This window comes from Saccostrea echinata, unplaced genomic scaffold (genome assembly GCF_033153115.1).
Source record: "Saccostrea echinata isolate AGI-Se365-2 ecotype Australia unplaced genomic scaffold, CSIRO_AGI_Sech_v1 ptg000015l, whole genome shotgun sequence".
Classification (NCBI taxonomy): Eukaryota; Metazoa; Mollusca; class Bivalvia; order Ostreida; family Ostreidae; genus Saccostrea; species Saccostrea echinata.
Genome location: NW_026889764.1, coordinates 13,297,103 through 13,441,281, shown reverse-complemented (window position 1 = coordinate 13,441,281; position 144,179 = coordinate 13,297,103). Strand labels below are relative to the sequence as shown.

Below are 144,179 nucleotides of genomic sequence, written 5' to 3'. Positions count from 1 at the left end.
AAGACTATAGACATTGATGGCAAACTAACATCAGTGAATGTGTTCTGGCACAGAGAATGTAAAACAGTACCAAAGTTGATATTTTCATGTTTAAGGACATCATGAAGATAGGCGACAAAGAAATCAACAAAATTATTTCATAGCGGGGCAGATTCTGGCCAGAAAGACATTTAAAAAAAGGAAGTGATATCCTCGAGTTTATGGTAGGTGACAAATAGAATCTGAAGATATTTCATTAAAAAAATTGACATTTAAATGTGTTTATTTTGATGATTTGCATGCAATGCAATGTTTGTTTAGTGTATTTTTGGATTTAAATGGGGTAGAAAATTTTCTTTTCAGAGTCTGAAATGGGGATGGAATATTATTCTTGCTATGCTTTTCTCTTTTAGCCGTTCTGTTATCTTACTCCTACGAGTAAGAGCCTTGGTTAACAACTACGCTCCTTAGTCAAAAGTATCTTGCAGTGAACCTCTACCATGCTGGAGTACATGATACCTGAATGTACAACACTGACAGTTTAGTATATTTTTTTTATTTGTATGTACAGCACTGTCTCTAAAACACCACTGTTTTAGAACGTTAAGTGTGGCCGAGATGTTGTGAATCTTGGCTTGTGCAGTTTCCTGTTCAGTCTGTGAGTGAGAGGGAATCGGATCTTGCTGTTCTGTAAACAAAAACAAACAAATAAAAAATAAATATACAGGTATGGAAAACTGGAAAGCAATTTCTTTATAGATATCACAACTCCTGCTCTAAAAAAAATTCCTCAATATTCACGAAGTCAAGACAACAAAGTCTCTGAATTTACACTAGATAAGGATTAAGGAAACTGAATTATAGGTGTTTCTTTTCTTTCTTTACGCCTCAGCTAAATACAAAGTGTTATTTCAATTTTTTTTTAAATAATTTTTTTTTCTTTGGTATATATAGCAAAAAAGTTTTCAAGTTAATAATACAGGTAGGCCATGCATTATTTTATCTATAGAAAAATTAAATGAAGCTGTACTGTTGCCTGTAGCCATGACCAGTACATGTACTACTAAGACCACTCCCTCCCCTCAGGTAACCGTACGGTAAAAAAAAAAAAAATTGTCAACTCAGGGATTTTCCACTCCATTTTGGGAATGGGGCCCATGGAATTGGGAATTTCACAACATTTTATCACTTATTGGGAAATTTTATTGCATGGAGTTTTTCAAGAAATAAACACTTATGATGAATAAAATTGATCATTTACTCATTCAGAACTGTAGATCAGAGAATAGATCAATTATAATAAAGTTTTAGCCAAGTTTCTTAAAATTTTGTTCATTTCATTTAGATTTTAAACCTGTCCATGGTTTTTTTTTTACCAGAACTTTGATCATGTTAACTTTGTGGGTTCATTTTTGGGGAAAAGGGAGGGATTTTGCAATTGGGAATGGGGCCCATATTCAGCCCTACACGGGCAGTGGAAAATCCCTGCAGCTACCTGTAACTTCATTGTCTTTTCACTCAGTACTATATCTTCAGAATCATGCATGATTATCATCATCCTATTATGATTTTCAGATAAGCCTAACCAAGATTGATATTAACAATTGGTCAACAAACCCAGTTTATTACGTACATGGAACTGTTTGATGTTTGGTCGGCGTGTCTTTGATGCCGCCACCTCCTCCACTCTGATGATCTGGATCGTTGATGCTCTTGCTCTGTGACGGGCTCCCATATCCCGGTCTACAAAATAAAACAAGAGGCCCATGGGCCACAACGCTCACCTGAGTAACTTTGGCCTTGCTGTTCTTCACCTGATTTCCTACGTTGTTATACCTTTTGTGGCCCCGCCCTACCCCTGGGGGTCATGATTTGTACAATTTAGAATCTACACTACCCCAGGATGATACCACATAAGTTTCAGCTTTTCTGGCCCAGTGGTTTTTGAGAAGAAGATTTTTAAAGATTTCTACTATATATTTCAATGTAAAAATTGGATTCCCTGTTGTGGCCTGCCCTACCACCGAGGATCATGATTTGAACAATTTAGAATTTACACTACCCCAGGATGCTTCCACATAAGTTTCAGCTTTTCTGGCCAAGTGGTTCTTGAGAAGAAGATTTTTAAAGATTTTTCCTATATATTTCAATGTAAAACTTAGATTCCCTATTGTGGCCCCTCCCAACCCCTGGGGGTCATGATTTGAACAATTTAGAATCTACACTACCCCAGGATGCTTCCATATAAGTTTCAGCTTTTCTGGCCCAGTGGTTCTTGAGAAGAAGATTTTTAAAGATTTTTACTATTTAGTTCACTGTAAAACTTGGATTCCCTATTGTGGCCCCGCCCTACCCCTGGGGGTCATGATTTGAACAATTTAGAATCTACACTACCCCAGAATGCTTCCACATAAGTTTCAGCTTTTCTGGCTCAGTGGTTTTTGAGAAGAAGATTTTTAAAGATATTTTCTACATATTTCAATGTAAAACTTGGATTCCCTATTGTGACCCCGCCCTACCCCCGGGGGTCATGATTTGAACAATTTAGAATCTACACTACCCCAGGATGCTTCCACTTAAGTTTCAGCTTTTTTGGCCAAGTGGTTCTTGAGAAGAAGATTTTTAAAGATTTTTCCTATATATTTCAATGTAAAACTTAGATTCCCTATTGTGGCCCCGCCCAACCCCTGGGGGTCATGATTTGAACAATTTAGAATCTACACTACCCCAGGATGCTTCCATATAAGTTTCAGCTTTTCTGGCCCAGTGGTTTTTGAGAAGAAGATTTTTAAAGATTTTTCCTATATATTTCAAAGTAAAACTTGGATTCCCTATTCCGGCCCCGCCCTACCCCTGGGGGTCATGATTTGAACAATTTAGAATCTACACTACCCCAGAATGCTTCCACATAAGTTTCAGCTTTTCTGGCTCAGTGGTTTTTGAGAAGAAGATTTTTAAAGATATTTTCTACATATTTCAATGTAAAACTTGGATTCCCTATTGTGCCCCCGCCCTACCCCCCGGGGTCATGATTTGAACAATTTAGAATCTACACTACCCCAGAATGCTTCCACATAAGTTTCAGCTTTTCTGGCTCAGTGGTTTTTGAGAAGAAGATTTTTAAAGATATTTTCTACATATTTCAATGTAAAACTTGGATTCCCTATTGTGCCCCCGCCCTACCCCCCGGGGGTCATGATTTGAACAATTTAGAATCTACACTACCCCAGGATGCTTCCACATAAGTTTCAGCTTTTCTGGCCCAGTGGTTCTTGAGAAGAAGATTTTTTAATGACCCCACCCAATTTTTGTCTTTTCTTGATTATCTCCCCTTTGAAGGGGACTTGGCCCTTCATTTTTACAATTTAAACTCCCCTTCACCCAAGGATGTTTTGTACCAAGTTTGGTTAAAATTGGCCCAGTGGTTCTTGAGAAGAAGTTGAAAATGTGAAAAGTTTACAGACGGACGGACAGACAGACAGACGGACGGACGGACGACGGACAACGGGTGATCAGAAAAGCTCACTTGAGCTTTCAGCTCAGGTGAGCTAATAATTATCAATGTATTACATATTAAATAATTTACAGAACATGCAAAAAAAAAATTCCCAGTGGTTGCTTAACAAGAGTATTCCTAAATAAAGAAAAATAACCTGTCATTCAAATGTTATGCTTCACTTTGGATGAATAAATCAAATCAAACAAACACTTTTAAGTACATTTAATGTTATTGATGCTATTTAATTTGATGTGTTACATCTGATGAATGAATTGATCATTCGATTCAAAAGTGAAAGTACACTTTGTTATAAACAATATGTAGGTTTAAGACTCAAAATTTTCATGCCCTTTGGGCTTGTAAGTATGCATTTCCACATGCCCCTTCCAACTCTACTAGGTCCCAGACATTGGACTCCCAGAATTTGTCAAGGACTGAATAACTTGGAGACAATCTTTTCTATTTTATGGAATATAAGCTCTAAAACAAAGAAATCCCTTATCTTTCCACTTCAATTTTTGGGGGATTAACTTAAAAATGAGTTATCGCTCTTTAACTGAACTACAAATACTGCATTAATGACACTACTGTTGGAAAACTCATTTTATCTTTCCCTTTTAGATGTTTTCTGAATGCTATTTTCACCTCAATTCAAAATATTCATGACATTCAAGATATTAATGTTCTAGATACCCAAGTTCAGCTGTATGATATGTTTTTTGGATGACAGTCATTATACTTACAACACTGAGTCACAGCACCAGCCGCAGTCAGATCGCGATATTCACGGTACATATTGTGGATTCCGCTACGAGAGACGTATCTCAGCCAGATGCCAATATTCTTGATCACCAAGGGGTGCTTCTCGTACATCTAAAATTAAATTCAAAAATCTAATAATTTTGTAATGAATTTTTTTTTTCCCCTTACATGATAGAAATCTGAAATTAATGATGTATGAACCAGTGTTTTTCAGATCCAAGATTACAGCCTTTCCCCTTGGAAATGTGGTAATTTTTTCCCCTAAAATCAAGATATATTTAACTTTTTTTCTTAGATTTCAATGTTACTTTTTCCACCAATTGAACAAAAAAAAAATTTAAATTGCTTTTAAATCATGGGTGAAAAACACTGTGAACACTCAGCATCATAATAATAAGACTGTAGCTGATTTGAACCAGAAAGTATGAAAATTTATTTAGAACTGTAAACATTAACAATCTCGTTTACAAGTACACATGTATATTATTACAAAAGTTTTTCCTCAAAGTTTACTCTCCTTCATACAATAACATAGACAGATTATTTATCACATTTAAGGTGCACCAAAAAAAATCATTAAATTATTCCTGTTGTTCCATTTAATTAGATTATCTTTAATAAATAAAACTCAAAGAGGACTTAAGTAATAAAAGTATCTTTTATAAATGACTGTAGAAATATGAATATCCTTCATCAACATATCAAATACTCTATTCTTGTTTCTTTTATATAAATAAAATACTGTTTATACAAGAGTATATTCAGAGATTATTAATACTGGCAGCTTGCAAGATACTTAGCCAAGATAATTTACATCCTTACATACAGGTCACCTCAATTTTTTGGTCACATAATATTTCATTAAAGAGGCAGTGTATACTGTATTCAACCATGATTTGCATGTGAGAAACGTCTTCTTTAGTTTGTGAATACTGTATGTGTACATTGTACTTTAAAAAGCGGGCTTCATATTTTAGCGGCTTTGGCACAGAGAACGATGCGCTAAATTATAAATACCGCTAAGAAATCATTTATACATACAATGCATGTGTAGCGTTAATTCATGATTATGCCAACAACTCCATATCGAGTGATTGCGCTTAATTTTGAATAATTTAATTTTGTTTGTATTCTAGCCTCTGATTGGTTAATATCCAAAAAGGAACACAAATTATTTCTGTATAACCTGGTTTGGTATGGGGACCCCCCCCCCCCCCCCCGACAATCAGCTGAATCATCTGTATCCATACAATCCTCTCATTTCCAGTCCTCGGGATTCATGGAAAATTCCAGATTTAATAAATGTACCTTTAACTTCAAACAATAATCCGATCTTACCACATGTAAACAAACAACAAGGCTGCTAGGCCTATGTATCAGTTTTTACCTCCCCTTGCTTCCCATCACTTCCGTTACTAGGGTTGTATTATTGAGCGGCAAATTTGAACTAATAAAAAGCAACGAAATTTTACACCCATAGTTATTTAATGATTTTAAAATTAAATTATAAGGAATGACTCTAATACTTGGCCAATTTATTCGAGTATAACCTGGTTTGGGTCAGTTTACGCTGTTTTATAATCTGCTTCGAATTATTTGGCCAAGAATTAGAGGCATTCCTAAAATACGCCAATTTATGTACATGCACAGTATTTCTCGCCACAAACCAATGATTTTCTTGTGTATTTAAGTGTTTTCTCAGTCACAAAAATTTGTAGTGGCAGATTGATTTCAAAATCACGAATAAAAGATGTCCTGAATAATAGTTGGTTTACTGTACTGTCCTGGTGCTTACACCATGAGGTATACAGAAAGTATGTATAGTTGTCCATAGTGATGGGCCGATTGTCGCCGACGATCGATTGTCGGTCGTTAGGAGCTCTTCGATGCTACTAATCGATTACAAAATAAATGTCGCCGACATCGCTGACAAAAAATAATATTTTAATACTTTAATTTTATTACCAAATCCACGTGCAAAGGGTTTTAAAGTAGTGATGAATGTTTAAAATATCGAAGGTATGCATGCCATGTTGATATTTACCGCCATGATTGATTATAGGGTCAGACTAATAACAGAAAAATGGACAATATTAAGAGGTTTTACTATACACAGGAAAATATTAATAGTACAGATGATCTGTAAACGTTATTATAATCAGGAAAACGGGTCCAAATTCTGGATAACTACTTTTTAAACTTGAAATTCCAAGAAATAAATAAATTTTATGCAAGGTGGGACTAATATTCCCATTCAATATTTTTAATGAGAATTTTTTTTAAAATAAATTCCCATTCAATATATTTTTTTTAAAGTAAAGAAATCCTTTTTTCCACTTCATTAAAGGAAAAAATTAATAAACATATATGAATATAATTAATTAAATGATTTTTTGGGGTAAAATCTGAACTTAAATCTGAATAAGTTTAATTTTTTTATATTTATTTTATTTAAGTTAAAGATTCGATTATAAACGATTATTAATCGATTATGTGTAGCCGATTATTACCGATAATCGATTATGATTTTTTTCCGATTTCCCATCACTAGTTGTCCAACATAACACTCGTTCAAGCCAGTAATCACAGATAGACGAGGGATCTTATGTTGGTGTACATTTACTTTTTGGCAGATAAACACTTAATGGTAAGTACAACACCACCAACACTGTCATCTATCTGCCATCATCATAATAAGAAAATTGAAATAAAACTAATAATAATAGGCCTTAGGGATGAAAACCCCGAAAAATTCCTTCACACAGATACTTCCCACTGAAGCACAATTTCTATATTTTAGAGACATTGATGATTTGTCTATCTTGTTGAATGAATATTGTTAAGTACTTGCTTCAGTGAAAATAACTAATACTTATCCCATACTAACATGATTTTAAACAGTGTATATTGGATACTTGCCTCTCTGCATTGGAGAATTTCCCCCTGGGTCTTCTTCATTTTCTTCAGTTGTGACACAAAGTACCAAAACCTAGACTTAGCTGTACACTTGTCTGGGGCAAAAATTTTCATTTGGTACAGAGCAGGGGTACGGTCCCTTGGGCGAGGCATCATCCGCCCGACCACCTGGTACTCTTTCAACTGCGAAAAATAACCAAAACATCTTGAATTTCAAACTCGTTTTCAAAACATGCACACTCGTTTGCATACTGCACACACTATTCCTTTACTTTGTAATCTTGATCACAGAATTTATATCAAATCAAAAGTTCGAAGAAAAATGTATAACAACACATCCAGAACTTCATCACATGGCATTGCCCCCCCCCCTTTTTTTTCAAACTGTTTCTCTCAAATGAGTAATATTTTAAGTGAAAAAATATATAACCCACTGATGATTCTAGAGCAATGTTTACTTCTGCAATTAACAATACATAAAAAATTGACAAAAGGATCAATAAAAATATAAATTTAATTGAAAATTACATCTCCACGAGCTTTCATTATGGTGGACACGAGGAAAAGACCAATTCGCGTTTCTTCTCGCGCGAGCTCGCTGCAAAAGCGGAAGTAACAAATTCGATGCGCGGATCCAACTTTCTTCCCATGCATGTGGGCTGCGATGACATTTAATTCAAACCTGCATTAAGGACTAACCAAAGGGAACATTGGCATACATTTTTCATATAGAACAATTAATGTGATTAAAATTTTTTTAAAAAATTACATGTCTTTGATCGCTGAAAGATGTAGCTATAGAGTACTCACAGTAGGCTTTGCTGAAATAAATCATATAATTTCATATTGTAAAGATATTTTTGAAAGAAAGCAATAATTCTGTTGTAAAAATCGTCAACTGAGACTTTAATTGAGATATATCAAAAACTTCAGAAAATAATCATCCAGGAAGTTCTTAATATATTTCGATTAATTACGAAATGGTCACTGATTTAAAAGATCATCAGGTTTTTAAAATTGTATACATGTAAATTTTTATTCGAATTCTATAAGTATTTAGAAACTCATAACCCTATTATCCCTCATTTGATAGATACATTTACATATCCAATTAAACTTGTACATGCAAGTATTGCGGGGGGGGGGGAGTTATGATCTAATTCTTTAAACGTAGATTTTAAAGATTTTACATGCATCTGAACTGAATGACTTTAATTACAGATAGAATTGAAAATTTAAAACAGTTAAATTGTTACAGGAGTGAAGAATTCAGTTGCTATTTTTCCAGAAGGAATATTCTTCTATCTTTTCTTAAATGATGTTTGCGTGTCCCAGGTGTTTATAAATCTTTTTATTAATTAAAAAGAAAATATAATATCAAAATGCACTCTACAAAGTTTTTTTTTTTATTGTCAAATGATCTATAAGTGTTATAATACTTAATTGACATTCCCTCCAAAACAAGTCTATTATCAATTTTATTCATTTATTAATTTTTCTTATGAAAAACACGTATACAGTCGTGTCTTGAGAAAATAGGTCATTTGATTATTCTGAGTAATTACTACATAGCTTAGCTTGAAGAAGAAGAAGAAAAAAAACAAACAGGTACGTTCAAGCAAATACAGTGATGGAAAAATGTACAGATGTGTACGTATACAAAAAAAATTGAACGAAGTAATATACTTGCGCGTGAGACTATTTAGGTCATGGAGCAAAGTCATTCCAGATTTTTTTTTTCTTCTATGTCCACGCACGCCTTGCATGGTTTTTGACACCCCAGATCAGAGAAGAAAAAAAACTCCGTAAAATCAGTAGTCTATTTTGTTTGATTCTTTCTAAATTTTTTAAGAACTTGTAAAATTAGGTTTAAACTTGGCATTTGGTACAGTGTACCTTCATTTTGGAAAGGAAATTTTAATATCTTTCTACGAGGACAATTTATATAATTAAGAACTTATATAATATTTGTATGTATTTGAGATACTCATTATGAATTATGTATAATTTTTATAACTATAAATTTTTGTTTAGTTTAGTTTAGTTTTGTTTTGTTTGTTTGTTTGTTTGTTTGTTTTGGTGGAATTGGAATGGCGTAGTGGGAAAAACATGAAATAAGGAAGTACATGTAGTGGGAAAGGGGGGGGGGTCAAATCGCATTCTGAAAAGAAAAGCAGCTTACTTCAAAATAAAATATAGTAATAGATCTATATTTCCTGTATCATTCAATTATTGCAATTGTATTCTGATACATCTCTGTTAATTCACATAATAAAGGTACATGTACACTGTAAAAAATAAGTGTTTTAAAAATAAATAGCAGCTTAACAGCAACAATTAAGAGAAGGGGAGGGGGTTATCCAAGATATTTTCTATCATGTAAACCCCAAAAATGTAAAGTCTCCTTAAATTAAAAGTGCGCGGGCTGGGGATGAAAATTATTGTTGGTACTTGTATTGTTGCATGTTGTTAACGCTCATGTGTTGTGTATGGTCAGCAAATAATCATAATAATGCGTGATAGGGAGCATAAATTTTATCAAGGGCAGGTAATTGGATTACATTTACATACCAGGAATTCAATGGTGTGTGTGTGTGTAGGGAGAGTGGGGTGGGGTGACCCTTTTTCTTTGAATGCCCTTTAAACTCACCTCTCAAGGTTAAGTATGATCTTCGTTTAAAATCCCTTTCCTTTATCAAGTAATGTATACTTCTCAGGATTCACAATAACAGATGAACGTCCCTGCAAATTAATTAGATGTCAAAGTACTAAAAGACTACAAATATTTTATCGTCTACCGCTTCGCATGGCCGCATTGCACTCAGGACGATTACTAACGATAGGAAACATCCTGAATTTCATAAATGAAAAGTATTATAGATCTTAAATGTATTTAACAATCTTTTTTTCAGATTTTATATAAAGAAATGTATAAATACCTCCTGTTTCCTTCTTAGATATGGTGTTTCTTGTCAGTATATGCGTGATTCTGCATCTTCTGCGTTCAAATGGGATGTTATGACATAATCAATTGCGTCATTTTCTATCATAACGTGTTTAATTTGCAATTTCTCTATAAATACCATGTGTTTAATTTATAAACATATGATGGTTAAGAAATGAACACTCGTGTTAAACACCGGTGATTAAAATATTGATACAATTCTAAAAGTCATCATAATATTTGTTTCTTTTTCCCCTTTAACAGTTTATGAAAATTATGATTTTTTTGCACAAAATTACTATAAATTAATGTTAATTGTAATTGCTATTGGTATGATCTAAAGTCAACATATTGCCTGGCTATTCGTATTTTTTTCTGTGTCGAAAAATATCTTCTATTATGTGCGGAATTACTTCATAAATTAAGAAATTATACAAATGGCAAATGCACACAGCAATACTGAGAAGCAACACCTAATTTATTTTTTGATTTGATGCGTATGAACTTTACGAGTTTAAGATGGATGATTAAACACCATACTAATTGAACACCAGTTTAAATAGCAGTGTTTATTTATAAAACGCTAATGTTTTGTATTTAAATCCACTATGTTTAATTGTAAAACACGACTGTTTAAAAATTAAACACAAGTTAAACATCATTTTTTACAGTGTATACATATATATATATATATATATATAAATACATGATTGATATTATCATTATTAATTTTTTTAATACTCTTTTCCATAGATTATGTATCTGTTTGTTCTACATGAGGCAGAAGTGGATTTCTGTATATCCTTTAGCACCGACTCTTGCTGCCTCTTGTTGATGTATCAGACATTTTTTATGTGTTCAGTTATATGTATAATATTAGTAATAGTAATGCTGCTAATGCACATGATTGCACATTAAGTTGTATCAATTATGAGTACCGATATATCTTAAATCAAGACAACCTATGTCTACATATGAAACTCAAAACACCACCAATGTACTAAATGGAAGAATTGCTCTTCATTATATGTTGTATTCTGTCTGTTATCTTATCTGTAATTATACATGTTATATGTTTATGCCCATTGGGCCCTGATTTGGTAATAAATCCTATTCTATTCTATTCTATTCTATAGGTATATTTTTTCCCCTGATTTCACAACATCAAGTGGAAACAAGATGTGTTTGTGAAACACTGATGCCCCCGTATGGCAGCTTATGGCGAAGGTTAAAGTTTCTTCAAATGCAAGTCAAAATCCAGGCCAAAAGATAAAAAAATGTTGATACCCAAAGAAAGGTCTTGTCTCGAGGAATAAACCTGTGAAATTTGAAAGACCTAGATACAACTGTTCAAAAGTTATGGCGAAGGTTAAAGTTTTTTAAATAAAAGTCAAACGTCAAGGTCAAGGTCAAAGTGGTTGGTATCCAAAGGAAGATCTTGTCACAAGGATTACATATGTGAAGTATGAAAGCCCTAGCACCAACCATTCAAAAGTTATGGCCAAGGTTAAAGTTTTTCAAAAGTAGGTCAAACTCCTAGGTCAAGGTCAAAGGATCAAAGTGGTTGGTATCCAAAGGAAGATCTTGTTACAAGGATTACATATGTGAAGTATGAAAGCCCTAGCATCAACCATTCAAAAGTTATGGCCAAGGTTAATTTTTTTCAAAAGTAGGTCAAACTCCTAGGTCAAGGTCAAAAGGTCAAAGTGGTGGTTGATATCCAAAGGAAGGTCTTGTCGCAAGGATTACATATGTGAAGTATGAAAGCCCTAGCTCCAACCATTCAAAAGTTATGGCCAAGGTTAAAGTTTTTCAAAAGTAGGTCAAACTCCTAGGTCAAGGTCAAAGGGTCAAAGTGGTCGATATCCAGAGGAAGGTCTTGTCACAAGGAATACACATGTGAAGTTTGAAACCCTAAGCACCAACTGTTCAAAAGTTATGGCCAAGGTTAAAGTTTTTCAAAAGTAGGTCAAACTCCAAGGTCAAGGTCAAAAGGTCAAAGTTGTTGGTATCCAAAGGAAGGCCTTGCCACAAAGAATACACATGTGAAGTTTGAAACCCCAAGCACCAACTGTTCAGAAGTTATGGCCAAGGTTAAAGTCTCATAAAATTTTGCAAAAGGGGGTCAAACTCCAAGGTCAAGGTCAAAAGGTCAAATATGATGGTACCCAAAGAAAGGTCTTGTCACAAGGAATACACATGTGAAATATGAAAGTCATAGCTCCAACCAATCAAAAGTTATGGGCAAGGTTAAAGTTGACAACAGACAGACAGACAAACAGACAAACAGACAGACAGGACAAAAACAATATACCCCCGGGATCTTTCGATCCAGGGGCATAAAAACAATATAATTATATTTATCGGTTTGCGAAAGTTAGTTTTTTTGGATGGTGGGTGGGCATGGTGGGTGGGGTGGGGGATGGGTGTGATGAGTTGGGGGGTTAATTTGTACATGAATATAAACTATGTTAATTTTATTATCTCTTTATCTTTAAAAGAAAAAAAAAAAGAAGTGTTCGCGGACCAACAATTTAAGACTTTAATAATACTATAAAATTGTGTAAGACTTGTTTTTATTCCTGCTGATTATTTCGCAAATTAGGGAAGTACGCAGGAAACGAGATCTGCGAATAGCCTATATTGCAAAATCCCACCAAAGGCTTGGTAAATCCGCCACAGCGCTCATATGCAATTTCGGGTCAGTAACTCGCAAATAGTCGAAAAATGGCAAGCGGAGCATTTCAGCCTGGGACGGGTGTGGCTCCAGCCACCCTAGTGGAACTCTCTGTGTCTTGCAGGTGGGTGCAAGTTTTATTCTACCCTTTAATTCTTTCCAGAGTACGAAATTATGTATCTATAAATCGTTTCAGACGTTTGTTTACGTTTTGCGCATTACAACTCGAATTTCCTCTAATATTGTTTACATTAACCTGTTTACATTACAAGATTGAGTTTGTTTATTGACTTGAAAAGTCTTTTGGTAGACTTTCAGAAAGCAATGACAAAGAAATAAATTATACTTCTCTTGCTCCCCCCTTCTGTCTCTTCCTCTCTCTAAACACTCGATCAAAATAATGTTACCAGTGATTACACTGTGGACAGAAATTTAACGTTACTTCTTTTTCAGAAAATTGATTGATGCAGATGTGTTTTCCAAGTCAGATCCAAGTAAGAACACTATTCCTACTGTAATAACAAAAGTATGAAGTACATTTTAAATGCCTAGAATTGCTAGAAATTACAATTACATCTATGCCTTTGTTAAAGTCTTAATAGTTGATGCTTTTATTTTGCAGTGTGTGTTCTCTTCACCCAAGATCAAAGCAAGAATTGGAGAGAGGTAGTTATAAGATTCATGATGTTACATCTTCAAGAGTCTAAGTAAAATTTGCGACTCTTTGGTCTTATACATACTATATATCTTTCACTCTTTGATGCATCATAAAGGAATAATGTATATATATTCTTTCTATATTAATATTTCTTCACTTAGGGCAGTTATGTTAGTTTAAGAGTTGTTGTAAAATGTGCTTTATAAATAAAAATTAATATCATTACAACGTGTATTGGTAACGATCCTCTAATAAAACTAATGTCCAAATAACTGTATCTCACACTTCCATTCTCAATGAACTTGTAGTGTAGGACAGTGCCGCGAGAATTCCATCAGCATCGAAAGCAAGTTTAAGACTTGCCTAGATAGCTGAGTGGTCTAGTGCGCTGTTCCTGTGTTCCTGTACTGCTAGGAGACAGATTCTGTAGGTCGAGAGTTCAACCCTGGGCTGGGGCGGAAGTGGGTATCCTTATAAAAAAAAGTGAATTTCTTTGTGCTTTCTATATATATATATATATATATATATATATATATATATATATATATATATATATATATATATGTATATATATATATATATATATATATATATATATTTAAAACATGATTGTGACGTAAACCTTTTGTTTGTTTATTTTGTCCGTTCTATAGCTTAATGTTGAGCTAACTCCTCAAACAATCCATTAAGTTACCTGTAAGTGTCCATTCTTTTTGGAAAAATGTCCATTCTTTTTAAGAATGGACAGTTTTTTCAAAAAGAATGGACAGTTAAAACAAACAGAATGGAGAGTTACAGGTAAACTTTGGAATGTGCCCAGGAGGGAAACAAAAACAAATACATTAAATACGATTTAATTTACACGTAAATAACAACAAAGAACGTGGAGATCTAAGTTAATCCAGAACACAATGTCTGCACAGCATCTGCTCGATTTTACACTTTTAAATACATGAATGATGCACATTTCTTCAATACTCAAAACTCAATTTTCACTGAATTAAATTCAAAGCTTCAATTTAAATGACACAATTTCACATTTGATTCAAATTTTGGAAATATCATTCCCTCGAGAAGATCGAAGTACGGCTAATATTAGATCAATCACCCAGAACACAATTTGCAACATGAACACTACACTGCTCCATTAAATATTTCCGTAGAAAATAAAATTGAAACATTTTCAGATTTGATTTGAAATTCATTTTTCAGGTCTTTGTTCGGCTTATAGCTAATCCAACACTCAGAACACAATTTTCTTCTCACCATTACACTGCTGCAGTCAATGTATCCTCAAAAATTGAATTCAAATGAAACATTTTCAGACTTTGTTCGAATTTGATCATCTGTTTTTTTGTCGGAGAAGAAGTTCATTTCTTGGTCAAAGTTTGCCTAATATTGTCTTTTACTTTTCTCTGTTTCCAGGTCTCTCTTGCATCTTTTGCTTCATTACATGTATAATAGCTTTTGATTCTGTCATATACTCTCTCCATCGGAGAAAACGTTTACAACGCAAACTAAAACTGATTTTGAAGCATCGCATACTTGTATAAATACTGGAATCCCCCAAAATCCACCTGTAACTGTCCATTCTTTAGACAAAGACATTTTGTTATTTTTGCAACACAATGGCTATTCAACAATTTTCTGTGTACCCCTAGCGTACCTGTGACTGTCCATTCTGTAAACAATGAACTTGTCATTGTATGGTGCTACCTACCAAAAAATTCTTAATATCTAATACCAGTTTTGTACATTTTTATTTTAATTCTCTGAACAAAGGAAATCATGTTTTAAGTAGGAGAAAGGCCTCAAACTGTCCATTCTGTGAGAGAAAGAACTAATCTCGGGCCTACGGCCCTTGATTAGTTCTTTCTCTCACAGAATGGACAGTTTGGGGCCTTTCTCCTTTACACACACAAACACACACACACATATGTATATATATATATATATATATATATATATATATATATATATATATATATATATATATATATATATATATATATATATATCATCATCATCATTGAAAGCCCACAGTCATCTGACTTTTAGTAGTATTAGATAAGAGAAGAGAGACCAACCTTCAGTTGGTTTTCCGATGATGGGAATATATGGGAGATACTAATATGTACAACAGTTCAACAGTTGTTATAAAAAAAAACTATTTGCATTTCAAACCTTGGCTTTGTCCTATTAAGATAAAATTAATATAGACTAAAGCATTCAACTCAGGCCAACACTGCAGGTGAATAGAACCTTAATTTATTGTTTTTTAAATTACCTATATCAAACCATTATAACACAAATGATATGTTTAACTGTTTCTTTTTCTTCTTTTTTTCAGTTTGGACGAACTGAAATCATATGGAACAACCTTAATCCAGATTTTGTCAAAAAATTTGTGATGCATTACTATTTTGAACAAAGTCAGAAGCTGAAGTTTGAAGTGTAAGTCTGGGTTTTATTTTGCTATCAAATTTAAATACATTAATTGTCAGCACTGCATGAATTAGTTTACACGAAATGACACTCAATGCAGAATGTATGTGTGACATTTTCCTGTGGCAAATATATTAAACTAATTCTTCAGGTATCAGTTTTTAAAGATGCACCCAGTGGTAATTTGATTTATTAGCTCACCTGAGCCAAAGGCTCAAGTGAGCTTTTCTGATCATAATTTGGTCTTTGCATTGTCTGTCATCATCATTGTCGTTGTTGTTAACTTTTTACAATTTCATCTTTTTCTCCAGAACCACTAGTCAGGCCAATTTCAACCAAACACAGCACAGAGTATCCATGGGTAAAGGGGATTCAAATTTATCCAAATGAAGGGCCACACCCTCTTCTAAGGGGAGATAATTAAGAAAAAGTAAAAATTGGGTGGGGTTATTTAAAAATCTTTTTCTCAAGAACCACTGGGCCAGAAAAGATGAAAATTAAGTGAAAGTTTCCTGATATAGTGCAGATTCAAACTTATTCAAATCATGGGCCCCAGGGGTAGGATATGGCCACTATGGGCGATCAAAGTTTTACATGGGTATGAAAAGGAAAAAATCTTTTTCTCAAGAATAGGAAAACCATGATAAATCATATTATAAGGAAGCATCCTCAGGTAGTGTAGATTTAAATTTGTTCAAATCATGGCGCCCAGGGGTAGGGTGTGGCCAATATGGGCGATGAAAGTTTTACATGGGTATAAATAGGAAAAATGTTTAAAGTTTTTTGTCTCAAGAATAGAAAAGGCATGATTAATCATATTTATATTGAAACATCATCAAGTTGTGTAGATTAAAGTTTATTCAACTCACAACCCCCCCCCCCCATTCCCCCGAGTAGGATGTGACTACTATATTGGGCGATCATTGTTTTACATGGGTATAAACAGGAAAAATATTTAAAAATCTTCTTTCCAAGAATAGGAAAGACACAATTAATCATATTTGTATGGAAGCATCCTCAGGTTGTGTAGATTCAAGTTTGTTCAAATCATGATTCCTGGGGTGGGGAGGGCTACAATGGGCAATCAAAGTTTTCCATAGAATACTGTACATAGAAAAAATCTTTAAAGAATCTTCTGATGAAGAACAGCAAAGCCATCATCAGTCATATTTACAGTGTATATATGTAAGCATCCACAGGTATGTTCAGGTTTTTCAAATCATGACCCCTGTGGGTAAGGTGTGGGCACAATGAAGGATCAAGTTTTACATAGAAATAGATATAAAAAAATCTTTAAAAATCTTTTTACCAGGAATAGCAAAGTCATGATTAGTCATATTTATAAAAAAAAGATAGTGGAGATTCAAGTTTGTTCAAATTATAACTGCTGGATTATTCCCAGCAATTATAATTTGAACAAACTTGAATCTTGGACTATAATTTTACATGAGAATATATAGGGAAAAGATTCTGCTGATGAACAAGATGGGCCACCACAGTTTTCAGGTGAGAGTTGTGGCCCATGGGCCTCTTGTTTTTATAATATTTGTGTATTTTTTTTTTTTTTTTGAAGGGGGGGGGGGGGGTTAGTTTTGTTATTGGTGTGTTAATCACACTGACTTGTTATGTGGGCATATTTCATATAAGCCTTGACAAAAATGACCTATTAACCATGTTGACACTGTCTTAATCATTTATACAGATATGATGTGGATTCAAAGAGTGCAGATTTATCTAAGCATGTAAGTTAGAGGGAGAAAGAGAGAAGAATAAAATTGTATTTTAAGCAGATATATGCATGGAGTTGCTTTTAATTGAATATGATTATAGTTCACTATTTTGTTATTCTGTATGTGTTTCTAGAAAGTAAATATTCAGAGTGATGCTTTAAATTATACTCACTGTAGTACACATAAGTGCATATTTCTCATATTGCATTATAAAATATACAAGAACAAAATATTTTTCTGCCTTAAATACCCCAGGAATATAAACTCCAAAATGATTTTATCCTCTGGTGTGAAATAGGTTTAATGCTACATGTACAGGTATACATGTACAGATACATAGGTTCATACTGTATCATGATTTCCATGTGTGGATCTAGAAGGGGGGGTCTCTGCCCCCTCCCCCTCCTGGAATTTGCAGAATTATTAAAAGTACATTTGTATATACTGAAGGAAATTAAAGATTACTTTGCCCCCCCCCCCCCCCCCCCAAAAAAAAAAAAAAAAAACCTGGACACCACCGTCACCATGAAATAGGTTTTTATCATGTTTGGGAAATGGATTTTATTTATGTTTTTTTTTTTTTTTTGCTTGAATGTCAAGAAATTTCTGGGTTGGAAATTTTTTTTGACTGGGGTGCCCCCCCCCCCCATCAAAAAATTCCTGGATCCATGCCTGATTTCTGCCTGAAAAAGTGATTTTTACGAAAACAAACAGAACTAAGCAATAATTTCCATGACTTCAAAATAATCGCTGATCTTGAGACTGTTAAATTAGATCTTATTCAGAATTTCTTTATTTTTACTCTGTAGGACTTTCTAGGAAGAATGGAGTGTTCACTGGGTGAGATTGTGTCAGCTGGAAGTAAATTTATGAGAAGACTTGTGTGAGTTTTGAAGCTCTCGATCTGTATAAAATATTGGATCTGTCTTTAATTAAGAAATCAATCCAATCATCACAGACAGCACATGTCTTTTTTTATGACTCGTGTATCTGTTTCTTATAACATTGTAAAAAAAATGAACATATTATTATTACAGTTTCTAGGTACATGTATATGATTTTACAGTGTATACATATATACACAGGCATATACATTGTATATCTAAATTGCATTTCAAGTATCATGAAGAGATACATGTATATACATACATTTTCAGCCATCTTCAAAGAATTTCAAAATGTATATACAAAAAATTGACATTAATTGTGCTATTGAATTGTTGATTTTTATATTTTGATTTTTATAGAGGACCAAAGAAAGACAGTGGAGTAATTATAGTCGGAGCTGAGGAGCAGAGCAGCTGTAAGGTAAGCAATGGAGGTTTTGTAAGGTTATAACTCAACAGAATTGTTCATCATTTTTCATCATTGCAAGCCATGGTTTTTATGCCCCGCCATGAATATGGCCAGGGCATATAGTGTTTGTCATGTCCGTCTTCCATCCTTCCGTCCTTCCGTCTGTCCTTCGGTCACACTTTGCGTTTAGCTCTGTTCAAAGCTCAGTTTCAAAAAAACTATCCAAGATATTTTTATCAAACTTCATATGCTGATAGATATTGATGAGAGCTATGCAACTGCATCAACATTTTTTGACCTTGACCTTTCTTTTGACCTTGACCTCACTTTTCTTAAATTAGTGTTTAGCTCAGTTATAAAGATACCATTCAAGATAGTGTAATCAAACTTCATATGTTGATACATACGGATGTAAGCTATTTAACTGCATCAACATTTTTTGACCTTGACCTTTCTTTTGACCTTGACCTCACTTTTCTTGAATTAATGTTTAGCTCAGTTTTAAAGAAACCATTTAAGATATTTCTAACAAACTTCATAGGCTGATACATATTGATGAGAGCTATTCAACTGCATCAATATTTTTTACCTTGACCTTTCCTTTGACCTTGACCTCACTTTTCTTAAATAAGTTTTTAGCTCAGTTTTAAAGATACCATTCAAGATAGTGTTATCAAACTTCATATGCTGATACATACTGATGAGAGCTATTCAACTGCATCAACCTTTTTTGACCTTGACCTTTCCTTTGACCTTGACCTCACTTTTCTTAAATTAGTGTTTAGCTCAGTTTTAAAGAAACCATTCGTAATATTTTAATCAAACTTCATATGCTAATACATACTGATGTAACCTTTTCAACTGCATCAACAATTTTTAACCTTGACCTTACTTTTGATCTTGACCTCACTTTTCTTAAATTAGTGTCAAACTTCATATGCTGATACATACTGATGAGAGCTATTCAACTGCATCAATATTTTTTCACCTTGACCTTTCCTTTGACCTTGACCTCACTTTTCTCAATTTGTGTTAAAATGTTGCATTACTAATATACCCTCGGTGGGGCATTCATGTCCTATGGACATATTTCTAGTTTTTATCCACTAATGATTCTGTAGGAGAGGTAGCTGATTAAAACCAAAGCTTTCAAGGATGTTTTAATGAACATTCACATAATTATGCAGGATATATCACTCTCTAAGTCTGTTCTCTTACAGATACAACTAATATTTTACAGTTAAGTCTAATACAATCAAACTCGTTATCTCAAACTCGATGGAACTGAGAAAAAAATTCAAGATATCCGATGATTTGAGATATGGAGGGTAAAATATTTAAAGAAAGGTTGGGACTTCCAGATTACTTCGGTATTCAAAATATCAGTGTTCGAGATACTAAAGTTCAACTGTATCTTATGGAGTTATATGTGTATAATTCAGTTTATCAAATTGTAGGATAAGAAAACAAAACATATACAGTCTATGTATGATAATTGATACCTTCTATATGCCATAAAAGTACAGTCAAACCCCATTATCTCAAACTCAAAAGGACCCAGAAAAAACTTGGAGATATCCGAGGGTTCGAGATATTGAGGGTAAAATACTTAAAGATAAAGTGCTTGGGATTTCCAAATTACTTAGACATATTGATGGTATTCGAGATATCCGTGTTTGAGATACTGAAGTTCAACTGTATCTGCAAACAATTATAAATTTTCTATTTACATTTTTCAGTCAATTTGGTAAATAAAAGATGCAGGATTTAAATTTTTTGCAGTTAAATTTATTGTTGTGATTTTGCATGGTTGCACCAATAACAAATTAAAATTGTGCAACTTTAGACAGTTTCCATTCTGCAGTACATTTGTGTTTGAGTTGCTATCAACTATTCTGAGGCTCATAAAAAAAAATGAAATTGCCATACATGCACATACATGCTGATAATTTTAATTTTCAGGAACAAGCAACAATGCAGTTTTGTGCCCACAAGTTGGACAAGAAAGATTTCTTTGGAAAATCAGATCCATTCTTAACTTTCTACAAAACTAACGAGGATGGTTCGTAAGTAAAAGATGTCAGTGTATGATAATTCCAGTTAATTAAGCCTTATTAATCTGGACATTTGTGATCCCAAGCAAATTGTCCAAATTAATGAAGAGTCCAGATTAATGAAAAATACAGTCAAACCTTGTTATCTCGAACTCAATGGGACAAAGAAAAAAACTTCGAGATATCTGAGGATTTGATATATCCAGGGGAAAATACACTGTACTTAGAGTATAAGGGGTTGGGACTTCCAAATCACTTTGACATATCCATGGTATTCGAGATATGAGTGTTCCAGATACCAAAGTCAACTGTACTTGGTATGTTTGAATATAAATTGTTCCACACAAGTTTCATACGGAAGGTGAAGCATCTGAATTATTGGTGTATTTCAGAATAACCACTGTATGTAGCATACTCATTACAGCAGGTTATTTATTGTATGCAGTGGTGGACTGGAGTAAGTGAAATCAAAAGCAAGTGGCCAATGGGCCATAATGCTCACCTGAGTTACATTGTATTTTGACAGTTGAATACATTGTATGTAATGAGACCTTTCTGGTAGACTCTGACTATAAGTCTTAAACTAAGTGAAAAATATAATAATTTTTAGATATTAATGGTTGCATACATGTAGTAATTTGACAAACCGTAGCTTTGTCCTTTAGCTAGGTTATACAAAGTGATAAACATGATAAATTATATGCCCAAAGTTTTCAGAATAATGTTTTATGAAATATTGAACACAGATAATAAATGGATATTTATTAATATTCAGATACACAGTGGTTCACAGAACAGAAGTTATAAAGAAAACCCTCAACCCAACATGGAAACCCTTTACAATTCCTGTACGCTCACTGTGTAATGGGGACTATGACAGGTCAGTACAATGTAATATTACATATTTGTATACATATATATAAATTTATGAGTTAAAACAAAAACTGAATTTAATTGCTTAAAAACTATGAAACCATAAGCATGCACTATCTCAGTTGAATTTTCTGTGAATAATTTCATGTTATCTGAGTTAAAATTTGATAACTTTTTAAATTGATGCTCTAATCTTAGTGTAAAAACAATGATTTTAATGAAGTCACAGTCAATGTGCCACATTTAGAATCATTATATTACATGCAGTATCATTATTTAAGTGAAAAAAATAATTTTCATAAAATTTTTTTTTTGCAGAACCATCAAGATAGAATGTTATGATTGGGACGCTGATGGTGGGTAAGTGATGTGCCCTTAACTTACAATGTAACATTACATGAACCAGGAACCTGTATAGGTCCTTCCATGAACTATCCATTGCTCATCATCACAACAATAATTGTAACTCTAATTAAACTAAAATTCTCAATTAATGAGAGCCTCCTTTGACATATATTTCACTAATTCGGTTGTTATGCTTGCACTTTTAAAGGCATGACTTTATCGGAGAATTTATGACCAACATGAGAGAGTTGTCTAGAGGTCCAAGTCCACAGAACGTTTTTGAGGTAGGATATAAAAATATAAGATATATCTCTTAAATTTTTTTCATAAAAAAATAAATTGAAAATCAAATATTATAAATTCAAACTGAAGGGATTCAAAAATAAATCTCTGTATTACATTAAGTGGAGTAAAACTGCAGTGATCAATTTCACTTTTAAAAAGTTATCAAAGTTTTATGAAACAAAATCGGAGCATACAATAAAAGTTAGAGTCTTCTAAAAAACCTGCATACTTAACGTATTTTATATAAAATCACATTACAGTGCATAAATCCAAAGAAAGCACAGAAGAAAGGGGATAAATACAAGAATTCAGGAACAGTGAGTTTCCAGTTAAAATCACCTTAAATTGTTTGATTGTACAAGTAAACCAATTTAGAAATGTTAGCCTTGAAATTATAATTTAATTTTCTTCAAAATTAAGTATAAGAATGAGATATAAACTTGAAAAAGTGTACATGTGTTTGAAGTGTTTATTCTGTATATTTCTTTCAGGTGGAGTTAATGAGTTGTAGGATAGAGAAGGTGTATTCTTTCTTGGACTATGTGAGAGGAGGGTAGGTACACATTCTCAGTATATAAGTAATATAACAGGTGAATAACCCGCTCAGGTATGGCATGAAACTGCAATTTACAACAATTTTGTATTTATGGATGGGACAAATATTTCAAGAACAAAATGAAAGCAAAATTTCTTTCCGTTACAGGACCCAGCTTCACTGTACATTTGCTGTGGATTTCACTGCCTCTAACGGAGATCCCAAATCTCCATCATCACTCCACTACATAAATCCCTACAGACCTAATCCCTACGCAAACGCTCTCAGAGCTGTGGGAACTATCATACAGGACTATGACACGTGAGTGGACATATTCATGTAGATTATGAGGCTTCCTCTCCTAAATAATTTTATTTATGGATCAGATTCAAAGTTTTAAAACATGTACATGTATAAAGAGATTACAGTATTCCATTTTAGTATTTTTCATATCATTAAAAAAAGATTATTTTTCAGAACAGATCAATTTAATTTCATCATCTATCTTAAGGAAATGCACACTGGAAGATGCTTTACTTTTGAAAGTAAAGTAGTGTATGGAGTTACAGAATGATAAGACTGATATTCCTTAATTTTTTTTTTTCAGTGACAAGTTGTTTCCTGCTCTGGGATTTGGTGCCAGACTTCCTCCTGATGGAGTTGTTTCTCACGAATTTGCTCTGGTAGGACACAACGTCATGTTTGATTCACATTTTAATAACGTATTTGACTATTTTTCACTGACCTGTGTAACTTTCCTGTGTAATTCATATGTAAAAATTTTTTCAATATAAATGTTTAAGTACATGTATGTTTATTTGTAGAATGGCAATCCAAACAACCCATACTGTCAGGGAATTGATGGAGTGTTAGATGCTTACCACAAAGCCATTCAGTCTGTACAACTGTATGGTCCCACAAACTTTGCTCCTTGTATCAACCATGTGGCTAAGTATGTTGGACTATAGTCAACTTCTTGCTTTTTAATATCAAAGACTGACTTAGATAATTTAAATGTGTAAATTTGTGATTATTTTCATTATGTTTTGTGAAAATCATATTTAAAAAAATATTTTGAAAAATAGAAAAAAATATCTTTATAATGGAAAAAAAATTAAGCTTAAAAAGGATCTGAATTTGTCATGAAATCCCATTAAAACAAGTATCCAAAATATAAGGACATAAAGTATAATCTTCAAATATATGAGATCTAGCTTTGATCACATTTTTTAAATGCAGTAAATAGACAAGATCTAACTGATGAATTATTGATTAATTTTAGATTTGCTTCTCAGAAGCGGGATGGGAATGATTATTTCATCCTTCTGATAATCACAGACGGAATCATCACAGACATGCCACAGACGTGTGAGGCCATTGTTAATGTAAGTAATCCTCAGGTTAAGATACTAGAAATAGCAGTATGAATGTGATTGAGCAGGAAATAAGGCAAAAGCTACAAAATTATTGTTCGGTACTTTTGTGTTTGGCTACAAAGTGGTTGGGACATATATATAATTCGTCCATTTTTCTGTCTTTCCAGAATATAATGAATTTATGGACATTTAACCTTAGATGAAAGTTATAATCTGAATTTCCATAATTATGTGGTTGTGTGAAAATAAAATATGAATTTTAATTGAATATAGCCCTAGGATTTTGAACTTCATGAATTCAACATATGTAACTTACTTAGATCAGAAAAACTTGTGTCCAACCAATGATAATTCCTCTTTGTAGACTTCTATCATTCAGAATAATCTTTAATTGAAACCCTGAATATCTGTGCATGTCATTGTTTGCTAGGGATGGGTATCGGCAAAAATTTCGTATCGTGATAAATCACGATTTTTTCCTAAAAATATCACGATAAATCGTGATATTTTTGCACACAATTTTTAATACAATTTCAAATGAATTTCCTTAATATTTCTTAAAATATGTTATAAAAACATAATTTTTATCTTTAAATTTTTATTTATTTAATATAAAGCATGTGGGGTACCTAGTTTCAACGTTTTCTACACTTTCTGTTATTGTCATTCAGTAGTTTGAACAAATAAATGAATAATTTCCCGAATTTATAGTTATGTGTCAAATACCGGTATTTCAGTCTACGTATCACGATACATATTACGCAATAAAAAATCGCGATTAACCGGTATACCGATAAAATCGCGCATCCCTATTGTTTGCGCATTATTTGTAACTTATATAGTTTTTATACAGTTTTAAGTGTGTGTATAAATTGTAGGCTGCCTCGCTACCCCTCTCTATCATCATAGTTGGCGTTGGTGATGCTGACTTTGAAGGTTAGATATATATTTATGCATTTTGTTAATTTTAATTATAAAGAAATTCAAAAAGTACTATTCAAAAAATAATCTTAATTGTGTTTATCCAAAGTAACTGAATCAAATAGTGCTGGAATTAAAATGTGAAGTATATAAGTTACAGATATAGAGTGGTATTAACTGATATAAAGTTGTATTAAGTTTATAGATAAAAAAAACATTTAAGAGATGAATTTAATTTTTGAGAATTCATGAGGACATGAACTATGACGCTTCACGCCGTCATATTTCACACACTTCATGGTAAATATGCAGGCATGAAGCGTTGTAGCTGTTCATGTACCTCATGAATTCTCAAAAATTAAATCCATATCTTATATTTACATTATTTTTCTGATGACTTGCCATATATTTTTGTCATTCAACAATCATTTTTGAAAAAATGAACTTCTAATTTGCAAAGAATCTTAACTAAGGAAAAATATTTGGAAATGTAAATATAACGGTGTCAAAATAATTTTGTTCAGCTATGGATATTCTGGATGGAGATGATGTTAGGCTGTCTTCCCGTGGTCGCTATGCAGAAAGAGACATTGTACAGGTATTGTTCTTAATTCACAATAGACCACATTTCTTCTTGTTTTCTTCTGAAACATTCAACTCTGATCAGAGAAAATATCAAATTTTTCTTGTGACTAATTGTTTGCAGGGCTAGGAAATTTAAATGAAAAAAAGATTGAAATTTTAATTTAAATACCTAGTACATGTATTTCAAAATTGCAAGTAGTTATTTGATAAAGACAAGGCAAAAATATGCTTTCCATGTACATGCATTATAATGATAGCTAAAAATATATACATGTATAAAATTTATCGTTCCCAGTTTGTTCCAATGAGGGATTTCCAGGGACGAGCAGGAGAGAACCCGGCTACAATCCAAGCCATGTTAGCAAAGGAAGTTTTGGAGGAGATTCCAGACCAGTTTCTGTCATACATGAAATCTCGGAACATTAAACCCAAACCTCCTCTCCAAAGGCAACTCACCATTTCATCAGTGTCGTCCCTTCCTGTAACGGAGCAGTGAACTGCATACAAACAGCTTGAAATTAGCTCGGACATGCTTTTACAGTGATTGTGAAATAGAGGCATTAGTTAGTGAATTCTTACAGACTAAAATTATATACATGTATGTAGCCTGATAGCTGTTTTTCACATTCAACCAAGTTTGACTGAGTATGATTGTGTAATTAATAACATGTAACCTTGTACTTACCTCTATCTATGAATTTTATACCCTTGTAATTATACCTCTGTACATGAATTTTACCTATTGATATGATCATACAAAATTTACATTTTATTGTTAAATGAAGTTGTGTTTTCTCTTGCCATTCCTCAATAGAACAATTCCCCCCTTTTATCTAGTTATACAGCCTTTTTTCTGTATCATGTGTTCTATGGGTTACATGTAGGAATAACATAAAGTAAATGTAGAAATTCATGGCAGACATTTTACAATGAGAAGTAATTTTTTGCCATAATTTTATGTCTTTGTATATAATTTATATAGCAGCAAGAACATTCTTGTATCACAGATATACCTGCCACATATACATGTGATTTGTATTATCAACAGCACAATGCATTATTCATTTGCAGTAACTATGAATAAAATCTATCTATTTCCATTTTAATTCCATTTTTGGAATACTAAAACTTAAATTCAGCACTTATGCTGGTCTTTGTTGCTTTTTATTTCTTTGTTTTTTGTCATTTTCTTGTCTTGTATAAAAATTTATATATATATTATTGTCAAATGGTACATTCGTTTTATATAATTATGGTTGAATTATTGGGATTTTTTTTTTCTGTAAATGAAAAGATTACTGAGTATCAGTATTGAATCAGTATTGACATTTGGATCTTGAACTGTTTTTATTCCCTTTGGTTTGAAAAAATTAAGAGAACAAAATAAATTTTCATACTGTATACGGGGTTATTTTTACCCTGTTTTATTTTCGCCCTTTCACATTTGCAAACAACTTTGTCCCTTTTTAAATCGCTCAGACACAACTGTTTCAAAGAGATAATGTTGTCTTCTTTGATATGTTTGAAAATTTGCCCACATGCATCAAGGGAGAAAGAGGCGAAAATAAATCTGGAACAAATATTTCCCTGTATACAGTAATTACAAGCTAGGTGTAAAATATTATTCTTGTATTTTTATCTGGATTGAGAATCATAAGTGGAAATGTCTACACATGTAATACTAACACATGATATAAAAAGTACATAATTAAGTTGATACAAGTTTGTTATTAATATTTGTATTTATTGTCTATGAGCAATAATGTACATATTTATTATTGTTATTTTATATACCCTGTAGCGTATTGCTTCTAATTTACTGGTGCTTATGACTGTTCATTGAAAATTTTCACAAATTTGGTATGTATAGTACATAATTATACACACTTCTCCATGATATTATATCTATGTAATTTGTGTTATACATATTACATAATTATCAACCACTTTCTGTGACATGAAAGGAATATGGATGTTTTTTAAAGAAATTATTAAAATATGTATCTGAAGAATCCACATAATTTTTCTGAGCCAAATTGTAGATGACAAATTGTTTTAGGTTTTTTGAACAGAGATCACGGCCATAGTAAATAAGTTTAAGTGTGGAAGTGTATCATGTTTAATGTGAAATGCAGCATACAGATACCTTCAACAATCTTTGTCTGGAACTAGGAAGCAATGAACTGTTTTTTGGTGTGTGTTTGTGAGCCAGGATTGCATAATATATTTTTTAGTCATATAATTTGTTTTAATTTTAGTGTTTTACTAGGGAGGGGGTGGGAATGGGCATGAATGGGGATCTATGTGTGCATTACAAGTCCCTACAGCATATCATTTGTTTTTGTTGGGTTTTTTTTTCTTTCTTCTTCTTTTTTTTTGACCAAACATTTTTGTACCTTTGTTTTTGGACTCATGTATACATTTATTCTTGTGAAATTTGAATATTTTTAACATGAAGGAATTTCACATGAATGATTAAAAAATTGACATTGATTTGATAATCGTACTCTGGTTCCATCAGCATTAAAGAAATGGATTTATTTTAATATTAGTATTGGTATCTACCTATCTGTGAGTATATAAACAAGAAAATCAATAGTTTTCCAATATTGTTTGTTTTTAACCATATACCTTTGTCATCGTATGCTAATAATTTATCTTGTTATAATTTTTAATAAAAATATTTTTTCTCCCAATATTTACTTAAAATTATACATGTATCTATGTAGTGGTGTTATAAAAAAATTGAGAGAAGGAGTTTATGAAGAATTTTTTAGCCATTTAATTGGAAACTTTACCTGATTATGCTGATGTTACAGTCAGAAGAAAAAAAAAAACTACCATGACTGAAGGAAATGAGCTGACATATTCTGCATGGCTAGTTATTCTTACAGAATCATCAATACTGCACCTTTTTTACGAATCTAGTGTACTATACACTGCCATATCTATACTGAAAAAAATATTTTCAGCCAACATTTTAAACAGTAAATTGGTGGGCAACACTCACATATTTCCATAAATAGACGAGGTTTTTTAAGTTCTTTTCAGTCAAATTTATGGTAATTTTGAACATTTCTAAATTAGTTGTTATCCATATCCCAAGAACAATAAAACTTCTTGGTAGGGAATTAATGAGGACACCTGTTTTTAGTCTTTTCAATAAATCTTCCTTACAATCTTATTAAGAGATCTGTTTGTATATGAAATATGAAGATAACGAACACTTATCAAGTTCGAAAAGTATTGCAACAATACAAATTTGGTGCAGACCTCTAAGACCATTAGAGGTGGGATGAGGTGTCATGGAGGAGTAAGGATCCCCTGTCAACCTGTCACACCCGCCATGTGCACCTTGTCATGATCGGGCAAACGGGAAAATCTATAGACTATTCAGTGTGAAAATAATTGCCTAACAATTTGTAAGAAAAACGTCAGTTAACACTTGACTTGATGATAGATTGTACAGTGTATTTTTGTATTTTGCAAATTTGCGAAATGTTGTCATTAAACTGGACTGTTGATCTTCTTGTATCATCAACTTATTTGTTAATAGCTTGCCTTATTTTAGAAATTGTTTGCATGTATACGTAGAGCATGCTCAGGTGCATCGATTCAACTAGGAGGCATAAACTCCATATGCCGGTGATAATGGTATATTGCTACTTAAATTAGGGAAGTTGACTTGAAAAGTTTATATTATCATAAGTAGGTAGTTAATATTTAAGCTGTTTAATATCTAGGCACTGTAGTGATTTTTTTAGTTTAAAAGTTCGAAAGCAATAGTCGATGAATATTTGTAAGAAATACAAGGTGTGGATTTCAACTTGAAATATAAATACAAATCTGGAGCCTTTTGTGATTAATATATTACCAATCTTTACTGCGTCAATTCCTTTGTTGGCAAATTTAAATTGAAGGAATAAACAGGTTACTTGAGCAATATTCTCTTCAGTAAAATGTGGCGGTTTAAAAAAAAACCTTCGATTTGGAATATCCGTACTCACAGATCCGAGCCTGTATTCTGATGTCGGAGAATATACGTCGTGTATAATAGGTGTACTGTAAGACTGATTTCCATGCATGGCTACGCTTACGTCTCTGTGTATTGTTAAAAAATCCCATCGCATTCACATTCTTACACTGTAGACATGAAAGATCCCTAACACTATCGACATTATCATTGCTATCATATCTGCATATGGAAAGGCCGTGCCTAGTTTCTTAATCCAGTATTCTTCTCAATGTCTACGGAAAGGTGTAGGCAGTGATGGGCTATAACATGTAGTAAGATGTTAAATCTTTCCTAAAATTCTAACTTTCATTGACAAAATAGAATGATCAGGAAAATTATAGTGCTGGCCTCCGTTGTTAATTTGAAATCTATACCGTTCACTTGGTTTCACCGACATAAAAAGGCCCACAAAGAATAATATATTCGATAATATATGGACTGGACTAATGGACGAATATATCCGACAATATATTCGAGAAGTGGTGTAAATCAGATATGGATACTTAAAAATTCCAAGGAACTTTTTGAAAAATTTGAAATCACAAAAATTTACCAAAATGAACAACATTCAAACTTACGACTTTTCAACTTTATATACAACCATTTCCTATGATAAATTAAAGTCCAGGCTTTTTGACATCATCGACAGCTATTTCAATAAAAATGGAAGTCGTAAATTTACTTACATTGTCATTGGTAATATGCAAAATTACTTTGTTAAAAAACTTCTGATTGTACACACAAGTACTCTGAAATTGATATTAAAAAGATGATTGAGTTTCTGATTGACAATATCTACGTGGTTTTTGGAGGCCAGGTCTTCCAACAATCTATTGGAATTCCCATGGGTACCAATTGCGCCCCGTTATTAGTAGACCCATTTTTGTTTTCAAAAATATGAAGCAGAATTTGTTCTAAATCTTATACGTGAAAAGAAGAAAACACTTGCTGTGGCCTTCAACTCGACATTTAGATATATCGACGATGTATAGTCAAATTACAATGGTTATTTCCAATCATATGTCGACTCGATATATCCCGGTGAGCTTGAAATAAAATATACCACAGATTCTGACACATCTGTTTCATATTTGGATATTTTACTAGAAAAAGACGCTAATGGTAATCTAACAACAAAGCTTTATGATAAACGTGATGACTAACTTTTCAATCGTTAACTTTCCATATTTATGTAGAAATATACCCTTATCACCTGCATACGTTGTTTATATTTCTCAGTTGATTCGATACGCAAGAGCATGCTCTACGTATGAACAATTTCTAAAACGAGGTAAGTTATTGACAAACAAGTTGATGAAACAAGAATATCAGTAGTCTCGTTTAAAGTCATCATTTCGTAAATTCTATGGTCGATACAATGACAGTCAGTAAATACAATATATCATTAGACTAACATTTTTCATATTAATTGTTAGACCATTATTTACATACTTAATTATCCGTTATTTCCCGATCATGACAAGGAGCACACGGCGGGTGTGACCGGGTGGCAGGGGATGCTTACTCCTCCATGACACCTGATCCCACCTCTGACATTTTAGAGGTCTGTGTTTGCTCTGCTATTGATTTGTTTTGTTTAATGGACATTTGGGCCAGAACACTGTTTGTTATCTCCATATATTTCATACATTCTATTCCGCAGACAACATTAGAAGAATTGCAGTTCAGATTTTCCCAAGTTTTGGTATAAGGGCTTTGTCCAGTAAGATTACTAGTAAAAGAACAGCTATAATCAAAACATCACAGGTTTTACAGTTTTTAGCAGAAGATTTATAAATAGATGACATGGGGTTTGAAAAGGATTCTTCAAATATATGTACAATTATAGAAACTTTACATTCATTCAAATTTTTGTAGGAATTGTTGGTTTTATATACCAAAACTGAACATCTGAAGACAGCACATACGGTATATGTCAAATATCCCTGAGGATTATCCGTAAGACACCAGTGAACTCTTTGAGACTCTCCTATAGACTCAAAAGAGTGACGCTTTTTTTTATATACTGGGATGGTTTGTACTAACTCATGAATAAGTACCGAACAACAAGTATCCTTGGGGATCACTTGTTTAAGAAAGTATGAGAGTATGTAAATTGCATTTGCTTCTTCTGATAAAATGCATTGAGATATATTGAGGAAACCTCTGATCTTGCAAGAAAAGGGAAATAAATTAAATCAAATTAAGATGCAGTTAAAACGTTTGAATTTTCATGGTCCCTTGGAAGCGGAGGAATATGTTAGCATCATGCAGTACAACTGTGTATTACAGTATACAGAATTATATTCGGGTAAGAATAAAATTCAAAAAAGATTTCACATGACATTGTTGTTATCCAGAAAGTTCCAGCTATTCATTAATTAGTACGTATACACATTCCATGTCTTTTCGAAATTAATAACTTGGTGTAAAGTATTAACAATAGCGCGTCGAAATTTGTGATAATTTTCCTGAGATAGAAATTCTTTAACAATAACCATAACTTACATCATATATCGTCAAAACTATACATAACTCCGGACAATATCACTATGAAGAAATGATTCTCTGCTTGCAAAGGTATGATACTTTAATTGAAAAATTACCTACCACCTCTTAAAAAGTTTTCAACTTCAACGTGTATTTGTTTTAAATTTTGCTCCTTATGGTATATTGATTGATTGATTGTTTGTTGTTTAACGTCCCTCTCGAGAATTTTTCACTCATATGGAGACGCCACCACTTGCCGGTGGAGAGCTGCAAATTTTGTCCTATACTCGGCACTTACGGCCATTGAGCAGTGAGGGATCTTTTTCGTGCCAGAACCTACTGCGACACGGGACCTCGCTTTATACGGTCTCATCCGAAGGACCGGTCTCCACGTCCCACAGTGGGATTCGAACCCGCGACGTAAGGATCAACTCTTTACTTCGCGACTCTAGAGCAGACGCTCTAACCACTGCGCCACGCGGGCGACCTCCTTATGGTATAAAGAATTTGTTTAATTTCATTCTATATCCTCTCTTTTGTCAGAAAATTGCCATCGGTTATCATTATAAAATCCAGTTTAGTTAGCGGATGTTTGTTCTTCTTTCTACCAGAAAAAATTACTTGTGAGTAGCCAACAGACTTAATTTCCACTATTAACATTATTTTTACATCAGAAATAACGTGAAATATCTTCAGGTTTATAGTTTTTGCTAAGTAAGACTGCAATTAACCATATTGAAATTGATAATGTTGATATCTTATTTAAGATGAATATTCTACAAATATGCTACAAGAGTACATTGTAAATGTTGGTTGAAGTAATAAAGACAAAACCTGTACATTAAATCTTACATCTCGGCTTCTTTTGCACAATTTCTTCAGTTTTCTCCTAGAGTACATCATTTTTTAAAATACTTATTCGTCTAAATAACTTTCATTTGCAGACTACGCATCTGAGACATGTTTTAAAGGAGCAGAATATGATCCACGCAGGTTAGTTTAAATATTTTTTTTAATATAAATTTAATAGTTGTTTCGTTTCACTTGTCAGGTGCCTTTTTAAGAATCTCTGCAATACTTGTGAAGTACCACGTCCAAATTCAGTTAAGTTGCGCCAATCACAAAAACAAAAATTTAAAAGTGCTTGATATACAAAAAGAGGGGGTTTTCTCTTCAAAAAATAAAGGTAAATTAACCTGCTAAAAATTTCACTGTGAAATATATCAGTCGGTAGAGCGCTCGTTCGAATCACGGCCGCGACTGACCTAAGTCAATAAAAAATAGGTAGCAACTATTCCTTCGCCAATCGCTTGGCACTTTGAAGTGAAAGTTGCGGGTCTTTCGGATGAGTTCTTAAAAACCGAGGCCCCGTGTCACGATAGGCGTTGGCACGATAAAGAACCCTCACTGCTCAATGATCCTGAGTGCCGAATAAAGGTCTAAATTTTAAGCTCTTCACCGGTCTATGGTGACGTCTCTATATGAGTGAAAAATTCTCGAACGGGACGTAAAACAACATACAATCAATCTATCAATCACTCACTACGAAGTATATCAGAAAAAGGTGTAGTTTTCATTTCCATTTGCTTTGCATTTTCGACAACAATATATTTATAGTACAAATTTTATGTTCTTTTAGCAAAGATTGTGTTCGGAATACAACATAATTAAGAACTGAAACTGCTTTAGGAAAAACAGAATGGTTTATTGAGTAACAAATGATTTTTAAATCACAACAATTATCAAGATAATACACCAAGGGTGCTCGTCGTGGGGGATGATTATATATATATATATATATATATATATATATATATATATATATATATATATATATATATATATATATATATATATATATATTTACTTCAACACTTAACTAATTTATTTTTATCTTGACAATAACCTACTAAACTTCAACATCACAAAAAGCTTTGAGAGATGATACTACAAAATTAATAGTTTCTTTTTTTCAATTGCCAAATCAAAATCCTTTATACACATAATCAAGAAATGTTCAGGACTATCCCTAACAGAAAACAGCATTGTTTTTGTATATATATATATATATATATATATATATATATATATATATATATATATATATATATATATATATATATATATATATATAAACTGTTGACAATTAGAATATACATGCATAAGTTATAGCAAAATGTGGTTGAAATTACGAAATGCTTTTTAAAATCTTTGTTAAGCTTCTATCAGTATGAGTATTATTTCAACATTAGTAGTTCCTATTGCAGATTTGCATTAATTTTCCTTAAACGAGTATGTCTACTGAAACGTTATACGGCATTAGATCACCTTAATTAATATGTGATGAAGCAATAAACAACTGTATTCGATAATATAAATTACAAAATGGGAAGAAAAGGAAAAAATTATGTACCTACACGGGACTTACTAAGTGAATTAAAATTAACAAGGATGATCATATCATAATTTGTAAAAATCACCTACTCATATTGAAATGACAGTCTTTAACCTTGAACAATCCATTATCATCATAAGTAACAAACAAATTATTCAGATATAAAGTAAAACATAAATAACACAATGTAAATACACAGAATACTGTAGAATACTGTAGAGGATATGATTAAACAGCAATAATCATTTGATCATCAATAAAACAGCACAGGATTTAAGCACATCCATAAAATTACTTAAGTTTGGAATGGTGGGGAGTACATAATAAGTCATATCAATACAATAATAAAACAATATATAATGGACGGCTTAGTTCTGATATGTACAGCTAAAATACGAACGATAAAATATATACAAAACATAATGATGGCACTGCTTTCCAGGGAAAAAAACTATTATAATTTCAAATACTTTCGGTATTCATCTTTTTACCTATGTACGAAACTTAAAAAAATCGAACGAGACGTTATAGATTCAGTAACTATATCCGGTACCCAATGATTGCCAATTATCTGAGCAAGTTTTACTGTCAACCAAGTAAAAGAAAAGAATCTAATAGAACAAGATACAAAACAAATCATTCATTAGAAAATTTTGTTCAATCAATTAGCAGTGCCTAGAAAGCGGTCCAAAGATGTAACGATCATAAGATATATTTATCAATCACAGCACTTCACCATAATTATAGTTCTGCAAGGCCTTATTAGAGGTCAGTTAATTCTGACAGATACATTCAAAATACAGTTAACCTCATTATATCGAACTTGATGAGAAAGGTCCAGGAAAAGAACTTCGAGATATCCGATGATTCGAGATATCGATCGAGGGAAAAATACTTAAAGAATAAGCAGTTGGGACTTCCAAATCACTTCAAAATATCCACGGTATTCGAAATATTGGTGTTCGAGATACCGAAAATCAACTGTATATTTCTCGATATTACACCACTTACATAAAAATTATTCTTATTAAAATGCCTTCATTCATTATTCTGATAGAAGCCATGTTTGTTTAATTCTAACGGCAAATTCTTTTCGATCCTCAAGGAATATTGATAAACTAATTTATGCATAGAATGAGTTTGATTCAAGGTAAACTCTTCCATTGGTTTTGATTCCGAAGAAAAATATGTTCAAAAATTCATATTGATTTATAAGATAACTTACCTATTGACTTACATATGATGAATTAACATCTTCTATTAAATATATTTATGAAATTTCCTCAGTTTGACTGAGCTTTAATACTAGCAATTTCTTAATTCTCGGCTTCATAGCATGACCCCTTATGTTTGTTTGCTAAAAGATAATGGATGTATACATGCTACCAAAAATAGCCATTAAAAAGTGTATGTTTAAACCACCCTCTAGAAATCTTCACTGTGACTGCGATATTGCATTGTGCTAAATACAGTTCATTTTTTATAAAGAGCATAATGCTTTCAGACAATCAATGACCTATGTGGTCATGTGTACAACTCTTGTTGTTGTACATAAATCCCATTAACATCAATATGGAGTAATTAATACCATCATAATAATAGAAATCATTAAAAAATTCCTTCATTTTTTTAAATTTGTACAAAATATATAATTTTTGAGCATGTCCATTGAAGAATCACGTTTGCATTGGGTTACTATTAGCTGTTGGTGTTCTGGTCTCCCTGGGGAGGATCTGGCCCCTGATCTGTGGGGCGTTGACTAGGATTTTGACCCACTATCTGTTGTTGCTGCTGAGGTGGGTTATTTATGGGGTGGTTGGGGTCATTCAAAGGATTGGCGTGACGCTCTTCTGGATTGACTTTATTCTTCTTACTCCTTCACAAAAGAAAAAAAAGTTTTACCTTTTACCATGAAATACATTTCCTCTATAGAAAAATTATATAGGTAACCAGATATTCTCAAAACCATTGCTGAATGAAATTAATCTACTCACATTTTGATGAGAACAAGAATGATGAGTATGACTATAATAACACCAAGTATTGCCCCCACAACTGCCACAGGAATAACCCAAGCCTTGGAAGTTGTTTTCTATGATCAAAATAAAAGTATAGTTTCAAAATAACTACCGGTACAATGCTTCAACGAGTGAAATAAACCATACTTATGCTACTGCTACACTGTGTGGTGAATGAGGTTAGGACTGCAAAAGTTTGATTCTTTTTACAGGAATATAAGCAGCTAGAAGCTCATGGACCACAACGCTCATCTAAGTCACTATGGCTGTTCTTCATCAGTTGATTTTCCATATATATATATATATATATATATATATATATATATATATATATATATATATATATATATATATATATATATATATATATAATCCAAACTATGAAGTAAGGCTTTTTACAAAAGTTTTCAATTTCTCTAGCTCATTTGCTCTTGAGAACAAAGTTTTTATAAGATGTTACTAAATTTTCAATAGTCCTTGAAAGGGATTTTGTCCTTCATTTGACATAATTTGAATCTCCTTCACCAGTGTATACTTTGTGATTGAAGTTGGTCCAGTGGTACTTGAGAAGAGGTCGAAAATGTTAAAAGATTAAAGACCAATGGACGGACAAACGTACAACGGACAAAAGGTGGTCAGAAAAAGCTCACTTAAGCTAAGCTATAGAAAAAGAAAACAAAACAATTCTGTCAATTTAAAAAAAAAAATCCCCCGCCTCTCATGCTTCGCCGTTTGAAACTACCTTAAATGTTTTCAAATACACTGTATAATGAAAAAAGGCATCTATTCCTTTAACAGAGAAAAAAAAATCTTTCACAAGGTCGCTACCGTAGTGGGAGCAGGTTCTGTGACCAATAGAATTTCTCCCGCTTGTATGTTAAGATCATCTCCTGTTTCTTGCTTTATAGCATCTTTCAGTTTCTGGACGATATTATCTTGTCTACAAAACACCAAAGCAACAAATTTTAGCTCTTTCTCCGAATTTCTCTGATCAAACAAGTTACTTTGTCATGGAACAAAATATAAAATTCATTATTTTATTGTACTTCATTTCATTCAAATTTTGTCAATATGTATATATATATGTCAAAGTGATATGCTATAACATATGGCATTAAGATATGCAAGTACAGTGTAGCAATGAAATAAAGATGTTTATAAATTTCAAATGTTGCCTTAAAATTCGATGTCATATGCTTACATAGTTGTATCTTGTAAAATTTTCTGTAGGACAGTTTGTGGAATAGCTATCTCTAGACTGCCGAGCACAATGCCACGCCTCTTCCTCTTTCTTTTGGAGGACGTGGCAGAACATAGAGCATTGGTGTTATCAGCCTTCACAACAATCAGGAACTCTGTGATTGTATTTATTTCTCGTGGATACCCATCCGCAATGGCGATTTGTTCCGCTTTTGTAAAACCTAGGGGGCTGCTTGGATTTGGTCTGAAATTTCATAGTTCTTTAATCGATTATGATTCTCTGTTCAGTTAATGTTGTTCTTATTATAAGTGGTATTTATTTACATCGTAATTGTTTTTTAAAGAAAAAAAATGACTTACTGAAAAGTTATTTCAAACTTCATATTATGAAAGAAACAGCGAAGTTTCAAAAGAAATATTTAAGGTTAAAAATCTAATTTCATTCCTATTCCAATCTATACTTTTCCAGGCGATTAACATGGAGCAAGACAATAGAAAAATGATGTTCAGTACATGTTATGAAAAAGTGACTGCTGTACTTACACGTAGGTAGATTGACTATTACAACATTGTCTGAGTTTATCATTGTTCTCATTACAATAGCTATTAATCCCCTCTGCCACTTTGGTAGTAAATTCTGCTCGTACTTTTGTCGTAAACTTTGAAGAAAAAATATTTTTTGATGAAGATGATTTGAAGTGGAAGTGGTGGATTTTTAATTGTGCTTATAGAGTACAGAAATTTTTCAACAATTTTTCTTAAAAATGTAAAAGAATAAATAAGATCGATAAATTAATAATTATATATATATATATATATATATATATATATATATATATATATATATATATATATATATATATATATATATATATATATATATATAATAATAATAATAAATAATTAACAAGAGGCCCAAGGGCCTTAACGGTATAATACAACAATTTAGAAGTTAAATACACTGATGGATGAAGCTTTGTTGCCCTAAAGCAAGAGAAATAGGAAGATCAGGATCAACAAAATAATTAGTCTAGTATTCAGTATCAACTCATAAATTAAGTTCTCACATGCAGACTATTAACAAACTATTAGTGCTTCTGTACTATTTTTAAACCCATATTAAGACCTCTATCATTGACCTTTCTTATGGTCTTTGAAGAACTTTTAATAAGATTAGTTATTTTTGTCTCATTTTTATTTATCTATTACTTACAGATCTACCTGATTATTAAAACTAAGAAAATACTTTTTGAATTATATGATAAACATTCTTGCATAATTATCTTATTCTATTAACCTTTCAAATACATTATTTACAGTGATTTATTATCAAAGGTGAATGGAAAAGGGGAATAACTTCTCTCAGTAGAATACAAATTAATAGAGCCCTGCCCAGGACTAGAATGCTGAGACAAATGGTCCAGATGTTCAAAAATCTGGTAGAAATACGCTTACTTATATCATTTAAACTTTTACTCAGTTTTTTTTCCGATATGCCAAGAAGCAGAGAAGAATTTCACAGGTACAATGCATTTTCACTACAGATTCAACAAAGCCTTAACCTAACATGAGAACCCAAGACAAAGGGTCAAGAAATTCACAAATTTGGAAGAGTTACCCTCATCATCATAACTATGGACTTCAAAAAATTAACACTTTTCCACTATATTATCAAAAGCCCCCCCCCCTCCTCATTATGCCAGAAACCCTGACCCTAGGACCACAAGATTCAAAAATTTTGTTCGAAGCTCCCATTTTCATCATACCTTAGCAATTTATTTATCAGCTCAACGCTAAGGAGCAGACAGGATTAAATAACAGAATTAATGCTTTTTCACTATATAATCAATAGAGCCCCCCCCCCCCTCTTCCTCAAGAACCCCAAAAACTGAGGCCATATATTAAAAAATTTTGGAAGAGGCATCCTTGCCTATCATAATCATGTACTTAGTTTGTTTAAATAATCTCCAGTAGCAGAGAAGAAGATTCTCAAAGAATTAATGCATTTTCACTATATAATCAATAGAGCCCCGTCCTAACACCAGAACCCCTGACCCTGGGGCCATGAAATTCACAATTTTTGAAAAGGCATCCTTATGCATCATAACCATGCACTTAGTTTGTTTAAATAATCTCCAGTAGCACATAAGATTTTCAGAGAATCAATGCATTTTCATTATATAATCAATAGAGCCCCGCCCTAACACCAGAACCCCTGACCCTGGGGCCATGAATTTCACAATTTCGGAATGGGCACTTCTTGATAAATATGTACCTAGTTACTTTATCTAATACCCAGGAGCAGAGAAGATGATTTTCAAAGAAATAATGCACTTTCACTATATGATCTATATAGCCCCACACTGGGGCCAAAACCTCTGACCCTGGGGCCATGAATTTCACAATTTTGGTAGAGTGCTCAATGCTTATTACAATGATGCCAACAGTTTGACTGCTTGATGTCCTGGAGTAAAGAAGAAGATTTTTAAAGATTGCATTATTTTTGGTGGTTTTAGCCCCACCCCTCAGGTCCCAGGGGGGCAGGGACCACGTTCACAATTTTTGTTCCCCTTCACCCATAAATGCTATATGCCAAATTTGGTTGAAATTGGTTAAGCGGTTTCAGAGAAGAAGCTAAAAATGTTCAAATGTTAACACACGACGCACGCCGACGGACGAGAACGGATAGCAATAGGTCACCTGAGTGACTCAGGTGACCTAAAAATTAACAAACATCTTACCTTGGCCACAGGCAGTCCTTTGTACTGCACTAAAACGCCATAATCCTTTTCTACTTGATTTGCTTATAAATTAAAAAATGGATTTTAGAAACGATGTAGATTTTTTTGTATCACAATGATAAGTAGAAATATACAGAAATATAAATTATATTTCAAATTAAGTATCAGATATGACATTTAGACTTTGTTCAACTAGTAAGGAGGAGAATAAAGGACCTAAAGATATAATTAGTCTTAAGATGCTCACGTGGGCAAATATTGGGGTTACAGCTTTGTATTTCTGATGTCTCTCCAGTGCAAGGTGCCCCCGCTCCTTCTTGGGTAGGGTTATTGCATGACCGTGTTCTTGTTTGGGTCCCATTACCACAAGTCAGGGAACATGCACCCCATGCTGACCAGGCTGACAGGCCGCCATTGCGATCTATAACCAAACATTTCATCAAAATATATTTGTTTTTATTTTCAAAAGTTGTTAATGCAGAAAAATTAATTTTAATCCTTTTCTTCTGAATCAGATGTACCTTTACACACATTATTGGGACCCAGTATATATTCATTTATACAGGAGCAGGTATATGACCCCACCGTGTTTGTACAAGCACTGTTGGTCGCATAGCAGGGAGAGTTGTTACATTCATTAACATCTATTAAAAGAAAACAATAAACTGATAATAAGACTAAAAAAATGAAAATGTATAAAAATAAAATGACATACAGAGAAAAGCACATAATAGTTTTGTTTTTTGTAACGACATAATACCTACCATTACAGGTGGTCCCATCAGCAGCCAGTTGGTAGCCCGTATTACATGAACACGTATCAGTACCGTTTACCTTTGCACATCGATTGTCCTGACACGTAGCTTTCTTTGCTGCTTCACACTCTGCCTCCACTAAAATATACATTTCATACACATGTTTATGTTTTTCAGGGGAGAAAGTTCCTCTCTTTACAAACTTGGAATGTTTTTGTCAATATGACTATTTTCTAACAGAATATGTAGATAAAACTGAGAATCAAGTAAAGTTTGTGCACCATATTGGACAAAATCATTATAGGAGAACATTTTGTAAAAGGACATGCAAATTTATCCCTTTTCGAGTAAGTCTTTGAGCGGAGGATCCTGTTCCTTCTATCAGTCACAGGTTCTACGAAGATCAATCTGAAGACCTGTTTTGACATTAATTTATCCTTAAGATTCTGCAATGAATATGTTAAGTTGAGATAAATCTTAGACTACCAACCGCTACAATTCCTTTGATTAGCATCAAGTCTATAACCAAGCTGACATGCGCATTCATATCCACCAGCTTTATTTACACAAGTTTGTTGGCAACCATGGCTTCCAGAGCATTCATCCACATCTGAAAAATGACCAATTAAAAATTGACTTAACCAAAAACGAAGTTCAAGACCTATACCTGGTGGAGATTAATTTCATAATTATGGTGGAAGTTTAACTCCATATCATAGTTATGCTAACCTTACTCCAGAAATAAGTCCATGTATTTCAATATAAATGAACAACTTCACTAAACCTTGGGCTTAAACCCTGGATCCAGGGTTCTTAAATTTTTTTTCCGTTTAGATAAAGAACCATCTGCTTATTATAGGCATGCATTGTTTTACTCCTATATATCCAGGTATAAGGGAGAAGATTTTCAAGCGAGAGATGTAGTTTCTTCTTTTATAAAGTTGAACATAAATTTTACAATTTTGAGAAGAGCTAGGATATTACGATTGAATATGATGATAACAAACAGTAATCAAGCTCAAAATTCTATCTAAACAATACAAATTGGAAGCAGAGCAAACATGGACCTCGAAAAACAGAGGTGGGATCAGGCAATGGAGGAGTAAGCATCCCCTGTTGACCGGTCACACCCGCTGTGTGCTCCTAGTCCTTGTGTTCTCCTTGTCATGACTGGGTAAATGAAAAATACGTAGAAAACTCAGTGTGTAAATAATGACCTAACAATTTGTATGGAAAACGTCAGTCAGCATTTGATGTAATGATAGATTGTATTTGCTGACAAGGTCATGCTATCGACCTTTGAGTTTGAGAAATGTTGACTTTAAACAAGACTGTTGATATTATTGTTTCATCAACCTGTTTGTCAATTGCTTGCCTCGTTTTAGAAATTGTTCATACGTAGAGCAAACTCTTGGATATCGAATCAACTGGGAGATAGAAACTCCATATGCAGGTGATAATGGTATATTGCTTCATAAATAAGGGAAATAGACAATAGAAAATTTGAAGTCATCACATTTATCAAAAAGTTTTGTTGTTAGGTTACTATTCACCTCCTTTCTTATAAAATATGCAAATATGAAACAGAAGTGTCAGACACGCCTTTGGCAATTAGAAACCATGAAACTAACATTTTCTCCTTATATATAATGCTCATTTGCTCTTTACCGAAATTGGTTGAAAAGTACAACCAGTAATTTGTGACATAGAAGAAGCTGAAAAGATCAAAAGTTTACAACCGAAACGGATAGCAAAGGTCACCTGAGTGACTCAGGTTATATAAATCAAAATCTACCTTTCTATCAGTATTCCCCGTATTGTCCTATAACATTTACTTCATGCATTCTTGTTAAGACAACAAGCCACACTTTTTAACAAAATAAACCTTTTTTCTCTCTTTCTCACCGTTACATGTCCTGCCATCACTGGCCAGAATGTATCCATCACTACAATTACAGGTGAAAGAGCCAACAGTATTAGTACACGTCCTCCTCTCTGGCCGGCTGTCACAGTTATGTGTATTTTCAGCACATTCATCCACATCTAAATGATTACAGACCAGTTCAATAAGTATTAGGTAATTTTCCTAAATCAACAAGGTAACAGATCCCAAGTCACATCCATGGTTATTTAAAGGGGGTATTCATACCATTTTTCCATTTCTCTAAACTATTCATTTTTTTCTAGCAAGGTCTTAAAAATGTTACGACCAGTTTAATGTTAAATTGATGACATCGAACTCATTTTTCTGTTGTGCCGACGCCAGTCTGGAATCAGCTCTTGATACATTATGTATGTCATAATTAACATCTTTAATTATAAATAAGAATATAAAGGATTTTTCATCAAACTTAGATAAAAGAATTAATTATAGCTTATTTGCTTTTTTTAAAAAACAAAGTTTTAAAGACACTTAGCACTAACCAGTGCATGTTCTTCCGTCTCCAGAGTATCCCGTGTTGCAGGTACAAGTGTATGCCCCCTGTGTGTTGGTACAGGTGGCTAACGTGTCATTACAGTTATTATAATTAGAACTTGCACATTCGTCAATGTCTGGAATTGAGAAATAACAATTTCAACAATATATGTGGGAAAAAATGTTTGTGATGTCCCGATGTTTTATTCCTACAATGTTTGCAATAAAATTTGCTGTTAGATTTTCTATGAGTAAAGACTGAAGATGATTTTCCAAAATGGACTGTACTTTCAATATAAGGCCAACTTTAATTAACCCATGGTTGTAAAACCTGAATTCGGGGGCAGGAATGTTAAAGCTTATCACATCACAATCATTTAAGAGTTTGATAGATGTTTATGATCAAAAATTATTTTAAAAGATATGATGATTTTTTTATGTATGATTTTCATTCCAGGAGAAATGAATTTCACTGCTTATTTTCATCAAGTAAAGAATTTGCTTACTATATGTCAATTAATAATTTTAAAAAATGAATTTGCAATATATTGTCAACTTTGTGTTATTTTGTGGTCCGAATGTTGAACTCTGGGAGCGTTAATTTAAGTAACCAAACAGTTGTCCAATAACGACCCAAAAAAGAGAATTTGCAACGATAGATTCTCACTATGTGATAAATAAAATCTCAACCTAGGACTCAAGTTCTATAATAGCTTTTTTTCTTTAATGTCCAGGTTTAAGGAAGAAGAATATTTCCAATGCAATATTTATCTTTTGAATTATTTGAAATAAGCCCTTAATCTGCAACCTCAATCCTGAAAACTGTATTCTCAATTTTGGGTTTACAGCTCATAATAAGCATGAAGACAGTTTGCTTCTTAGAAGTCTATCATTTAAGTGAATTCACTTTCCCTAATATACTTGCATAACATTAGCAATCCCTTGGCTATGAACCCCAAAACACAGAGACTTTATTGTTGGTGGTATTTGCAAAAACGTTTGCCATATATCTCTCTAAATAAATAAACTTTTTAAATGTTTATTTTTCAATACTGATGCAACTAAGCTCATTTTTTGCACCTCTAACACTTGGGTCATGGATATCATAATTTTGATAAAGGACTAACAGCGGATTATAATCCTGCTTGCACTTTCTTTCAAAATATCCAGGATTAGAAAAAAGGCATTTATAATTTGCATGTATTTTAAATGGTTTTGCCATGGTTAGGGATAAGTAAATTGATTCTGAATTTCTTTTTACCCATAGTTTCTATATACCAAAATTGGTTACATTGGGTTGATCTAGTAAACAAGAGGCCCATGGGCCACACCGCTCCCCTGAGTAACTATAGTCCTCCTTGTTCCTCATTAGCAGTTTTTTTTTTCCTATATATTCCTATATAAAACTTTGATCGCCCAATTTTGTATCACCATACCCCCTGGGGTCATGATATTAACAAACTTGAATATACACAACATAAATACACAAAGTGTGCTTCCAAATAAATATCATAGCTCTGCTGTTTTCTAGAAATAGATATTTCCTATATATTCCCATGTAAAACATTGATCTCCCATTGTAGCCCCACCCTACCCCTTATTAGTATTGAGATATATTAAAATCCATTTAATTTTCCTCGAAGAAAGGTAGTAGTTAATAGCAGCAAAATTAGATAAACAGCGACACTTACCCAGACATGTAGCGCCAACCTTTCTGTACCCTTGTACACAGTTACATTCGAAGCCAGGATCAAGATTATTACACTGCGAGTTCGAAGGACAGTTAGCAGTTCCTTGTAAGCATTCGTCCTTATCTGTAAAAAAAACAAGTCAGTTAAAGATTATATTGCATAATATACTTGGGTGTCATCGTAGAGAAACACTAGATGTTTACCTATTTGTGTGTGTGAAAATTTACTTATGGAATGACTTACCCACACATATTGTTTCCTGTGATTTAACGTACGAGCTATTCACACAGTTACACACGTGTGATCCTATGGTGTTGACACATACCACATTGTTGCTTGACTCACACCGATGTAAAGTTGTATTTGCACACTCATCAACGTCTGTGAAACACGAAAAAGTATACAAGCTTAAGGAATGACTTACACTGATATATAACTAATGAAAGATTTCAAATATAATTAATATTTGCACAAAGTATCAGTTTAACTAGTGCATTTAGTAGTCTTTTGCCATATAATTAAATATATTTTTAATTTAAAAAGGAAATTTCGTTTTTTTGAATATTTATATCAGTCTGAATGAAAAAAAGAGCATGACTTTATTAAATTTGTGTGAAAGGTATGTGATGAATTCTTTTCATATTTATAAAGATATTTCCTATTATTTCTCGCCATCTGAATAGTACCCCGTTTTCATATCTCTTCTCAAAGGAAGAAAATATCAGTTTGGCATGCTTGCTTGTACATCTCTCTGTCCGTCACGAAGCTGCGTATGGGTAATAGCTCAGATTTTTAATAAGAATTAATTTAGACCTAAGTTTGTTGTTTTATATGATACAAAAATATGTCAATATATTGAGTCAAAGTTATGACTGAATTGTTAAGATCTCTGAGCAATTGCATGATGAATGATGGATCAGTCTACAAATTAATTATTAAACCCTTTCTTCAATAAAATTTTACGATGTTGGTACCCATGATAAGAAGATAAACGTCATCACTTTGAGATTCACTGTCCTTACAACAATGTTCACAAGGGCAAAACGAAGATTGCATTCGAAAAAGGAGGCATAAATGTTTATATTAAGAAATACAGGTTTGGTATTCCTTTTTCTTCATTTCGCAATTTTACCATCTTTCATTACCCACCCATTAAGTTTCCTCTGTAGTCTAATCATTCACACACACAATTTTCGTCACTGCCATCTCATTGGTAGCCTTTCTTTCATTAATTACCGCTGTCACGGTAGCTCAGTCGATAGAGATTCGCTCCGTGATCGGAAGGTCGTATGTTCGAATCACAGCCTCGACTGACCTAAGTCGATAAAAAATAGATTGCAACTGTTCCTTCGCCAAGCGCTCGGCAGTTTGCAGTGAAAGTTGCGGGTCCTTAAAGACCGAGGCCCCGTGCCACGGCAGGTATTGGCAAGATAAAGAACCCTCACTTCTCAATGACCCTGAGTGCCGGGTAAAGGTCTAGTTTTGAAGCCCTTCACCGGTATATGGTGACGTCTTTATACGAGTGAAAATTCTCGAACGGGAGGTAAAAAAAAAAAACATACATCAATCAATCATTCATTACTTACCTTCACAATTCTTCCCGGTACTATCTAACTGGTACCCTGCTGGACAAGAACACGTATCTTGACCATTTACTTTTCCACACGTGTAATTGCATCCATGGTTATTGTCACATTTGTAAATGGCTAAAATATAACCATAGCGTGTCAATTAACTCCAAACATATATATCAAATTAATATCAGTTTTTAAACGTAACAAACATTTGTCATAATAGATTTGACTCGGTCAAAATCAACAAATATAATAAACTTACATTCACAGGTTCTTCCGTCGCCTTTTAATCGAAAGTCTGTAGGGCAAGAGCAGGTGTAACTGCCATCGGTGTTTGTACATTGGCTATTGTCATAGCAACCATTGGCTGCAGAATCCAAGCACTCATTAATATCTGTCCAGAGAAATCATCATAAATTGTTAAAAAATATAAAATCATCTTTCATTTTTGTTTTATTTTTTGAGATTTCTATAGACAGAATTGTATAAAAAGGATTTCATTAATAATAATAAATAAAAATATACATCGAGAACAGCCACATACATGATAGTTCTTTATAACAACCTCTCTGGTGACAATTTTTCAAATACATAGAGCATTTAATCTGATGAATCTGATTTTCCTGTTAATTGTGTATCTATTTACTTTACACCGATAAGCTAACATGTTGTTAAAACTTTTATTTACGGTTCTCATAGGCTCAGATGTTAGCATTAAGGCGTATTAAAAGGTGGGTGAGGATAACGATCAGTCATCGATTTCAAAAAATCTACAAACAATCCAAATCTGTGAACAGGGCATAAAACACAGAACCCAGGAAATTCCAAGAGGGGGGTCCAGGAGGAGTAAGCATCCACTGTCGACCAGTCACACTTGCCGCGAGTCCTATGTATTGATTAGGTAGACGGAGTATTCCGTTGTTAAATTTAGTATAAAAATAAAGGCCTAACAATTTGTATGAAACACGTCAGCCAAAATACGACCCAATGATAGCTTATATTTCTTAACAAGGAAATTATAACGATCATAGAATTTACGAACTGCTGACTTTAAACAAGGTCGCTGAATCCATGAAACATCAACTTATCGGTCAGTAATCTGCCTCGGTTTAAAGCTTGATCGTACTCAAAGCATGCTCTTGGGTAGCGAATAAACATCATATGCAGGTGATAGCGGAATATTTTTACATATATAAGGAAAGTTGACGATGGAAAAGCGGAGGTCCTGTCCCTTGTCATACAATTTAGTTGATAGTTGGCTTTTATCATCATATATAGTCAGTGAAACATTTAAATATGAAACAGATGCGACAGACTCTGTGGTATATTTTTTTTCGAGTTCACTGAGATATATTGAGTCGACTTATGAATGACAACCCTATATCAATATATCAATATATCTGAATGTCGAGTTGAAGCTAAGGCTACAGCGAGTAATTTCTTCTTCTCAAGTAGAAGCTTTTGAATAAATTCTGCTTCATAGGAATATATAAAACAGGTCGGTTAATAAAGGAACACAATTAGTGCTAATCGAAATTCTAATAGTTTGTTCGAAGACCTGTTCTTCGGAGACTACATAGATTTTGTTACGTAGAAACTCCAGCATTCTCTTTAATATAAACTTTAGAGGACTTATGAGTAGAATCAGAGTGATTTTAACAAAGTAATTTTGTTGATATGAAAATTTTGAGTTCCATTTTTATAGAAGACGCAGTTGTTTATGATACCAAAAAAGCCTATTATTTAATTTATCACAAGGAATAGTTGTATAAAGTGTCTTATGTTTTGATGTTTACTAATTTTTTTTTTTAAAAATTTGGTATTTTTGAATTTTCTAAATGTTCTTTGGATTTTGAGAATCCACACCACTTTTAAAATATGCTGTAGCCCAGTGTGTGATGAAGTTTCTCCTTTGCAACGGTTAATATATTTTAAGGAGTAAGGATATGGGCTTTGTAAAGCATTTGCTGGACCCGACAATGTATCTTTGTAAAGATTATTCTGAAGTTAAGGAATCCAGGATAGGGAGGATAGATTGAACTCACCTTGGATGACTTGAATGTTTAAAGCATTAACGACTGAAATGATTTTTTGATATTTGATGTTGAAAGCAAACGGGATATGCGAAAATACCTTCCCATATTATTTAAGGCCTCTCTACTCTGATGGAAAGGTTCACTTATGAGAAGAAAGTGTATCCTTGCAAACAATCTTTCTAACGGACACATTTATTTTCCCTTGTAATAGTATGTATTTCTGGTGTCCGTACCATTACAGGTATATCCATTGGCATTCAGCGTATATCCATTTAAACAGGAGCAAGAGTAACTTCCAATGTTGTTGGTGCAGGTTTGTGTGCAATTACTAGAGCCACCAGGAGCACACTCGTTTACATCTGAAATGATGTTAATTAACATTTGTCTTCTAAAAAAATTTATATATATATATATATATATATATATATATATATATATATATATATATATATATATATATATATATATATATATATATATATATTCGATATTCGATTTACAAGATTATGAATTTGGATTTTAAACATACTGAACTTTATACATAATTGATAAAAAAAATTCTATAAACAATATAATCAAAAGAAACACCTGCCTCTATTTTTTTTCCCAATACTTTTAAAAATTATTGTAAATGTTGAATGTATTTCGTAATGTTTCAATATCAAAGTGCCTTCAAAGGAACTCTTTACAAATTAATTAAAGGGGTAGATAAAAAGCCTTAAAATAGATTTTACTTTTTAATGCTTAAACATTTTACTTTCTTATTAAAAAATGAAACACCGAACTTTGCTTTTAATGAAATTAATTTTCTATACGTTGAAAAATATCACTTACTAGTGAATAAAGAAATATTCATAAACATATCAAATACGGTAATCAACAACGGTATAGCCAATGGTTTATGTGATACATGTATTTCACTATCATTTTTTCGCAATTTATACATGTATGAATACACAGACACTTTTAAGGTCTTCATAGTGTTCTCATTAACATATGGACAGTAATTTTGTTTATAAAAAGAAAAAGTAAAAGGTATAAAGTAATGCAAAATATGCATAGAAATACTTGATAGTATTTTTAAACGAATAGATTTCAATTACTATATTTTTAATAACTCATTACAAAAAAGCTCTATAACCGGGAAAAAAATGTAAGAAAATTCATACTAAAGCAGTAGTATACCTTAAGATAATAATAAAAAAATATATCACAGGTATATCATATACCTGCACAGTTGTACCCATCCCCGACAAATCCAGTGTTACAGCTGCAATCGTATCCTCCATTTTTGTTAGTACAGCTGCCATGTACCTTATCACAGGCGTGTGTGGCGGCGGAGGCACATTCATCAATGTCTTAAACAGAAGGCAAGCTATAGATCGTCTGATTATATATATATATATATATATATATATATATATATATATATATATATATATATATATATATATATATATATATATATAGAGTTAAATCAATAAACATCTTAAAGTCAAGAAAGAGAATATGTCTTACAAAGATTAAGATATGGACAACATCTGTTTTGTTTAATTAATTTATTTTTGACATACTGATAGGAATGTCAATAATAAAGGCGTTTGACCAAGACAAAGGATGAACCTTCATCAAAAGAGGTATTAAGAGATACATTATATGTATGTTGGCTAAAATATGTGTGTGTTTTTTTTTTATCAATTACTGGGCATATACCTATGCATGGAGAGACAAAAATTAAGGCAATCCAGCCCAGAAGGGCGACAAGCAATGGAGGAATAAATTTGAATCAAAATACCACAGCCTCATGTTATTATTTTTTTTTTCTTTTGATGAAGCATGATCAATAGCAAAGAGAGTTTCTTTGGACAAAATGGCAGATACCAGTATAATGTTTTGCAACAGCATGTTTAAGAACATGCATACATTTACTGTCAAAAGACAATTATTCTTACACTTCTAAGACTTTTAAAACTTTAAGAAATTTGAAGACATTAAACTCGGATATATTCTGCTTTATAACATTCTTTTCCATATTTTAATTTCAAAATGACATTTATAACACAAACTTGAACATTTGGATTGTTTTTTATTCTTACCAACACAAGAACGACCATTGACTCCTTTGTTGTACCCTGAGGGACACTGACAAGTGAACCCCCCGTCATTGTTCTGACAGGTAGCGGGTGAAATACAGTTGTGAGATCCGTTGGTGCATTCATTGATATCTAAGAATCAAGATTTCCTTGTCAAACAAACTTTAAAGACTTAGCTGTGATGTCATTCCTTTGTTCTTGCAGCCTTAAAATTTACCTTTATGTAAACCGATATATAAGTGGGCAGTGTGCTATTAAGTGTTATATCAGACTGTCTCGGTAGTGTTACTCTTCTTAATGGGACCGTTACTTACAAAAGAAATTAAAAAAATGATGGTTAAGCACACACAAAGTTTAATATTACAAGTACAATGATCATTTCAGAATATAATAATATGTTTTTCAATCATACATAATTGAAAAAGAAAAATTGAACTTCCAATAAAACCTAATATACTGTAACAGCCAGGGGGGAGTGCAATCGACTAGACCTGGCTTCGGGGTCATAAAACTTAGATGAGCTCACTTTATATCTCAGTCTCACTTTTACAATAGGAATTAATAGTGGAAAAGTGAGATTGACATCAAAAGTGATCTCGTCAAACTCGAGCCCACTAAACTTAAAGCAATCTTTTCATCTAGTGATTTTCCATTACCGGGGTTGAATAATTATATTCAGAGGTAATTTACCACTGGAAGGAGAATTGGCTGGTAAATATGTCAATACAAAAATAAAAATAAAATACAAGAGTTCTGGTTTTATAACAAAATTACATATGCAATCTATTTTAAAGTTATTCTCAATATTTCTATTTAAAAATTAATATAATAATACTTTCAGAAAATGCCTTTTTCTGAGTTTTATTCAAATTCAAGTTAACATTTGTTTTTTGTTTCCTTTCCATATCCAAAATATCATTCACTAGATTGTCGGTATCATAATCCAATGCATTGCTTTCAGATCTAATGCATGTTTTAAGTAGTGTGGAATTTCCTCCCCATTCTCCATTCTAACAATCTAATTCTCTTTTCAATCCTTCATTCTTGAAGAAATTGATTCAACTGTCATTAAAGCTTTCGTCTTTTGCTAAAATATCGGACCGTTGAGAGTAAATTTCAAGGACATTCTTTTAAGTATTGAATATTCCTCATAATATTATGTGAAAAAAAATATATAAAACAGTTTTCTGTCCTTAACTAACGGCCCGACCAGACTTACACCGTCTTATTTTTTGTTATACAGAACCTTAAACATTGCCTTCCAAATTTCATTTGTTAAATTACCTCAGAGAGTCTGATATTTTAACAGAAGACAACATTTTTAATGACAGTTGACGCAATTCTTTCAAAAAATATGTTGGAAGGAAAACTACTCAGTTAATTTTAATCAAATATATAGTTGATAGTATTTGAAGTAATTTAATTGTTTGAAATGGAGAGTAACTTCTTACTTAAAACATGAAGAGAGTTCACAGCAATATCTTGGAATATGATACAGACAATCATGGGAATGAAAAGGAAAATGCAGATGGGAACTTTGATTTCAAATGAACAAACAGAGAAAATAAAAGCTGACGCTGAAGGTATATTAATTTCTAATAACAGACATTGAGGATAACTTTATACAAGGTTGAATATTTAATGGATATTTTTTTTTATATAACCAGAAGTAGAACTCTTCTATGATTAAAATGACAGATTTACCAGCCAACATTGCTTTTGACGGTAAACTACCTCTGTTTATAAGTATTCCATCCAGGTAAGTAAATACACTGCTTAATTAAGTTTATTACAAGTTCAAGGTAGTCGTGTTTGAATCATGGTAAGATCGGTCTCATTTTCTCCCTACCTATTACAGTATACATGTATTCGGTTTAATTGGAAATTTCATTTTTTTTTCCAATTCTGTATTGTGAATTCTAGAAAATAATATTATTTTTTTCAATATTCATTGTACTAGATCATTAAATATTCACGTTTTAATTTCTTTTGCTCTGTAACAGTCCAGTCTGTAAGGATTTCGGTACTAAGACAGTCTGACATTAAAATTAATATCAGACTTTTCACTAATATCGGAGTACCAAAGATAAATTTTTAGACTACAAGAACAAAGAAATGACATTATAGTAATGGTTCAATCGGCATTTAATCATTACATAATTTACAAGACTGCAGCATAAATCTGTTTCCTCTGTTTTGAATGTTCATGATGTAATACCGACCTGTACATGTATACGCATCCTGTCCACTGTACCCGGTTTTACAATTGCACTTGAATCCTCCTTCATTGTTCTCACAAGTGCTCGTAGCATCAACACAGGTGTCAGCATTTGTGGTACACTCATCAATGTCTAAAAATAGTAACATACTAAAAATAGTACCACAATTTTAATACGGTCATTCCATTCTTCAGGAAACATATGAGTAACAAGGGTTTTATTGGAAGAAATATTTTTTTACGAAATCAACAGTCAATCATAACAGGACAAGCCCTAATTTAGTCTTAGGATAAGCAAAGGGCGTTGAGTAAAAGATTTTTTTTTTTCATTATTTTATATTTTGATACTACAGTCTTTCTGAATTAAGTTTTACAGTGTAAAAATTCTATTTTCATGAAAACTTTTAATGAAAACTTTATTTTGGACTTTTAATTTATTTATATATTTTTTATTTTATTTTTTTATTTGGTCAAAATATGATGCTAAAAGACTTTTGTCCAGAGCATTCTTCAGAGAAAATCGGTTCCTATAATCTATCTGAGACCTATTTTTATTATTTGGTTACCTTTCAATTATTAGTTTACCTATGCAGTAATTGCTGGCATTCAGGGCAAAACCAGAAGGACAAATGCAGTAGACTTGTCCACTAGACACTGCACAGGACGCTCTTTCATTTCCACCATCACAGTTGTTCTTCTGTTCAGTTGTGCATTCGTTATCAGCTGTTGCAAAATATTCCGGTGTAGATTATGTGAACAACCACTTTGAAAGAACTAAACATTTGATGGACAATTACAATGAGCGTATTGGATATATATTCCCCTATCTTTGAATTATTTCTTTGGTTTAGTTTTACATACTTATAACTATTCTATTTTTGTAAAAAAAATAATAATAATAATAAATAAATTCTTTTATGAACAAAATGTTTTCTTTTAAATTTACTTCATTGTTCATACTTTCTAAAGGTTATTGAATAGTGAATGACTCCTCTTTAAAAATTGGATTCAGATTAAGGGCCGGTACACACGGTAAGACTTGCCTTATAAGTCTAAAACCTTACATTTTGCAGGACGTACGCTCTCGTGTCCACAGGATTAAGGCAAGATTTACAAGATTATATACAACATTTCCATAAATCCCACGTGTTTCTAGCCATAAATATATAGTGCGTTCGGTCATTGAAATACAAGAATAGATTACTAGGCTTTGTAATATAATTATACCAACAAGTACATTCACACTTCTTAAAAAAAGAGGAAGAGGTTGAACAGAAGCATTTGTAGATATTTTCATTAGCTTATTTGAAAATACTTTGTATTCACTTCAATATACCCACGTGTATTGTTTGATAAAAATAGAATGACACGAATCATAGGCGAATGATTTTCATTGGTTGAGAAGAAAAATTCAGATAAGTCTTATATTAAGAAATAGAGCAATGTTCTATTTGTAAGTCAGACTTGTAAAGCTCGAAAATTGTATTGAGGGTGTACACACGGTAAGGCAAGAACTTAAGTTCTATGACTTATAAGGCAAGCCTTATCGTGCGTACCGGCCCTAAGGAAAGTTGATTCTACTTGGGCTTGAATTAGAAATTATCGTTTCATATTCGTGCAAGGAAACACTAATTTTTTACAACCTAGAGTTTCTCCGTATATTTTTTTTAGCTACAGTTAGACATAGAAAGACTACGCTTCGTTGTTTGATACGTACGTATACAACTGATTTTGTCGGTTGTATTTAATTTATATCCTGTGTTACAGTCACATGTGTAGGTTCCAACTCCGTCCACACATTTCTGGGCACAATTGTTTGAGCCTGCGCACTCATCCACATCTAGAAAATTGTAAAATGTTGCAATAAATCAACTTTTATATTTTCTTTTTATTTCATATTTTCATTCATTTTGTTGGCAATGCTGTCCAGTGTTTATTTTTTGCTTACCCTCACAGGTATTTGTCTGCGTATTTTTGCGATATCCATGGTTACAAACACATGTGTAACTTCCAACATTGTTCCTACACTGGGAGTTAGCGGGACACTGAATGGAGGAGTTTGAACACTCGTCTATGTCTAAGAAAGAAACTCCACATGTCAGTGAATAATTTGAGAAATCACACACAAGCAGACTGTAAGTGGATATTTTTTTAATTTATTATTCAAAATACTTAAGAATGCGGTTATTTTTTATCTTATCCTATATACGGGCAATAGAAAAAATTCTTTAGATATAACGTGTTCCTTTTCAACGTATTTTCAAAAATTTTCTACCATTATAATGTGCTAAGAACTCACTACGTCCTTATATATAAGTCAAATGTTTCTACAGACAGACTTCACAGATACATAGAACATTGAAACTTACCAGTGCAAGCATAAGTTGTCTCTCGTTTGTACCCTGTTTTACAAGGACAGCTGTACCCACCAATGTTATTTAGACAGGTTGTTGTTGCATCATCACACTGGTCAGCATTCGTCAAGCACTCATCCTTATCTATGAACATACAAAAGAAACGGATCATACACATTAATGTTTAGATAGACATGAAATGTGGATAAAACTAGCGGTATTTAAGCGGTGTCCAATAAAACATTATACAAATTATGAGAAAAGCAAATACATGGAACCTCCGCAAAGATCAGAAGTGAAATAAAGATAATCTTTTTGTTAGATTCTTTAAAAAAAAATTAAATTTTAACGTTTTACTAGGTTTTTTTAAAAAAAAAATTTATATAAGAATTGTTAATTACATATAACAAAGATGAACAAAAATTATAATAACTCTTTATGAGATTTTTTGCGTACGTTAAAAAAATTATTTTTTTTCAAATATTTTAAACCAGTAATATACTGTCTTCTCACCAGAACAGCTTTTAGCATCTCCGCCTAGGACATAGCCGTCAGCACAAGAGCAGGTAAATCCAAATGGGATATTGGTACAGTTATGAGCACAAGGAGGAGGTGAGTTCTTAACACATTCATCCTTATCTATTAAAAAAAATAAAGTAGGATATACTTTAATACATGTATGCATATTTAGACGATTTTATTCACTTTTACCACAATATATTCAGTATAGTGTCATGGGGGGGGGGGGGGGCGTAAATATACTTTGCAATAGGATTAGGTACGTTTCTTTTTGTTTTAATGTTTTTAAATGTATATTTCGGAAATAAACCATAGGAAAGGCATCTTTCGTGATATATATTGTAATTTGACACTGTGATTCTTAGTGGTGAACACATTATTTTTTGAATCCCAATTCCTCTTTCCATTTTTTTCAGCTTGAAACATGTGATGGTATGCTGTTTTTCATTTTCACACAAGATGTAATAAATGTACCCGAAAACCACGATTATTTGAGTAGCCACTGATCACTTTATGAAATTCCTTTTTCACAAGAAATTTAAGACAACAAGCAGGGCTAACTGAAACAGAAAGAAGTTTTATCTCTGTTTTTTTTTTTTTTTTAAATTCCTATTCGACAATTTCTTTTGCTGAATTTCTCAGTCTCCAATAAGTTAATCATTAAAATAGCACACCAGCAAAAGTCATAATTACCTGTGCACGTGATTCCATTCCCATCAAGATGAGTCGGACACGATCCGCACGTGAAGCCAGCGGGTGTGGTGCTGAGATCTCGTGCCAAGACATCGGTACAGACAACCCCCGGCCAGCAGGGACCATCTGCACAACCGTCCTCGTCATTCTCACAATAAGTCCCATCGTATCCCGCCACGCAGACACAGGGAACGACAACAAACTGATTACTGCTGCTAACACTGAAGTCACAATGGCCACCGTTCTGAAAGGCATATTTTTTTTACCGTTTTTTACCTGCACATTTTTAGAAAGACGTGCAGTGCAATGTTCTTAAGGATTTACGATAACTCTAAAAAGTTTTAATTACAGTATTTTATTCCAGGAAATATTATCATTATCCATAATTAATGACTCTGGTCCTTTAATATTTTCAATCTTCTATGTTAATATCTAAAATTACTAATATCTCATTAACCTCTGACCTTACCTGACATTTACAAAGCTCTGTTTTTGGCGTCCATAATGACTGCGCCTTCCCATCAGAGACTGTGATTTGAATCACCGCACTGTTAATGTCAGGGACGTTTGTCCACGTCAACACCTTGGTGGAGTTATCTATTGCCAGTCCTGATGGTGCGTCATCGTTCAACAGGAAGTAAATGGTATCGCCAGAATTCTTGTCTGTGGCATCCAGTTGAAATGTAAACGTCTGTCCGACAGATACTTCAAACGTCACATTTCCATTATTAATTTCTGGTGGATAGTTTGCTGTGAACAAAGCATGCATAATTCTCATTTATTTGATAACGTATGTTTAAGTTTTTGAATAAATAAATTTTTCATATCAACACAAAACCAGATAGGCTAATAAAATAGAACAATTTGTACTCTTGGAAATTCCAAGAGATCACTTGAAGACTGTCTCCAAAGATTTCATAGATGATTCAGTGAGGAACCTCAGCACCTTTTTAAATATCAGCTTCAGAGCTGTGTATGAAATCCGAATGATCCTAATTTTTATTGAATGAAGAAGCTGTTATCTTTGATGTCAAATAGGCTGGCTTTATCTTAAGGAATGATTGTATAAAGTGTTGAAAAGTCATATGCTTTTTGAAAATTTTTGCGATTTGAAATTTTCTTAAAGTTCTTTGAGTATTTAGTATCTACATTTGATTAACACCATTCCTCGAATAAGTTGTTGTACAATACTGCTGAATTGTCTCATTAACTGCTGTGAATATTTTTCTGAGGTGAGAAGTAAAGAAATATAATTGGTAGAACATATATTAGATACCGCTACATATCTTTATTTGTAAGTATTTTCGCGACGTTTCAGGAATCCAGGGTTGGCTTGGCAATTCGATTGATTGTTGGGACTTGGGAATGTTGAAAATATTTTTCAATGCAACTTACTGAATGATTTCTGCTTGTTTATATTTTCAAGCAAATTAATGGTAATGTTAACAAAGTGGTACAAGTAAAATGTTTGTGCTTTACCCAAAAGTATTGAAACTTTACCAGTTAAGATAGCAAAGTGGACTTCTAATATAATAAAGTGTAGACGATTTCATATTTATATGAATATGTAAAACAAAACTAGCCCTACAAACAATCAAATAGGAACTTTTCCTGCATATATGGTGTACACTTCAAGAAATAGTTTTCATAATCATTACCTAGAGTGGATTTTGTTTCCTCTAGCGCACTCTTTGTTTCAGAGGTAGAAGAAGCTAAGGCAGCATTTTCTGTTATTTTAAAGTCGAAGTAACATTCCCGACGCAATGCTGGGTTGTCATCCGTTGCAGCTCCACTATTACATGTACTTATGGCAGTGGAGCGTTTGGTTGAATTGGGAAACATGACAGTAAGATCAGGATTGAAAAACACTGGTGTGTAAGACTCGTCAATATGGGTATTCCAAGTGTCGCTGCCATTGTATGTGAATAGGGTGCTGGAATCATTATTTTGCCCTGGCAAAGCAAATGAGACAGCATTATGCAAGACTGTATATATTTTCTATGATCAACTGAAACATTTTATGAATCAAAAATGCGCGGAACAAAAGCTCTTTTTTGTAATCTTTTTAATATAAAAATTTCATAAAATTTCATAAAACCATTTGCCATAGCGAAATTTTTCATAGAAATGTATTTTGAAACATATGATTTTAATATTTGAAACCTTCTACCTCCAAAACGTTACTCACATGTTTTTCCATAGTTATATATGATTTCCTCTGTAGAGGTTGATGGCGTCACTGTTCCATTTGGAGCTTTAAAGTCGTCTGTACTATCGTCGTTAAAGTTACCCAGAAGTCCTGAAAATAAAAGGTTATGCAGGAAGTCCAGAGAAACAGAGTGAGTGAGCATCATAAAAATCCAATATATGTATTACTAACAGTTAATACATTTAAAACATTTTGGGTTTTCTAGGATAGTTGGTAAATGTTTGAACCTGTTTGCAAATAAAGACGAGCAAATAAATTACGATGCTTTAGAACTGAAATTGTAAGTAATGAGGAAACAAATTTCTTTTGGGGGATTAATTAATAGGAAACGTGTGTACAATACATGTACTACGAGTGGAAACAATCATAATTCTTTTATGTTGTGGGTACTTATTTAAAGGTTATCTTTTCGTAAATATGGTTAAATTATGAAATACCTTGGAAGTTGTTTTTGTATTTGGCAGCAGAATCGATGACCAGTTGGAACATTTCATTTTTCAGTTGAACACCTGCTGTCAGACCATCACTGAAGATCATTTTCCATGTGGTAACGTTGTTTGCCTCTGTCTTACTGATAGACACTTCATTCCAGTCTATATCATTGGACAAGTCCACGTTTTCAACACCACCATTTTTCAGGATTTCTATTTATAACACAATTAATGTTTCGTATTTGTTAATTAGCATTTTTTTAATGATTTACTGTGTTGGTATCATGAAATGTAAGAATGAAAGACGGACAACAGACACCTTACTGACGCAGAAGCTCGTCTGATCTCTGATCAAAATAGCTAACAAGAGGCCCATGGGCCACATCGCTCACCTGAGTAACTTTGGCCATGCTGTTCATTACCAGACTTCCCCCCTTGTAATACCTATTGTGGCCCCGCCCTACCCCTGAGGGCCATGATTTGAACAATTTAGAATCTACACTACCCCAGGATGCTTCCACATAAGTTTCAGCTTTTCTGGCTCAGCGGTTCTTGAGAAGAAGATTTTTTAAAGATTCTTCCTATATATTTCAATGTAAAACTTGTTTTCCCTATTGTGGCCCTGCCCTACCCCCTGCGGGTCATGATTTGAACAATTTAGAATCTACACTACCCCAGGATGCTTCCACATAAGTTTCAGCTTTTCTGGCTCAGTGGTTCTTGAGAAGATTTTTAAAGATTCTTCCTATATATTTCAATGTAAAACTTGTTTTCCCTATTGTGGCCCTGCCCTACCCCCTGCGGGTCATGATTTGAACAATTTAGAATCTACACTACCCCAGGATGCTTCCACATAAGTTTCAGCTTTTCTGGCTCAGTGGTTCTTGAGAAGATTTTTAAAGATTCTTCCTATATATTTCAATGTAAAACTTGTATTCCCTATTGTGGACCCGCCCTACCCCCGGGGGTCATGATTTGAACAATTTAAAATCTACACTACCCCAGGATGCTTCCACATAAGTTTCGGCTTTTCTGGCCCAGTGGTTCTTGAGAAGAAGATTTTTAAAGATTTTTCCTATATATTTCAATGTAAAACTTGGATTCCCTATTGTGGCCCCGCCCTACCCCAGGGGGTCATGATTTGAACAATTTAGAATCTACACTACCCCAGGATGCTTCCACATAAGTTTCAGCTTTTCTGGCCCAGTGGTTCGATCTTGAGAAGAAGATTTTTAAAGATTTTTCCTATATATTTCAATGTAAAACTTGGATTCCCTATTGTGGCCCCGCCCTACCCCCGAGGGTCATGATTTTTACAATTTAGAATTTACACTATCCCAGGATGCTTCCACCTAAGTTTCAGCTTTTCTGGCCCAGTGGTTCTTGAGAAGAAGATTTTTTAATGACCCCTCCCTATTTTTGTCTTTTCTTGATTATCTCCCCTTGTAAGGGGACTTGGCCCTTTATTTTAATAATTTAAACTTCCCTTTACCCAAGGGTACTTTGTACCAAGTTTGGTTAAAATTGGCCCAGTGGTTCTTGAGAAGAAGTTGAAAATGTGAAAAGTTTACAGACGGACGGACGGACAGACGGACGGGCGACGGACAACGGGTGATCAGAAAAGCTCACTTGAGCTTTCAGCTCAGGTGAGCTAAAAACGGAGACGTTTTACCTTAATAGACTGCTCTTTCTGCTCATTTTAGATACTAGTACCAAGAGTTCTAGAATAACAAATTGGGTCTAGCAGAGTATTGTTACATATTACATGCTTTACACAGAATTACCCGACTTATACCCCCTAAATTCATAAAAGTTTACGTTTTCTCCTTGAAATTAATTTTTACGATAAAGCACATAATTATATATATGTATATATGGCATATCACAACTCGAGTCCCTTCCAAGATTTTTTTCCACTTAGACAACGCTCCTGAATCTTAAAGCACAATTGACCTGGCCAATACAGAAGAGTACACTTTTTATCTTATATTGCATGTTCAGATTATTGCTCACCTACTATTATTTTAACAAGCGTGACGACGAGTTGAAATCATAAAAGTAGTATAACAAAAATACAAACCTGCATTATCTTTAGCAGAATTAAGGCGAATTTCAACCTTGTCACTGTTAGGAGTGCTTTGTTTGCCAGCAATGGAACTAATGAAGGTTGCGCTTTTCTGACCATCTTGATTGACTAGCGGTGAAAATCGTCCTTGAACCTCCACCTCCGAAGCTATTAACAAAACAAATTCCCCATGCCCGTTAAAGGTAAAGGACAAGCCGTCTAGTGTAGTTAGATGGGGATCACCCAAGGCACCACCTACAAGAGCAAGAAACTAAATGAAAATCTATTCAAATTTAGACAATTAACATACTCCACTAATTGCGTTATTAAAAGCCTTTAAGAAAAACACAATCCTTATTCCATTCAAGCGTGTAAAATTTCAAACGTAGAGAAAAAAAAATCCAAAACAATAAGTGCAAAACATTTTAAAAATTGTAAACTTACCGGCGCCACTGGCGACAAAATTGTCAAAGGTACAGACAGGACGTCTCTCGAGGAAGCCTTGACAGAGATCTGCCTTGGAAGCGTATGAGTTGTTGGCATCACAGCATTTACCATACATATTGTCAGCATCTGTTTGTGCTTGTCCTGAGTGACGCCTGGAGGACAAGAAATTAGTGTTTCTTACACATTAGAAATCAAAACTTCTATTTAAAAGGTGAATAAACGCTGATCTAAAAACAGTCCATCAGAATCTAAAAAATATTGAATTTACACCAACAAACAGGATTTCAGCTAGCCTACTTCTTCTCAAAGTCGAGCAAAATATAATTTTTACCTGTAAGTGTTAAACCCCTTGGCTAACACGTGATCTAGAACCAGTCCTTTATTGGTGTTGTCATAGCAACAACGTATGGTGCGTGCATCGCTTGATGTTGAAGACATGGCGCTTCTTGTTGCAAAACACGCCATAGAGTTTGGAATCCCTGCTTCTGTGTACTGCACTAGAGTGTCTGTCTTCTGTAGTAGGGTGGGTGGGCACTTCGTCACCTCCGCACTCACAACAGGTTTATTGCTGTCGCTGGCGTCAGCGATTATCCACTCTGAACACAGCAGACCCGGATGTTCAATCGGGGATGTCTCTGACAGACGATAGTATGAACGACCTTTACTGTCAATAAAGGAAAAATATCTTTATGAATTTACGTAATATGCAACAAGAATCTTATTATCCTTAAAATAGTGGGTTTTTTTTATTTTACTATTTTTAACAGGCCTGCACTATATTACTTAAAAATGTGTATTTCATCAATGAGTAGAAATATATGAATTTCCTTTTAAAAAATTATGAGAAAAAGTTTTTTCTGAATATAAAATTAAAAGTTAGGTTTATGAATAAAATAACTGAGTTTTTCTACCTGATTATTTCAAATCAATCGAATTTAGCTAGGAACGAAAAACCAGCCAATCACAGACGATTGACTTTATGAAACATTGAACTTTTCACTCCAATCAAGATGTCAACATGAATTTTCATGCAGAAAAAAGATACCATATCTATCATTTACTTTGTAGCTGGCGAAATGACAATCTCATCTATTGTCTGTATTTTAGGTTTGTTTGCTGCATCATTCAAAAGATCAAGGTAAGACTGAGCATATTCTACGGCAGATCCTCCCTGTTTGAGGGTCCCAATCCTGACTGGGTAATTCCCAACCGAATCCAGTACCTTCCACTTCATTTCTCTGTCCTCATAAGTAACCTTGACGAAGGAGTGTTTGAAGTCTGTGATCAGGATGAGCTGGAATGTCACAGTCTACAAAAAACAGGAAATTCTTATACAACAATTAATCGATATAAACACACAAATGATGCATTTTCTGTTGTCTTGAAGCAAACGGTTTTAGAATTTTAAAAAGTTGTCTTCTTTAAAACAAAATTTACAGAGAGTTACTTTCAATTCATACAATGTACTACAGTATATCATTTATAATTTTATCTCAAAAAGATATATTTGAATTAATCCTTTTTTTTTTCAATCACATTGATTTCTGCACATTTACTTGAGATGGCGTTGCAGGACTTTGATTTTGCTCCATCTTGTACCATGTAATCACCACCATGTATTTTGGGATAAATCCGGTGACACTAAATTTTCCGGCAATTTCTGCTGCCTTGGCTACCATGACATTATTGTCTGACGTCACGTCAGGTGAGTACTCTTTGTAATACATTCCATTATCTGCGCTCACCTGTTAAAAAAGTGAAATCTGCTTTGATTCATAAAAGGTATATGTTGAAATTAGAGTTAAGCCATAATAAAACTAGGCATTTTGAAAAAAAAACATGTCAAAGTAGATTTTTATTTAAGATGTACAAGATAGCAACCATGGAAATAAAAAAAATCAAGAAAGAAAATAACAGCTATCGAAATTCAATTTCCGTTTAGTTGATTATTAGGTTCCTCTTTAAAATGCATGATCCAGAAATTTCTGATTACATGCAATACACCTTTCAGAGGACAAAATGGTTCCTTACTAACCACGGAAATGTGACTGCTGGTTAAAAAAAAAGAGACTGCCAATGACCCTCAGTGGCCACTAAGTGTCAACTCAATGGCCACTCATAAGTTCGTAGTGATCCAATGGGGACATCCAAATCACCTGTTAATAACTCTTCCTGTTGATGAGTTCGGCGATGTGTATATATCGGTTATACACATTATATATTCTATGTTAATTGCGCAGTTTTGGAGAAGCAGACTAATCATTACACGACTCATTGATAATCAGGAAAATGTCAATTGCATGTAATGGTAATTCTTTTTTTCGCGTAAATTTGCTTGAAACCATAAATATCCAAGAAAAAAAAATACTTACAAAATGTTGTGACTTATTTTCAAATAAAATATCAATCAAAGAATATCACCGTAGAACAATTTCTACAATAAATTTATAGCACATAAAATCTTATATTTAACTTGTTTTCGTGAAACAATTCATACTAGATGAACAGATACAGAACAAAGTAACAAATTATTTTATCGGAGCTATATCCTAGATAAGATTTTATGTTGAGTATGAAACAAAAATTATTCATGTTGGACTAAGTATTTATCCATTCGTTATTTTTTTAATCATTTTTTTTTAAAAATATTCTTCACCAATCTTTTGTGATTTTTTTTACTGAAAGAAGCAAGTAAATTCTCTTTCAAATGAAATGTTTTTGGATTATCCGTCCTTTCTTTTTAAGGACTCAAAGATTGAAATCACAATTTAAATTTCAATACAACCACTGAATTTCTCTCTGAGTATTCTTGGCAGATTATTAAAAGCCTTTAAGAAGTTGGACAAATTTATTAATGTCATTGAAAGGTTGTTTTTTTAACGACCACTTAAAGATGTTTGAATAATAAGATATGAAAGGACATTGGAGGACAACTAAAATGTGTCCACTGAAGGCTTTTAAAAATGTTGCTTAATGGAAACTGAAAGATAAAAAAAGTCACACAAATGCATCAGCCACTCAGTGACTTTTTTTACTGAATAACCACTGGTGGCCGCATTACAATTTTAATTAACATGAATGTACTGAATAATATATCCTCGCATAAGATATTTCCCTATCGTCATAAGCCGATACTCTTCCACAATTTTAATTTTTTCAAAACTGTACACCACCCATTTTGAAAAAAGACCCTAATCGTTATATTACCATTATAATAAACATGACATATGCTTCTTTGAAATAGAAAAAAAATTACACAGAACTGTTTCTTGATGATGTTTACCATTATTAAATTGGACAAAAAACATGTAGAAGTAGCAAAAGTCAAAATAAAGTATTACCACGACAACTTTGATCATGGAAATCAAATTCTCAATTTAATGTTTTCTTTGAAATCGAAAGAAAACTGTAGGAGGAAAGACATTTCGAAAGAATTCCACACATCATTTTATCCTAAGTTAACATGGCATGAACACGTCATCAACATAATAAGACATTGCAATCTGCAAATTAAATACATAAAATTGATTCATCAAACAAGAGTTACTTACCCCGGAACTGATAATCATGTTTGACCACCATGGGGCAACAGCAGCTTTTTCTTGGAAGGAACTATCAATGACGAACTTGGTGGGGTTCGTAAAAGACTTCCGTTTTCCGATACTGACGGTATCACTTGTGATTGTTGTAAACAGCAGTAATCCACTCCTTGTAAACTACAAATACAATTTTACATACATACACCATTAATACTTTTTATAAAAGGTCTGATTTAAGAATTACAAATCATATGAGCATTTAGGTCAACCTTTGTCTTGTTTATTGCATATTTGAAATTAAATAAATTAAATTTAAAATTGAAAAATGATTTGGTGAATATTGCTTTTTTGTAGATTATGGAGATATTCAGCACATTCATACCAAATGTTGAATACAGATATTTACTACTTAAATGATATATATGAAGTGTTCTGAATATGATAAGAATTACTTATGATGTATCTTTCAGTGACAGATTATAAGGAGGGGTGCCCTAAATTAAAGAAAATCTTTCAACTCGTATTAACCACAACTATTGTAAGTTTCTGGTGTAATTTAAACATTTATCTCGCATACGGGAATTCTAAATCAAACCTCTGTTAGTAGACGTACAATTTCGAAGATACTTACATAGAATGACGGATACAGATGAGTGCCGAAGGGAATGGCAAAGTTGGGGAAGAAGTAGGAGGAGAATTCATCATTGGAATTCAGCTTAGTATGTCCGGTATGGGACATCAATCGTTTCTCTGGAAAGTATCAGTCATATATATATATATATATATATATATATATATATATATATATATATATATATATATATATACTTAACAAAACTTCTAGTTGATCACTCTAATAAATGTATTTATTTAAAAACTACATGATAGAATGGTATGATATTTTCAAATGATTATAACCAATGAGTCTTCTTAACAATTGTCAAAAGAAAATCAATTATCACCGATGAAAACCAATGTCCCGTGACGAAGCTTAAAAACAATAAACCTGTACTTTGCAGACCGTGTTTTGTGTAATCAGCTTCTTTTTGTGACCAATATCGATTTTTAACAACTGGTTTAACTAAAAAACACAAAACATGGGCAAAATGACCATTGAGGAAGGAGCAAGAGCCGTTGGAATGTTGACATCTGGATCATCCTTGCGACACGTTTTACTCACTTTTATTTTTGTGTTTATTTGTCCTTGATATTACTTTTGAAAATGAACAACCAGTATAAAAATCCATTTAAACACATTTTTCTATCATTTTTTGATTGTGTCATTTTCATAGTCAACTTATCACAATTTGAAAGCTTTGGAGAAAATTTAACCAAACCGGAAGTGATCTGGATCTCCGTTTGAGGCCAAGGTTTCGCGTCACAACCAGGTTAAAAGATTGTTACATAGTCCTGAACCACTTTAGAAACATTTAAAACAGAAACTTCAATGGTAAGAAAATTGCGACAAATTGGTGCTCATAGCAGTCCAATATCATCTCTAACAGTCTAAATCATCCTGAAAGAGGTACACGTACGTGTAAAACGCCCAATGAGGGTCTAAGTGTTGACCAAAAGGCATCTGTGTGATGCCCTAGCCTGCTGAATCCCACTGAATGCATTTGGGACTATTATAAGGAATGTCAAAGCGCCCCCCCCCCCTTCAACGCAATTTCAACGATTTAGAAAGATTCATATAGAAGTTGTGGCAGCAGATAGGTCAACCTCCTATTCATTGATACGTTGTAAACATGAGAAAAGGATGTCTTGCAGTAATTAGAGCGAATGGTTGTCTTACTCCATAGAGATTATTTTATGTGAATTTTCATTTTGAGGGCACATCATGTCCTTGACACTTTGCTATAAAGTCTGACGAGAAACTTACATGAAATTTATGCAACATCTAACAGAAATATGCATCATTAACCACGAATTAAAGAAATTACTTATTGTATGCATTTGTTATTTATAACTTAAAAAATGTTTGGTGAACACTTACAAGTTTGGTTCAGTGTATATATATATATATGATTTTGTTATCGGTTTAATCTTTTGTGCAATTGTTTTAGGAATATGATGCCAGTACCAGATGGATTTCTTTTGAATGCAAGATTAAGCCAATTTATCACTGGATCTAACTTTTCAAAATTGTGAAAACCTCAAGAGAAGCCGGGCTATGATTGGTCATTAATAAGAAAGCATAGGTAGCGCTAATTCAAGTTTGTTCAGATGAAGACCAACTGAAAGATAGAGTCGAGCAACATTATAAGAGTAAATTTGATATAGGAATATACAGAGGAAAAGTTTAAAAATCTTTTCAACAAGAATAGCAGGACCTTGAGTAGTCATATCAATATGCAAGCATTCTAAATAATGTAGAGCGATTTAAAATTGTTAAAATCATGGTCACAGGGTATTGGATGGACCCACAACAGGGGATCAAAGTTTTCCATGGGAATACCCCTTTTGTGGATAGGAGTATATAAAACAAATTTGTGACATCGGAATTTAAAAAAATCATTAAAAATCATCTTCTCAGTAACCACTGGGCCATGACAATACACATTGATATGCAAGCATTCTTACGTAGTGTGGATTCATATTACTCAAATACTGGGGATTGCATGGGGCTAAAATTAAAATTCTTTCAAGAGAAGCCCCACGAAATCATATTAATATGTATTCACAGTGTAACAGATAAAATTGTGACGTTTTTGGTAATAATGATCAGCAGAAAATTTTAACATCGTGTAGTCGTCAGAAGTAATGTCAGTTGGAATATTTTCGTACGGCATTTTTTTCCAAAAAAAAAAAAAACAAAAAAAAAAAACCCCAAAAAAACCCGCTGTAATCAGAATCCACACAGATGTGGGTTCGCATATTTTTATCAATATATGATTAATAATACCTTTTGGTTACTAATTGCGACTTTGCACAAATTCTCTTATCAATTTGAAGTGGAAACGGTTGAAGAGGAAATATGCAATCAAAGGACAGGCCTACCTGTGCATGTCCCCGTAGTCCCCGCCCCTTGATATCCTGATTTACAGGCACATGTAAAACTTCCAGGTGTGTTGGTACAAATGGCCCGCTCTTGGATGTCACAATTGTTTGTTGATGAGCTACTGCACTCGTTGATATCTGCCAATAAAGAAAATAGAAAAAGATAATATCTATTTACATACCCTAACTCTTGGATAAACCTACATGAAATATAATTTCCTTATATATCAATATGTAATATTAAAAGCGCACCTGTGCAGGTCCTGGCGTCGCTGTTATAAGTAAATCCGCTTTGACAGGTACAGGAGTAATTTCCTATAGTATCCTTACAACCAGACACGCCCACTTTGAATGAATTAGTGTTCACGTCCTTACAGTCGTTGTTTGTTCTTAAACACTCGTTTTCATCTAAAATTATTCAGTAATGTAATATATATTTCCACGTCTTCTTTTTGTCGATGAATTTTGATATAGCCAGTGCATTGCCAATCCAAAAATCTGCTAGTCATTTAGATGAATTGGGTATTGTACGCATCATTATGATATTGGTACACATGTATGTATCACTATGATATTGGTGTACATGTATATATTTGATAAGTAGTTGAAATTATTGTTATTTTACGTTAACTTTGGAGATAAACACTGTTTTTTTTAAATAATAATTTTGTCACGTGTTGATTTGATATTTCGAGAATACTTGCTGTCGTTTATTATTTTTAATTTCCTACTTACTACACATCCTCACAATGTCAAGGTTTTGTGATTTCGGAACTCCACACAAACCCTTGACATAAGTCGCTATTTAAAACTTGGGTTTGTGGTTACAAATGACGTAATCGGTAATTATAAACTAACCAGTGAGAAATTTTTTTTATAATTTTCAAATCCGTCGTTTTCAAATGGCCCAACTCCAGAGCATATCTCTTGTGATTGTTAGGGTGACGATCTTCCAAAAATTAATCCCCGATGCTTCATTTTATGTAAGTAGTCACAAATCCTACAATATCGACACTTTCCATTTTAAAGACGAGTCATATTTGTTTACAAAACTTACCTACAATAAAAGCTGTTTTCTGATTGGTTCCAATCCTAGACCAGGAACAAATGAAATAGTAGCTTTCTAGCCCTACTTTTAAATAGCGACTTATGTCAAGGGTTTGTGTGGAGTTCCGAAATCACACAACCTTGACATTGTGAGGATGACTTACTACAATAATTTTTTTGAATATCTGTTTATCCTTTTTTGAAATAATTTAGTACTTGCTGTGCAATAGAGATCTTTTGTAATTTAATGGAATGCATTGTGTACCTGAATATGATTGTTGTGGGTTTCGTTGTTGCTGTATTTGTTTTATTGTTGTAACCATTCTTGTTGTTTTACTTACTGTTACAGTATACGTTGTTGTTGTCTTTGATGTACCCCTCCTGACACAAACAACGAAACGACCCGTCACTCTTCACCAAACATGTATGAGCTACACCGTCAGACAGACAAGGGTTGACCGAGTCTTGGCAAGGGTTAGTCGTTACTAGAAGAAAAAAAAAGTCACATACAGCTGTCACAAACTGAAGTTTTGAGATAAAAACATTACAAATTCTACAAAAAGTGAATAAAAAAAAAAAAACATGTAATAAAAGGATTTTTACTATATTGTCGTGGTTTTCAACTTGAATACTAAATAAAATTTCAGCGTCCAATTTTTTTTCTGTATCTTTTCTCCTTGATGACCTACCGACACAGTCCGGTAGATTCTCGCATGCTATTTCCTCTAATAAATCGGCCCCACAGTCTGAGCCTCGATCTGCGCCGGTGACGTCGGTGCAGCTTCGTGTCCTGTTCTTTACCCCACCTTTACAATCTTGGTCACATGCCCCCCATGCAGTCCATTGAGAATACATAGCTTCAGCTGAGATAAAAAATGAATATGAGAAACTAAATTATAATTGAAAGTAGAAAACTATATTTCCAATTCTTTACAATTTATGATTTCTAAAAAAAACTTACCAAACTGACAAGAGTTCCCTGTGTAGTTTGCTTTACATTGACAAATGTATCCAGCAGAGGAACTTGTAGACGGTGTGCACGTTCCATTGTTACAATTAACACCAGCACATCTGTCCACTGTGGTAGTAGGAGCGACTGTTGTTGTTGTTGTATCTACTGCAGGGGCTGTTGTAGTTGTTTCTGGAACCTTCACTGTTGTGGTTTCATCTCGAGAAGTTGTGGTTTTTTCTACTGGTGCCACAGTTGTTGTCATTTCTGATGATACCACCGTTGTTGTTTCTTCTGAAGCCATTGTTTTTGTGGTTTCTTCTTGTGCCACTGTTGACGTCTCTGCTGGTGCCTTCGTTGTAGTTGTTTCTGCTGGAACCGCTGTTGTTGTTGTTTCTGCTGGTACTGCTCTTGTAGTTGTTTCTTCTTGTACCACTTTTGTTGTTGTTGTTTCTTCTTGCACCACTTTTGTTGTTGTTTCTTCTTGTACCACTTTTGTTGTTGTTGTTTCTTCTAGCACCTCTTTTGTAGTAGTTTCCTCTGGTATAACCGATGTTGTTTTTGCTGGTGTTGTTGTTGTATATACTGCAGGCATTGTTGAAGTTGTTTCTGAAACCTTCACTGCTGTGGTCTCACCAGGAGAAGTTATGATGGTTGTTTCTGCTGGTGCAATTGTTGTTGTTGTTTCTACTGTTGCCATTTTTGTTGTTGTCTCTGCTGCTGCCAGTGTTGTTGTTGTTTCTGCTTGTGGCCTTGTTGTTGTTATTTCCATTGGAGTCGTTGATTCATGACTTGTTGTTGATTCCGTTTCTGTTGCTTTTGTATCTTGTACATTTGTTCTCATCAAGTTTTCCATAGTTGTAGTTTGTTGCATCGCTGCTGTTGTTAATTCTTGGGTTGAAGTTGTGGTATCAGCTAGTGTAGAGGTTGGTGAAAGAGTTTCTGAATAAAAACATAAAATGAAAGACTATGAAAAAAAAAGAATATAAATTACATCAGCCCATCTATAAAAAAATTGTTTGTTTGCCCTCTCCCGACCGACTGGTTAGAAATGGATAGACTCAAAACTCTTATAAACCAGCAGGAAACGATTTTTTATTCATTCCGGAATTTCCTCATCCCGTCAACAGCTATTTTAATTGTATGAAATATGAAGATAACGAACAGTATTCAATCTCGAAAGTCCAATGAAACGATACAAATTTGGAGCATAGCAAACACGGACCTCAAAATTTAGAGGTGGGATCAGGTGCCATGGAGGAATGAGCATCCCCTGCCGACCGTTAACACCCGCTGTTCTATCAGTACCTTCAATTTTAACAGATTTCGAAAATTCAGCATTTATGTTGCATAGGCGTCGGAAGCAAATTAAAAGTGGGGTGGCTAATTGAAAGTGGGAGGGGGAGGGGGGGCTAAACCAATGAAAAAAGGTAAGTTCCAATTTTCAATGCCTATATTATGTATATCTTTGCAAAAAAAGTGGAGGGGGCTAAGCCCCCCCCCCCCCCCGGTTCCGACGCCTATGTGTTGAGTATATTTAGGGGGCAAATAAACCACCTAGCGACCGACCCAATTATTTTATCCTGAGTCTAGAGAGGTCAAGCAAACATTATTTTAAAGATGGCCTTATCTAAAGATTCTCTTAACCCCAAATTCTTATAAATCTCAAATTCTTCTTTCTTAAAAATTCATTAAAGCTTATGAGCCTCAAATGATTTTAATTGGTATTTATCAATCTAGGGTTAATAATTAATGTTTATGTTTTTAAACAATGTATCGATTTTACGTAGAAGAAACCCCTCTATGAAATGAAAGATGAAATCCATGGACGTTATGTAATCTGAACCTTATTTGCGATTAATTTTGTGAATACTCAATACATTTTTCTGCATCAAAAGACAAAATTGATTCACTGTTTGGATCCATAGCTTAGCAAAAGAAGGTACTTAATGCATGCAGCATCGAATCATTGCTTTCCCAGAAAGATGAACACCTTGTATGATTCTATCATATTTTATGCACCAATGCCCTATTCAAACATTGCAGTTTGCTTTATCAGCCCATTGAACACATTACAGGTAATAAATTCAATATTCTTTGTCAACATTTATCATGCTTTTCTCTACACTTTGAATAAACGTGCTATATCAACAACAAAATCACATATTATCATTGGGATCATTCAAGTACAGTTGTTATTTTAAAAGTACACGTAAGACTATGATTCATATGAAAATGGTAGGACCCATACATACAATGGAACAAAATTAAAAGGCATTTCAAATTTCAAAAACCATTACTGTAAACATTTTTATTCTCGAAAAAAAAAGGTTAAGTTTTGTAAACATAGTCCATTTCACTCCGTTTTGAAAAGTTTTGTTCGACCGTTAATATAAAACGTACGCAGCAAATAATCTTAAGTGTATACGTAATACAAATGTTAACTTCTGAATTTTAATAAAATTTCGTTTGTTTTAATATCGTATTACTAGTAACAACTTGTGGTCCCAGCATTTTAATCATGATATAACTGATTCTACAACTCATGCTTCAGTGAAAACTATACATACTATAATTCAGAAAAATCATGCATTTTAATATTTGACAGTGAGAGTATCCTCAACACTTTACTGTAGTATTCTTAATTAGATACTCCGTAATAAATACATATGTTTCACATATGCAATTTGCCTGATGTCACAAAAGCCGTATCAGCTTCTAGGACTGATATGGATCCTGCAGGGCTGATACGGATTCATCACAGCCCTAGTAGATTAAACCTTTAAAAAACAGTACTTACGATAATACACCTATTTTTTGTTCACATTCTCTTAATTTCAAATTACTGTTCTTTGATATAACAAGGTACATTTCAGTACTAAGTGCATGGCTATTTTTTTCTCAAGATGGTGTATGCTGTATTTTCTTATTTAGTACACTGTATGTAACTTTTTTCACACCACATTCTGTATCAGCTCTCGACCAAAATCAGTCCTCGGCCCTTCAGCCCTCTGGCTGATATTGGTGTCTCAGGCTGATACATGATGTGATATGGAAAAGGGTAATTATTATTCTCTTAGATTTACATTGTTTAGCATACATAATGATAGGGGAAAAAAGAAACGCCGGGTAAACATTTGAGGTGACAAATGTTACTCATTCGAATGTTTTTAAGAATGTTATATGAAATATGTGGAGTATAATAATAACGATAGTATATCATACTATAGTATCATTATTACTATATATTACTATTATTACTATATACTATAGTAATAATAGTGATAGAACAATTCAATACGATATCTATAATCAACAAGTTACCAAAATGAGTCAAAACAGCACATTCGACTGTAACCCCCCCCCCCCCCCCCCCAAGTGAAATGGACTGCCTTATGAGTAACACATGTGCCTCCCTCAGGCATCTGTCAGATTTCTTCTCCTTGGGATATAATTCCACTCTTCCACTTGATTAATTACCAGTGTTTCCAGTTATGAAATGAGTATAAAATTCTACCTGAAAATTTTGTCCAATTTTTGAGATTCGCTTGCATGCGCCAGATGTGGTCTAAGGCAACAACATTACTTTATTTCATATCAAAAGATGCTGAGCAGTGTTGCATTACGATCAGCCATTCAAAAGAGTACTTACATGATAAAAGAAACAGAGAAAGGTGAGTTGTAGTAGCGAAAAAGCATGCCATGTACATTGATATCGTGTCATATCTAAGACACAGCAGAGATTGGAGACAGACAAGTTTTACCTGTTGGACTGACATCACCAAGGGTAGATGTTGTATCTAGAAATTGTGTTGTACCTAAGTGTAATGTTGTAGTTGCTTTTTGTTCAGATGAAGTTGTGTATTGCGTTGTATGTGTGTGCATTGATGTCGATGTTTTTTGTTCGACGGTAGATGTATATTGTGAAGTCTGTTCATTCATTGTTGTAGTTGACTGTTGATTTGAAGTTACGGTGTCCATAGTAGAGTGCATGACAGCTGTTGGCGCTGTCACATCAAGTAGTCTTGTAGATGTATCCTGAGAGGCATGTACGTCAGTAGTTGTATGTTGTTCCGCTGTTATTGTGTCTTGAGTTGTTGATGTTGCTTGCACAGATGTGCGCCTGTAGGTTGCCAATTCAGTCTGTTGCTGTGTGGATGTGCGTGACTCTGTTACTGATGGTGTTTGTCCTGTCGTCATTGTTTGTTCCTTGTACGTTGTGTCAATATTATTTGTCACATCACTGATAGAATGGGTTGTAGATAGTATGATATTATTTGTGGTTGATATAATTGCTGCATCTGTCTGATTGAAAGATTTGCTTGATGAGGTTTGCAACGAAGGCGACATGTAATCTTCTGATGTGGAGCTATGGGTCGATGTTTTCTCTGACGACGTTGATGCATATTCAGTGGATGATGAATACTCTGTTGGAGTCATTGAATTCTCTGTCGAAACTGTTGTATATTCTGGAGATGTGGGGAATATTGTCGTCGTTGTGAAACTTGTTAGTGTATCTACCGTTGATGAATCACCAAATAACGAAAATGTATGATCTGTTGTCTCTGTTGAATGAAATGTTGAAGGCGATGTATCGTACAAGTTATGTGCTGTTGACGTGGATGCATGATTCACTTGTGTGGTTGTATGATAAGGATTATCTGTTGTAGAATTTATAAATGCTGAGGTGTATTCTGTTGATAAATCAGAAGATGTTGACATATACTCTGAGGTTATTGACGTATCTGTGTTTTCTGTTGATAATAACATGTTTTCTGATGTCGATTGACTGTTCGCAAATGCTGTAGATTTTAAAGAAGACATAAAATCTGGTTGAGTGTAGGTGGTGCTTATTTGAAATGATGTAGTGGAAGATGTAGACAGGGATTCTGTTGCCGAATGTGTATTGATACCTGACTGTGTAATAGTTGGATATGAGGAAGGTGCAGTTAAATCTGCAGTTACATCAGACTGAGTAGAAGTTGTTGATGGGGATTTTGTAGTTAGCCGTGAGGAAACTACTGAATGCATGAAAATTGTTGATGAATGCTCTTTTGTTGAACTTATAGTGGTAACAGATGGAGTTGAAGTTGTTGGTGTTGAATCTAGATCTGATGTTGACTGTGTATGGATCAGTAATGGAGTGGAAATTGTTACTGGGGATACTGAAGTAGTAATATCTGATGAAGGGTTGGTTGTTGATTGAGACTCTTGTGTCGACTGTATAGTGATAAGTGAGGGAAACGAAGTTTTTGATGGGAATTCTGTTGCTAACTGTGAATTGATTTCTAATGGAGTGGATATTGTTGATCGGGAATCTGTGAAAGACTGTGTAGTGTTATCTAATGAATGCGTGGATATTGTTGATGAAGGTTCTTTTGTCGAACTAGTAATGAGTGATGATGGAATGGAAGTTGTTGAAGATAATTCTATGGTCATCTGTGATGTGTTACCTGATATAGTGGACGTTGTTGATGGGAACTCTGTGCTTGACAGTGTAGTGATAACTAATGGAGTGGAAGATGGTGACGGGGATTCTGTGGAAGTCTGTGAAGTGTCAACTGATAAAGTGGAATTTGTCTGGGACTCCTTAGTTGACTGTGCATTGATAACTGATGAAGTGGGGGTAGGTGATGAGGATTCCGATGACGTCTGTGAAGTGTCAACAGATAAAGTGGAAGCTGTTGATGTTGATTCCGTTGAAGTCTGTGTAACGTCAACTGATGAAGTGGAAATTGTTGATGCGGACTCTGTTGAAGTCAGTGTAGTGTCAACCAATAAAGTGGAAGATGTTGTTAGGAATTCTGTTGAAATTTTTGTACCGTCAACTGATAAAGTGGAGGTTGTTGATGGGAATTCTGTTGAAATCTGTGTAGTGTCAACTGATAAAGTGGAAGCTGATGATGGTGTTTTTGTTGAACTCTTTGTGGTGTCAACTGATAAAGTGGAAGTTGTTGATAAGGATTCAGTTAAAGTCTGTGCAGTGTCAACTGATAAAGTAGAAGTTGTTGATGGGGATTCTCTTGAGGTCTCTGTAGTGTGAACTAATAAAGTCGAAGTTGGTAATGAGGATTCTGTTGACGTCTGTGAAGTGTCAACTGATAAAGTGGAAGTTGATAATGGGATCTCTGTAGTCGACTGTGCAGTGATAACTGATAAAGTGGAAGTTGGTGACAGGGATTCTGTTGACGTCTGTGTAGTGTCAATTGATAAAGTTGACGTTGTTGATGCTGATTCCGTTGAAGTCTGTGTAACGTCAACTGATAAAGTGGAAATTGTTGATTGGGAGTCCGTTGAAGTCTGTGAAGTGTCAACTGATGAAATAGAAGTTGTTGATGGAGACTCTATGGTCGACTGTGCAGTGTTAAGTGATAAAGTGGAGGTTGGTGACGGGGATTCTGTTGAACTTTGTGTTGTGTCAACTGATAAAGTGGTAGTTGTTTGGGACTTCATGGTCGACTCTGCAGTGATAACTGATAAAGTGGAAGTTGAGGAAGAAGACTCTGCTGTTGTCTGTTCAGTGAAAGCTGTCGTAGAGGATGTCGTTAATTGGGATTCTGTTGTGATTACTGAGGCAGTAGAGGTTGTTAATTGAAAATCTGTTGATGATTCCGTAGTATCTTCTGACTGGGTTTGTAATGTTGTTAATAGTGCTGTCGTTGATTGTGTGCCTAGATTATCTGATGTTGTGGAAATTGTTGAATATGTTGTATAAAGATCTGTATTGCTAAGTGTATTATTTAAATCTAGTGTGATAGTTGAGGTAATAAAAGATGGCGCTGAGCTTTCATCTGTACAAGAAAATATAAGCAAAATTATGATAAAAATATGAAGCTTTTACGAATAAAAAAGCTTATGTATATCAAAAAACACATAATGTTTAAGTAAATTGATAAAATAATATTGTTTCGATCCATAAGCTTTGTTAGGAAAGTTTTTTTTTCATAAAAATAGAAAATATCAAAAAATCTCAAATATATTTTTGGTTATAATTTACACAAGAATTGATAATGACAACTTTCTAACAGCAAAAGTGACTTTTTGCACAATGTTAGTTTCTTACAATTCACTTAAATTTATTATGCATATTATATTCATACGTTTTCTTGTAATTGAACAAATAAACATATTTGTCAAGAATCAAGGATATATATATATATATATATATATATATATATATATATATATATATATATATATATATATATATATATATATATATATATATATATATATATATATCTTAATCAAGCTATGAGAAAAATAGCGAAATCTATAAATATATAGAATCTGATAAAGCAACTTAAGCCACTCTCTATCGAACACACTGCCACTTAAGCCATTATTCAAATTCAAGTAACTGTGGATTTCTCCACCTACCTGCTGTGGTAGTTGTTTCTCCCACGTCATCTGTAGTAGTTGGTTCAGAAGTAGACTCCACCACCTGTGAAGTTGTGGTTGATTGCATATTAGCACCCTCGGTGGTGGTTTCCGTGCTGTTGGACACAGAGGCCGTGGTGGTGGTTTCATTGCTAGATGTGTCCGATACTGTTGAAGACTCTGGTGAAGATGTGGAAGAGTCAACAACTGTCGTGTCCTCTGGTGTGGTTTCCCCTTTAGAAAAAAAAAGAGAGAAATTGATTCGAAAACATTTAACAAAGGTAACAGTAAATTCGATGAGGAGAAAATTGTGTTGTTTTCATTTTCTTTAAATGACACCTTTATTTCTATGAACTGTCATATATAGCAAAAAATGCATGTAAAATCTCCTTATTTTAGGTTTTTTCTAATTTAAAAAGGAGATCAAAATTCTAACAGTCCTAGCTGAATGACACTTGCAAACAGAATAAATGCCTCTGTCAAAGAGCATATAGTTCTTTCACTTACACAACCAAAGTAAGCAAGGTACCGGACGGTCAAAGAAAATATGGAAATTGTTGGAATTCATGAGACATAATATTAAATTCAGGTGTTTTGCAAGGAGGATATTTTTTGGTAATCAGTTAATAGCATTTATCATATCATAATACTGTCTTACGATGTAGTTTAAAATTTATCATACTCTAGTACTGTATAACTATAGACTACGATTTCATGTAATACTTGAGACATCTAAAGCTTTCAGTATGGTTAAAATCTCGCAGGATTGCTCTAAATATGTTTTATTTTCTTTTAACTAATGGCAGTTTGTCAATGATACATCATCGAGCACCATATCTATTGGTAAAATGCGTTGATTTAAAAAATATGTAGACAACCAATCATTCCAGGACTGAATTACATGTCTTTACATCCTAGGAGGCTTTACAACTGCACGAGGAACATCATTAAATATGATATCAAAACCCTTGAGATATTTGCCCAAAGCAGTCATATAAATATACTTTACAATGCACCTTTAAAAATCCTTTTTAACCTAACCATTGTTTGCCAGCCCCATTAAAATCACAAGTACGGCAGAATAATAAACATGTAGGCTGAATTGAAATGAAAGCGTTTGAATTTCGTATACATGTAATTTTAAAACAATGCTAATCTTTACGACAAGGTTCTTAGACAGCATTTTTCATGAAAAAATACCAAAATTTTACATGGCACACTTAAGACTCCTTTAAAAAATTCACAATTTTCTGTCATTGATTTGCTGCAAACCTTGGTTTTTTTTGGACATGTATGAAAGAGGTTCAGTAATCAATGTGACTCCTTTCTGAATGTCTGTGTTTCATATTTGGATATTTTACTTGAAAAAGACGTTAATGGTAATCTAACAACCAAGTTGTATGAAAAACGTGATGGCTTTAACTTTTCAATCGTCAACTTCCCTTACTAATGCAGCAATATACCTTCATCACCTGCATACGGGGTATATATATCTCTCAGTTGATTCGATACGCAAGAGCATGCTCTACGTATGTAATATTTCTAAAACGAGGTAAATTATTGACAAACAAGTTGATGAAACAAGAATATCAGCTGTCTCGTTTAAAGTCATCATTTCGTAAGTTCTATGGTCGATACAATGACTTGTCAGCAAATACAGTTTATCGTTGAGTCAAATGCTGACTGACGTTTTTTCATACCAATTGTTAGGCCATTATTTACACACTCAATTGTCGACGGACTTTTCCGTTATTTCCTGATCATGACAAGGAGCACACGGCGGGTGTGATCGGTCGGCAGGGGAAGCTCACTCCTCCATGGCACCTGATCCCACCTCTGATGTTTTGGAGGTCCGTGTTTGCTCTGCTCCTATTTTGTATTGTTTAATGGACTTTTGAGCTTGAATATTGTTCGTTATCTCCATATACTTCATTGAAACATCCTGAGACATTTCCCATGTATTACAGATTTTCCCATATGCCTATTTTTTATATATGTATATATTTCTGTGAAATTTTTTGCCATCTACCTCACCGATAGCCACTTTCACACGGTACACTTACGACAGATCTACCAATATTCCACCATTGTACAATATTAATGTGGCTGTTGTGTTTATTTCTGTGTGTATATAACTCTTTTGTTGAACAATGAACAAGCAAAAAGTAGGACTGTCGAACAAATTTTTTGTCTCATTATCCTTGAAATAATTCCTTGAAATGCTGGATATAACCATTTGAAGTTTAAAAACGTTGATCTTTACATGATTGATGTCTCAAATGGCCCCTTAAAATGAATATCTTAATTTTACTTTATATAAAGGTTTACTTTGCATAGCTATACTCGTGAAGTTAATTCGTGATTTTAACTTCGATCAAAATGCAATATCTTAGAAATATAACGTCGTAAAGTTCATCATTTTCCGCCATTTTAGCATTTTGAATAAAATTGCTTATTTTCAGGCATTTTTTCTTCCAGAAAATATTGAGCAAAGACTTCAATAAACTTTATTATATTTTTACCAAAAATATATCTATCCTTGACATATTACTGACAAAAAACTTTGCTTGTTCAATTCTGCTTACAATGCTTCCTAGACACAAAAAAAAAAACGTCAAGAAAAGGGCACATTTTGTCTTGGTTTGTTTTGATTGCAAAAAATAGCATAATTTCGCGCGTCAATTACAGCCAGTAAGTGCATAAAAATTAGACAAATAAATTTAAAATTTCTTTAACATAAACTCCTCAACAAAATGAAATGACAATGAAACATGCCTAAATCACAAATATGGTGATTTATGGGGGCCAAATTTGACTCTTGTCATATATAGTTCTTTTCTCTCTACAGTAGTACGACACAATGTATATATATGACAACTACACGAAATATGCAAATCCTTTCTCCCAAATTCTCTGAATGAAATGAGATAACAATGAAATATGCCTGAATCACAAAAAAGATGATTTATGGGGGCCAAATTTGACTCTTATCAAATATAGTTCTTTTCCCTCGACAGTAGTACGACACAATGTATATATATGACAACTACACGAAATATGCAAATCCTCTCTTCCAATTCCCTGTAATTACCATTTTTTATATCATGAAAAATAATTGGTAGGTTGCATGTAAAGTTGGATTAAAAAAAATGACCAAGATTAACGAACACAGATTAGTGACTTATACAGCATCCATACCACTGATCGACATTTCTTGGTCTCTTTTTATACAAGAAGCTAATTTTTGATATACTGACCTATTTTGGATTGTATTAGAAATAAACAAGCTAAGGGGATACTAGTATTGTGGTACCCGTAAAAGGAGACCACATGTACATTTGATTCGTACGTAGATTTATGGGTATACTACGAAAGCCCAGAAGGCTCATTCGAGATTCGAGTTTCGAAATACAAGATTCGAAATTCGAGTTTCGAGATTTAAGATCCAAAATAACCAATGAAAAGGCGAATTCAATATTTTATTTCTCCCCTTTATTAAGTTTTTACTATCAAGAAATCACTGAATATATTGATTACAAATGGGTCATTAGCTTAAATGATAATGCAAGAAAAAATGTTATATATATCAAAACAAAATAGAAATGAATTTTGGGTAACGTTTTGAAAAATATGTATAAAATCTTATTTTCCTCATTAAACAAAACAATAGATACATATATAGAATATTATATGGTCTTATCGTTGAATTGCGAAATCAGTATGTCGATGAATTATTTAATATGCGCATTATCATTGATATGAAGTACTAAGGATCGTCTTTACACTGCAATTTAATTAAGGATACATTTCATTACATTTAAGGGTGAATTTATGCAGTTAGACTAATCTACTATTTGATATGGAATAAAATAAATTCCAGTCTGTATTGTATATATAATTTTTAATTAAATCAATTATTAAAAGCCTTAATTGAAAACTTAAATTTTATGTATTTCTCCTATTGGGAAACAGTGGTATATTCGGTATTCCCTTCGGCTAATGTGTAGGCTAATGTGAAGTCACAGATTTCACCTACAGCGCATCATTGCCGAATTGCGGATAGGCAAGGAGGGAGTCGCCCCCTCTCAATAGAAGGGGGGGGGGGGGAGGTCGGAGGACCACTTTCTGCGATCTTGGAGGCATCTATCATTGTCATTTTTCCAGTGAATATAATTATAAATAATTATAGATCATTTAAACATATATTTATGATACAGAAATTAAAATCTTCATGACCACTTTTAATAAAATTGAGAAATTTTAGAATCCTTACACAGTGCTTGGAAATTATGGAAACTTCTTTACTGGATAATCTATATAATTTCTAAAATGTTTTATGTTTGACTCCCTACTAACCCAAACATATTTCCTAATTTCTATTCCCTGTCCTAATCGTAGACTCCTGTTGATGTCATTTTTAATAGTCTGATATCGACTTAAAGGTAACATTTCAATTTTAGATTAAACCAGCTATAAAAATCAAGTTTTGTATACTGTAAAAGTTGGAAAGGAATAAAAGTGTGGATTGCTAAAGATACTTTTATTGCATTTGATGAAAAAATATTCTAGTAACTGGTAAATAAATAAGATTTATGATCAACTTTCCCCCATTTTTCAACCAAATACATGTATAAATACTTATTTTTTTACATCAAGAAAATGATGTGTAGGCTACAGCCTTTTTGCCTATATGGAATATACACCATTGGAAAACCGAACACGATTTTTTTTTATCACTACTACGATGTCTTTCAAGATTTCCTATGTACACTAAAAAGGCGTACATGAACTAATTAATTTTAATACATACTCCTTTAGGCTTTGCGATTTTTTCAAAGTCCTAAAGGTGTATAGAGGGTTCATTGTTTTGTTAAAATAATTAATTTTTTATCATTATTAAATACTTTTATATCTTTTTTTTCTCTATGGTCATTACATCATGTATTGAAACTTGTGTATTGATTGGTTATGTATCTTGCGAGACCCGAGCGGTTTCCTTATAAATAATTATCGAATATATAATTATTTTGCCCATGCATCGCAAGATTGACACTGAATGTTGGTAACCGAACATTTGTCTACCGTTGAAATAAAATAAACAACATAGCCATTCTCTCCCTCCCCCCCCCCCCCCCACCTATATTCCCCTTATATTTCTTACCGATATAATTTACTATAGAAAACATAGCAACTTTATGCTTTTGTCCTTTCAAAAATAACGTCTAATGACGTGATAACCCCGTTTTTTTTTTTTTTTTGGGGGGGGGGGGGGGGGCTTTACAGTGATTTTTTATTTTATTATTTCTTACGGGCCAAAACAAAGAGAAATCATTATCTTTATTAAACATGCATATTTCAGCCATCCGTACTTAAGGGGCTGTCTCTTGGTTTCACAAACTTGGTCACTGGTCATTTTCTAACACCTTGTCACATACTATATCCACTTCAGTGGCGTAGCTTCCATTGAGGCACGGAAGCATGTGCTTCCACATTGTTCGTTGGGGGGAAACGAATTCATAAAAAGTTAAAATGATTTTCAAAAATAAATTTGAAACACTCTCCGAAGAAAATACTGAACTGTAGAAAAAGTTTGCATTATTTGTTTAATGTTTTAATTTTTCAATTTATATTAAATTTATGAATATCATTTCTATATATAATTCATAAGATTCAAGTTCATGAAAACATGCATGTATGATTGAAATTTCAAAAACATTTTATTAAGGATAATATATACTTAGTGTAAGATGTATAACATTGAATATATGTAAAATGCATGTAGGCCTATAACAGGCTAATAATAAGGACATTTGGGAGAACTGCTGCTAAAAAGTATTTAGAAAAAACAAATTAACATTTAACATTTTATGGTTTAAAATGTAATTAACCTTTCCTAAGTCGATCGTCACATGTCTTAAATGCACCAGCTTCCAGGGGCTTCGCAGCCAGAGTCCCCAGGTCTTCGCCTTGATCCCACTGGGGCCTTGTGACCCCCCCCCCCCTGCCATTTTATGCTTCCGACTCCAAGCTACGCCACTGTCACTTTAAAACTCGTATTGGTCACTGGTCACTTTCTAATACCTTGTCACAAATTATATCCTCTTTGAAACCCGTATTACTATTTATCATTAATCGCTAGTCACTTGTTTTATTGTACACTAATAATTCTCATCAACTACAATACGCCCCCTCATCAACTACAATACGCCCCCTCCACCTCCCTTTGCTCTTTGAATCCGATGAACAATATTTCTTATTATGACATCAAACCTGTAAACAAAGTAGGTAATACGATATAAATATTATTGATATAAATCTTTTATAATGTTTAAGAAGTTATGATATAAATTTAAGCATATTTTGCAGACCAAAAACCCAATATTTTTCTAATTTCGTTCTAATATATATAACACTCTTTCTTGCATTGTAATATAATCAAATGACCTCTTTGGTTTGAATATATTCAGCGATTTCTTGAAGGTCAAAACTTAGCAAAGGGGAGTAATTGAATCTTAAACCGCCTTTTGATTGGTTAGTTTGGATCTTGAATCTCGAAACTCGAATTTCGAATCTCGTATTTCGAAACTCGAATGAGCCTTCTGGGCTTTCGTAGTATACCTTGTTAAGCACATCAAATTTAATATTATTTAACATTTACATATATTTTATTTAAAATCTTCCAATTTGCAACAAAAACATAAAGATTTGAAATTATTCGTCTATGAAATAGCATACATGCCAATTCACAAAATTAGGATGATTTTTTATACAATTGAAGCTAGAAGCTATTCCCACGCCTTGTTATCCCACCTCCTTATATTTATTGCTTTAGATACATAGAAATATGGTTTTCATAAGAAATAAAAAAGAAATTTTGTTCATGTAAATACTATATGGTATTAAAGTGGTTTGAGTCTGTAACTGAAAATACATGTAGAATTATGTTAAACTTAAATTTGCTGGATGATTTTTTGTGATTGTATAAAAAAAAATCATTCATAATTTGTACCTTTATTCGTCATTATTTAAGCAAAGTGTGAGCAACAAAAACGTTATGACTGAGTTGTCTTTTAAATCAAACATTCTCTATTTTCTCATTAGTTATAAATGACAAAACTATTAATCATGGAAGCTTCCGAATGCGTGCTATATGATGCTGATATATTATACTGTAGTTATACTGCAGTTTACCAGGCCAGTAAAGGCCAGTAAAGCAATGATGAAATATTTTAAGTGCTTATTCGTTTAATCTGTATCATATCATTAGTTGAATTAATGACTTGATCCACATTCGACGCATATAATGTTCTCCTATAATTATACGGTTTTAGAGTTAACTTTAACACCATTTATATGGATTTTTTTCCTGTTGAAACAAAGTGAAATTGTCAGAAAATTTGTGTTCAATTCTAAATATCCAAAAACATTAGCAAGTATATACTTCGATATACTTTTTATTTGTCACACCACATAAATTATCTGCTAGAATAAAAATTGAAAATAATGTTTTAAAATTCTATATGATTGTGGGAACTTTACCTTTGGTCGATGGCAAGCATATTAACAGCAAACATGAAATGGCTAAATACTGTAGAATCTTCATCTATAAAGAAAAGAAATTACATTTACATTTCATACAAAGCTTTCTTTTTAAATTCAATACATGTAATTGTTATCTTTATCAAAGACATTAAATTAGTACGTTCCTAACTGCATTTAGTTATTTTCAAGGATATGATAGAAATACAATTAATGATCTGGATAAGTTACTAGGGCCACCAAAAATAATATTCAGAATAATTTGTTTGGAACTACTAAGTTAAAAATGTTGCGTTTTTATAGGTTTTCTTTGCTAGGTTTTCTTTGCGTGTTGGCATTTTCAAAAACTTGATTAACACGTTCTCAAAACTGAGCAATATAAACAAAACTTCACAGGGCGTAAAGAACATCAGAGGAAGCAAATATAAATATTAAAAGGAACGGGATGGAATATTAGAGGTATTGTTAAAAATATGTCGCCATGTTAAATTTATGCATTTGCAAATTTGTTTTTCCCTTTCTTTTCTTTTTTCTCTTTTAAATTAGAACTATACTAATTTGTGTACACACATTGTCTCTTAATACTTCATAGATTAGTAATTTTTCTTAAATTTTGCACTTTTAATTCAATTTCCTTTTAAGATTTTATTGTGTAATATTTTTGTCTATAAATGACATGTTTCTTGAAGAATTAATTCGTATTTTTATAAAATATTAACAATGTTTTATTTTGTTATTTTGATAAATAAAAATGAGTTTTTCCCCTCTTTTTAATAATTCACTGTGTATCCGACTCTTCTTGCTTTGTTTTATGATTCACTGTATTCATATTATTCATCTAATAAGGCATTTTGTCTATAATTTGTAATCTAAACAATTTTCCATTAATTTTTCTCTGAAACAATATCTAAATATTGACAAAAAATTAAATTTTATAAGCTTACATCAGTATTTCATGCAGTTATGAAATCAATTTTCAGAAATACTTTAAACGACGCAGTAACGCAGTCAAGCCCCATAACTTCTCAGTGCTGTCAAACCGGAAGTTCTTGCTATCGCCAAATGTTTTCCCCAAGCGACGTTAGGAATGTTAAATGTTTGTTATTCTTACAGAGACTATAGTTCATCAACAAAAAATGATAGATAGATAGAAAGGAACAGGTTTGATATTATAAATAAAATAGAGTTAATGCAAGTTCATTAACATCAGAGCACAATATTAAAAAAAAATATGGAGGGATCAAGGTAGTTCGCATAAAATGCTTTCATGTTACTTGTTCATCAACTATTCCCTTTATGATGCTTTGTCCGTATGATAATGAAAAGAGTGCTGATAAAATATTTAGTGAAGATACACTTCAAAGAAACAACATATGTGCTTCAACACATATATACCTATTAACGTCTGTTTATTTTTGTATGATTTCCTAGCTACATGTAGGTTTGTCGTACGTTGTAATGTGTGTTCCTGACCATGTTTAAGGTTCCTCATCCCTCAGTACATTCAAGTAAAAATTTTCTTCAACGCCAATAATTTTCAAAAAGAAATCTAACACATAATTAAAGATAAACATAATTTCAGCATACCTTGCAGGGCAAAAAATTGAATTTTAACCTGACAATTTTATGACGTAATTATAGTCATTATAGGGAGACCCTTACAAAGAAAACTATAGTAAACTATAGTTTACTATATAGTTTACTATAGTGATAACTTTAACACTATAAAAACTATAGTTAACTATGGTGATAACTTTAACGCTTTGATTTCCTGAAGTGATAATTATAAAAACTTTGATTTACTATAGTAATCACTATGACACGAAAGTGATAACTTTGATTTACTGTAGTTATAACTATGAAAACTTTGATCTATAGTGATCACTATGACACTATTGCGATAACTTTGAAAACTTCAATTTCCTATAGTGATCACTATGACACTATATTGATAACTATGAAAACTTTGAAATACTATAGGGATCACTATGATAAAATTGATTTACTATGGTTATCAATCTTAAGTACTTAATATCGTTGTATATAAGATTACAACTCTACATATCTTGCTTGCTTCTTAATGCTATTAACATAATGTGATTTCCTAATATAAAAAAGACCAAGTAAAATCAAAGACAAACAATATTCATTTAAAAAATGTTAATTCAGCAGCAGTCAATGAAAAACATAAGGTTTCAAAAAGTATCACTAAAAATAAAATTTAAAATAAAACGTACTGCTCGCAACGTCCATGGAATAATTTAAAATTCATCAAATAATATCCACAGATAACTTTGGTAAAATGAGAAAATCTACAAAACTGTAGAATACTTGTACTTATGTTGTGATAGTAATTAAGACATCTATCACAGAACATTATACACAGTTGTGATTAATCTTTAACTATGATTTACCATTGTGCTAACTTCGACATTTTGATTTACTATAGTGATTTTTTGAAAACTTAACTATAGTGATAACTTTGAAAACTTTGATTTACTATAGTTATAACTATGACACTATAGTGATCACTGAGAAAACTTTGATTTACTTTAGTGATAACTTTGGAACTTTGATTTACTATAGTTAACTATAGTTTGCTATAATATTTTTTAGTTTGTTTGTTAGCGGAGATACATGTAGCTCTCCTATTCTCCTATCAGAGGGATATTGAACCTTAAAACACTAATCTAGACCTCTGTTATTTCTTTCTTTCTTAGATGAAAGCAAATTATGAAAATTCATCCCCCACGTCCTAAACAATTCTTTTTTTTTTTTACAATATACAGGTAACCCATTAAAATCGGCCAGATTACCAGTGAAATATATTTTTAGCTTCCTATACCAAAAATTTAAGAACGATCGAATCATTTTTTTTTTCACAGAACGATAAATGATCAGAACAATCTCTTTAACGTTAGATGCAATTATTAAAAAGAAAGAGACCCATGGATCTTGGCTTCACTTGAGTATCATGAAATTCTCAGGCTATGATTACTTTCGTCACATCAAGAACTGAAACTCTGGATTCATGTGTCAAAAAATTTAGTTTATGGATGATTCAGTAATCATTAACACATTCACGAAGCTTGTCTCCCAGAAACTCATCAGGAAAAAAGATAAGGTTCCCTCTATGATGACTTCAGTATGACCAACTTGGCCCCACCCTGGGGCCTGCACCAAGAGGATATGAATTTTACAATATTGGTAAAGGGTGCAATATTGGTAAAGGGCTGACTCGTAATTCTATAATTAGTGTAAGCTTTAGTTGCCCTTAAGAAAAGAAAAAGATTTTTAAAAGATGTAATGCATTTCAAATACAACATGTATGTGGCAAGCTTAGTCCAATCTCAAGGCCTGAACATTGGATCCAGATGCCATGAGTTTTACAATTTTGGTAAAAGGTTAAGTTCTTATTGAAATTATTGAATTGACGTTTGCATACTAGATGCATATGCCCATGAGTAAAGGAAAAGGTGTTCAAATGTGTAATGTATTTTCAATATAACTTGGTCGAACTTGATTTTTGATCACAGGGGACCATAAATTTTTACAACGATGGAAAAAGCTAAGTATTCATTATAGTCATAGAAACAATTTGCCCGTTAATTTTCCGTGATAAGTTGAAGAGTTTCATGGATATAATGTATTTTATGTAAGCCCCGCCCTAACGCTTGAACTATGCACCGTGGGACCATGCATTTCATAGCTGAAAGGTTGAATACTCAGTATACTCATGAAAATACTTTGTCTGGCTGATGTTCATGAGTAAAGATGATTACTTGTACTATTTTGAGTTTTAAATTATATGAGATACATGTGCAAGGGTCGTTCAATAAATAATATAACAAACAGTATATCATAGTATATGTAGATTTATGTAATTCTTTTTTCACAGTTGAAACGTTCAATGAAGGAGCTCCTAATCAAAGAAAACCCCATGATTTTGCCTATTGTCATCGCAAAGAAATTCATTTTTAAAGTAAGCAGTGTCACTACACTGAGCTGAGATCTCTGCAAAGAAGATGAAAATGAGAGCGTATGCGAAAACTGTGCTTCTTTACATAAATTGCCGAAGAACTCTTACTAAAGTTATGATTTTTATATGTGGAAAGAATAGTCTTTAACGATGTTTAGTTTTCAGATTGATTCAGAAATTTAAAAGGTAAAAAGGAGAGTTAAAATATAAAAGTTAAACTTTTTGTAAGGACACTAAAAATTATCGATGCTACATGTGCAACATGATATCTGAAAGTGTCAGATTTACATCGAAAGACATTGCATTTCATCATCACAACATTAATTCTGACAACGGGAATGAATATAATTATATTTCTATCATATAGGTGCCTTATTTTTTAAATTGCCTAAGAGGAAAAAAACCCGCATTAAATGTGCCATCAGGTCTATTTAAAAACAAATATTTAAAAAAAAAACAGAAGATTTGCTGAATTTGCTTGACAGATGACGAAAACATGGGTGCACTTTTTATCGCCAAAAAGGGAAACCAGTGGAATCAAAGATGAAGCTTTCGTTCTTATTTTTGTAAAAAGAAATAAGGGCTCCCAGCGTGTTTTATAAGTTTTCATTTTTTATTTTCAAGAGGTCCAGTAAAACATGTACATAAAGGAAAAACCATCAATGGTAACTTTTATGTTCAAATTGCACTAAGGAAAGGTAAACAGATTTCTTGCAAAGGAAGTTCAAATATCGCCAACAGGGTAATTTTCTTCCACTTGCCAATGCTGCTGCAAATAAGCACAGAGAAAGAAATAAAATTCTGAAGAACAGAAAGTTAACAGAGCTTTTCTATCCCCCATATTCGCTAGATCTCAGCCATTGTGAGACCTATTTATCCAGAAACTCATGAAAACAATCAAAGATGAAGATTGTACAATCTTAGATATGTCATGGGAAGTGATATTCATCAATATCTTTCTGGCATCCCTAAAGATGAGTATGTTGAGGTTTTCTGGAAATGGATACAAAGACTTGAGACATGTGTAAAGGATAACAGGGAATGCTTTGAGGGATTGAAAATGTTTAGAATATGTATTACGTACTTTCCTTACTTTTAGATGACCTATTGCAGTATTTATTGAATTACCCTCGTAAAATGCAATGATTTTTAATACAACTTAATACCAGCCTGGGGCATGAACCGTCAACCCTGCAGATATGTATTTAACAGTTTGACTAATTGGTTTCGAGGAGTAAAAAAAAGATTTGTCAAGATTGCATTAATTTGATGGTTTTTGCCACATCCTTCAGACCATGAAGTTCATAATTTTCTTTTCCTTTTATCCGTTTTTTTAAATACTAAAATTGGTGCAAATTATTTCGGCTGTTCCATAAACCGAAAATGTTCGAAAATTTCAACCGATGCACATTACACGATACCCTGTCCATGACGATGAAAATAAATAGCAAAAGATCACTTAACTGCTTCTGGTAACTTGAAGTTACAATATTTATCATAATTAGCAGTGCTATTATATTGAAGGATTTGGAGTATTGCTGTTGCCTAGTGCTCGGCACTTTGAAGTGAAAGTTTCAGGTGAAACCTTAAAAACTGAGGCTCCGTGTCACGCAGGAGTTAGTATGTTAAAGAATCCTCATTCCTTAATGGCCCCTAGTGCCAAGTAGAGGTCTAAAATTGAAGACCTTCATTATTATCTGATGACGTCTCACGTAAGTGAAATTTTGCAAGGGAAGTAAAGCAATCAATCTGCAATAACTTTCTGAAATAATAGATTAAGTATAAAGTTTTCGGAGCAGGTCAATTTCAAAGTGTTTATACAAATCTTACATCGGTGAAATTTGCATAATGATATTATTAAAAATGAACACCTCGCATCAGATGCTATAACTTTTTGGATCATATTTCGGAGGACTGAATTACCATAAATCATCTATTTTTACCAGAAATTTATTCTTGCATCTTCAAATGCATTCAAACAGTGCTGTTTTCGGTTCTAAATGTTCTTTATTTTCCCAGCAACTTGGAAGTCGGTTAGCCTTTCCTTCAACAAACCCTTTCCAAGTGACGACTGCATGTCATGCAGGGCCCCAGTATGAGTGAATATAAAGAAAACAAACAAAGCAAAACAGGTCATTTAAAATTGAATTGGTAATGCAGTTAAAGATAGTTTTTCTTCAGATGTTATAAAATTTGAAACCAAGAAAACTCTAGATATTTATTAATCCTACATTGACTTACTTGTATCTTTAAAGCAACATCGAAGGATGAATTATGCATAATTACTGATTATCTAATGCTTCTTGGTACTCACCAGAAAGTTTCCAGGATTTATCAAATTATATTTTATAAACCAATTTTAATTCCGATATTGATCAATCTTGTATATGCATCGGATCTGAGAAATCGTACTCCCAAAACCAAGCATCAACTGCTGCATATATATTATTTATATGCTTTATAAATATTTATAATGACAATAAGTAATTGCTTTTGTCCTTTGTATTAAGAGTACTATATGTTCTGCTACATTTGGTGCAAATGAATCATATCCTTCATCATAAACTTTGTCTATTTTTATTAAAAAAAGAGTTCTTGGTATAAAAAAAATTAGCAGGATCTTCAATTGTAAATACCCGGTTTCTTATAAATAATACAAAATTATGCTTTGTCATTGTTCAGAGAGAAATGCTGAGTTCCTTTGATGTCAGAGTGCTATTTGATTAGTTAATTACGTTTAAATACCTGGATACATAATGCAAAAGTGAAACTTTTGGATGCAGTTGTATAAGATCAATTACCAAAAGTATATCTTTGAATATTTATTTCATTTAGAACATACATCTGTCTTTTGGGCCTCATATATCAGCAATCATCGATTATGTGATTTGATAAATAGCATATTAGTTGATTTAAAATTCCAAATATCTCTTTTATTTCTTCCTGAAATACAAAAATCAATCTATAATTTTCAAAATTAGTTGATTCCTGATTTTTTTTTATTAGATACTGAACTGATATTTTTTAGCTGATTTTTAAGTTAAAAACCTTCTTTGAGACTGCATACTTAGATCAACCTTACCTCTCTTACAGATCTTCCACTAGATTCTGTTAAATAACATTTCATTATTTGAGTTTGAAAAAAAGACAACATATGTGTTAGTTTCATTTGTATGATCTTCGACATATTTTGCTAATTCAGCAAAAAAAGCTTTTTAAAATTAAATAGATTTAGTTTTTTGCCTCATTATTAGATCTTTTGACACCTAGGAGCATGATCGGTGCATCACAGCCGCCAATGTTAAGCGACCCACTAAATACCTCCCGGCTTTGGGAATCTAAAAAGTTACCATTTGGTCTCAAATCCATAAATTAAGAACTTACTTGACAAAATTTGAAATAAATAATTTTGAACATTATACAAACTTGAAAGTTTATTTGTTGAATAAAATTCAAATATATTTAAAATCTTTTTTTGACTTAAGTCTGTTTCCGTTTCTGGTCTTTGGGCCTGGATCATAAAGCAGTTTTAGGCTTTAGTCAGAATTTTTACATTGACTTAAATCAAGTTTTATTGAAAAACACAAAGAATTTGAAATTTTTATATAAATTGTTTCATGTTATTAGTTTTCATTCTAAAATGTCATTTAATGATAAATATTAAAGTCCCAGGTTGCTTCATGATCCTAGCGTAAGGTTTGTTTTCAATGTATTTATTTTTTAAATAATACATGTAGCATTTCATATCCTATAGTATACATTAACCATTACAAGTAATATGAATCTGAAACATTTAGTGGTGCCTAGAAAACTGTTGGGAAAAGTGCAGCTTTTCATGAACTGTTGTGAAATCCTAAAAAAGTATAGTCGTTAATACAGCAGGAATGTTTATTGTTTACCATTCGTTAGTATTTAAACCTGTTATATAAAGTAAAATTAATAGAACAAAGGAGAAATTTTTTTTGTACTAAAGCTCTGAATTTTGATTTGAATACACAAGGAAAATAAAACATGCCCAATCAATTATTCATTACATTCATCAAATTATTCATAGTTACTAACCGTAGTCATGGAAATAAAAGTGTAAGACTACAGTGCAGCTTATTTGCATGAACTTTATGGTTGACACGTGTAACTTACATAAGCAAAAATCGACAAATTTAAATCGATATAGAAACTAGAAATAATGCAGATAGTTCTTCCAACATAAATATGAGAGAAAAAATAAAATTCCACCTTTTCCCCAGTAAATTCTTACAAATAAAGAAAGGTTATGACAGAAAGGAAGCTCTTTAATATTTCTTTTTCAGGCAGAGACTGTTTGATGTCTTCACATGTAGATCAGATAAGAATTTTTCAGACACCATCTAGACGTGATGAAGAAAACAAAAGAAACGAACGAATTAAAAAAGTAATTATTCTTATTGTACTAGATTTACATTTTTTGTTACAATCATCATATTCTAATACATATTCATAAGAAATGTTATTTTAAGTATATCTTATTCCTAGGAACATAAATTAAGGACAGATGATACAAACCCCCCCCCCCCCCAAAAAAAAAAATGAATGCCTGGATTGGTATGTATTTTTGGACCTATTTTGCTTGTAAATGATGCAAATAATGAATTTCTAAACTATTAAGTAATTGTAAACTTTCTATTCTACCTTTCGGCAACCATCCTTATTTTTCTTTACATTTTGTCACTTTAAATCTCATTATAGTGAAACTTTGGATGAGAAATTAAAAACTATGCGGTTAAAACTTATTCATTTTACTTACATAAACATGACTTCAGTTGTTTTTTCCAAGATTTTTGATAAAAGTTTGTTCGTATCATCTGTCCTTAAGGATATCCGATCCTCTGCCAGGAACGATAACTCTTAGAAGTATAATTTAATTTAAAAAGTCTCAAAATTGAGCTTGAAAATTGAAATCTTTTTGTGCATTAATTTTCATTTCATGTATCTCAATATGATTCAACGTTCTTTAAGTCTTTGATTGATTGGATGATTTGTGTTGTTTTATGTCCCGTTCGAAATTTTTTCACTCATATAGAGACGTCACCACTTACCGGTGAAGGGCTTCAAATTTAGACCTTTATTCGGCATTCAGAGCCATTGAACAGTGAGGGTTCTTTATCGTGCCAACGTCCACAGCAACGCGGGGCCTCGGTTTTTAAGGTCTCACCCGAAAGACCCACAACTTTCACTCCAAAGTGAAAAAGGTTTGGCGACGGATCAGTTCCAACCTATTTTTTATCGACTAAGATCGAACACACGACATTCCGATCACGGAGCGAGCGCTCTACCGACTGAGCTACGGTATTTCAAGTCCCAGAAATGGTGTTGTAAAAAGTTGATATTTGTACCCCCATAAAAGTAAAAAATAAATAAATACATCTTTAAAGAAATTAAATTTCCTTTGTTCTAGCCTTAGATACCAATGTTCATTAGCACAATATGAAATTAAAAGTTATCTGTGATGTCTTGTTTTGATAGCACAAGCTATTTACACTATATATGATATAACAATTGATTTAAATAGAAGAACTAAAGTGCGTAAAAGTATTAAAAACATGCAATTTCTTTGAAATACCTGGATACTTTTTTTTATTCATCCCAAAGTATATTTGTTGATCAATTAGAAAATGGATAGTGGGTGCTTTTATTCGCATTTCCTGAATATAATTATATTTGAGATCTGATAATTTTCCTTTTAAAATATCATTAACAATAATTATAAAGTTTGAAGAAATATCATGGGTAAATATATTTTTCTCTTAAGAATTCAGATTTACCAATCCATTTAGTTTGTTGATAATTTGATGATCAACCCAAAATTATGTAACTAAAATACTAAGAAATTAATTGTCTGTTCTCATTTTTAATTTTTTCTGTCAAATGAAGGTGAAGTTTGCACTTATTTCTAAGAACTCTCTAAATTTCTTGGTCCATCAGTAACTGACTGATGTGATGATAATAATAAGATAAAATATTTTCGACTTTCCAAATATATTTAATAATTTTGTTTGAAACAAATTCAACAACCAAACAAAAAAACCCATTTCAAATCTTTTAATCTTTTCCAGGACGGATATCATCGTCATGGGAACATAAACAACGTATCTTCAGATTTCAATGATCGTCAAACTTAACAAACTGTAGGTCCTAACACAAGATGAAAAATGTTTAAAACCCATTATTTTCCCACAGTTATACGAAATAAATATGATTTTAAACACATTTATTTTAATATTCGCGATTGTTGGTCGGGGCAAATTATAAAACAGCAAGGGTCGCGTAAAGGGCGGACCCAAATTACAAGCAGCAGCAACAGCATGCAGCACAAGAACATATATATGTACTATTAATAACCATTATATGGCTGTTCCGGGTATACCGCGAACGATTATTAGCCTTACAATATTATCTTATTTAATTTGCAGAAAGGAACTAATTATTCATCATAAAATAACCGCATCTATTCTTTAAATGAATAGATGCTATTGTAAACATTATTTGTTATTAAAATTAGTCATTGTCTGTGTTGTCTCTGCACTCCATTAAAGTAAAGAATCATAAAATTTTCTGCTTATTTGATTCAAATTGACTAAATCCTTGATCAAAAAACTTTATTTATCTTCATTTACAAAAGAGTTCATGGATTCGAAAAAAAGCAGAACTCTGAGAACTTCAATTGCAAATATCCTGCTGCTGGATAGGTAATATAAAATTATGCACTGTCATTGTTCAGAGAGAGATGGCAGGTTCCTTTGATGACAATGTGTTATTCGATTGATTCCAATTTGCTATGAAAAGTTAATTTGGTATAACTACCTGGAGAGAAAACTTAAATGAAACATGATTCAAATAGAGAGAGATTATTGGGTACACTTAAATAACATCATTTACCAGAAGTATGTCGTTAAATATTTAGATGGATGCACTCTCTCTCATTTAGAATGCATTTATCTTTCTCTTGGATCTTAATGTATTAAAACCAGTATTCATCGATTATGTCATTTGATGTAGAGCATATTAGCTAATCTAAAATTTAAATTCTCTCTCTTATTTTTTTCCTAAAATACAATATCCATCTATGATTCAAATAGTGTGTTAATTCTTTGTTTTATTGGCGAATATTTACTAGAAGGAAAAAAGTACATGCACTTTAAGTTTTGTCTCTAATTTCGAAAGTGTTTGCAATTAACCCTAATTAGTCAGCTTCGCTGTTTAAACCTAAAACATGACGTTCATTTCATGTTTCATATAATTTTAAACAAGATGCCCATGGGTCCTGAAGATCACCTTAATATCATGAGTTTCACAGGCTATAATGACTTTGCCCCTGTAATTGAAACTCTTGTTTCATGTGACATGGCCCTGTAACTGAAATTCTTGCTTCATGTGACAAATTCTTTTTTATTTTATTTTATTTTGGCAAGGATTCTATAACCATTAAAATACTCAAGCAGCTTGTCCTCAAGGTACGCTGTACATGTAAAATAAATTTTAATTTAATAGAACAAAAGTGACATGAATTCTTCAATTTATAAACATCATTATAAACATGCAAACATTTTGCCTGCTGTGTGTTTATTAGTTATGAAGATGATTTTCAAAGATGTAATGAGTTTTCCAGATACCGGTATGTCAAACTCAGCGCCCTCCTCGGACCTGAGCCATGGGCCTGGGGGTGTGAATTTTACATTTTGATAGACTACTAAGTGTTCACTATTATAATGCTAACAGTTTTTTTCTACTAGATGTCAATGAGTAAAGAAGTTTTTCCAACTTGTAATCTTTTTTCAATATTTGACCAACTTTACACCAGGATTAATTTTCATTGTCAACGTGGAAATGATCTGCCTGCTTAGCGTGAATAATATAAGACTTAAAAATGTGTGAAAAATTTTCAAAATACATATATGACCTATTTAGCCTCGCCCTTGAGCCTGAAGTACTTTCATAATTTGTATAGAAGGCTAAATGTTCTTTATAATCATGCAAACGTTTGTCTGCTAGATGTCCGTGGGTAAAGAAGATTTTTCAGTTTTGTGAGGCACATTGTATTTTCAATATATAACCAGCTTAGCCTCATCCTGAACCTGATCGCTGAACCAAAGGGACCCAAATCTTAACATTTTTGGTACAGGTCATTTTAATCATAGATACAGTTTGCCTGCTTAATAACCTTGAATAGAAAAGATTTCCAACGATTTTTTTTTCAATGCATGGCCAAGGAAGCCCTAGCGTGGAGTTGAACCATGGACCCAGGGGCCTTAAATTCTACATTTAATGTTTAGTTATCCATATAATCACGCAAACAGTATTCCTGCTAGATATCCACGAGTAAAAAAAAATGTTTGATGAAACAAGGATATCAACAGTCTCGTTTAAAGTCATCATTTCCTAAGTTTTATGGTCGATACAATGACCTTGTTAGCACATACAACCTATCATTGAGTCAAATGCTGACTAACGTTTTTCATTTTAATTGTTAGGCCATTAATTATACACTGTACTGTCTACGGATTTTTCCAGGGTTTTTTCTTCGATCATGACAAGGAGCACATTGCGAGTGTGACCGGTCGGCAGGGGGTGCTCACTCCTACATGACAATTGATCCAACCTCTAAATTTTGAGGCCCGTCTTTGCTCTGCTCCTGATTGTACTGTTTCATTCGACTTTCAAGATTGAATACTGTTCGTTATCTTCATATTTCATTTTATATGATAGGAGGGTCCTTCAATAATGCAACATATGCTTTATCATATTAAATGTAGAAGAATTAAATTTATTTTTCACCCAAGAAAAGTTCTATTTTAGATCTCCTAATCTCAGAAAACCGCATGTTTTTTTTTTTTTCGTGTTGTTTATCGCAAAAAAATCTACTTTTAAAATAAGCATGTCACTTCACTGAGCTTAAAACATTTTTGAAAAAAAAGGTCTCTGCCAAGAAGATGAAAATGAGGGTTTATGTGAAAACCCAAATAGATAGTTTGATATCTGGAAAGACTAATCTTTCACGCAGTACGGTGTTCAGGTGGATTAGAAAACTGGAAAGGTGGACTTTGTTTGCAGTCGAACTTGTCGATCGAGATCTGTAGGGAGACCAAAATATATCGATGCTGTGAGCAACATGATATCTGAAAATGCCAGATCTACTCTGAGAGACGTTGCTAAAACACTAAACATCTCATCATCACAACAGTTGATTGAGTTTTTGAATGATTAGATATATAAAGGAACTGCTTTTGTGATTTTTTAAAACTTTTTTTTTACCTTTTGCATTACTTATTGTACGACCTTAGTTTAATCCATTTTCAATAGATAACCAACTTTATAGCCCCACCTTGGAGTCTGAATTTGGGCCCACGAATTTCATAAGTTTGATAAAGGTTCTTGACAACAGCTTGACTGCTTGATGTTCAGGGGTAAAAAAGAATATTTTTGAAGATTGCAATTTTTTCCCACCACGTAGGCCCCATTGATGGGAGGGAGAGAGAAAGTGGCATGAAATAGGTTTTTCTAGTGTTGTAAACGAGTACCCGGTTAACCGGATAGTCCTCCAACGATGCGATTATCGGTTAGTAAAACTGCTACTCGGTTAATCGGATATATTGAATTTTATAAAGTAAATCACTAGGAATAATGTATTTTTGTTTATAATGTCCCCATTTTACTTACCGTTATATAACGTTAGTCTCGACCTAGCGTTTTACAAATGTGATCGATTTGTTTTGATAAGTATTTTTTACAGTTTATCTAATTGCAATTGATGGCTTTGATTGCCAAGGTGTATACAAGAAGGCTTGATTTGATTAAAATTACCTCAGATAAAACTGTGCTAATCCGCAGTACAAGATTAAAGAAGATGCCGCCACATGTATCGAAGGCATGGAAATATTTTTAAAAGAATGGCTGAATTTAAATCTGTGAGGTGTAAATTATGTGAAATGGAATTAGCATACACGGGTGGGACAACTAATATACTGTCGGTGGAGAGCTGCAAATTTTGACCTATACTCGGCACTTAGGGCCATTGAGCAGTGAGGCAGCACCTACTGCGACACGGGACCTCGGTTAACACGGTCTCATTCACGTCCCACAGTGGGATTCAAACTCGCGATGTAAGGATCAACTCCTTACTCCGCGACTCTAGAGCGAACGCTCCAACCACTGCGCCACGCGGGCGACTTGTGTGTCCGTAATTATGAATAAAGTTCATATGCAGTGCATTTGTGTTTTGTACATGTATATACCGATATACAAATGATAAGATAAATATAGAAATTGTAACGACGTTACTTGCAATATATATTACAGCTGAGTATATATACCGCGAACAGGAATGTTTCGATGTCTAAAGAAAAGTCATCCAAGTAACCGGCTACTCGATCGGAAAAGTAAGCGAATAACCGGTTACTAAAAATCTTTCGATTTGACAACACTAGTTTTTTCCTTTGATGTCCTATACCAGAATTGGTTATATTAATTTTTGTTCAAGAGAAAAAGCTGAAGATGTGCAAAGCTTTGCACATGGCGCACATTGCACAACGGGCAAGAAACAAATAGCAATATGTCGCCCGAGTGACTCAGGTGAACTAAAAGAAACTTGATTTAGTTTGTGGTTAGATTCAGAAATATATCTAAAAATATTAGTGTTTATGTTACATTAAATCGGAGACATTTACTACTAAAAATAGCATATAATAATGGTCTTTATAAAATGCTTCAACTTAAAGAGGAATAGAAGGAAGTAACCATTAGTAAATAAAAGGAAGACTCAAATCGGACGGGATGCAATTTAATTAGTGTTAATGGAAGCTGTTGGGTTACACGACAGAGAGAATTCTTTGTCTACCTTTGTAAAGGTTTGCATGGAACCGATCGATTATGCGGAATTAGTCACTTGTTGCCAAACTGTCTTTCGCCTTCGCATTACTGTACTTTTTATTGAACACAGCACGCAATGTAGATTGAGGCATGATACTTCACATGAGGATTTCAAATAAAAAGGAATGGTTTTGGATGCACAGTAGCTATACCCAACTATTATTAAAATCAGTAGATAGCTGTCAAATATAACTTATAGAACAAGTGAATTATTTATTTGGGGGGGGGGGTTGTTTTTAGATGCACATCATGAATCATATCTACATGTATATGACAATCTACTGATAAACTACTTATGGAATAAATTGTACGATCGACCATCCTCCTGATTGGTAGCATAAATATAATTGCTTGAATTATCATATGCCACATATTATGCTATTATGTGCCTTTAAGGATAGAATCCTGAAAATTGCAAGTAATTGACAAATAAACAATTAAAAACTGATATTCTCTTTCGATTTCGGCCAAGAAATCTTAAAGAAAATAGGATCAAAGAAATATTTACAAAGAAATTTGATTCTCATAAATGTTCTTTTGAATTTTAATTCATTTATTAAAAATATTTTCTTTTAATATTTTTAATGAAATCCAGAAATATACCCTATAATTTTTTTGTATTTTCTAGGAGTATTCAAGTTAATCTTCATGATAATTGTAGGTTCTATGCATGACTTTTTCCTTTCGAATACGACATTGAATTATAAAATACATTGAAAGAAAAAAAATCTTCGATACAGTGAATTTGTTAATGTTTAGGGTCAAATTTGTAGCAGAATTATAGGTGTTTTGATGTAAAGTAAAACATGTATGTAGAGTTAAAGAAACATTGTTTTCTATATTATAAAATAGAAATATTATGGGAAAGTCTTCAATGTCTTACATGTACCCGGTTATATGCACGCCATAGAGGGTATGCAGCTCTACAATTTCAAAGCTTCAAATGCCACAATTGGACATTTTCAGCAGGATGAGAGAGAAAAATACCCATGTATGAATAGATATAATCTGCGTCTATCCGATATTACTAGAAATGAAACAAGATATACTTGACATTTATTTTCCCTAAACATTCTTATAAAAGGTATACTTTAACGTTTTCAATATAAAATTCTGAAGATATTTCAAAACGGGTTCAGTATTCCGTACCTACTTATTATTGTAGTTCTTAAAGCCATTGCATGATTTTTATATTGAAGGATTTTTCATGAATTTTCGTGAGACTAAAATACCTTCAAAAAATTGTCCTTACAAACGACTTAGAAAGTTATGGAATTTCTTTGTCAACATTGGCATCCATTTAATTTATCGTGTTTTCACCGGTCTTCATCTAGTATCTATATAAAACTGGGATTGTAGTGAATATATGAGGGCTATTCAATAAGTAAAGCAACATACAGATAATAAATTTAGAAGTGTTTAATTTCATTTTTTTTACAGCTGAAAAGTTCTGTTAAAGAATTCCTAATCACAGAAATACTCATGCCTATTCCGTTTGTCCTCGCAAAGAAATTCACTTTTAAAGTAAGCATGGTCACTACACTGTGCTGAAAACTGTTTAAAAGTCATCTCTACCAAAAAGATGAAAATGAGGGTGTGTGTGAAAACTGTGCTTCATTACATAAATAGCTGAAGAATCCATATTAAAGATATGATCTTAAAATGTGGAAAGACTAGTCTTTAACGCTGTATAGTTTTCAGATGGATTCACAAGTTCAAAAATTAAAAATGGAGAGTTAAGCGATCGCAGTCAAACTAGTCGATCGAAACTGTAGGGACAACAAAAAATATCGATGCTGTGAGCAACATGATGTCTGAAAAATCCAGATTTACATTGATAGTCATTGCTAAGACACTAAACATTTCATCATCAAATCAGTTTATAGAGTTCTGACAGAGCTAACGAATCTAACGATAATTCTATCAGATGAGTGCCTTATTTCCTTATAAATGCCTAAGAGAAAACACGTTAAATGTGCCAATAGTCCGTTTAAAAATAAACATTTTTACAAAAAAAGAAGACTAAATAGGAAGATCAATGATAAAATATGGAATCAGGGAGAAAGCTGTCGTCCTATTATTGAAAAGAGAAGCAAGGGCTCCAAACATGCTTTATTAGTTTTCTTTTTATTCAAGATGTTCATTAAAACATGAACATACACCTAAAAAAGGACCATCAATGGTAACTTTATGTTAAAATTGCACTCAGGAAAGTTAAGCAGATTTCCTGCGAAAAAAGTCCAAATACCAGTCCCTAGGGTATTTTCCTGTAACTAACAATGCCGCTGCGAATAAGCATAGAGAAATGAATAAAATTTTGAAGAAAGGAAAGTTTACAGAGCTTAGCCATCCTCCATATTCGCTAGATCTCTATCCATTGTGAGATCTTTTTATTCCAAAAACGCATGAAAACAATCAAAGGAAGACTTAACAGTTTTAGGTATGTCATAGGAAATGCTATTCATCAGTGTCTTTGGAGCATACCTCTAGCTAAAGATGAGTATACTGATGTTTTTTGTCATGGGTACAAAAAACTTAAGACGTGTAAAAGTTTAAAAGGGAATGCTTTGAATGGTTATAATATTAAGATATCAAAAATATTAAGAATCTGCTTTACGTGCTTTTCTTATTTTTCATGACCTTTTGCATTATCTATTGAACGACCATCGTACAAACACATGTATATCCAACGAGATACGTCAAAGTATTGCCCTTTTCTAACTATATTCCCTTTTTAATTTATTTTTTACGTGTATGAGTATGTTTAGTTAACAACCATCAAATAATCCGGAAAAGCAGGGACTTGTGTTGAGTTTGGTACGTACATGCTTCTATACTCTCATATAATACAGTAAACACAGATTCGTCCGCCTTCTATAAGCTTAACTAGACCCTTGAAGGAGATTCAATTAATGAGAAGTGTATATGTCACAGTATAACAAGATTGTGATTAACCCCCCACGCAAGGTGTCGGCTGACAGAAGATAAGAAAGTGCCCTTTAAAGATTTCCTTCTTTATAAGTCTATTCATATATCTGTAGTTGTTATTGATTCGTTAACCAATATTTCACTATAATACAATTCTTAGTTATCTTTGTGGTGAGGCAAACCTGCACGCACATTCTTTATCCTGTAGTCTTTTTAATTGTGAAGACAAGAAAATGGATTACACATCTCTATCACGCACGACAGAAGACAAGACCAGTTTAAGACCCTACAAAGGAATGATTTTTTTCAGAGCTTTTTAGTGCTTAACTAATGCCTACAGACATGCAATTTTTACATGGTTCTATCAGAAACAATATATTTTTAGTTTATATTTTTTCCAGAGTAAATCCTTTGTTTTCACTTTCATTTTCGTTTCATCCATGAAAATTGCAGTTTGTCTTCCTGGAACGCCTCAGGAGGTTCAAATACAATAAAATAATAGTTAGTAATTTTGATAAATTATATGAAGTTGCCGATAATGTGTTATTTCTGCTAAACGTAAATCAATGCTGGGGTATTACTATAGCAATTACAACACCCGAGCCGTGAAAATGACTTCTGTGGTAAACATTCGTATCATTTGATCTGCAGGAAAATTGATCAATTTGATGACAGCAGTGAATTATGGGAAATTTCATCCAGTTGACAATAGTAGGTCAAATTCGGACATTTTGATGCCTTTGAAATCAGAAATCGATGTTTCATAACTATAAAAGTAAGACGAAGAATTGTATTGCTTGGTGTAGAGACTGTCTTATTGCAAAGGTACATTCCCAATAAAAATAATTGGTTTTATTTATTTATTTTTTCATTTGTTTGTTTTTATTTGTTTGTTTTTGAAAATTATTGTAAGCCATACCCCCAAGGACTAAGAGCTGGTTAAATAAATAAAATAATAACAAGGGATTCGCTATTTTGATTATAGCGTTGTGCTAATTTAAGCCAATATTGGTTAAAACCATTGTTTCTATCCTGTATCTCTAGACTTAACTATAGCTCGTACCGTTTACGTAAGCATATAATCGATACATGGAAAGTTCATATTCTCGCTCGGTTGTTGATGCATCTATAGTAATACATGTTCAAATAAAAACACAGTGCTTTCAACAGAAATGACATTCAGTTCGGTAAAAATTTTAATGTGCGTATTTCAGTTTTTTATAATATATGTCAAAAAGTATCTGCAATGTATATGTCCCCAATGTTTTATCAACTTATGAGAATTTAAAGGTTCATGGCGTTATAAATAAAATATATAAGTTATGTTTAATATAATATAATAATAATATTTATATAAAGTATGTTTAATACCAATATCAACTAAAATAAACAAATACTTCACGTAATGATTGATTCTCATCCCATTCGAATTCCTCAGAGGGTACTGGGTACCTCAGTCTTCTTCAATCATCTACATATTTCAGACACATACAATCGGGACATATAATGTGCGGGTGGGAGGTGCCCCCTCCCTACTTTTTTCCCAAACATAACCATTCACTGTTGGAAATGATTTTTTAAAGGCCGATTGCCCCCCTCCACGCCCCATTTTTGTTGCAGTATTGTCAAATCATCCCATGGTAATTAATTCATAAAACTTGTTTGTGGAAAATGTTTGAATTTTAGCAACCCAATCCCACCCCCTACCCTACTTTTTTTGTTTGTTTGCTTGTCAAAGATTTTCAGGTAAGTTGTAAGATATTTTTTTCTGGCTGTCTGCCTGCCCCTTTCAAAAACGATACTACGTGCCTGCATATGTCTAGGAGCTAAAGAAAGATCTTAACTTTTCCCTTAGTTTTTAGTCCTCCAAGTCATCTCAATCGTTCGGCACCAGCGAAATTCGTTGTTTTTCTAAACATTCTGTTTATATTCATTAGAAAATCAAATCTTGCTTTTTCTTGTAATTAAACACTCCAAGAGACGGGAAAAAATATTAACAGTTACAATAATTAACATATGGACATGCTGCGGCAGACCTGTTGCGCAGAATAACAGCTGTTTTATTGATCGTGAAGTCTGTACACTTAATCATTGCTGAATGTCGTCTTTCAATCAATTTGTCCTCGGTTACATTAATTACACAGGGGAATTCAATTACAAATTACATACAATTCGGATTTTACGGCCAAATAATTTTTATGTTCTTATGTTTCATAACATTTTTTTAGCAGTTTTGTCACATTATTCGAGCGAAGAAAATAGTTTGATCTTAAAAATTAATTAATTTGGTTTCTTTTTGTCGTTGTATCGATTATAGAAGGGATGACAAAACACTTCTTGATAATGACTCTGTACATACACTGTAAAAATATATATGTAACGTTGCATGATATTTTTTTCTCTTAAAAAATACCTCTTCATATCTTGTTAACAATATAGAAACGTAGGTACATTTCACTAATTAACTTCAGAAATCTAAATAATTACTATTTCTTCTCGACGAAAAATAAAATTGTTAATTAATGAACAACTGTTAGTTTACATACTTATTATTACTTGAATTTTATAGCAATGATTTAAACAAAATGATGTTTTTTTTTCGAGGACATCAACTCAGCAGGACTTAAGATCCGAGAATTTTCAAGGAATGGATTCTAATAAACTGGATTTCAGAGCCATGAACTAAAAAGTGTAGCCTGAGTGATTTCCGAGGGGACCTTAATTTTGGCAAAGGAAGAAGCGATGCTAGTTTCAAGTTCAATATCAGAATTGCAAAATGTGTCAAATTTCATTTTAGAACCGTATCCCACGTCCGTATCGTAGAAATAGAGTTACAACCACCCCTGACAATATTACAACACCCGTTTTGTACACCCACTATTGCAATATGACACATACTATTCAACAGCTTTTTATTCAATCCTTGAAAAGCATTTTAATTATTCCGATTATATTCATATTTCATTCATGTATAATGAATAAGATAATTTTTGGAGGGTATCAGTGACCTTGCCTACTGAAAATACATTAATTACAACTAAATTTATTACTATTGCCCACATACTATAGAATGCTAAACTAAAAAAAGGATGAAACATAACACACAGGAAATAACAGCTAGAACTCTGATTACATGATTAATTCAAAATATCAATTCTTGGATGAGAATCTGATTTATACTAAAATTGAAAATGGTTCTGACAATGCAACACCTAACAGGAATGCAATAGATTCTGACAGCTTTTCCGGTGGGAAGCACCGCTCTTTCTTGTATTTTACATTTTACATAACATTTTAATAACCCTTGCACGCAGGATCAACTTCCTAAGAGGTAAAGAAAAGGATGAATCATTAATTTACGACATCTTAAATTAATTTAATAGTTTATGCTAGCAAACCACTACCTTTCAAATCATACACTTTTTTAAAAGAAAATGCACAGTTTAGTCAAAGGAAAAGGATGTGCAGGAAAAACTCCTTACCTTTCTAAAATGTAAACGAATTGGATAAAAAAAAATCTCATAAAAATCCACACACAATGTAGAAAAAAAGATATCACAGTCTGGTACTTCGGGTACAAAATTATAGGAAAAGTCCGCAAAAACCCAACAGAGGGTTACATAATTCTGGTCCGTGTCTAAAAGACGAAAAACTGGTTTTGTGTAACACCTTCCTCTGTATTGATTAGCACTGGGATGGAAATATACTAATTCAGTTAGATCTAGGTAGTTTCAGAGAAACATCATCGCTAAAACGGATACCTGCCGTGACGTCACAGAATTTTCACCAAGGTAATGTTGGCATCGGTTACCAGGCAACGGATTCAGCTTCTCTAGTTTTCAATTCGCCTCTGAGCTTCCTATGGGGAGAACTCAACTAGAAATCCTGGAACGGGATATTTGGATTCTTGTTTAATGTCTGGAACTTTCTAGTTTTTATTAATGTTGAATTACTTTTAACACAGTAATTTAAAAAATCATCAACAGACAAAAAACTGATTTGGTTTTATTTAAGAATAATGTCAGATAAAAAGGGGGGGGGGCATATAACCACAGTGCATGCGTAAGGTATTTGATGAATTATTGAGCGAAAATGTTTCTTTGTTGAATTAGCTTCACGGATGGAACCCCCCCAGTACACCAGGATTCAGCAGGTATTGCACAGGAACTGGTGCGAAACAAAAAAGCAGAGATGAGAGGCTGGGTATGCCAGAACCCCGGAATAGCGCCACTTCACTCTTTCAATCTCTAAATAAACCAATTTTACAAGAAGAAAAAACATCCCCTGCCTTATATATCTTGTACCTGTAAAATGCTACTTTTTAAAGCAGCTTATATATTTTAATTCTGCCAACAGAATTTCAAAATTATATATCCCATTCAAAGAAAATTAATGCTTTTCTTAACCTTTTAAATCTTTATATCTAAATCTTTAAAATGCGTGGGTGGGGGGTTTGGGTTTCCAACTTTAATTTAGGAATTTGAAACATTTGTTCATAAACATAAGATATACCTCTGGGATATATTGACAAAATTTTCTACGGTAAAATTTTTATTTTTGTAAACATTAAACATTCATTTCAATTTTGTATACCTCATAAAAATGAAAGATAGCTTAGGAGGAAAAAATAATTGAAGGATTGATTTATTTGGAGTTTAATTAATTATGTTTATATCCAAAGTTTTTATGAATATTACTATCATTTTGGGGGGAAAAGTTTTTCTTTGCAATTTAACATTTATTTTTGATAACATTAAACAAGTATTTAAATAGATAATATTTTTTTCTTATCATCAAAGATTAATGCATGGTAAAATATGACGAATTTAATTTGCTGTATAAAAAATCTTTATATCATTTGTGTTTGCATTCGACTAGTTTTTCCATATGCATTTACTCTAAAATGAAAAGTCTTGATGATTGTTTAACTTGTAAAAAAAAAAAAAAAAAAAAAAAAAAAAAAAAATCCATATATGTTATCTGTGACAGTGTTTATCTAATTAGTGAATGAAAAAATTATCAATTATAATGACAATGTCGAAATTGTTGATTGCTATTGTAGGTGCTATTATAGATCCGTTCATCTCCCTAGTATTTTTTGTGTTGTCTTGGTGAGTTGAGTGTTCCCATGCTACAAAATGTCCGTAACTATGAAAATTATTTTGACTATTTTTTTTTTTTATCTTTGGTCCCTAAATATTCTGTTTGATTCTATCTGGGTCGTGTTGCAGAAGTCATTAGATGATGTCAGTCCATATTAGGGCTTTCAATATTAATGAACGTCTAGAGCTCTTTTAATTTAAAAGCTCTTTTAAATTAAATTAAAAACTACATGTTTGCTTTGGCTAAAGTCCTTGATCTTCTTAAAGTTAAAAGGGAAAAAGATAGATAGGATTAATTAAAAAAAATAAGTGGTTCACTTACATATAATATTTATGAGGCATTTTTCATGTTCGCAAATTTAAATTAATGTGTTACATGACCTGACGGTACTTCTCTCTCTCTCTCTCTCTCTCTTTGAGGAATAAGTACACTTTATGATTAATTATAACCCCTGCTTTGTATCGAACCTTTTTAATTTTACTAACTTCGAAGTACATTTTTAAATGTTAATATAATAACATCAAACATTATATTTTTTTTTTCATTTGGTTAATTAGTTTTACTCGATTATTTAGTATTTTGATATTGAAAGGACTTTATTTATTCTATTTATCTATGTTAAATAGATAACAACAAAGAAAAAGACGAATAAATTATATATCTTTGACATGCACTCTTCTGTCCTTTAGCCTTTTTGTGAATTCATATGGCAGTGTTTAAACAATACATGTATACTTTCTAAGTCTGAATGAATAATTCATAACAAGTGCAGTACATGAATACTATGATCATATTGTAAATTTTGATTTTACATGCTTAAAATAAATATAAAATTAATTTTTTTTAAATTTACTGCCACCCAGTAAATTCAAAATCTATTATAATAGTATGACACTGTAACGCTTTTCTTTGAGGTGCAGGTACATGAAATAGTAGCTAAAAGTGCCACTAGTTAAAAATGTTTTTAAAAATGGATTTATTAGTTAAAAAAGCAAGCTTTAGTCATATTTAGCTTGTTTTCCTTAAACAGTATACTGGTACAATACGATGAACTGGCTAAAAAATTGATTATAGATATTTTTCCCCCTTTTATATTTCTTTAAATAATTGATATCTTTACCTCAAATTGCCGTAAAAAAAGGATTTGTTTTTAACATAGAAGTCTTCGTTACAATCAGAAGAAATGTTCTCTCAAACACACCAGTATTTAAATTTGAACAAGAATATTTCTAACTTTAAATTTAACTCTTAAAATCATAATCATATTAGTTTCTAGTAAAACTTGTAAGCGATTAAGGCAATCTCTCTCTCCCCTCTCTCTCTCTCTCTCTCTCTCTGACACTTATGAACTATAAAGACACATATCTGCAGTCGTAAGTAATCAGGCAGGCGTCGTTCTATATCCAATGAATCTTTAATCAAAGACTAGACCCAGATAAAAAAGCGAGTATTTCGTGTCCGTAAACAGAAACTCTCACTAATTACCATAGAAACCGACAAAATATTATTGGGGTGAAAACAGCTTTTAGTACAGGTAGCTGAAGAAAGTTTATCGATTATTTCCCCCCGGGATGACGAAGGGGTGGAAAGAAAAGATACAGTACGAAGGCTGAGCAAATACAGAAATATCTGTCATTCGGAAGTATTCTGGCATGTTTAATCGAGCTTCCAATGCCATGGAAAGCTATTATGGTAAAAAAAATATTGGTTACGTAATCTAATATTGGTCTTCAACTCCATAGAATATAGATTAACGATTGCATTTAGAAAACACATCTGTAAAAATTATCAATAAGAACGTTTTGATAAATAATTAATGATAATATCTTTATTTGAATTTTTACGAAAACGTCTTAGCGAGAATGGCGTAGATTGAATAAGTGATACACTCTATTATCGATTTAGTTGAAGAGATTTTCATACATAACTTTCTCTTCTACCCGATTATTATCAGAGCCGCTGGCTTTTACTTCTCAATCAAGGACGAAATTTACCCACACAACAATGCAGTTTTATATTACATTGTAAGCGTATATAATAGACAATATATGTTTGTCAAGGGAGAAAATTTTTGATTACATCCATAAATTACTCGTAGTAATTACATGTAAAGGGGAAACTAATAAATTTTTGGTTGTGAGAAAATAAATGTTAAGGTCTAGTCTAAATTATCCTTACATTTTGACTGTAAAGGGGCTAGTAAACAATTACATCAATTTTATTCATTCATTCATTATTTATTTACTAATTCGAAAAAAAACTACTATTAAATGTTTATACAACCTTCAAATAAGTATTTTTTACGTATATACCATAAAATACTCGCCACGTTTGATTCCCGATTCCAATTCGAATTCCTTTTGTTTTTATTTCATGTCTAGTAGAAAAATCTAGAATGATTACTTTCTGGGGAAAGAATTGTGTGTGTTAAAAGGGGCCGGGGGCACTCACATTTACTCAATTTTGTATCAGAATAGGTTGAGTTTTTTTAACCATTCAAAACTATTATGGCATATTTCTTCCCGCTACATGCAAGATAAATTATGTCAACATGCAACAAAAGTATGTCAACATCCAAGAAAATTATAATAATTGAGATAATGAAGATAATCATGAAGACAGTTGTCTTGTCAGATAATTATATAGACATGTCAGATTTTTTTTTTTTTTTTTTTTTTTTTTTGTCTTTTAAGGTAATAATGTCGACTTGTCAGATCTTTTTGTTGTCTTGTCAAATAATTATTTTGACTTGTCAGATTTTTTGTTGTCTTGTCAGATAATTATGTCGACTTGTCAGATTTTTTTGTTTCTTGTCAGATAATTATGTCGACTTGTCAGATCTTTTTGTTTTCCTTTCAGATAATTATGTCGACTTGTCAGATTCTTTTGTTAACTTGTCACTTATTACGTGTTTGATAATTCAACACGAACATGTGCCCATGCCTAATTTAGTCCATCAGTTGACAACATATTTTTCTGACAAGTCGACATACGTATCTGATAAGTCAACTTAAAGACCTGAAATGTCGATATATTATCTGACAAGTCAACATATTTTTTTTGACAAGTCGACATAATATCCTACTAGTCAACATCATTATCTGATAAGTCGACATATCAACTGAAAAGCCGACTTGTCAGAAAATTATGTCGACATGTCATAAAATGGTGTCGACTTGCCAGAAAAATATATTTACTTGTCAGAAAAATATATCAACTTGTCATATATTATGATGACAAGTATTTCAGTTAGTGGCTTTAACATGCTGTAATAACAAGATACCGTGGCCGAGTTCATAGTCGTGATGATTTTATCTGACAAATCGACATATGATAATTATCTGACAAGTTGAAATAAATATCTGACAAGTCAACATAAACATCTGGCAAATGGTGGCAGAAATATACTACCATAAAAATTAGATTCTCTTAAAAGATTTGTAACTTGCTTTTCAGCATAATTATCTTGTATGTAGACATAATTACTTGCATGTTGACATACTTTTCTTGCATGTTTACATAATTCATCTTGCATGTAGGGGGCAGAAATATGCCACCATACAAAACGAAAGCAACTGTGACACGTAAATTTTTCGGCAAGTGTAACCATTGGAGCGCACATGACGCGGTGAACTACTTGGTTTGCAATTTACTATGCTCTGACAGCTTCATGTAATTTTTTTTTGAGCTTCTTTTTAATCCATTTATTTGGAGTTGCAAACATTTAGACATTCGTAGGGTGTATTAATCAACATCTTCTCGATCTATCTCCACAAGAATTTCATGAACTTCCGAAACGAAAGTACAACTCTTCCTTTTCGAGAAAAGATAATTCGTTCTCTGGTGTTTCGAGTAAACTAACTGAATCAGATTTTGAGGATGCCTGTTATGTGTAGTATAAGCCTTAATTTATGCCTCAACTTTGACAACTGTATATTATACTTCCCAATCAAGTCCTTCAAAATAATGTTGTGTGTTCACAGATTTCGTTCCCAGAGAGCTATTATTGCTAGCGCTCTCGAGCGCTAGCAACTACGTTAGTCTATATTTCTGGAATACGCATGCTTGACTTCACGGTCGGGCATTCTGGGAAAACTACTGAAGATAGACTGTACGATGATAATTTCGTTTTATCATAAAAAATTGATATGGTCCGAATTCTGAATTTCTTAATTTATTGTCTAACCTATGATTAAAAGTACAAGAAAATTTGGGTCATATAATGCCAAGATCAACTGGTAAAACCTAGCTTTCCTAGATAATTCCGGCAAGCTCAGAAACAAACCCAGGAAATCTTTCAGAGTATTCGGAAAGACACGAGAAACGATTGATACAATGCAGTAGCACTGATATGATTATAATTCTTTAATTTCTCATTTTTCCTTTTTTTGACGGAAAAGCCCGAGTAATGATCCGATTGTTATTGCTGGCGCTCTCGAGCTAGCAATAACTCGAGATGTATGCTCGACTTCATGGTAGGGCACTCTGGGAATACTACTTGTAGATAAATTGTCAATTTCGTTTTTTAATCTGAAAATACATATGATCTGAAGTTTCGCGTTTTGTTGTCTAATCTTAAATAAACGTTCAAAAGGTAACAGTAAATGCCAAAATTGTACAGATCAATTATAATTTCTAAAATTATAATTAAAAAAACTAGCTATTTTTAACTATCTTCCTGGATCTTTCCGGCAAGCTCGGAATAACAACATCGGATATGTTTTCCGAGCTTGCCGGGAAAGGCCCGAAAGGACTCTGATGCGATTGCTACAAAACAGTACCACACTGGACTGTTTTTAACCAGCTGTTCATTGGTTCTACTTATCTCTTATTTTTCACTTCAAAATTGAAATTACAGTAAACTACAGAATGCTTAAAGCACAGTATCCCGAATTTAATCCAACAATAGCCTTTTTATAAATAGTCTGATGAATATTCTGTATTAAACACTGAATAGCTGATACATTCACCATTCTGAATTAAGACACACACCCCAACACTACCTCCAGTGTTCCACTGTGTCTTCCTATTAATAATTAGGGATGACCATTTGATTCTGAAGGGGGGGGGGCTGAAAGATTTTGGAAATAAATAATCTGTCCTCAAAAAAGTTGGAAATAAATAACTGTCTTTCCACGACCGGCAAGAAAATAAATAATCTGTCATTGACTATTAATACTTAACGCCCCCCCCCCCTCCCGGTCCCTCTTTGAACTTTTTTTTTTGTTTTTGTCAAACTTTTTCGATTAAGAAGAAAATAAATAATCTGTCCTTGACTGGCATGAAAATAAATAATCTGACTCGAAAGATTTTGCCAGACCCCCCCCCCTCCTCAGAATCAAATGATCGTCCCCTTAATCGATTCAGCAAATAAATCCAATAATTCAGATATCTAATTCTGTGGTTTATGATAGCTACAGCGCTAGCTCACCTATCTTTTTAAAAGATAAGCTTGTAGTTCTGTAGCCTGGTACCCGAGGCCTTGCACTTCGGAAGGCTTCGGGTACCAGGCTATTATAGTTCTGTAGCTAAGTCGAGCTTAAATGCATGAAAACAAACTGTAAGGCCTAAACCTATAACAATATAGCACGCCCAAAATTTTCCTTAATATTGGAAAATCAGAATGTTAAGACATTTTTCATTTATAAAAATGCCTGAAATGTAGTGCAAAGTACAGCTGGAAAACTAAGCCAACAAAAAAAAAAAAGAATAAGAGTTCCAATGTTTAACCCATAAATGATCATACCTTATAGACAAAATTTACGATTTCTTGCATGCTGGCGTTTGCTGTTATAAAAATACGTACCTTTAAACAGTCGTCAGAGACCACAAACCTGACTTATGTACGGTTTAACACAAATTTGACAGGTCAGGTCACCAAGCGTCGACCTTTGTACTTCAGAAAGTCGGACTGCCAAGATTAATATTTAATGTTAACAGCTTCATGTATTTTTTATTCTCTAGAAAAGTCTTTTTTACCGACAAACAACAATGCATTGCAATGCAGCACATAAAATGCTTAGCTGATTTTGTATACGGTTTGTTTTAATCACGGAGTCGTTTTTATGCAGAGAATGTACAAAAGATTCAGACTCATGTACATGCACTTTCTTAAGATTTATATGTAGGTTCACATCTTGTGCTTAAGTAACTTAAGCATATTATGCTGAATACATGTAAACAAAACTTTTCTGAGCGAAATTTGTCCACTGTAAACTTTTTACAATTTCATCCTCTCCAGAACTACTGGGCCAATTTCAACCAAACTTGGCACAGTTGGGAATTCAAATTTGTTCAAATGAAGGGTCACGCCTTCTTTCAATGGGAGATAATTAGGAATTAGAGAAAATTTAATGACATCTTTCAAAAATCCTCTTCGCAAGAACCCCTTGGTCAGGTGAGTTGAAACTTGTGTGTAAGCTTTATTACACAGTGTAATCATAAATTCAAATTTGTTCAAATCATGACCCACGTAGGTAGGGTGGGGCCACAATGGGGGATCAAAGTTTAAAATAGGAATATATAGGGAAAAAATATATAAGAATATTCTTCTCCAGAACAACAAAGCTAGGATTAGTTATATGAAAAACATCCTCGGGTAGTGGAGATCAAGTTTGAAGATTTACATAGGAATTAATAGGAATTGTCAGATAGCCAATGTGACTCACGTGAGCATTGCGGCCAGAGGGCCTTTTGTTTATTCATACTATTTTATAAAAGGAAAAAAAATAAATTATCGAATTATCGATAGATGTTAAATCAAAACAACCATCATTGCAATGCTTTAATTTGTTTTAATTAACAAAACAAAAAATAAAAACAAAAACAAATAAATAAAAAAGAGAAAAAAAGAGAAAAAAACAGAAAACTGTCAAAGCTATGGCGCAAGACATTTCCGAAAATATCAAAATATGCATGCAGACATTTCCTAAGATTTCGACACTCTCTTTCAATTTTTTTAATCAAATAAAAATGATAATTGTCCATTGCGTTACAGAAGGTTAATCACGAACTACCAAAGATTTGACAGTCCCAAAATACGAAACATAATACTTTGTGGGGTTGTAGGAGTATGGGGCCTAAAATACATCCACATTATAAATCAAAAGTCTCAATCCTGATTCGATTTCAACAGGTGGGTCACACAGCCTTTAGAAATTTGGCATGTAAAATAAGTTTGACAATAAACTGGGAGACTCCTTGCTCGGTTACAGTTTCCACTAATGACCATATGGTCAATGGCATATTATATTTATTTACAAATCTTTTTTTCGTGTAATTCATCAAAATGTTCCATGATTAACAAACAACAGTGTTAATGCCTCGCATCACATTAGCAACATAATATAAGTTAATATATGTAATGCATGTTTAAGGAGGGATTCTTGTCTTGTTTTTGACTAAATGAAAAACCCAAAGTATATTTGCTTACATGTCATATATTTAGATTTTTAAGGATTTTAAAGATCATATTTTTCTTTCTTTTTCATAATTGTACAATTTGAAATAGTAATGGAAAACTGACTTTGAATTCTAGCAGGGACTATATTTTTGGAGGAATGGCGGCGTATGAAAATATCTCCTTTTCTGTTTTTTTTAAAATTACTATTGAATAATGAATTTAAAAGGCATTTTCAAACAATCAAAAGCTTCAGGAAATTTTTGTAGTAACTGAAATTAATAATAATGGACTAAAGATTTAAAATTATTAAATAAATATGATTTACTAGAAAAATGGCAATCTTTCTCCCTTTGAAAGCCTACTAGGATTCATAGAAGAGATTTGAGTACAAATTCAGTAAAAAATGTTTTTCTCTCTTATTAAACGGTCAAAACTTTTGGTTTTTGTATCATTTAGTACCTTTACACGACTGTTTATCTTAATTTGATATCATCATCGATTTTTAATGATAAGGGAAAGATAATGACCTTGACATGACCTTGACCTTTTAATTAAACGGTCAAATATAATGTAATTAATGTCATCGCTTAGTGATATTGTCTTCTTGAGTCTGTAAAAATTTCATTATTTCTTGAATATTACAAACACCAGAAGAATCCCTCTTTAAAATACTTTTGATACGAGACATTCTTATTGCTTATCCTCCCTTTTTTAAAATAAGAAGTGAACATAACCTTGTTTTAAGAAGACAATCTAGTGTTGCAAGTAATATTTTTACTCGCATTGTATAGAATTACAACCAGCGAAGGATAATACATTCATCACAGTGATTAAGTTAAAACATTTAAATTCCTGTGATATCATGCAATTCCTTAACATTTTACACTTTTTTTCAATCTCCAGTTCACCCGCACCTATATATACATATACATTATACAGGGTACTTACTTGTATATGAGGAGTAGAGCCCTATCTACAGGTATACTTATTTACATGATCAGGATACAGCTCGGACACGGAACTGTTTAGAATTCGATGTGTTACTCTTTGTGTCGCTTACTGGTCATTGTCCTCCTCATTACATCACCTAAAATTCTGTATCCTGAATCCGAGATCCGAGGGGGGCGTGTCCCCCATACAGCTTCCGATATATTGAAATTTATTCGGATTTGGCAAATGGTAGAAATTTGACTTTTACAAGTATGATAATCATTTTACTTCCGTTCTTTTTCGTGCAGGAATGAGGATGTAATAAGGCACAGATTTGAATAAGCGTACCTGCTTCTGTTTTCCGTTCGTAAAAAATAAATACAGTAGATGGACGATTGCATAATTAATTAGCTATCAATTATGGCACTAATTTATAAGCAACTTCAGTTAATTAGGGGGTAAAGATTAAAATTTTTTGGTAGAAAATGCATGTTATTCTCTCTCTCTCTCTCTCTTTCTCTCTCTCGCGTGAAAAGAATGAGCATATTCTTTATGAATTACAAGAATGTAATTTATATAATGTCAGGCTATCATGGTAACTGTTTTAAAGGGCTGTATTTTCTTTAAATATTTTTTTGTTACCTGAGCATCCAATTTCACAGGTATGTAGAAGACCATGCACCAAGGATTCATTCAATTTACCTGGTTTATACACTGTGGTTGTTATATATATAGGATATACTAGACAGTATGTTTTCTTTACAAGAGTAACTATAATTTTAAAGTCTTACTTACCCGATATCTTTGATTCATTGATGTGGATTTTTTATCCTTTGAAGCTTTTACTTTCAGCGGCTAACTCATATCCAAACATTTGGCGTTTAATCATATCAAGTTTATTAAAATTTGCCTTAGAAACTACCAGAATACGATCTGTTTCACCTAGATTAAAAATATCTTTCGTATACCAGCATTATAAATTTGGTGAACTGTGTGTGTTACGTTAAATGCAGAGAATGAATACATGTATTCGTGAAATATTTATAATCTTTACAAGTAATTAACTTGCAAAAGCTTTGGAGATTATAAGAAATATTTTGCTATTTACATGTATAAACCAGGTACATGTAATCTCTCTCTCTCTCTCTCTCTCTCTCTAAGTCCCAAAAAATAATGAAGATAAGTTGGTACAATATCTATATATAAGTAAATGGAACTCGCTTCATTTAAAATCTTAAGTACACTTACATGTATATAAAGGTGATCTTCAAATTGTAGGACATTTACTTAACATCTTGCACCTGAATTTGCTGTCTTTACCTTAACGTTAAAATGCACAGTCAATAAAGTCGTTTTGTTCTGAATCAGCGAATGTCTTTCTCCACGTACATGAGTTTAGTCGGTTCAGACAGCATATGGATTACAATATAAATTATTTTAAATATTTTGCGTAACTCTACATTCGCGACAACGTTACAATTCACGAGATTTAAGTTAAGCGTATCCTCAATAAGACAATAAAAATATTTTTTTTTTTTTTTTTTTTTTTTTTCACGAGGACTTTTTTGGGGGTTTTGATACAACCTTGCAAAGCTACGCGAAAATGATTCCGAGAATTTAACATGATTCGACAGTGCACTTGGACTTACATTTATTTACTTGATCTGATTAAAAAAATCATGAATTGAATGATAAAGTTCTGTTCCCGCGAATTGAACATGATTTACAGAATTTGTTATATACTTTCGTTAGATACCTTCTTATGTCAAGTAGTGTACGTCCAAGAGCACTGTTTAAATTCTTGCAAATATGAACAATCGGAATTTTTTTTTTTTTTTTTTTTTTTTTTTTTTTACAAAAGGTAAATAGCAAATTGTAGTAGAAATAACGATAGCAAAATCTATTATATGTATCAGGATTCTGCACTTTTCATAATTGTTTGTTAGCAAAATGGAAAGGTACTTGTACATGTATATGAAATGTTAGTTATTTCAATAATATAATATGATAATATTCTCAAGAACATACAATCAAAGCTTTACATATGAATTTGTAGGAGAAGAAATCTGCTGCTGAAGAACAGCAGTGCCATATTGTCTCAGGTGAGCGTTGTGACCCATTGGTCTCTTGTTTAATTTAGATATATACGGGGTGTTTCATTAAAGTTTGAGTTTTCGGCTAGGGTTTTACATTTTGCCTGGTAATTGTTCATAGTGAATCTAATGGATACATGTATCAAAATGACGAAAACATTTTGTCTGTATCTTTTTCTTGTGTTTGTCAAATTTTAGATTCAAAATGTAACATATATTATGAAACACCCTGTACAAGCACGTAGCGTTGTTTTTCAAGTGGGGGGGGGGGGGGGGGTACCTGAAGACTTTAACAAATACCTGAATATATCTGAAAAAACTTTGACTGATACCTGAAGATGCCTCAAAAACTTGGACAAGCAAAGAAATAAATAATTTGTAAAACTCGGAAGGGGGTATATTTTGTATTTTATACGTTAATATGGAAGGGTTTGACATACTGCGACAAGTGGGGGGAGGGGGCAACCAGCCTGTAAATGAAAATTTTACTACTAATTAACAGAAAAAGATTTTTTTGGGAAAAAATGGGGACCAGCCCCCTCCAATATATAGTTCGTGACTGATACATATTATACAAAAGTCTACAATTATATGATATGAACTGCCATAAAGGAGCATAACCTCAAACGGAAGTCGCCAACGTGGCGAAGTAGTAATAGTCACACTTTAATTGAAAAATAAAACTACAGGTAAGACATGCAGATATGGTGTAAATATAAACATTTAATGTTTTCTTTATATTATCTACCTAAATTGTACCTGGGACTAATTTTGGCTGGTACCAATATGTCATAAAAGAGGGTTGTATAAGAATACAATAGATCTACATCCATAGCATTTTTTTTCTCCACGGATTTACATGTAGAGGTGATAAAAAACGTATTCGAATGGTCTATTATACTAGTAATTCCGCGCATGCTATAGTTACGATATTCAAAATTAGTAGAAAAAAAGAAATTTTTCCTGATACTAATTGTTCTCTTGGTTAAAACAGTATTCATTACTTGGCGATAGATATTGTATTATGAACAGGAGTCAGTACCTTCAGTACTTTGATTAATCGATTATTAGTGCATACAGCTACTAGAACTACATGTAACAAGATAATCTATAAATACAAAGCATCAATCTTTCGCAGATTTTCCAGCTGCTGATCATGAAATCCTGAATATATGTATGTCAAGTAATGACGCCAAGGATTTCTGCAGACGATGGGAATATCACAATAAACATAGACCTATGATCAATTAAAAGAAGTGTCTTTAAATTAAATAAAACAGTTAATTTGACAATAATATTTGTAGCAAGTTTAAAACGAATTTTGTATCAATTTTCTTTTTAATTTTTGAACTACTGTAATTATCCTGAATCTCATATATCGAATTGCTTCTATACATTCCACACTCTCATACTGGACTTTTGCGAGAAGCACTGACTTTTACAGTCGACGACTTACTTGGACATTTAAACCTGCCTAATGTACGGATAATATTGATAATAGACATGAAAACCTTAATAGTGGTTATAGATATGGTGTTAGGGGCACTAACGTGATTTACCGGTATGCAATCAACGCAAGAGATTATGGGAGGCAGAATTACATAACTTAAATTACCTTATTCGTGAGGGGTAGTATCTCCTTTTAATCTCATTTTCTGGAGGAATCAAATAAGAAAGAAAAACATCCCGGAAGGAAAACTAAGCAAGAATGTGTGAAGAGAGGGGATTGAGGGTAGGGTGGTTGCCGTTCCCTTCCTAGACAATGTAATATGTGCTTTGAAATTACCCATTATTATCGTTTAATTAACTGTTAAGCTTAATATTTATATCGCAAAAGAGCTTCCATATATAGTAAGCTGTTGTTTGTAAAAGTCAGCGCTTCTCGCAAAAGTCCACTAGGGAGTATTTCTTTTATAAACTTTTTGTAAAATTATATATTAACATATCTGATTAAAATTAACAAAAAAGAAGAAAAATTTTAACGCATTTATATTTAATATCAATAATAGATACATAATATGTAACAAACTTCTTTAATTCATAATTTTGCATGATATCAACAAGAATTATTCTATGAAAAATAATAAATAACGCCTCATTTCCCCTAGTGCAACTTTAAACACAACCACCACATTTAGACTTTTGAAAGCACAATATTTTAGCCCCGGCTGCGGCCGATAATCATTTTAAGAATTTATAAATATTTTTGAAAAATAAAACACAAAGATATTTCACAGTATTAAGAGATCAAAATGAGAGAAAGCAATATATCCCTCCTGAGAGACACATTAAAACAAATCATCCATGAATCATAGAAAAACGCAGACACACATAAATAATTACAGCTTCAATTATAGATTTAACCATCTAAATATGTCATGTGTATCAGGGCAACGCATTGATTTTAATCACATTTTAAAACAAAAGTCTCCAGCAGAAGACATTATATTTGGTGACCCCTATGTACATCAATGTTTTAGAGATGTTTTGGATAGGTACTAGTTCTCTTCGCGACAAACGATCAGATCATAAAAATTAATGCAAGTGTTATTGAATCACCACATTTAGAGTTTTAAAGCACATTTTTTTTATGCCCCGCCATGAAATGACCGGGCATATATTAATGTTTATACTTTCATTTTTATGCCCTCGTATCGAAGATTCGGGGATATATAGTTTTTTCTCTGTCCGTCCGTCCGTCTGTCTGTCTGACTGTTTGTCTGTTGCCCATAACTTTTGATTGATTGGAGCTATGGCTTTCATACTTCACATGTGTATTCCTTATGACAAGAACTTTCTTTGGGTACCACCATATTTAACCCTTTGACCTTGACCTTGGAGTTGACCCAGTTTTGCAAAATTTTACCAAACTTTAACCTTGGCCATAACTTTAGAACAATTGGTGCTAGGGCTTTCATACTTCACTTGTGTAATTCTTGTGGCAAGACCTTTCTTTGGATATCAACAACTTTGACCCTTTGACCTTGACTTTGGAGTTTGACTTTCTTTTGGAAAACTTTAACCTTGGTCATAACTTTTGAAAGATTGGTGCTTCGACTTTCATATTTCACCCTGTATTTCTTGGAAGAAGGCCTTTCCTTGGGCACCATTAATTTTGACCATTTGACCTTGACCTTGATGTTTGACATACTTTTTTTAAAAAACATTAACCTTTTCCATATCTATTCAATGGTTGCTGCTAGGGCTTTCATATTTCACAGGTTTATTAGTTGTCTTGTGACTATGTGTAATCCTTGTGACAAGATCTTCCTTTGGATACCAACAACTTTGACCTTTTGACCATGACCTAGGAAGTTGACCTACTTTTGAAAAACTTTAACCTTGGTCATAACTTTTGAACGTGTGGTGCTAGGGCTTTCATACTTCACATATGTAATCCTTGTGACAAGACCTTTCTTTTAATACCAACAACTTTGACCCTTTGACCTTGACCTTGGAGTTTGACCTACTTTTGGAAAACTGTCACCTTTGTCATAACTTTTGAACGATTGGTGCTTCGACTTTCATACTTTACCTGTGTATTTCTTGGGAGAAGGCCTTTCCTTGGGCACCATTAATTTTGACCATTTGACCTTGACCTTGATGTTTGACATACTTTTGAAAAACTTTAACTTTTCCATATCTATTTAATGGTTGCCTCTAGGGCTTTCATATTTCACCGGTTTATTCCTCGAGACAAGACCTTACTTTTTGTACCAACATATTTGATTTGCATTTGAGAAAGTTTAACCTTCGCTATAAGTTGCCATACGGGGGCGTCAGTGTTTCACAAACACATCTTGTTTCATTCTATCACAGTATTCCGAACTTTTTTTATCACATATCATCCGTCGTCTGTCTGTCCGCCCGTCTATTAATATTTTCACATTTTCGGCTTCCCCAGAACCAGTGTACCAATTTCAACCAAACTTACCATAAAGCATTCTTTAGGGAATTCAAGTTTATTAAAAAAAGAAAACTTCGTGACTTAGTGTATATTCAAATTGGTTCATATCGTGGCCCCTGGAGGTAGGGTGTGGCCACAATGGGGTATCAAAATTTTACACGTGAACGCATAATTATGAAAAATCTTTAAAAATCTTCCTCACAAGAACAGTTAAGTCATTATTAGTCTTACATATATGTGAAAACATACTCAGATAGTGTAGATTCAAATTTGTTAAAGATGGCCTCTGTTTTACAAGAATTATTCTATCGAAAAATAATAAATAACGCCTCATATCCCCTAGTGCAATTTATAACACAATCACCACATTTAGAGTTTTGAAAGCACAATATTTTATACCCCGGCTGCGGCCGATAATAATTTTTAGAATTTATAAATATTTTTGAAACGTAAAACACAAAGATATTTCACAATATTAAGAGATCAAAATGAAAGAAAGCAACATATCGCTCCTGAGAGACACAATAAATCAAATCATCCATGAATTATGGAAAACACATACATAATTACAGTTTCAATTATAGATTTAACCATCTAAATATGTTATGTAGATCAGGGCAACGCATTGATTTCAATCACATTTTAAAACAGAAGTCTCCAAGACATTATATTTGGTGACCCCTATGTACATCAATGTTTTGCAGGTACTAGTTCTCTTCGCGACAAACGATCAGATCAAAAATGAAAGTGTTATTGAATCAGCACATTTAGAGTTTTAAAGCACATATTTTTATCCCCCCCCCCCCCCACCGCCATGAAATGACCGGATATGTATTTATGTTTATACTTTCTTTTTTTTCATTCTATCACAGTATTCCGAACTTTTTTTTATCACATATCATCCGTCGTCTGTCTCTCCGCCCGTCTATTAATATTTTCACATTTTCGGCTTCCCCAGAACCAGTGTACCAATTTCAACCAATTCCAAACTTACCATAAAGCATTCTTTAGGGAATTCAAGTTTATTAAAAAAAAAAACTTCATGACTTAGTGTATATTCAAATTGGTTCAAATCATGGCCCCTGGAGGTAAGTTGTGGCCACAATGAGGTATCAAAATTCTACACGTGAATACATAATTTATTTATGAAAAATCTTTAAGTACAGGTCCACGTAACAATCAGGCAGGAGGTGATACAAAGGGTATTCAGAAATTAATGAATTTTCACTCACAGTTTTTTCTTGGTCTATAAGCCGTGTATGTGGAAGGAAAAATATTTTGGGTCATTGTTACTATGGAAACCTGCACAAAGAAATTTCCCTAGCAACCGCCCAATTTTTCTTTGTAGATTGATGAAATTTCACTCATTTTGAAGGCTTTATACGAAACGTAAATATAGTGATTTTTTCTCTTATTTAGTGTAATAAGAAAGATACATTTTTAAAGTGTTCTGTCAACATAATAAAAAGAAATTACATTCTCTAATATATTTGCTATAGACACAGGTAAAGATACATGTTTCCCATTTTTTGCTGATTCAGCATTTTGCTTGATTTTAGCAAAAATCAAGTCGATATTATTCATTTCACCATCTTAATACAACTGTTTAATCTATTTCACGTAAAACCACAGGAAATCTTCTCTAGGAATTTGAAATAAAAAGTTTTGCAAATTTGAAAATTCCTATCTGTTGCTAAGCAACAGTAATGGATGGTTTGATTAATTAAAAAGGGATAATTGTAAAACATTGGAAGAAAAATCGTTTAAATTGTAATCATTTGAGTAACAAATACAAATTTTAAACTAATAAAATATTCAATATTCTTCCTTGTATACTAAAGTTTATTTTACAAAAAGCTATCTCCATAGCAACAGCAAATTTTCCTTAGCAACGAAGCATTGAAAGTTATTTTTAGCACATAGTAATCTAAGTTTTAAAAGATTATCTGATTCTTATTGTTGGATTGCTATTGCCCAGAATCGACATTGTCAAACTGTTTTTTAAAAAGTATTTTTAAGTTAATTCATCCATAGCAACAGAACTTGTCTACATAGCAACAAATGTATTTTATAAAGAATCAGTATGTAGCAATTCCTCAACAAAATTTGTATCCTTAAAGGATGTTTACTAGGCAAAAACATTCTACTTATGGGAATGAAAAATCATTTATTTGACTCATGACTGTGGTATTTTTTTTCACTTTGAAATAGTAAATCAATGACCTACTTTTCATGCCAGTGGTCAATTGAGACTTGAGAGTCTTAAAATTTCTTGCAAATTCCTGAAAATTTTGCATCATGACCAATATTTGAATCGAAAATTGGATAGTCTAACTTCTGACAAGTTTAAAAAAAAGTAATCTTGTAATAAAAAAAATGACTTTTGATGAGGTCTACTTGTGACAATGCAGAACTGGTGAGGTATTAATTGACCGAGGCAGAAGGCTGAGGTTAATCAGTTCCTGACAAAGTCCGCATGGGCACGAGTAGGCCGAATTCAAAAGGTCAATAAAAATAAATGTTTATATTGTAATCATTGAGTACCGAACACAAATTTTAAAATAATAAAATATACAATATTCTTCTGTGTAAACTAAATGCAGTTAAAAAAATTTCCATCTCCCATGGCAGCAGAAAATTTTCCCTAGCAACAAGGCAAGGAAAGTAATATTTAGCACAAACATGTATTCATGAAAGTTTTTAAAAATATTTCTATTACATTTTTGCAGTAAAACTGAATTTGTGCAGTCTGACTGGCTATTCTACTTTTTTGTTGAATCTTCCTATGCTATTGAAATTGTAACAAATATTCAAATATCCCACATAAACAAAGTTGGGGAGTTGGGGGGTTGGGGTGTGTGTTATACAGAAATCCCTTTACTGTATGTCCTTCCGTCCATGCAATTTTCTCGCTATAACTTGAAAAACACTGGAAGCTCATACTTTGTACAGAGATTGCTTATGACCCAAGGAGGTGCCATGCCCTTGACACAAGGTCATGCCAGCATGTTCAAGGTCACTGGCAAAAAAAAATGTATAAAAGTTGTTGCCCAGTCCAAAATTTTGTAACGGGGAATCATTGGATGCTCAAACTTAGTACAGTAATAGCTTTGTTGACCTAAGTGTGTTAAGACCTTGACCCAAAGCCATTTTGATTAGTTCAAGGTCATTTGGTGAAAAATTTTATAATTATCTGGGTAATAAGTGATTTTGAAACGGCGAATCTCTGGAAGCTCATACATGGAATGAAATTTGCGGATGATCCAAGACTGTTTGTTGACCTTGACCCTAGGTCATTCCGGCAAGTACGTATTCACTGGCAGAAAAACTATACAATGGAGAATTACTGGAAGCTTGGTACAAAAATTGCTTTTGACCTAAGAGTAAAGCCGACCTTAATCCAAACCCATTTTTGCGCGCAAGTTCAAGTTCACTTACAGAAAGTATAAAATTCTGGTTTGTCCTTTAACTTTGTAAATGAGAATTAATAGGCTTATACGTTGTACAGAGAATGCTTTTGACCGTGGGTAATTCATGACCTTGACCCATATAGGTTTTGGCAAGTTCAAGGTCACTGAAGAAAACATATTAAATGCTTGTCTGAACTCCAACTTTGTAATGGTGATTCACTTGTAGCTTTACTTGAAACAGAGCTTGCTAATGATTCGAGGGTGTGTCCTCATATTGAATAAAGATCATTCCTCCAAGCTCAAGATCACTGGCTGGAAAGGAAAAAACAATTCTTGTCTGGGTTATTTTTCTTTTACCCTTGACTTTGACGTTGTGAACTCAGAATCAACAACGATCATCCTTTTTCTAGGGGGAACCAATTTGAAGTTTGTCATGCTAAGGATTTTTAGCTAACCTGAGCGAAGGCTCAAGTGAGCTTTTCAGATCAAAAAAGAGTCCGACGTCTGTCGTCGTTGTAATTGTAAACTTTTCACATTTTCATCTACCTCTCAAGAACCAATGGGCCAATTTCAACCAAACTAGCCACAAAGTATCCTTGAGTAAAGGGAATTCAAGTTTGTTCAGATGAAGGGACACACCTTCTTCCAAAGGGATATTATGATGATTTTGTGAAAAATTAATGGCTTCATTAAAAAAAAAAATCTTGTTCAAATCATGAGGTAAGGCGGGGCACAATGGGCGATCAAAGTTTTAAATATGAAGACAAAGGGGAAATCTTAAATTCTTCACAAGACCAATAAAGTCATAATTGGTCATAAAAATATAAAGGCATCCTCAGTTAATGTTAATTTAATTTTTTTCAAATCATTGCCACCCAGGAGAATAGAGGCGCCATAACAGGAGATCATATTTATACAAAGGAATATTAAGGATATAATCAATAAAAAAAAATACTATGAATGGGTTCAGTAAGCATACAATTCAAAGATAGATTGCATTTGCTGAAAAAGTCATTGTATCGACCATAGAACTTGCCAAATTATTACTATAAACAAGACTGTTGATATTCTTATTTCATCAACTTGTTTGTCAGTAGCTTGCCTCCTTTTAGAAAGTATTCGTACCTAGAGCATCTCTTGCGTATTGAACCAACTTGGAGATATAAAACAAGCTTAGATTACAGTTAAAGCACAAAATTTAATTGTTTATTTCATGAAACAAGACTATCACTATTTTTCAGTGTATTTCTTTTATTTTTTCATTAAGCTCGTCATATCAAAAATATTTTTTAGTTATTACATGTAAATATCCTGTCATAACTAGACTAGTAAATAATAAAAATCGAGAGTTAGTTTTCTCGTAATAATTTAATTCTGGTTGTAGCACGTCATTTGATAGAATAAAAGATGTAGTTTATACCGTATAACATATGTTGCCTACGTCACAATGACTTACGCCAAAAACGTATTATTTGGCTTGAGGTACTTTTAAAATAGTATGCTTAATTTGAAGGCATTTCTTAAGAAAAATTGCCTTAACTGGAAAATTAAATTATAAGAAATGAATTTAATTAAAAGTCTAAACTCCTTATAAGTAAATGGTTTGAATATTTATAGTTTTAATATACTATTTTCCACCTTTGTTAAACAGTTTAAACTGTTGAAAAATAATTATGATATCTTGCTGCAAAACAAAATACTAAGTATATTATGGGCGTTAATATATATTTGATGAAGAAAATAGGTGGATTGTGAAAAATGTAAAAAAAAATAAAATAAAATAAAATAAAAAAAAAAAATCCTGATAATTTAAAATACAGTTATTGACTTTTGAATTAGGTCTACTTGTTATTATACGGACTTTGTCAGGAACTGATTAACCTCAGCCTTCGGCCTCGGTCAACCAATACCTCACCAGGTCTGCATTGTCACAAGTAGACCTTATCAAAAATCTTTTTTTTTATTACGAGATTACTGTTTTTTTTAAACTTATCAGAAGTTAGACTATCCAGTTTTCGTTGCAAATATTGGTCATGATGCAAAATTTTCAGGACTTTGCAAGTAATTTTAAGACTCTAGAGTCTCAATAAGCCACTAGCATGAAAAATAGGTTATTGATTTACTATTTTAAAGTGAAAAAAATACCACAGTCATAAGTCAAGTAAGTGATATTCATTCCCATTAGTAGAATCTTTTTGCCTAGTAAACATCCTTTAAAGACAAAGATTTTTGCTGAGGAATTGCTACATACTGATTCTTTATAAAATACATTTGTTGCTATGTAGACAAGTTCTGTTGCTATGGATGAATTAACTCAAAAATACCTTTGAAAAATCAGTTTGACAATGTCGATTCTGGGCAATAGCAATTCAACAATAAGAATCAGATAATCTTTTAAAAAATTAGATGAATATGCCCTATAAATAATTTCCAATGCTTCGTTGCTAAGGAAAATTTGCTGTTGCTATGGAGATAGCTTATTGTAAAATAGTCTTTACTATACAAGGAAGAATACTGTATATTTTACTATTTTAAAATTTGTTTTTGGTACTCAATGATTACAATTTATTAGATTTTTCTTGCGATGCTTTTCATTTTTGTCATCTCTCTCGAGAGATGACACATTAAGTTGTAACTCCGGATATGAAGCCCCAGTGTAAGCTGCCATTGATAATCTGGTAGTCTGGCAAATGACACGATTTCTAAATATAGAGATGTAAACAAAACTGCTCAATGACAAAGAATGGACGATCTGTCAAACAGGCCATCTTAAACTGTTAAAAAAGAAAAACTACACATAAATCATAGAGAGTCACAGAGACAATATCGCTTGGGTAGTGGTGGGTCTTCAAAATACATGCAGTTATCTAATCATGGTCAGCGCGTGTGTATCAGAATGCACTAAACATGACATCGATTAGAACGGCCAAGGCGTGGATCAAAGTATTTACAGAAAAACAAAGTGGCGGGTCTTCAAATAACATGCAGTTATCTAGGCTGTTACGTACGGTAAATGATGGCCAGTGCGTGTGTATCAAAGTACATTTTACATGGCATCGATTAGATCAGCCAAGGCGTGGATCTAAGAATTTACAGAAAAACAAAATCAAAGTAAATACTCGCATTAAAAGTTTAAATACGATTGATGTGAACTGATGTCGAAAATTTTACCTTTATGTGTATCTTAGTCATTCAATAACCTGATGCCATTTTTAAAATATTTTTTTTAAAACAAATAGTTAATGTTAAAACTACAGGCATTGGAAGAAAGATTATATAATCATTGTGAATTTTTACGCATGTCTGCACTATTCTTTGTTTTTTGCTCTATAAAAAATAAATGTCAGAAATACAATATTGTTACCTTTGTATAAAAGACGCAATTTCTTTACCCGACTCGTATTTTGAGAATTTATAATTATAGCATCTGCAATCATTTTCTTTGTGTAATTTTAAATTGCATTATTGGTTAGTGGCAAAAAAGCTATCAAGTCACTTCTCTTATTCTTGAAATATTATTATATAAAATGATTGTTTCCTTGAACAGCCTAATTAAATATCAGGGTTGGTAAATTGGTACTCTTTCAGATAAATTGTAAATGCCTAATTTTAGCTTATACCGTGTAAATTTTATTACTGACCTATATTTAGATGCATGTGAGGGTTATTTCTTTGGATAAACCATATATTTAAAAGTGGAAAATCTTTCGAAATCAATTGAGGGTCAGTGTCGTATAGTGAGACTTCCCCATAGTGAGATTTCCCCGGAAGACTGGTTATATAGTGAGATATACCCCGGGAAGACTGGCTATATAGTGAGACTTCCCCCCGGAAGATCGACTGGCAATATAGAGTGCGACTTCTCCCGGGGAAGTCTCACTATATAGCCAGTCTCTCCCCCCTTTCATAGTGAGACTTCCCCTCAAATGTAGTTTCCGGAATATTTTATTTCATTGTAAAACAATATTTTTCAGTATATGAATAAAAGTTCTCCGTTAATTAATAATTAAAATATCTTAATAGCCTTTTAACAGTTTGTTAGCCAAAAATAATTATGGGATGACATGTACATGTATATTGATGTGAGATAACTGAATGAAAAATGTACGTTATTGTTACAAGTATACATCTTTCTTTTCTATATTGTGTTTATTGCATTCCCCATGAAGGTTAACATAAGCAAATTCCAAGAGTCCACGAGTAATCTATTAAATGTTAAATGTATTTCTTTTGATAAGAATCATTTTGGAACAATTCAATTATTTACTGTGCACGATAAATTTTTAATGCGCACTTCTATATTTATTCATACATGTATCTATTTTATAAGATCATTATCAAAATGCAAATATATATACATCGTCGATGTAAATAAAATACTACTGAACATGGAAGGGGGAAGCCTCACTATGGTCGTTTAGGGGGGAAGACTCACTATATAGTAAGTCTCCCCCCCATCGGGGAGTCTTACCGCTATATATAGCCATATTTCCGGGGGAAATCTCACTATGGGGGTGGGAGTCTCACTATATGACACCGTACTAATTCAAGTTAGCGCATTAAACTTCTTGGCTGTTGTCCGAGTAAGCTGCTGTGATGTAAAGTCAATAAGAACGCTAAGGTTTTACCCATCCTCTTGTATAACAATTGTTCAATTGTTTACAAATTTTACGAATACTGCTCAGTGGTTACATTTTTTAAACACATATACAAAAAAATATTTGAAATTACTGTTGCAAATGTTTACTGAAAGGCAGCTTGCCTCTACCTTCCCCACATTTTTTTGTTGCAGCATATTCATACATGTACTCCCCCCCCCCCCCCAATGTGTTTTCGAGAGAGTCAAAAAGTTTAAATCTTCCCTCCGATCCATGAAATAAGAATTTCGAGTTTGAACACCCCCTTTTTTCCTAGTGAAAGATTATTCAGGTAAGTTGTAATTTTTTTTTCTGACTACCCCCCCCCCCTTTTGAAAAAAAGTTCTTCTGCTTGTAATCGCTGAGGAAAAAAATGTTACATTCCACTGTTTATTCTGTGCCCCCCCCCCCCCTTTTTTGAAAAAAAAGTTCTTCTGTCTGTATAATAGCTGAGGAAAAAATGTTACATTCCACTGTTTATTCTGTGCCCCCCCCCCCTTTTGAAAAAAGTTCTTCTGCTTGTAATCGCTGAGGATAAAATGTTACATTCCACTGTTTATTCTGTGCCCCCCCCCCCCCTTTGAAAAAAAGTTCTTCTGTCTGTAATAGCTGAGGAAAAAATGTTACATTCCACTGTTTATTCTGTGACATTAATGAAACCAAAGCCAAACTGGAAAGCCAAACTTGTCTCCTTTTATAATTAATCAAACCATCCATTTCTGTTGCTTAGCAACAGATAGGAATTTTCAAATTTGCAAAACTTTTTATTTCAAATTCTAAGAGAGGCTTTCCAGTGGTTTTACACTAAATAGATGAAACAGTTGTAATAAGATGGTGAAATGAATAATATCGACTTGATTTTTGCTAAAATCAAGCAAAATGCTGAATCAGCAAAAAATGGGAAACATGTATCTTTACCTGTGTCTATAGCAAATATATTAGAGAATGTAATTTCTTTTTATTATGTTGACAGAACACTTTAAAAATGTATCTTTCTTATTACACTAAATAAGAGAAAAAATCACTATATTTACGTTTCGTATAAAGCCTTCAAAATGAGTGAAATTTCGTCAATCTACAAAGAAAAATTGGGCGGTTGCTAGGGAAATTTCTTTGTGCAGGTTTCCATAGTAACAATGACCCAAAATATTTTTCCTTCCACATACACGGCTTATAGACCAAGAAAAAACTGTGAGTGAAAAATCATTAATTTCTGAGAACCCCCATGTATCACATTTTATATATAGGCTGCCTGATTGTTACGTGGAACTGTACTTAAAAATCTTCCTCACAAGAACAGTAAAGTCATTATTAGTTCTACATACTCAGGTAGTGTAGATTCAATTTCGTTAAAGATGGCCTCTGTGGGTATACATGTAGCAGGGTGGGGGGATCAAAGATTTGCCAGCAATATGTTAGGGGAAAATCTTTAAAATTTTGCTTCTCAACAAGAGCAAAGCCGTGATTAGTCGTTTTAATGTGGATGTAGTGTAGATTCAAATTTGTTGAAATCATGACTCCTGGCGGTAGGGTAGGGCCACAATGAGGATCAAAGTTTTACATGTGAACTACATGAGACATTTTTAAAAATCTTCCTCTCAAGAACAACGAAGCCATAATTAGTCTTATTAATGTGAAAGTATTCTCAGGTATTGCAGATGCAAGTCTGTTCAAATCAAGGCCCATGAGTGTAGGGTTAGGCCACAAAAGGCGATTAAAGTTTTAAATAAGAATATTTAGGAAAAACAGCAGGGCCAAATTAAGGGGAGCAATGTGGCCCATTGTCCTCTTGTTGGTTTGTCTCGACTTACAGATCAACTAAGTATTTCATTTTTAAGAATGTTATTACCCGTAGACTGAAAATTTCTAATGAACTTTTTTCGCCGTGCTTGAATAAGCAGATTTTTCTGTCTCTTTACATTGAGGACCTTTAGAAGAAGTTTGAGTTTTGTGTTGACTGATCTACTTACACAAAAGTTATTGCCCCAGGCTTCAAAAAACGTAAGTTATTTACTTTTTTCCAGACTTTTTTTTTTATTTTTGCTAAGGTTGATTTTTGGCATATTTCTCTTTATGTTTCAAATCGATTGACCAATTTTTCACGGAATTTTTCAAAATCTTATAAGTGATAAGAAGAAAACACTTGCTGTGGCCTTCAACTCGACATTTAGATATATCGACGACGTATTGTCAATTAACAATTGTTATTTCCATGCTTACTGTAGATTCCTTATTTTTCGCGAGTACTTATATTCGCGATATGACTCTCTGACGTCAAATCGCGAGAACAATAATTCGCGAGTGGACGTTTGATGAAGAGATTTTACATTGATTTAATCACCGTAAAAATAAAAGCGAGTAATTTTATTTCGCGAGTGGTGCTTCTCGCGTAATTACGCGATAATTAATTCCTCGCGTATATTTAGGAATCTACAGTATTTCGATACGATATATCCCGGTGAGCTTGAGACAAAAGATACTACAGAGTCTGACACATCTGTTTCATATTTGGATATTTTACTTGAAAAAGACGTTAATGGTAATCTAACAACCAAGCTTTATGATAAACGTGATGACTTTAACTTTTCTATCGTCAACTTCCCTTACTTATGCAGCGATATACCTTCATCACCTGCATACAGGGTTTATATCTCTCAGTTGATTCGATACGCAAGAGCATGCTCTACGTATGCACAATTTCTAAAACGAGGTAAATTATTGACAAACAAGTTGATGAAACAAGAATATCAGCAGTCTCGTTTAAAGTCATCATTTCGTAAGTTCTATGGTCGATACAATGACCTTGTCAGCATATACAATTTATCATTGAGTCAAATACTGACTGACGTTTTTCATACCAATTGTTAGGCCATTATTTACACACTGAATTGTCGACAGATTTTTCGGTTATTTCCCGATCATGACAAGGAGCACACGGCGGGTGTGACCGGTCGGCAGGGGATGCTCACTCCTCCATGGCACGTGATCCCACCTCTGATGTTTTGGAGGTCCGTGTTTGCTCTGCACCTATTTTGTAATGTTGAATGGACTTTTGATCTTGAATATTGTTCGTTATCTCCATATTTTTCATCCTTGGACTTTCATATATTTAAAAAGCAGATGTTTTATGTCCTGCATGAATATATCTAAGGTTTAATGTGTTTGTCATGTCTGTCTCCTGTCCTTCCGTCTTCTGAACTTAGATCAATTTCAAAGAAACTGTCCAAAATATTTTTATCAGAATGCATACGATACACATTGATGAGAGATGACTCATTGTTTCATGACATTAGCATCTTATAACTTGATATCATCGCGCACAGTTCCTCGTTTTGCTTTTGCTATATAGTTTCAAAGAAACTTATTATGAAACGTACCGGTCCCTGCTGAGAAAGCAGGTAACAACATTGTCTTTGTTTGTTTGTATGTTGTTTAACGTCCCTCTCGAGAATTTTTCACTCATATGGAGACGCCACCACAAGCCGGTGGAGAGCTGCAAATTTTGTCCTATACTCGGCACTTACGGCCATTGAGCAGTGAGGGATCTTTTTCGTGCCAGCAACTACTGCCTCGGTTTAAACTTTCTCATCCGAAGGACCGTTCTCCACGTCCCACAGTGGGATTCGAACCCGCGACGTAAGGATCAACTCCTTACTCCGCGACTCTAGAGCAGACGCTCTAACCACTGCGTCACGCGGGCGAATGTCTTTGTTTGTAAGGCTCATTACATTAAATGTATTTTAGAGGAACATGGATTTAATTCTACAAGTGGTAATCCAACTTATACTCATAGTTCTCTTTCTAAGGAAGAAATTCTTCACAATCATATGTCAATTTAGAATATTAATATTCCAAACAACCAAAATGACGTTGAATTACCATATCTATCTTGGATACCGAAACTTCATAAAAATCCTTACAAACAAAGATACATAGCGGGTTCCAGTAAATGTTCAACCAAGTCTCTTTCTTTACTCCTCACTAAGATATTAACAGTAGTGAAGGAGAAACTTCAAGAGTACTGTGCAACAATATATTCGGGAAGCGGTGTAAATCAGATTTGGATACTTAAAAATTCCAAGGAACTTTTGGAATATTTGAAATCACAAGATTTTACCAAAATCAACAGCTTAAAAACTTACGATTTTTCAACTTTATACACAACCATTCCCCACGATAAATTAAATTCCAGTCTTTTTGAAATCATTGACAGCTGCTTTTTCAATAAAAATGGAACTCGTAAATTTACTTACCTTGTCATTGGTCAGTTTCAGTATATGAAAAAAAAAAACAAGTCTGAATGCTTCGCCATTACACTAAATGATGAATCTACTTAATGATTGTTTATTTTGTTATTTGTTGACATTTGACAATCATGATTTATAATGCTTTTTTTGAAATGAAAATTAATTCCCATCAATCCCCCCCTAAACAAATATATTGTTGATGATTTTCACAGCAATACCTTGCTGTAATTTCAATTCAGGTGATTTGATTTTTGTTTTGTTTATTTTTCTTGGATTTTTATAGTTAATGAATCCTCAAGAAAAATGAATAAAAAAGTAATTTTGTTAAAATTTTATAACTTGTGAAAATGTCCAGAGTCATGAATTGTATCATATAATTGTTTCAAGATGCTTATCATATCATAAGGTCTGTGCATTCTATATACCTACATATCATGAAATATATCATGTTCAGCATTTGTTTATTAGTTTGTATTTTTAATGTCGCTTTTGAGAATTTTTTATTCATATTGATATGCCACCATTAGCTATTGGAGGGCTGCTAATATTATACGCCTCGGGAAATAGTTGCTGTCTTGGGGGACGATAAACTTACTATTGTCCCCATAGCCAGTAAATAGGTGTTTTATTATACCGAAGCCGACTTTACTTTTGTTACGTCACAAACCGGATACGTCACAATACCACAAACCCGATAGTTTGGGATGACAAATGAGGGAAATGGAATGCTGCCGGTGAATAGTTTAATGACTATTTCACCATGGGCAAATAGCACAAAAACTATTCCACAGTAGGGGTTGTTTAGAAAAAATAGCAGGTTTATTTGTCATATTTTTATATAGAAAAAATTCACAGAGGTATAATAATTTAACTTAGTACTCAGCACTCGGGGCCATTGAGCAATGAGGGGTCTTTCTCGTGCCAGCACCTATCGCGACACTGGACCTCTGTTTATACTGTCTCATCTGAAGGACCGGTCTCAACGTCCCGCAGTGGGATTCGAACCCATGACGTAATTAGGATCAACTCCTTTCTCCGCTACTCTAGAGCAAATGCTCTAACCACTGCACCACTTTCCAGCATTATATTCATTGCTTAAGGGCTTATTCTTACTAATGAAATAAGTTGTAGTGATGCATTTATTTACTGTAAGATAATTGTAATAATGAAGTACATGTATTTGTCAGACATACCCTTTATCAGTTGTTTACAAAGATGCCATTTCAATAGCATGAACACATTGAATTATTTCTTTTCATTTGAAATTAAGTCGATTTTCTTTATTAAAGAGTATGGGGGATTGGCCTATTGGACATTCCTATGTCCATTTTGCAGCTATATATGCAAGTATATAGTGGGCAGTTTACAGTCTTTCTATTTTTTTAGTCATTTAATCGTGTACAGTCAGTACATCGTACTGTCAAAGTGACATTATCTAGATTTTAAACAAAAACACTTGACAATAAATGCGCTTTTTGCTTGAGAATGTTTATCAAGTGTATGGCTTTTCAAACAAGTATAAATGTATATTGAATATTAACATATATTGTGAACTTCGGTATCTCAAACACTGACATCTCGAATACCATGGATATATCGAAGTGATTTGGAAGTCCCAACTACTTATTCTTTTAGAATTTTACCCTCGATATCTCGAATCCTAGGATATCTCAAATTTTTTTTGTTGGTCCCTTCGAATTTGAGATAACGAGGTTTGACTATTCAATAATTATGTTTATGAGAATGTGAGCTTCTGGGATCAAAGCACTTGCCTGGTATTGAAGAAAATAGAAATTAGAATACACTTGTTTAAATATTTAGTACTTTTATCCTACATGTTGAATAATTTACTGGAAATGGTTTCATTATTATGAACATGTGTTTTATATTCTCTGACTCAGAAAAAATAGTTTTATATCCTAAGCATGTTGTAATTAAATAATAACAAAAAAATGTACTTAATAACAAAATAAAACCAATACCAATTATAAAAAAAAAAAAAGAAACAAACAAACAAAACAAAACCATGATTGCAACAGTCTCTTCGATAGATTTCCGTTTAATCAAATATTTTCTTACCATTACACAGTGCAATTTGCAGTTATATAATCTTTCGGTGTTGAATATGGTTTGTTATTCACTAGAAAAATATCAATATATCAATATTTCATCTATACATCAAATATCGATATTTTTCTGGTAAATAACATACCATAGTTTAAACTATTGTGAAGCCTTCTTTACATAGTGTAGATTCAAGTTTGTTCAAATAATGACCCCCGTGGGTAAGGTGGGACCACAAAAAGGGATCAAAGTAGTAGTAAAAATGGAAATACATAGGAAAAATCTTTGAAAATCTTCTTCTTAAGAACGGCAAAGCCATGTTTAATCATATTCATATGGAAGCATCCTCAGGTAGTGTAGATCTAAACTTGTTCAAATCGTGCCCCCAGGGATACGGTGTTGCAACAATGGGAGATCAAAGTTTTACATAGAAATACATAAGAAAAAATCTTGAAAATTTTCTTCTCACGAACAACAAAGCCATGATTAGTCATATTAATATGAAAGTTTCTTCATGTAGTGTAGATTCAGATTTGTCCAAATCATGGCCCTTGGGGTTGGATGGGGCCACAACAGGAGCTCAAAGTTATCAAAGTTATAAAAAAGATTATAAGGGATATATCAATAAAAACTTTCTTTTCAAGAACATTAAAGCCAGTCTTATTAATTCAGAAGCATCCTCGGGTATAGTAGTTTTAATTGTGTTCCAACCATATCTCTGGAGGTAGGGTAAGGCCTCAATACAAGATCAAATGTCGGAACCACATTATATTTAATTTTTTCAATACTGAACAGATTTCTGCCGTTTCCTAGCCAATTTGCTCAGGTGATCGACGTGGCCCAATGTCCAGATTACAACTTATAACTTCCTTGTTTCCCTTTCGCTATGTGTACATGTAAGACACCGAAATGACTGAAAAATAATCCGCAATAAACTTGCCGAACAATTTTCCTTCTCAGATGTACAGCTGACTCCGGCTGTTGAAACCACTGTTTTCAACTTTGTTTGAGTATCGACTGTGATTTCACAATGCCGTTGCACGCGCGCTGAATCTCAGATGAATACGGCTTCAAATCTAGTGAATATGTAGTATTGTGAACTGTTTGCAATTGTATAGATTATATAGGGACTATTTATAGACTATATGATAATCACTTATATGCACCCTTTTAGGTTAAAAAAAACCCAGTTCTCATTCATATTTAGAAAGCGTATTTTGTCGTTTTCGAGACCTAAAAATTTATGTACATTAACTAAATTTTAAGCAAACCGTAGGTCCTCTGTGTAAATCTTGCTCTGTTTGCAAGTGTAAATTGCAATGCCTTTCATTATTTGTTCACAAAAGATGGAGGGGTGACCCACTCTATTAATAAATGTATATTGAACATGCCATTTATGTCAGTTTCTGTGTTAAATATGCTTAGAGCCATTTTATGTCATAAATTCAATACAAAGAGAAATTTGCAAGAAAAATATTTTTATTGATTTTTAAACTTTTGTTACATATAGGCATGTGGGTATATGTATATATCATGTTACCGTCTTTGTGTATCACATTATTTCATGATATACTTCAGACATATTGGAACACCTCTAGTTTTGAATACTTTTTGCACATTGATTTCAGTAATTGGTCTCTTTAATGTTGTAATAATGCTTTTGGTCTTCTTATGCATGTCATATGCATGTATAGTTTTTTGCTGAATTTTGTTTACAGTAAAACATTAGGAATAATGAATTTTGAAAAAGATTATACAGTTTAATGATGAATGTATGCGAGAGTGTATGCCAGAATCATATGGACCACAGGCCCACCCAGGTTATCCATTACAAAACTTCAGTTCTTGTTCTCATGGGTCTTCATTACGACAAAGTTAAATAGATTTAGTTTATGTAACTAAACAAGTTAATTACTAGGGTAATAAAATGTCCAGATTTGAATAAGGATTTACATATGGATATCTGTTGATTCAGTTAATTACATTTGTTATCCCTTATGAATGATAGGCATGTGTAGTCTTTGCTGAGTATAAGGAACTTAGGAAAGGCTTTGTTGAAGTTAATGACTGACGGTATTAAAAAGTGGATCTTTTAAAGAATTATGCAGTTTATTTAGAAGTTTTTTATTATCTGCACTGTTTACATTTACAGGGTGTATGCCAGAATCCTTTGAAGAACAGCCTGACTCTGATATAAAAAAAAAATTAGGAAACTCAGTCTTTTTGTTTATAAGTTTTCATTCTGCCAAAGGTAATTTGATTTAGTTCAATTAGAAGAGTATTAGTAAGTGGGGTTTTAAACATCGATCACGTATTAATTTCAGTTGCTTTCCTTAATGATATATTAGGGCATTTGTATACCCTTATAAACAATATGTGATGCATGTATCACAAAATGTTCTGCAAACAAAATGTTGGGCGAATATAAGCATAGGAATCATCATGTCCATCTGCCTGTTCATGTGTGTGTCCCACTTGTGTATCTGGGCAGAAAAACTGGGCACTTTAGCCTTTTTGTCCTTATTCTGACTGAGATAAATTGATGTAGGTCATCTAAATACATGTATATACAAATTAAAGAAAATTACAGGGTATTAGGATGAACACTTTGGAATACTGTCTCATTGTTCCATTGTAGTTGATTTCTTTAATGTTGTAATAATGCACCTGGTCTTTCTAATGCATGACATACAGAGTATACTGTTGTAAAAATTGGCTGAATGTTAAACATTAGGAGTAATGAATCTTGAGAAAGATTACAAAGTTTATATGATACGTATTATAGACATATTGTTCATATGTTTTTACACAGTACAAATATGCGTTTTACAGAGTCTTTGCCAGAATCATATGGACCGCTGGCTGACCTGGGTGCATGATCTCATTTTGAAAGAACATGAAAAATCAGTTCTTGTGCTCATTTTGAAAAAGTAAATAGATTTTTCAGGTAAATGAACATGTTAATTACTAGGGTATTAAAATGTCAAGATTTGAATACTGGTTAACATATAAATAGTAGTTGGTCTCCTTAATGCATTAATAATACATTTGGTATCCCTTATGAATGATATGCGTATATGATATAAATTTAATGACTGACATGTATTAGAAAAAAATGGATCTAAGATTAAACAGGTTATAATTCACCTGAGTCATTTAAATTACTTATTGCTATCTGTTTTTGTCAGTCATCATGTGTCAAGTATTTTCTGTAAATTCTTAATATTTTCAGCTTCCAACAGTGAACTAATTTTTGGGTATGAAGCATCAATAATTTCAATAATATGGAAATCTAGTAAGCAAACTGTATGCATGATTATAATAAGGATTTAGCCTTCTATGAAAACTGTGAAAGTTTCTACCTCTGGGTGGGCCTATTTAGTCATATTGTGAAAATACATAATGAACCTGATGTATATGCTATGGTGTGGAAGGGTGTTATAGATATATTCTGAATGGTGAATATTGATTCTCATATGGATATCAGCTTGTCTTCTTAATGCTGTAATAAAAAAATGATCTTCCTAACGTATGACATATGCTAATATAATGTATATAAAGATTTTGTTGAATTTTGCTAGCTAAAACAAAAATGATTTATGCCTATATGATATTGTAGTAGCAGTAATTTTTCATGACCAGAAGCAAAGTAAAAAAAAAGTCATGTGGAGATCTGATTGGATGTTAAAATTTAATTTAACTGAATTAAGCTTCATATCATTTTGATTTAAAAATGCTCTCAGTGAATATTACCTTGAAAATAAAATTGCATCATTATATATACATAATAAACTTAATGCTGGTATTGTTTAACAAAAGAAAACATGTAGAGAATTGTAGTCTATTTACATTTGCTGCTGATAGATTCAAGGCAATATCTGCAATCCACATGTATTTTTTTATTAAGTGTGTCATAGCTTTCACATTCAAAACACCATAACATGAAAGGAGAAGTCAGAATGTTATGATTGAGACATCACAAATGTTGAACTCCGTTCAAGTGCAGTACGTATCATAAGTGAAAATCAAAATCCACACTCACCTTGAACAGTACCGGCTGCTCTTTCAATTTAGCCCTAAAAGTGCTACACATAACATTTTAACAGACATAATAAATAGTAAAGAAAAGATTTTATCGACTTTATCAATCTACCATGAAATTTAAGAATGTAATTATAAGCATTGAATTGTAAATTTTGGTCATTAAGCAAGTCATAACATGAATGGTTGTGCAGACAAATTTTCATAACATCTTACACTCATTATCCAATTTATCAGCTTAAATGTAGAAAAAAAATTACAATTCTTTTCCTAAGTATCTACATGTACAATATCTACAGAGGTATAACTAAGGTAGTCTCCCAGGAAAATTAACCTTTGCTATAACTTTTGAAGGATGGGTGCTAGGCCTTTCATTTTTTACAGGTGTATTCTTTGTGTCAAATAGATTGGTTCCCTCAAAGAAAATGCATTTTACTGAAAAAAAAAATCATCCACAGGATAAATCTGTTATGAATAGGGGTATGGAAATATATGGTCACCTTGAAAAATGCATAGTAGTCTCAGGTTATCCTTGCTCAATATTCATGTTTTCAAAAAAAAAAAACCCCATATATTTCAGTATTTAAGTTTTGCATAGCTGATATTGGTATAAACATAACATTTTACAAGGAATGTTTAACAACATTCCTGTTGATACAGAAAACTTCACTAGATTAAAACTTCATTATCTGCATACTGGTAATCCATATCATGATTCCTCTTAAATGCTCTGATGTTTTAGAGGTCCGTGTTTGCTCTGCTCCAAAATTTGTAATGTTTAATGGACTTCTGAGCTTGAATGCTGTTCGTTATCTTCATATTTTTCATGTTTACATTTGTTAATTTTTCTTTTCTTTTCTTTCTTTCTTTTTTTTTTTTTTTAAATCATCAAATTTGAATTTGTATTTTGATTACTAGCTCTTCGTGTCTTGGGGAAACTTGGGGAAATCTGAATTGCAAATCTTCTAATGTTGTCTACGGAATAGAATGGACCATTTGTGGGCTTATTTATGTGAGTAAAACCAAGGGTTCACTTAATCAAAGACTATCGGAACATAGATTCCAAATTAACAGCTTCTATACAAACATTTTAGTTTACCTGATAATTCTATTCTGTCAATGAAAGTAAGAATTTTAGAAAAGATTTACTATCATATCATTTCAGCCCATCCCCTTTAAGTACACCTTTAAGACAACGAGAAGAATACTGGATAAAGGACTAGGTACGGCTTTTCCATATGGTAGCAATGACAATGTCGATAGTTTTGGGGAATCTTTCAAGCCCACAGTGCAGAGATTGAATGTGATGGGACTTTTTAGCAGTGTGTAGAGACGTAAGCGTAGTCATGGACATCGGTCTTACAATAAACTTATTATACACGATGTCTCCTTTGATTCACTACTACCTCATGTAAATAAACAGTTAGGCTTTCATCACATTCGTTCCAACTTTACTCTGTTCCTTTGAAAGTTGCGGAAGAAAATACCACTCAAACAACCCGTTTGTTCCTTAAACTTCAATATCCCACCAAAGGAATTATAGCTAATATAAGTAATATTCTTAATCACAAAAAAGTCCAGTCTTGTATTCCACCATATTTCAAGTTGAAGTCCACATTTCTTACAAATACTGGTATACATCGATAATTGCTTCCAAACTTTTTAATTATAAAAAAGTTCTACAGTGCCTAGATATCGAGCATCTGAAATATAATCCTTCAACGTGTTCTTCTTCACCCTGCTGGATACGTTATTACTGGTGACGTAAATATAGTTAATAATGAGGACCTTAAATCAATTATTATTAAAAGGCCAAAGTTTAGGGAACCCTGAGCTCTCAACTGGCATCATTATTTTCATATTATGAATTCAGTAGAAGATTACGCCAGACAATGGACCACATATGAAAAAGAAGACCTTGACACTTCATCAGAATGGATTAAATTTAATTATCAGATGGATGTTGAAGTTGTGCATTAAGCGATTTAGGGGCAATATGAAAACCATCTATCCTTCTGTCTTCGACAATGCGGAAGTGAAACAAGAATAAGATAGATTACATGATCAGTATGTACTGGTCCCCGCTGACAAAGCAGGTAACAACATTTTCTTTGTTTGTAAGGCTCATTATTTGAATTGTATTTTAGAGGAATTTTAATTCTGCTAGGGGTAATCCAACTTATACCCAAAGCTCTCTTTCTAAAGAGGAAATTCTTCAAAATCATATGTCAGTTTTAAATATTTTTAATATTCCCAACAACCAAAATGAATTTGAATTACCATATTTATGCTGGATTCCTAAACTCCATAAAATCCTTACAAATAAAGATACATAGCGGGTTCCAGTAAATGTTCTACCAAGCCTCTTTCTTTACTTCTTTATAAAATATTTACATCAGTGAAGGAGAAACTTCAGGACTACTGTACAACAGTATATTCGAGATAGGTGTAAATCAGATATGGATATTTAAAAACTCCAAGGAACTTTTAGAAAATTTGAAAATCACAAAATTTTAACAAAATCATTTACATCAAAACGCACGACTTTTCAACTCTCTATACAACCATTTCCCCTAAAACTTTGAAGTCCAGGCTTTTTGACATCATAGACATGTAGCTGCTATTTCAATAAAAATGGAACTTGTAAATATACTTTCCTTGTCATTGGTCATTTGCAAATTATTTTGGTTAAAAACACTCTGATTGTACACACAAGTACTCTGAAGTTGATATTTAAAAAATTCTTGAGTTTCTGATTGACAATATCTATGTAGTTTTTGGAGATCAGGTCTTCCAACAATCTGTTGGAATTCCCATGGGTACCAATTGATTCCCCTTATTA

General features: G+C 32.9%; 3 protein-coding genes across 3 annotated transcripts; 1 reads left to right on the top strand and 2 right to left on the bottom strand.

Annotated features, from left to right (window-relative positions):
* Positions 1-519: 519 nt before the first annotated feature.
* On the bottom strand, positions 520-7,739 carry LOC133187552 (large ribosomal subunit protein eL20-like). Its single transcript, XM_061322953.1, has 5 exons — positions 7,685-7,739; positions 7,160-7,339; positions 4,222-4,351; positions 1,613-1,722; positions 520-667 (listed from the first exon to the last, which is right to left on the bottom strand). The coding sequence occupies exons 1-5, from the start codon at positions 7,700-7,702 to the stop codon at positions 575-577; spliced, it is 531 nt and encodes a 176-aa protein (XP_061178937.1). The 5' UTR covers positions 7,703-7,739; the 3' UTR covers positions 520-574.
* A 5,027-nt stretch (positions 7,740-12,766) lies between these two features.
* On the top strand, positions 12,767-28,576 carry LOC133187551 (copine-8-like). Its single transcript, XM_061322952.1, has 20 exons — positions 12,767-12,901; positions 13,231-13,271; positions 13,400-13,443; positions 15,786-15,889; positions 17,583-17,622; positions 18,420-18,493; positions 18,858-18,918; positions 20,869-20,972; positions 21,736-21,840; positions 22,152-22,193; positions 22,387-22,462; positions 22,724-22,780; positions 22,955-23,016; positions 23,167-23,319; positions 23,606-23,681; positions 23,823-23,950; positions 24,281-24,383; positions 25,253-25,310; positions 25,820-25,893; positions 26,176-28,576. The coding sequence occupies exons 1-20, from the start codon at positions 12,828-12,830 to the stop codon at positions 26,374-26,376; spliced, it is 1,677 nt and encodes a 558-aa protein (XP_061178936.1). The 5' UTR covers positions 12,767-12,827; the 3' UTR covers positions 26,377-28,576.
* A 5,953-nt stretch (positions 28,577-34,529) lies between these two features.
* LOC133187635 (serine-rich adhesin for platelets-like) lies at positions 34,530-81,366 on the bottom strand. The gene is made up of 45 exons (XM_061323054.1): positions 81,354-81,366; positions 78,156-78,389; positions 74,540-77,566; positions 70,788-71,717; positions 70,516-70,689; positions 70,168-70,311; positions 69,032-69,187; positions 68,780-68,917; positions 66,411-66,529; positions 65,792-65,956; positions 63,797-63,985; positions 63,302-63,549; positions 62,572-62,904; positions 62,238-62,392; positions 61,809-62,048; positions 59,735-59,941; positions 59,277-59,387; positions 58,747-59,040; positions 57,558-57,838; positions 57,089-57,332; positions 56,390-56,515; positions 55,892-56,020; positions 55,471-55,599; positions 55,240-55,362; positions 54,108-54,245; positions 53,527-53,655; positions 51,308-51,436; positions 50,441-50,569; positions 49,445-49,570; positions 47,438-47,569; positions 47,188-47,307; positions 45,845-45,982; positions 45,602-45,724; positions 43,919-44,047; positions 43,400-43,537; positions 41,985-42,104; positions 41,504-41,632; positions 41,261-41,383; positions 40,987-41,160; positions 40,740-40,801; positions 38,542-38,657; positions 38,000-38,242; positions 37,627-37,738; positions 36,775-36,872; positions 34,530-36,656 (listed from the first exon to the last, which is right to left on the bottom strand). Exons 1-45 carry the CDS (start codon positions 81,364-81,366, stop codon positions 36,479-36,481), a joined length of 10,695 nt encoding a protein of 3,564 aa, XP_061179038.1. The 3' UTR covers positions 34,530-36,478.
* Positions 81,367-144,179: the final 62,813 nt, after the last annotated feature.

Coding starts and splice junctions, on each gene's coding strand:
- LOC133187635 (XM_061323054.1), bottom strand. Junction 63,550..63,796: donor GTCCTGCAACGCCATCTCAA/GTAAATGTGCAG, acceptor TGTTTTTTGTAG/ACTGTGACATTCCAGCTCAT. Junction 62,049..62,237: donor TTTTGTCGCCAGTGGCGCCG/GTAAGTTTACAA, acceptor TTGCTCTTGTAG/GTGGTGCCTTGGGTGATCCC.
- LOC133187551 (XM_061322952.1), top strand. CDS start 12,828: ATGGCAAGCGGAGCATTTCAGCCTGGGACGGGTGTGGCTCCAGCCACC. Junction 15,890..17,582: donor CAGAAGCTGAAGTTTGAAGT/GTAAGTCTGGGT, acceptor TCATTTATACAG/ATATGATGTGGATTCAAAGA. Junction 20,973..21,735: donor AAAACTAACGAGGATGGTTC/GTAAGTAAAAGA, acceptor ATTAATATTCAG/ATACACAGTGGTTCACAGAA.
- LOC133187552 (XM_061322953.1), bottom strand. Junction 4,352..7,159: donor AAATTCTCCAATGCAGAGAG/GCAAGTATCCAA, acceptor ATTTAATTTTAG/ATGTACGAGAAGCACCCCTT. Junction 668..1,612: donor CAAACATCAAACAGTTCCAT/GTACGTAATAAA, acceptor TTTTGTTTACAG/AACAGCAAGATCCGATTCCC.